General features: G+C 39.3%; 1 protein-coding gene across 5 annotated transcripts; it reads right to left on the reverse strand.

The window, feature by feature from the left end:
- Positions 1-57,771: 57,771 nt before the first annotated feature.
- Positions 57,772-120,504, reverse strand: LOC101827398 (cytohesin 1 interacting protein). Of its 5 annotated transcripts, XM_040745369.1 has the most exons (11): positions 120,378-120,504; positions 119,388-119,492; positions 118,807-118,907; positions 84,006-84,165; positions 76,259-76,308; positions 75,814-75,868; positions 72,677-72,779; positions 72,386-72,479; positions 69,724-69,793; positions 62,896-62,962; positions 57,772-58,925 (listed from the first exon to the last, which is right to left on the reverse strand). In XM_040745369.1, the coding sequence occupies exons 3-11, from the start codon at positions 118,824-118,826 to the stop codon at positions 58,459-58,461; spliced, it is 1,086 nt and encodes a 361-aa protein (XP_040601303.1). In that variant the 5' UTR covers positions 118,827-118,907; positions 119,388-119,492; positions 120,378-120,504; the 3' UTR covers positions 57,772-58,458. The 5 variants fall into 5 exon arrangements, with proteins under 5 accessions (XP_040601303.1, XP_012968038.1, XP_040601305.1 ...); XM_013112584.3 differs by lacking the exon at positions 118,807-118,907; XM_040745371.1 differs by lacking the exon at positions 84,006-84,165.
- Positions 120,505-144,179: the final 23,675 nt, after the last annotated feature.

Here is a 144,179-nt window from a genome sequence, read left to right on the forward strand (position 1 = left end):
ACTGAGTAGTTGAGAAACTAGAGTAAAGTTTTTGCTATGAAACTGGCAAAGGAATGGACTATTTGTGTATCTTCATATTTATATCATTATATTCACTTGAAACAAATCTTACTGCTATAGCTACCACATAGAAACTCTTGATATTAGGAGATTACATTCATCTTTTCTCTTAATGCACAATACTCTTAAGCTACTTTATTCAAAAAGCACATACCCATCATCTACATAGTAACTAAACAGTAAGGAAAATTAGTAGCTCATTCCAAAAAGAATAAGTATCATAAAGAAATAAACTGGATAAGATAAAAAAGCAACAGAGATGGGAACCAAGAAGAGTCTACAGTGGATGAATTGAGAAGGCTCTAAGAGAAGGAAAGAGTTGAATGGTAAGATTGGCAAACACTTATTCCAAGGTAACAATTACCTTGGTACCCAGGACACACAAAGACACAGTTAAGAAAGAGAACTATAGACCAATATCCCTCATGAATATTTATGCAAGAATACTCAATAAAATTTTGGCAAATCGAATCCAAGAACACATCAGAAAAACCATACACCATAATAAAGGAAGCTTCATCCCAGGGATGCAGATATGGATCAACATATGTAAATACATCAGTATAAGCAAACTGAGAAACAAAAATCACATGATCATCTCATTAGATCCTGAAAAAAGCCTTTGACAAAATCTCGCACCCATTTATGATAAAGGTCTTGGAGACATCAGGGATAAGAAAAATATGCATAAACATAATAAGAACAATAAACCAACAGCCAACATCAAACTAAATTGAGAGAAATGCAACATGATTCCTTTACAATCAGGAACAAGACAAGGCTGCCCACTCTCTCTATACCTCTTCAGTTTTTACTTGAAGGTCTAGTTATAAGACAACAAAAGGAGATCAAGGGGATACAAATTGGAAAGAAAGAGGTCAAACTTTCACTATTTGTAGATCATATGATAATTTACATAAGTGACACAAAAAACTCTACCAGGTAACTCCTACAGCTGATAAGCACTTTCAGCAAAGTGGCAGGATACAAGATCAACTAAAAAAAATCAGTAACCCTACTATACACAGACGATAAATGTACTGAGAAAGACATCGGAGAAACATCACCTTTTACAATAGCCAAAAACAATAGAAAATATCTTGGAGTAACACTAACCAAACAAGTGAAATACCTGTATAGCAAGAATTTTGAGTCTCTAAAGAAAGAAATTAAAGAAAATACCAGAAAATGGAAAGATCTCCCATGCTCTTGGATAGGTAGGATCAGCATAATAAAAGTGGCAATCTTGCCAAAACAATCTGCACATTCAATGCAACCCCATCAAAATATCAACACAATTCTTCACAGACCTTGAAAGAACCATACTTAACTTTATATGGAAAAACAAAAGACCTATGATAGCCAAAAACAATCCTGTACAATAAAGGAACTTCCATCCCTGACTATGAGCTCTATTATAGAGCTATAGTCCTAAAACCAGCTTGATACTGGCACAAAAATAGACAGGTAGACCAATGGAATCAAATTGAAAACCCTGATATTAACCCACACACCTAGGAACACCTGATTTTTGACAAAGAAGCTAAAATTATACAATGGAAAAAGAAACCATCTTCAAAAAATTGTGCTGGCATAACTTGATGCTGGCATGTAAGAAACTATAGATAGATCCAGATCTATCACCATGTACAAAACTTAAGTACAGATGGATCAAAGACCTCAATATGAATCCAGCCACGGTGAACCTCTTAGAGAAGAAAGTGGGAGATACCCTTGAACAAATAGGTACAGGAGACTACTTCCTGAACATAACACCAGTAGCATAGACTCTGAGATCCACAATTAATAAATGGGACCTCTTCTGTAAGGCAGAGGACACAGTTAACTGGACAAAATGGCAGTCACAGAATGGGAAAACATGTTCACTAACCCCACATCTGAGAGAAGACTGATTTACAAAATATACAAAGAACTTTAGAAACTAGTCACCAAAAAAAAAAAACCCAAATAATCCAATTTAAAAATAGGGTACTGAACTAAATAGAGAATTCTCAATAGAGGAATGTAAAATGGCTGAAGACACTTAAGAAAGTGCTTAACATCCTTAGCCATCAGGGAAATGCAAATCAAAGCAACTCTAAGATACCATCTTGCTCCTGTCAGAAGGCTAAAATCAAAAATTCCAAGGACAGTTTATGCTGGAGAGGATGTGGAGAAAGGGGAACACTCCTACACTGCTGGTGGGAGTGCCAACTTGTACAGCCACTTTGGAAATCAGTATGGAGATTCCTCAGGAAAATGGGAATCAGTCTACCACAAGGCCTAGTAATTCCACTCTTAGGCATACACCCAAATGATGCACATTTATACAACAAGGGCATCTGTTCCACTATGTTCATAACAGCAGTATTTGTAATACCCAGAATCTGGACGCAACCTGGATGCTCCTCATCTGAAGAATGGATAAAGAAAATGCAGTTCATTTACACAATGGAGCACTACTTAGCAGAAAAAATCCATGGAATATTGAAATTTGCAGGCAAATGGATGGAACTAGAAGAAAACATCCTGAGTGAGGTAACCCAGTCACAAAAAGACAAACATAGGATGTACTCATTCATTTATGGACTTTAGACATAGAATAAAGGATTACCAGTCTGCAATCCATACTGCCAGAGAGGATGGGAAACAGGAAGGACCCCCCCCCCAGAAAGGGGGAAAAGGACAAGATCTCCTGAGCAAATTGGGAGCATGGGGTGAGCTAGGAGAAAGAGATGGGAGAAGAGGAAGGGAGTGGAGAACATGAGGGACCAGGAAGATTGAGTCAGAGGAAGAATAAAGGAGAGCAAGAAGAGAGATACAATGATAGAGGGAGCTATTATAGGTTTAGAATGAAATCTAACACTAGGGAAATGTCCAAAGACTACAAGGATGACCCCAACTAGCAATCTTAGAAATAGTGTAGAGGCTGCCTTAAATACCTTTCCCTAATAATCAGATTGATGACTACTTTATATGCCATCTTAGAGCCTTCATCCAGTAGCTGATAGAGCAGAAGTGGACACCCACAGCTGGGAACTGAGCTGAACTCCTGGAATCCAGTTGCAGAGAGTGAGGAGTGATGAGCAAAAGGGCCAAGACTAGGCTGGAGAGACCCACAAAGCCAGCTGATCTGAACAAGGGGGAGTTCATGGACCCCAGAATGATAGCTGAGAAACCAGTATAGGACCAACCCAGACATCCTGAAAGTGGGTGTCAGTTGGGAGGCCTGGGAAATCTATGGGGCCTCTATCGGTGGATTATTATTTATCCCTAATGTATGATTGGACTTTTGGAGCCCATTCCACATAGAGGGATGTTCCCTCAGCCTAGACACATGGGGATGGGTCTAGGCCCTGCTCCAAATGATAGGACAGACTTTGAAGATCCCCCATGGAAGACCTCATTCTCCATGGGGAGCAGAAAAAGTATGGGAGGAGGGGTTGGTGGGGGATAGGAAAAGTAAGGGAGAGGGAATAGGGATTGACATGTAAAACAAGCTTTTTTTCTAATTTAAATAAAAAAGCAAAAAAAGGGGTAAAGAAAGATGATAGTAGAAGCAATCATAGTGTGAAAAAAGTTGTGCTCCAGGAAGAGAGGCCAGCATGTATGACACATAGATACCAGAATGCACTCAAACAGACAGCATGTAAGGCATGAGTCAGAATGTGGATGCATACTCATGAGAACAAGTTTTTAATATGACCCAACTTCAATATGCATCAATTGAATAACAGAGCTTTGGTATGATATGGTTTATAGTTTTAAAAGCTCTGTCTGGTTATGTACAAGTGGGATAGAAATGAAAAAGAAGTAAGGTTGCCTCCCCCCATGCTTGCCCAGCTTAACTCTAATTGCGCTTCATTTCCTCATCACTGTATCCTGGTACATACCTCTGGTGGAAACCATCCACCCCATCTAAGACCATGGCAGCTCCATGAAAACCAGGTACTCACCCCTTCCCACTGTCCCACCTATGCCTGCCCAATATAACCCTAACTGTCCCTCCTCTCTTTGTCAGTATATCCAAGCCCATACTCTGGCAGAAGCCTTCTCTTCCACCAGAGGCTATGCCAGCATCCTGAACTCCAGGTAACACTGCCCCCTACCCTGCCCATGCTCAATCAACATAACTTCAACTGTACCTCATCTTCTCATCACCATAGCCTGGATCACACCTTTGGCAGTAACCATCCATCCCATCAGAGGCCAGACCAGGATCCTGAACCCTAGAGACCAGGGTAACTCCCTGAAAACCAGGCAGAAGCCTTCAACTCCACCCAAAGCCAGGCCAGCATCCTGCATCCCAGAGGAGCCCTAGCCATATCAGAGGCCATGCATATATATAGCCAGAACTTAAGACCCAAATTTGTACAGCAACTCCCTGCTGGACCAGAGGCCATACAGGTCATCAGAAGTCTAGCCCCCAATGCAGATGGAGACTCTCTATTCAACCATAGTCCATACTAGCTCAGAAGACCAGAGATGAAATAGAAATTAACACACACACACACACACACACACACACACACACACACACACACACACATACACACCATCCAACAGACACAAACTCAGAAAATGGCACCTAGATCTATAATCACTCCAAATCCAGATGCCTACACACTAGCATAAGAACAAAATCAACAAGAGGCAAGCCATTATGTCACACCAGAGCCAAGCCATTCCATTACAGCAAGCCCTGAATATTCCAGCACTAGATGATGATAATAGAGTTCCTTAAAGAGGAGAAGAAAACAATCCCATAAAGAAATTGAGGAAAAGATAACCAAAAAATGGAGGAAATCAATAAATTCCTTCAAGAATACCAAGAAAGCCAAGAAAATCAAACAGGTGAAGGAAACAGTTCAAGAAATAAAAATCGAAATATAAGCAATAAAGAAAATACAACCGAGGAATTCAGGAAATAAAAAGTCTGGGTAAGTGAATAGGAATTACAGTCTTAACCATCACCAACAAAATCCAAGAGATAGAAGAAAGAAACTCAGGTGTTAAAGATACAATAGAAGAAATGAATGCATCTTTCAAAGAAAACTTTAGATCTAAATATCTCATAACAAAACATCAAGGAAATCTAGGACACCATAAAAAGAATAAACCTAAGAACAATAGGAATAGAAGAAAAAGAATCCCAGCTCAAAGAGTCAGAATATATATTTACCAAAATCATAGAAGAAAATTTCCCTAACCTAAATAATAACATGCCTATAAAGGTACTGGAAGTTTACAGAACACCAAATACATTGGATCAGAAAATAAAATCCCCTCACTACATAATTATCAAAACACTAAATACACAGAATGAAAAAAGAATATTAAAATCTTCAAGGGAATTAAGTCAAATAACATATAAAGGCAGACCTATAAAAATTAACCTGACTTCTCAATGGAGACTCTAAAAGCAAGAATGGCCTAGAAAGATGTTTTGCAGACTGGAAGACACCACACTTGCCAGCCTGGGCTAATATACTCAGCAAAGTTTCACCATAGATGGAAAAACCAAGGTTTTTCATGACAAAGTAAAATTAAAACAATATTTATCCACAAATCCAGCCCTACAGAAGGTACTAGAAGGAAAATTCCAATTCAAGATAGCTAACTACACCCATATAAAGATAGGCAATAGATAATCACAAAAATCCAAAAAAGAAACATGCACATAAAGACACACACACATACCACCACACCCCAACAACAACATAATAATAACAAGGATAAGCAATCAATGTCCATTAATATCTCTCGATATCAATGGCATCAATTCACCAATAAAAAGACACAGGAAAACAGAATGGATGCAAAAACAGGATACTTCTACTGCATACAAGAAACACATCTCAGCATCAAAGACAGACATTATCTCAGAGTGAAGAATTGGAAAATATTTTCCAATCAAAAGGACCTAACAAGCAAGCAGGTATAGTTACTCTAATATCTAACAGGTCACCCAGACAGAAACTAAAGAGAGAAAAAAATGGAACTAATAGATATTATTACTCAAAAGGATCTAACAGATACCTACTGAACATTCCATCCAAACACAAAAGAACATACTTTCTTCTGAGCACCTCAGGGAACTTTTTCCAAAATAGACCACATTCTAGGTCACCAAGCAAGTCTCACCAGACACATGAAAATTGAAACAACCTCCTGTGTCCTATCAGATCACCATGGATTATAGTTGGATTTCAACAACAGAAACAACAGAAACAAAAAGAAGCAGATGTACCCAAGAGGAGTACATGTCAGAAAAAAATCAAATGAAGGACTGGAATCAGTAAAACAGAAACAAAAAGAACAATACAAACAATTAATTAAACAAGAGTTGGTTCTTTGAGAAAATCAACAAGATAGACAAAGCTTTATCCAAACTAAAAGGCACACAGAGAATATCCAAATTAATAAAATCAGAAACAAAAGGGACACATAACAACAGACACAGAGGAATTTCAAAGAACCATTAGGTCATACTTCAAAAACCTATACTCTACAAAGGTAGAAAACCTAAAAGAAATGGACAATTGTCTTTTTCTTTTTTCAATTTTTTTATTTTAAATAGCTTGTTTTACATGCCAATCCCAGTTTCCTCTCCCTCCCCTCCTCCTGCACTCCCCTTTCCCCCCAACCCTCCCACCCTATTGCCAAATCCTTCCACATAGGGGATATCAGAGTATGTCATTTTACTCTGGGTAGGGTCCAGGCACTCCCCTAAGAGTCCAGGCTGAGAGAGCATCCCTCTTTGTGCTATAGGCACACGAAGACTGTTTGTATATCAGGGATAGACACTGATCCACAGCTCAGGGCCCCATAGGTTGCCCAGGCCTTCTCACTGACACATTTGGGGGGGACAGATCAGTCCCATGCTGGCCTCCCCACTGTCAGTCTGGGATCCAAGAGCTCTCCCCTGTTCAGATCAGCTGTCTCTGCTGGTTTTGCCAGCCCATTCTTTGCCAATTTGCTCATCACTCCCTCTCTCTCTGTCACTGGGTTCCTTGGGTTCAGTTCAGTGATTAATTGTGTGCTTGCCTCTGCTTCCATCAGTCACAGGATGAAGGCTCCTGGATGGTTATAGACATCAAGTTCATTATCAGGAATGGGCATTCGAGGTGGTCCCTCCACTATTGCTTAGCTTGCCAATTGGTGTTATCCCTTTAGATCACTGGAGGTCGCTCTGGTGCCTGATCTGTATTCGATCCTATGATTCCCTCTTCCCCCTATTCTACCCCCACCAATGCAGCTTGCCAAAGTTAAATCAAGATAAGAAAAACAGCTTCAATAGACCTGAAACCTCCAAGGAAGTAGAAGCAGAGTAGTCAACCAAAAGAAAAGTAAGAAAAAAAGGAAAAAAAAAGCCCAGGGCTTTTGGTGGTTTCCACATAGAATACTACCAAACCTTCAAAGAATAGTTAATAACAATACTGCTCCAAATAGTTCACAAAATGGATAAAGAAAGAACGTTGCCAATTTCATTTGATGAGGTCACAGTCACCCTGATTGCCAAACCACACACAGACTTAAAAAAGAGAATTAGCAGCCAATTAATTTCCCTCATGAACATAGATGCAAAGATGGTCAATAAAGTACCTGCAAACAAAATCCAAAAACACATTAAAAAGACCATCTACCGCAATCAAGTGTGCTTCATTCCAGAGATACTGGGATGTTTCAACATTGAAAAATCTATCACTGCAACCCACCATATAAGCAAACTGAAAGAAGACAGATCCAACATCATCATCCCATTAGAAGCTGAATATAGCTCTATAGTAGAGTTTGAAGTCAGGGATGATGACTTCTGGAAGCTTCTTTATTATACAGGATTATTTTGGTTATCCTGGGTTTTTTGCTTTTTTCATATGAAGTTGAATATTGTTCTTTCCAGGTCTGTGAAGAATTGTTTTAGAATTTTGATGGGGATTGCATTGAATCTGTAGATTGCTTTTGGTAAGATTGTCATTTTTACTATGTTGACCCTACATATCCAAGAGAAGGGGATATCTTTCCATTTTCTGATATATTTTTCAATTTTTCTCCTTGAAGACTTAGCAAGCACTGGGCTGAGCTTCTAGAGTTCAGTTGAAGAGAGGGAGGAGGGTTCATATGAGCAAGGGAAGTCAAGAGCATGATGGGGAAAAACCACAGAGTCAGCTGACCTGAGCTAGTGGAAACTTATGAACTCTGGACTTACAGCTGGGGACCCTGCATGGGACTGAACTAGACCCTATGAATGTGGGTGACAGTTACGTGGCTTGATCTGTTGGGGGCTCCCTGGAAGTGGGACCAGTACTTACCTCAGAAACATTAACTGTAGTCTGGATGTAAAATAAATAATAAACTTCTAAAATCCAGAAAGCATTTAGCTATTTAAACACTCAGTAATATAAACCAAAGTGCATTGGTGTTGATTTACCCTGCTGTTGCAGAGTGGAGGCAGAAACAGTCACTTTGAGATCTGGTCAGATTTATAATATATTTTGGTAACAAAAGCCTAAAACATTTGTGTATATGACGTTTAAAATAGAGGAATCAAGGCATAAGTTCCTTCATTTTCAGCTGCTCTCTGCACTGAATACGTGAAGTTCAATGTTAAAGTTAAAGACAAAGCATAACCATAAAACAGAGAAAATGAGGAGAGCTGACCAGATGTTAGAAAAGTGCAAAACAATATATTGTGATATCCTTGCAGACACAGAAGCAAATATTTTTTCTAGCTTTTGTGACCATTGTAAGATGAACAAGGGATTTCCAATGCCATAAACTGTTATTTTGTTTCTATATACATTTTACACAAGATTATGCTTTTTTTCACTTTCACTAAACTCTATTACCACATAACCCAATCTCAGCAAAAATCAGGTCCACAATATTTGTGAACAATGAAAAAAAAAAGAACAAAAACTTGGAAAACCACAAAGTCACAAAAAGATGACATAAAGTATAAAAGGAGAATGCTTTAATCATGCCTGGAAAATGCAAAGAGAGATCCTTTCTAATCCTCAGCTCTTTGTACTTTTGAACCGAGGAAGTTTGAGCTGATTGGGTTCAAAAGGTGGCCAAGACAGATGAAGTGCCTTCGTTAACAGTTAAATTTAAACTAAGTCTCTCAAGAAAGGCATATTTATAAGCCATCTGATGAGCTTCTCAATGGGAAAAATTGAACTTAATCTTTTGGTTCACTCAGAAGATTCTCTTAGTGAAAAAAGAAAATAGCAAACCAACTTTTACAAAATGCTGAAAAACTCAGCTGTGTGTTGGAGCTCTAAACCATGGGAGTTTCGCCTTGCCTCTCTGCTTTCTCCATTCGCTTTGTCAGCTAATTGCAGACTGTTTATCAGGCTGCCAGGTAATGCAAAGGTATGTGTCTTTTGTAGAAAGATTTTTAAATAATCAAATTATGTGTATCAAAGCTTTGTCTTTGTGGAGGAGGACAGTAGCACACAAAATTGTTCGGTCTGTATTTGTATCACAGATAAGATGCACAAGAATCTTTGTTTTTAATGGAAGAATAGAATACAATCCCAGACTAAGTTCCTTGCAATACAAATAGAATAGTTTCCTATAATAAACTCCTGCCTTGAATTCATAGCCCTTAATATATCCTGATAAGCAATACATAGGGAATTCAAAAAATGTTAGAAAATTGTAATATCTTTATTTCTATGAGTGGGTATAACTGTAAACATTGTTGCCAACTTAATGCAGATAGCAAATAGCTCGTTGCAGCCATGGTATATAGAATGCTTAAAGTGATTTAAAGACTCCAGTCTCCATTTTTAATCAACTATTTAAGATATTTTGCTATAAGTATTTTGGATAAAAGAAAATGTCAGTTGAGTTAAATTTTAGATATCATGTTACTAAACAAGTATTAATATAGAATCACAGTTAAATGGCCAAGGTTAATTGGGTAATTAAGTGGAGGAAGAGCAGAGACACGTTCATTCTATAAATGCAGATAAGTTTTCCTTTCCATTAGCCATCAGCAAGAAGTAGTGTTCCTTTCTAGAACCTAGACCAATTTTACCTTTAGTGGAAGAAATGGATCTGGTATCTACAGATAAATAAGGGCAACTGGATTGGGAAAATGACGAAGTATTAGGAAATAACATGGCACAGAGTAAAAAGAACATGTTTACATACATAATCTGTCACCAACCATATGATCTGAGATCATCACTTATGTACCTCAGTATTCTTCACTGCAAAATGAATATTCAAATATCCATCTCATGTGGTTTGCACTATTATTTTTGTTACTGTAGAGCAAAATACTTGACAAGATCCACTTGAGGACTAAAGGGTTTATTTGTAGCTTACATTGAAGGCACAGTCCAGCATGGCAAGGAAGCCATGACAACTGGAGCTTGAGGCACTCAGTCAGGAGGCAGAGAGAGATGGATCCTGGTACTCAGCTCTCTCTCTATTTATACAATTCCAGACTCCAACCTATGGGATGACACCACCCATGTTTACATGTAAGAGACCCCCGGCCTTAGAATAACTGACACCATGTTGGAGGAAGCATTCTTACTTTAAAACCCAGCATGTAGCCCCCAAAACCTGCCAAAGTGGAAATCCATCAAAAACCTACTCCATAGTTCCAGAACCCCGGAAAGTCCCTAAATGTACAAACTGTGCTTTTTGGCTTCTGTAGTTTTGCTTCTTGTTACCTGTTCTTGCTAACTGAAGTGTATTAACCAAGCTGTGGAATTTTGGGGGGATTTTTGTCCATAGAAATGGCAAAGAACAGTGAGGCTGTGGGCTACATGATTTTGGCCAGTTCCCTGCACAATTGCTGGGTTCAATAAAGACTTCCTTTTCTGATTTAATGGTGTCTTTGTGTGGTTTTTTAGTGGGTGTGTCAATACTCAGATCTCACCTCAACTCTGTAGAAACTCCCTTGCAAACATACCCACAGTTTGTATCCTACATGATTCTATATCCCATCAAGTTGACAATATTAGCAGGAACAGAGCTATTGGAAGAAACAAACGACACATCACCTTAAAAGTGCCTGACCATTTGTAATGGCTAATCATGTTAACTTACTCTTCTGGGAATCAACTAAAGCCCACATAGCTGGGCACACCTGTGTAGGGGGTCCTTTATTGGATCCTTTGACATAGGGAAGATACACTAAATCTGTATTGTTTGAGGTCAGAAGGCTCACCTAAACTCTGGCCACACCTTCTGGTGACAGCCTGCATAAAAAGACAAGGAAGAAGGAAGCATTTGCTTTTTGCTTGCTTGCTCTTACTCTCGATGGCAAGTCCATCTATCATGCTGCTGAGGCTTTCCTTCACTGGTATTAGAACTTACTTCTTCTAATGTAGATAAAAGACACAGCTGAGACATCCACCCTCATGGGCCCAACAACTACCAGATTCTTGAACAACTGCTTTTCTGTATGGCAATAGCCATTGTGCTAGCCACACCACATATGCAAATCTTCCCAGTACTAATACTGTAAAGGAGCCTAACTAATATATTTCTGGAGAATACCTGGAGCTGACTCATACCCATTCTACAGAGTCTTTAACATAGGTTTCAAAACCGCATCTACTTTTATTTAAAAATCCATTTGTTTTTTAAGAAATCACAAAACGTTGACAGTTCCTGGTTTTCAGTGTCCTTTGCCACACTGTGTCCCCTTAGGTAGTTATACCTAGAATGTCTACAGTGAAATGGCAAAGTGCTTCAATTTTTAAACATGATCAGCAAGTGTCTATTACAGGACAAACACAGTGCTGAGAGCCATCAGAAATAACCCCACTGGATCATCCAACCCTGGGACCCAAGCAGCAATCTTACCTCCATTTTTGAATTCTTCCTTTCCAAAATAAAGACAAAACTGAAGGGCATCCCCATCTCTAAGCTCTATGGCTCCCCCACCAACTCATCCCTGCAATGGCCTCTTTTTACTTTGCTTGTTTCTGGAGTTAATTCAGGACAGTTATTCACATGTGAAGATTTAGAACTAAGAAATCAGATGATTTGTCTTCCATGGTCTGAGTCGCCTCACTCAATGTGATCTCTTCCATTCATTTACCTTCAAAGTTCATGATTTCATTTTCTTTATAGCTGAATAGAATTCCATAGAGTTATGGACCGTATTTTCCTTATGCGTTCACTATCTGGAGGGCATTAGGCTGCTTCCAGTTCCTGGGAAATGTGAATAGAACAACATTGAATATGACTGAGCAAGTATCTGTGGAGTAGGATGTTGAGTTACTTTGTCCTATGCTTGGGAGTGGTATATCTGGGTCATATAGTAGATTATTTTTATATTTTTGAGGATTCTTCACAATGATTTCCATAGTGGATGCACCAATTTGTCATCGCACCAGCAGTGAATAAGGGTTCCCTTTTCCATGCACCCTTTCAAGCATTAGGTGTCAGTTGTTTTTCTGATCTTTGCCATTCTGGCTGGAGTAAGATAAAATGTCAAAGATGTTTTCATATAGATCTTCCAAATTCCTAAGATAGTGAATACTTTTTGAGATATTTTGTAGCCTTTTTTAATTTAAATTAGAAACAAGCTTGCTTCACATGTCAATCCCAGCTCCCTCTCTCTCCCATCCTAACCAGCCCTCCCAGGCCCCCACCCAATCCCCACTCTGTTCCCCAGGGAGGTTAAGGTCTTCCATGGAGGATCTCCAGAGTCTGTCATTTCATTCAAGGCAGTGCATAGACCCTACCCCAAGAGTCCAGGTTGAGAGAGCATCCCTTATTGTGGGATGGGCTCCCAAAGTCCATTTGTATGCCTGGGATAAATATTGATCTACTAGCCAAGGCCCATGGCTAGGCCTCCTCACTGATACCCACATTCAGGTGGTCTGGATTAGTCCCATGATGGCCTCTCAGTCATCATTCTGGAGTGCTAGAGCTCCTCCTAGTTCAGGTCAGCTGTTTCTGTAGGTTTCACCAGCTGACTCTTGACCCCTTTGCTCATCAGTCCTCCCTTTTATGTCACTGGATTCCAGGACTTCAGCTCAGTGTTTAGCTGTGGGTGTCTGCCTCTGCTTCCATCAGTAAATGGATTGATGTTCTAGGATTAGCCTTTTTTTCTTTCTTTTGAGAACTCTCTGTTTAAGTTCTAGGTTCGGTTTCTTAGTGGATTTTTTTTGTTTTGAATCCTTTATCTTTTGAGTTCTTTATATGTTCTAGATATTGATTTAATCCTCTATTGGATGTAGAGCTCGCAAAGATCCTCTCTCATTCTATGGGCTTCCACCTTACCTGATTGGTTTTTTCGCTTGTTTGGGATTGATTTATTGGTTGGTTGGTTGGTTGGTGTGATTTGGTTTAGCTATGCAGCAATTTTATGAAGTCCCACTTGTCAATTGTTGGCCTTTATACTGGGGCAAATGAAGACATATTCATGAAGTCCTTCCTTACACCTGAATCCTGTAGGCTGCTCTTTACCTTTTCTTTAAGCAGTTTTGGTGCTCCATATGTTGACATTTAGGTGTTTGATGCCTTTGGAGTTAGATTTTCTGCAAGGCGATAGATACAAGTCTTATTTAATTCTTCTGTGTGTGGGCATTCAGTTTCTGAGCAGTGTTTGTTGAAGGTTCTCTCTTTTCTCCTGCATGTTTCTGATGTCTTTGCCAAATGCTGGATGGCTAAAGCTATATGCACTCATATATGGATCTTCAATGTTGTTTCTTTGGTCTACATGTTTGTTTGTTTTGTTCCAGTACCATATTACTCTGGCTCTGTAATGTATCTAATGATCTGAAATGGTAACTCTTCCAGCATTGTTCGTTTTGTTCAGGATTATTTGGGCTAACTGGGGTCTCTTGTGGTGACTTTTCTTTCTGTGAAGAATGAAATGAAGAGTTTCACTGTGATTACATTGAATCTGTAAATAGTTTTTGGCAAAATGGTCATGTTTTTATTTTATAGATCTTTAATAATTTTCTCCCACTATGTTATATTGCTGTTTCTTAAGCCTGTGGTCAAATACAACAGCTTTATCAAAGCTGTGATTCAGTTAGAAAGGGGAATGAATTTTTCTGCCATTAGAGGACTGGTGAGGGATGGGAAAATCCAGTATTCTAGGGAAAGAAAACCCTTCCAAAACTAAAGGACAGAGGGTGGCTCACCAATGGGATTGGAGTGTGTTCTGCCTAGGCAGTGCTTTCCCAAACTCACTGATAAACAGGGATATTTAGCTTCTGGTCCATTCCATATGATGAAGAGAAAGAAGTTCTGGAATTGTTGTGTGGACACTGAGAAAGTTTGCTTATGTTGTCCCAAGTTCCCATGTGGTATTGGCAAATATAATATAATATAATAATTACTACTACTACAACAATAACAATGCTCACATTTTTCAGTCATTTGCAATGGGCCAGGTGTCCTGGCCATTTCTTCCTGTGTTTTCAATACTTCCACATAAGTGTATACTATAAGTTGAACAAATTAAAATGGTCATTTTTATGATACTAATTCTACTAATTTATGAGTATATGATATCTTTCCATTTTGTTTCCGGCTGTTTAATGTTTTTGTTTTAGAGATCCTTCACTTACTTAGTTAGCTTTATTCCTAGATACTTTAGAGTATTGTGAATGGCCATGAAGAGACCATGGTGTATCCATGATCTCTTTCTGTATATTTGTTGGTGGTATATAGAAAAGCTACTGATTTGTGAAATTGAGTCTGTACCTTGATAGATTACTGGACTTGCCATTTCTAGAAGTGTTCTGGTGGAATTTAGAGAATTCCTAATTCATAATGTGTTGTCTGCAAATAGGGATAGTTTGACTTCTTTCACTATTTGTATCCCTTTAATCTCCTTCTCTTACCCTATTGCTCTAGCTAGTACTGTAAGCACAATAATGAAAAGGAGTGGGCATAGTGGAAATTCCCATCTCATTCCTGACTTTAGTAGGATTATTTCAAGTCTTTTTGCATTTAGAATGATACTGGCAGTAGGGTTCTCATGTACAGTTTTTATTATGTTGAAGTATGTACCCTCTAGAACTTTCTTCTCACAGACCTTTTCTGCATCTATTGAAATAATCATGTCCATTTATTTGGTTTGTTACATTTTTTGAGATGATTATGTGGACATCTTGCATTTAAAGGAAAAACTATTGGTCATGATGAATGATCTTTTTGATGTATGTTTGCACTTTATTGTATATTGTATATTGATAATATGTTGTATATTATCAAGCATTTTGTATGTGCATCAAAGGTATTGATCTGTAGCTTTACTGCTATTTGCTGTTGCTGTGTCTTTACCTAGTTTTGAAATTATAATGATTCTGACTCCATAGAAGGAGTTTGAGGGCACCCCTTCTGTTTCATTTCTTTCTTATATTTGGATAGCTTAAGAAGAATTGGGTGTAGCTCTTCATTGAGAGTGTGGTAGAATTCCGCTTTGAATTTTCTGGAAAGCTTTTGTTATTATTGGAACTTTCTCACTCATCATGGGTCTGTTAATGTTTTGGCATTCTTCTAAGTTTATTTTGGCGGTTTGGCTGAATGTGTAACTTGATGCACTTTATTTAGGTTTTCCACCTTAATGGCATACAGTTCTTCAAATATTCCCTTATAATATTCTGAATTTCCTTAGTGTCTGCTGTAGTGCTTCCCTCTCAATTTCTGATTCTGTTAATTTGGACCCTCTCTTTTTTCCCTTTGGGTTTGTTGAATTAAGGGTCTGTCAATCTTGTTTATATTCTAAAAGAAGCAGGTCTTAGATCCCTTGATTCTCTTTATCATTTTCATTATTTTTTCCAATGCAAAGCATTTTATTATGGTTGCACCATACAATCCTCCATTTCTCTCTCCAATTTTCATAGATACTGTAAGGCAAACATGGGATATATACACATACAGAACATTGAAACAATATGGCTCATATAAAAAAGATGAATACCTAATCCAAACTCATACAAGGTTAACAAATTTACCATGCCTATAGTAACTGGGTACTTGAATGCCAAATTAGTGTAGTCATTTTCTTTTCATATATTTTTTTTATGTAACTTTTTACGCATGTCACTTTCAGTTCCCTCTCCCTCCCCTCCTCCCCCAACGCCCAATCCTCCCAACCCCTCACCCGCACTCCATCCCACCTATGCTCCCCAAGGAGGCCAAGGGCCTCCATGATGGATTTTCAGAGTCTGTCACATCATCCCAGGAAGGGCCCAGGTTCTTCCCCATGTGTCCAGGCTGAGAGAGCATCCCTCCACGTGGTATGGGTTCCCAGAGTCCTTCTTATGCCTTGAAATAATCCTACTAAAGTCAGGAATGAGATGGGAATTTCTACAATGCCCACTCCCTTTCATTATTGTGCTCACAGTACTAGCTAGAGCAATAGGGTAAGAGAAGGAGATTAAAGGGATACAAATAGTGAAAAAGTCAAACTATCCCTATAAATACTGCTCCACTCTCCAAGTTCCCACAGATTGCCAAGGCCTCCTCTCTGTCACCCAGGTTCAGTTGGAGAGTGTCTGGATCAGTCCCATGCTGGCCCCTCAGTCATCAGTCTGGTGTCCATGTGTGCTCCCTTGTTTAGGTCAGCTGCCCCTGTGGGTTTCGCCAGCTCAATCTTGATTCTTTTGGTCATGATTCTTATTTGCAACTGGGTTCCAGGAGCTCAATTCGGTTCACAGCTGTGGGTGTCTGCCTCTGCCTCCATCAGTCACTGGATGAGAGTTCTAGGATGGCATACATGGCAGTCATCATTCTCATTATCATGGGAGGGCATTTAAAGTAGACTTAGTGTCAGCTGGTGTCATTCTTGTAGATCTGTGAAGACCTAACTAGTGCCAGATCTCTCCTCTGATTTATAATGGCTGCCTCTTTTATGGTATCTCCCATCCTTTTCTCCTCTATTCTTACCCTGGCTCAACCTTCCTGCTCCCCCATGTCCTCCTCTCCCCTTCCCCTTTCTCACTTTCTTTCTCCCATCATCTTCTACTGTCTCCTTCTCCCCACCCAATCCAATTAGGAGATCACATCCCCTAACACTTCTCTGGGTTACCATGCATATCTCTCTTAGGGTCCTCCCTGCACCCCAGACTTTCTGGTGGTGGAACTGTGGCCTGGCAATGCCCTGCTCCATGTCTAAAATCCATATATGAATGAGTACATACCATGCTTGTCTTTTTGTGACTGGGTTACCTCACTCAGGATGGTTTCTTCCAGTACCATCCATTTGCCTGTAAATTTCAAGATTCCATTTTTTTTCTGCTGGGTAGTACTCCATTGTGTAATTGCACCACATTTTCTCTATTCACTCTTCAGTTGAGGGGCATCTAGGTTGCTTCCAGGTTCAGGCTATTACAAATAATGCTGCTATGAACATAGTTGAGCAGATGTTCTTATTGTACGAAGGTACATCTTTTGGGTATATGCCTAAGAGTGGAATTGCTGGATCTTGTGGTAGACTGATTTCCATTTTTCTGAGGAATCTCCGTACTGATCTCCAAAGTGGCTACACAAGTTGGCATTCTCACCAGCAGTGGAGAAGTGTATCACTTTCTCCACATCCTCTCCAAGATAAACTGTCATTAGTGATTTTTGGGGGGGTTTACAAGACAGGGTTTCTCTGTATTGTTTTGGAGGCTGTCGGTCCAGCCTGGCCTCAAACTCACAGAGATCCACCTGCCTCTGCCTCCCAAGTGCTGGGATTAAAGTCCTGTGCCACCACTGCCTGGCTAGTGAGTTTTATTATATCCATTCTGTTTGGAGTGAGATGGTAGCTCAGAGAGGCTACAATTACATTAGTAGCCAAACCACACAAAGACACAACCAAGATAGGGAACTACAGACCAATCTCTCTCATGAACATTGATGCAAAAATACTCAATAAACTACTGGCAAATTGAATCCAAGAACACACCAGAAAATCACACACCATGATCAAGTAGGCTTCATCCCAGGGGTGCAGGGATGGTTCAACATATGAAAATCCATCAATGTAATCTACATATAAACAATCTGAAAAAGAAAAACCATATGATCATCTCATTAGATGATGAAAAAGCCTTTGACAAAATCCAACACCCCTTCATGATAAAAGTCTTGGAGAGATCAGAGATAACAGGAACATACATAAACATAATAAAAGCTATATACAACAAACCAACAGCCAGCATCAAACTAAATGGAGAGAAACTAAAGGCGATTCCTTTAAAATCAGGAACAAGACAAGGATGTCCACTCTCTCCATAGCTCTTCAATATTGTACTTGAAGTTCTAGCTAGAGCAATAAGATAACAAGAGGAGATCAAGGGGATACGAATTGGAAAGGAGGAAGTCAGACTTACACTATTTGCAGACGATATGATTGTCTACATAAGCGACGAAAAGAATTCTACCAGGAAACTCTGACAGCTGATAAGCATCTTCATCAAAGTGGCAGGATACAAAATTAACTAAAAAAATCAGTAGCCCTACAATAAAGGGGATGAGATAGAAATCAGAGAAACATCACCCTTTACAATAGCCACAAACCCCATGAAATATCTTGGAGTAACTCTAAGCAAACAGGTGAAAGACCTGTATAACAAGAACTTTGAGTCTTTCAAGAAAGAAATTAAAGAAGATACCAGAAAATGGAAAGATCTCCCATGCTCTTGGATAGGTAGGATCAAAGTAATAAAAACGGCAATCTTACCAAAAGCAATCTACAGATTCAATGCAATCCGTATCAAAATACCAGCACAGTTTTTCACCAACCTCGAAAGGAGAATCCTCAACCTTAAATGGAAAAACAAAAGACTCAGAATAGCCAAGGCAACTCTGTACAATAAAGGAACTTCCGGAGGCATCACCATCCCAGACTTCAAGCTCTATTATAGAACTATAGTCCTGAAAATAGCTTGGTATTAGTACAGAAGCAGACAGGTAGACCAATTGAATCAAATCAAAGTCCCTGATAGCAACCCAAACACCTATGAACACCTGATTTTTGACCAAGAAGCTAAAATTATACAATGGAAAAAAGAATGCATCTTGAACAAATGGTGCTGGAGTAACTGGATGCTGGCATGTAAAAGACAACAGATAGATCCGTATCTATTACCATGCACAAAACTTAAGTCCAAATGGATCAAAGATCTCAACATCAATCCAGCCACACTGAATCTCTTAGAGGAGAAAGTGGGAAGTACCCTTGAATGAATTTGTACAGGAGACAGCTTCTTGAACAAAATACCAGTAGCACAGACACTGAGATCGACAATTTATAAATGGGACCTCCTGAAACTGAGAAGCTTCTGTAAGGCAAAGGACACAGTCAACAAGACAAAGAACAGTCCACAGAATGGGAAAAGATATTCACAAACCCCACATCTGACAGAGGGCTGATCTCCAAAATTTACAAAGAACTCAAGAAGCATGTCTCCAGAACACCAAAGGATCCAACTAAAAAATGGGTACAGAACTAAATAGAGAATTCTCCACAGAGGAGTTCAAAATGGCCAAGAGACACTTGAGTAAGTGCTCAACATCTTTAGTCATTTTCATTATTTTTGTATCATTAATTTCTGGGCTCATTTTTATTATTTTTTGACTTCAACTGTGTTTGGATTTGATATTTTTCTTATTTTTTGAAATGCTTGAGTTTCATCATTAAATCATTTATTTGTTCTATTTCTACATTTTTAAAACAATTTATTCTTACTCATATAATATAGTACAGCAGCCTCCCCTCCCTCCACTCCTCCACCTCCCTGAGGTCCACTGCTCCTCCATTTTCCTTCAGAAAACATCAGACATTTGGAATCAAATAACTCTTAAGGATAAACCCCATGCCCAGAAGTAGATAGCCAATACAAATAGAATCCAACAGCATTTTTAGAGGTTCTTTGTCTCATAATGGTGTTTCAGGCCCTTTATTTTATAAACTTAAAAGTCCTTTGTGTATATATTATAGCTCCTGGTTTTGTGTTTTTATGAGATTTCTAGGTGTCTCTGCATCTATATATGATTCTTGTGCTTTTTCTTTGACTCTTTCTTTCTGTTAGTTTGTTTAGTCCTATAATGATTTGTTTGTCTTTTTTAAATTTGTTATTCTTTAGAAGCCTGATTATTTTCTAAGGAGAGAAAAAAGGGGTATAAATTCATAGGAAATTGGAGGTGGTAGTGACTGGGAGAGTTGAGGGAGGGAAACTGTATTGTATGAAAAAATCTATTGTCAATAAAATAAATGAATAAATTTCACTCATGGAACTGCTTTCAATGTGTCAAAGAGATTCTGTAGTGCTATGTTTTTTTTTATTTAGTTCCAGGAAAACCATATTAATTTTTTATTTCTTCTTTGACCACTTATCATTTAGTAATGAGTTGTTTAATCTACACATATTTGTGTATTTATTAGAGATTTTTTGTTGTCAATTTTATGTTCTATTGCTTTTTGGTGAGATACACAGTTGTTTTAATCTCTTGTGATTTGTAAAGACTTTTTTATCCCTAGAATGTGAGCTATATTAGAGAAGCTTCTGTGTGATACTGAGTAGAAATGTGTATTCCTTGGTGTTTAGACAAAACATTCTGTAGATGTCTGTTAAATACTTTGGAGAAAGTAAAGCACTTGAATAATTTACTGCTTATGGGTATGTTTACCTGTAGCTCCAAATGTAGCAATAGTAGAATTTTACTGAAATTAGGTGCATCATAGATTGTTATATATATGTTTAAAATAATATCTTCTTGGTTAACCATTCCCTTGATTAGAATGAAGTGTTCCTATATATGTCTTCTAATTAGTTTAGTTTAAAGTCTATTTTGTGTTACTGTTAATTTTGTTGAAAGTGTCTTCTGAAACTTTGACCTGTTTTTTTTTCATTTAAATTAGAACAAGCTTGTTTTACATGTCAGTCCCAGTTCCCTCTCCTTCCCCTCCTCCCCAGCCCTCCACTGACCCCCTATCCCATCCCCTTTCTACTTCAAAGGGAGGGTGAGACCTTCCATGAGAGACCTTCAAAGTCTGTCATATGATTTGGATCAGGGCTTAGACCCTCACCTATGTGTCTAGGCTGAGAGACTATCTCTCTATGTAGAGTGGGCCCTGAAAGTCCATTCCTGTACTATGGATAAATACTGATCCACTACCAGAGGTCCCATAGATTAACCAGACGTCCAAACTGACGTCCCCATTCAGGGGGTCTAGAACAGTCCCATGCTGGTCCTAATGGTCCCTATTATTCTGGGTTCCATGAGTTCCCCCTTGTTCAGGTCAGCTGTCTCCGTGGGTTTCTCCAGCCTGATATTGACCCCTTTGCTCATCATTCCTCCCACTCTGCAACTGGTTTCCAGAAGTTCAGCACAGTGTTTAGCTGTGGGTGCTTGCTTCTGTTTCCATCAACTACTAGATGAAGGCTCTAGAATGATATATAAGGTGGTCATCAATCTCATTGTCAGAGAAGGGCATTTAAGGTCACTTCTCTACTACTGCTTAAATTGTTAGCTGGGATTATCCTTGTAGATCTATGGACATTTCCGTAGTGCCAGATTTCTCTTTAAACCTTTAATGGCTCCCTCTATTATGGTATCTTTTCTTGCTCTCCTCCATTCTTCCCCTGACTAAATCTTCGTGCTCCTTCATGTCCTCCTCTCCCCTCCTTTTCTTCCCTTCTCTTTTTTTTTTAACTCCCTCTCCCCTCCTGTCATGCTCCCAATTTGCTCTAGGCCCTTTCCTCTTTTCTGGGAGATAATGTGTGACTCTTAGAGTCATCCTTGTGTCCTAGCTTCTCTGGAAGTGTGGAATGTAGGCTGGTAATCCTTTGCTCTATGTCTAAAATCCATATATAAATGAGTACATTTTATGTTGTCTTTTTGTGACTGGGTTACCTCCCTCAGGACAGTTTGTGCTAGTTCCATCCATTTGCCTAAGAATTTCAAGATTCCATTGTTTTTTTTTTCTGCTGAGTAGTACTCCATTGTGTAAATGTACCACATTTTCGCCAACCATTTTTCAGTTGAGGGGCATTTAGATTGCTTCAAGGTTCTAGTTATTACTAATAATGATGTTATGAACATAGTTGAACAGATGTCCTTGTTGTATGAATGTGCATCATTGGGGTATATGCCTAAGAGTGGAATTGCACATTGTATAGTTGTCAAAAATCAGGTGTTGGTAGGTTTATGGGTCCATATCAGGGTTTTCAAGTTGATTGCATTGGTCTACCTGTCTATTTTCGTGTCAGTAACAAGCTGTTTTCAGGATTATAGCTCTATAATAGAGCGTGAAGCCAGGGATAGTGATGTCTCCGGAAGTTCCTTTGTTGTACAGGGTTGTTTGGGCTATCCTGGATCTTTTTTTTCCATACAAAGTTGAGTATTATTATATCTAGGTTTGTGAAGAATTGTGCTGGAATTTTAATGGGAATTGTCTTAAATCTGTAGATTGCTTTTGGCAAGATTGCCATTTTTACTATGTTGATCCAACCTGTCCAAGAGCATGGGGGATCTTTCCATTTTTTGGTATCTTCTTTCATTTCTTTCTTTAAAGATTCAAAATTCTTGTTATAGAGGTCTTTCACTTGTTTGGTTAGTGTTACCCCAAGATATTTTATGTTTTTTTTAGTGATGGTCAAGGGTAATGTTTCTCTGATTTCTTTCTGTATATAGTAGGACAACTTGTTTTTTTAGTTAACCTTGTATCCTGCCACTACGCTGCAGGTACTTATCAGCTGTACGAGTTCCCTGGTTGAATTTTTCAGGTCACTTACGTAAACTATCATATCATTTGCAAATAGTGTAAGTTTGACTTCTTTCACAATTTGTATTTTCTTGACCTCCTTTTGTTGCCTTTTTGCTCTAGTTAGAACTTCAAGTACAAAATATAACTTGGAATATCTCCCTATATCTTTTTTTTTGAGACAGGGTTTCTCCGTATTGTTTTGGAGCCTGTCCTGGAACTCGCTCAGTAGACCAGACTTGGTCTCGAACTCACAGAGATCCACCTGCCTCTGCCTCCCAAGTGCTGGGATTAAAGGCGTGCACCACCACCACCCGGTTAGCCCCCTATATCTTATCAGACCACCATACTTTGATGTTAGAATTCAACAACCACACAAATTGCAGAAAACCTACAAACTCATGGAAATTGAACAATGCTCAATTGCACCATTCCTGGGATCGAGGAAGAAATAAAAAGAGACATTAAAGACTTCCTAGAATTCAATGAGAATGAAGACACAATGTACCCAAATTTATGGGACACTTTGAAAGCAGCACTAAGAGTATAGTTCATAGCAATAAGTGCCCACATGAAGAAACTGGAGAACAGTTGCATTAGAGAACTAATAACAAAACTGAGAGCTCTAGAACAAAAAGAAGCAAACTCACCCCAGAGAAGTAGACACAAGGAAACAATCAAATTGTGGGTTGAAATCAATGAAGTAGAAACTAGGAAAACAATACAAAGAAGAAATGTAACAAAGAGTTGGTTCTTTGACAAATTCAGCAAAGTACCTTTATCCAAACTTAACAAAAGGCAGACTGAACATGCAACTTACCAAAATCAGAAATGAAAAGGGGGATGTAACAATGGACACAGATGAAATCCAGAGAATTATCAGGTTATACTTTGAAAATTTGTACTCCACAAAATTCAAAAATCTAAAGGAAATGAACAATTTTCTAGATAGATATCACTTACCAAATTTAAATCAATAACAGATAAGCAATGTAAATAGACCTATAACCTCTAAAGAAGTAGAAGCAGTCATCAAAATTCTCCCAACCAAAAAAAGCCCAGGGCAAGATAATTTAGTGCAGAATTCTACCAGAAATTCAAATAACAGCTAATAGCAATTCTCCTCAAAGTATTCCACACAATAGAAACAGAAGGGTCATTGCCAAATTCTTTTTATGAGTCTTCAATAACCTTGGTACCCAAGCTACACAGTGACACAACTAAGAAAGAGAACTACAGACCAGTATCCCTCATGAACATTGATGCAAAAATACTCAATAAATATTGGCAAATTGAATCCAAGAACACATCAGAAAAATCACCCACCATGATCAAGTAGCCTTCATACCAGAGATGCAGGGATGTTTCAGTATTCAAAGATTAATCAATGTAACCCACCCTAAAAACAAACTGAAAAAGAAAAACCACACAATCATCTCACTAGATGCTGAAAAAGCCTTTGACAAAATCCAGCACCCCTTTATGATAAAGGTCTTGGAGAGATCAGGGATAACAGGAACATGCTTCAATGTCATAAAAGTAATACACATCAAACCAACAGCCAACATCAAATTAAATGGACAGAAACTCAACTTGATTCTTCTAAAATCAAGAACAAGACAAGGCTGTCTACTCTCTCCATACCTCTTCAATATGGACCTGGGTTGTTATCCTTCCTTTATTATTATTACTCATATATTTGTCCTTTTAATATTGTCCCATATTTCCTGGATGATTTGTGTCTGTTTTTTTTAGATTTAACCTTTTCTTTGATTGTGGTATCCATTTTGTTTACATTGTCTTCAATTTCTGAGATTTTCTTTTCCATGTCTTGTACTCTATTGGCAAAGCTTATCTCTAAGCGTTTTGTTTGGCTTCCAAAATTTTCACTTCCAGTTTTATCTCAGGGTGTGTGTGGGGGGGGTGTGAGTGTGGGTGTGGGTGTGATTTTATTTCTACTTTCATGTCTTGAACTGGTTTTATCATTTCCTCCAGCTGTGTTTTCAGAGACTTCATTAAAGCATTTATTCATATCCTCTTTAAAGTCATTGAACATATTTGTGATAACTATTTTGAAGTCCTTGCCTTGTTCTTAGTTGTATTGTATTTCTCAATGTCTACTTTCATAGGGTTGGTAGGTTCTGATGGAGACATATTGTCCTGAATGTTTATATTTTACACTGGTTTTGGGCATCTGGGGTTGTAATTCTAGATATTGATATCTGATTTGTCTTTATTGGGTGAGGGATTCTGTTGCCTTTGATGGATCTTTTGGAAATATGGCAGCAGAGAGAATGTTCCTGCAGGCCAATGGATAGCAGAGAGGAATTGAAGAGAGCTAAGAGAAAATGCTGAGAAGAGCGTCAGAAAAGAGCTAACAGGATTCTGTTCACACCTTGATGTAGGGTTTACTGGGAGTTGGAAGTTTGGAGAGAAGCAGGAGTACTGAAAGTAGGTTGTAGTAAGGCAAAGAATTATCTGGAGAGGCAGGCATGAAAGGACTAGTGGGACCCTGGATTTAAACCAAGAGTTGGGATCTCCAGGCAATGAAGTGAATACACATTTCAGGGAGGGCTATAAGCAGGCTGTGGTGAGTATGGAGAGATCCTACTGAATAACAGAAAGGATAGTGTGATCCCTTTCAGGTGTGGCCAATGGACATCCAGAGTAGAAAGTATTTTTAGTTATTGAGAGCCAACATGTAGGAAAGACCTTACATATTCTGTGGATTGGTAGGATTAAAATAGCCACCATACCAAAATCAATCTACAAAATTCCAAAACAATTCACCACAGTAACTGAAGGGGCAATTTTCAGCTTTATATGGAAATACAAAAAAGTTCATGATAGCTAAACTACTACTAAACAATAAAAGAACTAATAGAGGCATCAACATCCCTGATGTAAAATTGTATTACAAAGCTATAGTAATGAAAAACAGCATTATATCTGCATGAAAATATACACATTGATCAACTGGACTGAATTCATTACCTAGACATAAGTCCACACACCAATGGAAACCTTATTATTGATAAAGAAGCCAAAAGTACACTTGGGGAAAAAGACAACATCTTCGGCAAATGGCATTGAACAAACTGGATGGCTACCTGTAGAAAAATCCAAATAGATTCATATTTATCACCCTGCACAACACTCAGCTCCAGATATGACCTAAACATAAGGCCAGACAGACTGAATCTGATAGAAGAGAAAGTGGGAGCAGCTTCTAACTCACTAGCACAGGAAAAGACTTTCTGAACAGGATACTGACAGCACAGGCATAAAGATTAACACTAAATGGGACTTCATGAAACTAAAAAGCTTTTGTATGGCAAAAGACACCATCATTCAGACAAAGCATTGAGCTACAGAATGAGAAATGATCCTCAACTGAACATAAAGTATAAGGATAATATCTAAAATATATAAAGAACTTAAAAATAGCTATCAAGAAAACAATAGTTTAACTAAAATGCAGTTCAGATCTAAATAGAGAGTTCTCAAAAGATGAAACATAAATGGCTAAGAAACACTTAGAAATGTTCAACATCCTTAGTCATCAGGAAAGCGCATATCAACTGTGAGATTTCATCTTAAGCAAGTCACAGTGGTCAAGATGAATAAAACAGATGGCAAATCACACTGGTGAGGACGTCGGTATAGAGAAGAACCACAGGGTAAAAAGGTTCACTGAAAGAACAACCTGTCCCAGAGACCAGAGTCAAGAAAATACATCCTGCTCCTAACCTACTCAGGAACTGAAATCTAATCAGTCCCTGAGCATGACATCAAACCAATTTCTGAGCTCATCCCAAGCTCAGGAATTGAGATCCTCCCAATCCTGCCCTGAACATCTCCACCTTGGAAAGTTTGGCTCCTAAAAAAACCTATATAAGCCCTGTACCTGTTTAGTTCGGGTCTGCTTTTTTTCCACCCTGGCAGAAGCAGCCACTCTACTGGAATCTTCCCTCTCAATAACTCTCTTGAATGACTTTTGTTGTAATGGCTTTCTTTCACAGGAGAGTGGAGGAGAGATGAGCAGAACAGGAGCAGAACAGAACTGTAACACTTTGACTAGGGAAACTTCCTTTGCTGGAGCATAATTGTTATACTCTGGGGAAGCTCACCAGAGCTCTAACAACTTGGCTGGGGAGTTGTTGCACAGTTGCATTAGGGAAACTTTTTCTGGAGCAAGGACTGTAACAATTTGCTGGGAAAATGGTCCCCAACTGTAACAGAGCTGTAACACTTCTTTTGAGACACCTTTCCCTTCAAAGTTAGGTATTACTTGGCATCCAAATACTAGCTTTCCACGCTGTACGTTCTCCTTGGCTTCTGACTGCCTTTCCCTTCTGAGCTATAGGTATTCCTTAGCTTCCAGTATACCTTTCACTTCAGTGCCATAACATTTTAAGAACATCAATGTGATGGTTTCTCAGAAAGATGAGAATCGGTCTCCGTCAAAGCCCAGCCATATTACTCTTACGCATATACCCAAAGGACACATCAACATACCACAACCATGTTCAACCAAGTGTATATCTGTTCTATTAATAACTGCATACAATAAACTGTAACATTATAACTGTAAACAATCTAGATGTCTACCAGCAATAGAATGAATGATGAAAGTGTGGTACATTTATACAATGAATTATTATTCAGTTGTTAAAAATGAAAATTGCAAGTAAATGTATGGAGTTAGGAAAAACTGAGTAAAGTAACCGAGATCCTAAAAACAAATATAGTATGCATTTGCTTATATGTGGGTGTTATCTTTAAAGCCTTCAATAAGCATGCTACAATCCCTATGATCACAGAGGTTGTCTATAGAGTAAGGGACTTGGGGGCATGGGAGTTCCCAAATAAGAGACATAGACTATATAGTCATGGAGAGATGGGGGAGGGCAGATGAGAACAGAAGGATTAAGGGAGACAGGGAGGGAATATGGGGGAAGGTCTGCTAAATTAAGTGCCATTTAAAGGATCATATAGAAACCTAGTACAGTAGAAGCTTCTTTGTTTGTTTGATTGATTGATTTTCTTTTAGAGACAGGAATTTTCTGTAGCTCTGGCTGTCCTGGAACTTCTCTATAGACAAGGCTGGCATTGAATGCAGGGATCTGCCTGTCTCTTCCTCTCATCTGCTAAGGATTAAAGGCATGTGACACCACACCTGGCTTTAAGCTTCTTAATATTTATACCTACATGAAAGAAATCTAGATGGAACCACCAAACCACAGGGACAAAAAGCTTGAACTAGACATTCGTCATCATCAAATAAAACCTCCAGCAACAAGAATGGGTTACATCTCATTGAGGTGTCAGTCAAAGGAGTCTGATGGAAAAATCCCCATACAGCTCAAGCTGTTGCCAAGACTGTTTATTGCCCTCCATAAACTTATGGTAAGCCTTATTGCTGAATAAAAAAACAGCACTTATGTGTATTATTGAACAAGGAGTAGTTAAGCTACTGCCTAAATAGAGCCTTCACCACGATGGGTTAATATTTATAGTACTGGAAGGTACCCCACACATTACCAAAGGAGAAAAGTAAATATCAACAAATCTATAAGCCTTACAATCTACAATTGAGAACTGCCTACATGATACACTGGTGCAGTAGTGGCCCGAAAGTCTGGGAGTAACCAGTCACTCTGTGATTGGATTTGATGCCAACTCCATGAGATGGAACGATGCCTGACCCTGCTTGGGTAACCAAGAACCTAGAATCAGATGGGGTATGGATATAGGGGAAAACTGAATACTGTTGTTTTTCTCAAGAAATGTACTGATAGAATGACAGTCAGCTATACCCATAGATCAGTGTCTCACACAACCACCGTCAGACAAGCTCCCACCTGCAGCAGATTGAAACAAACACAGAGACCCACAACTGGACAGTGTCCAGAGACCTTGGTACACCCAGTCCCAAATGGGAGGTATCCATCAAATCTCTCTCCTTTTGGCTCTGTGAACTTTGAGGAAGAGGAAACAGAAAGAGTTTAAGATCCAGAGAAAATGGAGGATATCAAAGAAGCAATGCCTTCCAGACCCAACATGACTGATGCCCATATGAACTCAAGAGTCTTGTAGCAGAATGCACAGGCTCTGCGCAGGTCTAAGCTAGATTCGGTCCCAGCCCTAAGAGGGAGAAGTGGACACAGTCTCCCATATATAACCCAGAAGCTACCTCCAATCAACAATCTCACAGAAGAAAAATTAATTTTGTACAGTGGGATCCAACTTAAATGAACTCAATTATATTCTGGGAGAATTTTTGTCTCAATGCTTTGCCTGTTTTTGTTGTTATTGTTACTGCTTATATATTATGTTTTCTGAAAAAGAAAGAAGCAATGGAACAAAGAAAAGAAAGGGAAGGGAAAGGAAAGGAAAGGAAAGGAAAGGAAAGGAAAGGAAAGGAAAGGAACAGGACAAGAAGGAAAGGCATAAGGAAGGGCTAGGTAAATGGCTCAGTGGTTAATAATACAGGGTGCCCTTCCAGAAGTCCTGGGATTGATTCCCACAACCCAAAACTATCTGTGTTTCCTGTCCTAGAGAATACAATACTCTATTCTGACCTTATGGATTTCTGCATTCATGTGGTACATATACTTATATGCAGACAATGCATCCATGCACACAAAATAAATAAATAATTACTTTTGGTGAGGTGCAAAAGAAACTATATTTGTAGATGTCATAATCTTATACTTAAAAGACTAAAGAATTTTACCAGAAAGCAAAGGTTTTCTACTTAAGTGAATCTGGGACTGTTACACTGAGGTGGGAAATGACTTCACAAAACCACCATGGCAAATCTTCATATATGATCAGGAGTCTGTTTTCTTTCAAGGAGATGTTTAGTATTCTTGGTATTTTTCTTCTGTTCCCTCATTAATCATAGCTCTCACCCTTAATCCATATCAGAGCACATAAATTAACATTTTCTGAGCAGTATGTCACAAAATACAGTTCCTCGACCCTTCCTCTTAAAACTTCTGGAAAACTTACTTGAGGGGGAAAAGATTCCTCTGCCTCCCAAGCCTGCACCACGCTCTTGGTGCATGGGAGTCTGTATTTGGCACACTGCAGACAGACCTGTGGTTGCCTATGGACTGAAGATCAGATAGATGAGCTCATGTCTGGGCCAGCCAGTTTCATGGGCGACTCTTTACCCACATCCTGTTTTAACCGGTGAACCCGTCTAGTTTGTAAGCAGATTAAGAATGCAGTATGCTCTGGCAAGGAAGTAACAATCGGCTCTTCAAATACAGCTCACGGAAACAAGAATCCCAGCCATTGTCATAACCCATGCTCTTCATACTTTTTACTTTAAAAGAATTTCAACATTTCCATTAACCTCAATTTTTTAAATGACAAAAATGACAGTTACTGTGGTAAAGCAGTTCTTACAATAAGGAAATGCATGTTCTGATCAATTCATTTCTTTATTTTCTCTCTCTCAAAAAGGAATAATGTTGAGAGACATATCCACCCAATTAATTACTTCCTGAACATTTTAAGAGGATGTAATTACAAAATGTCCTCTTTCAGCTGAAGAAAGACCACGCATCTCTCCTTTTATCTCTGTGCACTAGTGTCCTGAGAGTTGGTTAGCCATGTTGATTTCATGTCACAGTACAAGGAGCATTCTTTTCCCTCCTCACCTGAAAAGTTTATATAAAGCTGTGATCACATTTCTGACTTCAGACTAAAGTAGGGCATTTTAGAGTCGAATCATATTCTGTTAGGTATCAGTACCAGATTTTGAGGAATCAATTCATTTCCTGATGAACACTAAAACTGCCTCCTCCATATTATTCATATTGTAATGCAGTAGTGAACTTGGTCATGCTGACATCTCATTGGTAAGATGATATCAATTGTCTAGATAGTGACTTGAATAACGCCATTTTTAGTTTGTTGAAAGACCTCAATGCTATTTCCAGAATGACTGGACTAACTTTCCACACCACCAGCAGTGGCGAAGAAGGATGATTTCCTTTTCTCTACATCCTGCTAACATTTGCTGTCTTTCATCAGTTTTCAGAATGGCTGAACTAATGAGTATAAGATATTCTTCCTGGTGGTTTTAATTTGCACTTATCTCATGATTAGAAAAGTAGAACATCTTTTCCATGTATCTGTGGCTATTTGTGTGACTTCTCTTGTGTCATATCTATTTGGGTCCTATCCCCATTTTAGAAACAGGATTCATTACTTATTATTGAGTAGTCTTACCTGATGTATAATTCATAGAAAGTTTCCCCAAACATGTTTTCATTTTATTCCCTTGTTGCGTAGAAGCTTTATAGTTTGACATAACCTATTTGGGCCTACTTTTTATTATATCTGTGTTTTTGTTATCAACTTCATAAAATATGAGTTAAATCCTTGGGGACTGAGTAAAGTTGTGCTCCACCCTTGAGATTTGTTAATATTTTACTTATCATCTACAATATTGAGTTTTGTTTTGATATATGCATATACCACCCCCCTCTACACACACCACTGTGTCTCCCTTTTAATTGCCCTCCTCACTTCCCTTCCCTGCCTTACTCTCCTTTCTCCTATGTGTCATTTCTTTACTTTTGTATCTCCTAGTTTTCCTTTCCTAAGAAGTAGCCATTTACTTTCTGGTTATATGTAAATATGTACCTGTAATATACATATTTAAATCTAGATTCGGCATCTGAGAGAAAAGTGGCATATTAAGTTTTTGCCCCATTGCTTTGTGTTATCCTGCCTTGGTCCTGCATTTAGACCTTTTCCCCCCCAGGCTCGTATTTCATCTTCTGCATTCATGCCTTATGACTCTGCCATACATGAGAGAAAACATGTGATATCTATCCTACTGGCTTATTTCACTTGACATTCACTGAATGTCCAACATTTTCTATCCATTCATCTGTTGGTGGATACGTAGGCTGCTCCCACACCTGGAGTGATGTGAATGTGCAGTAATAAATGTGGGTGTGCAAGCAACTCTGTGGTTTGCTGACTCATGTTCTTGCTGGTGGTGTATATCCAGGTGTGAAACAGCTGGATCGAATGATAGTTGTATTTTTAGTTTTCTAAGGGACTTGCATTCTAATTTATATAGCAGCACTGCAAGATTGTGTTCCGAGCAATAGAGTCTCTCATTCCCACCTTGCCAGCCTTTATAGTTATTGCTTTGTTTTTGTGTTGAGCATTATGAGTTACCCTGCCCTCATGGATAAACACTGAGCAATTTCATTAGACTTTAATATTTCTTCTTTTCAAAACTACCCACTTGCCCTTCTATTGATTTGGGTCTTTTGGGAGGATAATTTTTGGAGTCTGTAGATTCTAGATAGTAATTCCTATTAGATGCAGAGGTAGAAAGACTTTCTTCCATCCTGTAGGGTCTCTCTTTATTCTGCTGAGTGTTTCCTTTCTTGTGGCACTTTTCAATTTCATGCAATCTTACAAACCTTGTAAATTCTCAGGAAAAAGCTAAGTTACTGGAACAATTTTCATATAGTACTTGTCTACACCCATACCTCAGAGTGCTTTCCCTTAACAGTGCCAGAGAACCAGGCACTATATTAAGGTCTTTGTTCCCTGTGAAGTTTTTCTATGCAAGGTAAGAGATATGCATCTTGTTTCAAGAGGCTTGTCTTTCCACTATATATCTTTGATATCTTCATTAATACATGATGGCTGTACATATGTGACTTTACACCCAGATCCCCTATTCTTTTTCATTGGACTATATGTCTATTTTTATGCATATACATGTTGTTTACTGTGGCTTTGAGATCAAGAATTGTGATACCTCCAGCATTGACCATCTGTTTAGGATTGATTGGCTATACAACACTTCTTGCCTCAACATGAATTTTAGAACTAGTTTTCCTAGTTCAGTGAAGAATTTTGTTGGGCAATTGCTAGAAATTTTGCTGAACCTGCAGGTTATTGTTGGTGGTATATACATTTTTACAATATTTATTCTGTCAAACCATGATCTTTAAAGGTCTTTCTAGTCTTTATTGTAGAAGGTTTTGTTTTGTTTTTGTTTTTGTTTATTTGTTTAGGTTAATTACTTGATTGGGAGAAGGATTGTTTCCACAGCTTTTATGAATGGGACTGGAAGAGGATTTCTTTCTTGTCCAGTTCATTATTAGTATTTAGGAAAACCACTGATTTTTGTATGTTGATTTTGTATCTCTTATTCTGATGAGGTATGTATCAGCTCTAAGAGCTTTCTGTTAGGACCCTTAGAGTCTTTAAAGTATAGGCTCTTTTATACATAGAATACTTACATTTTTATTTCCAATTTGTATTCCTTATGAGTATTATTTTATGTTTATTTCTTGATTTTTCATGAGGGAAGGGTCTTGTGTGCCACAGTGCACACATAGAAGTCAAAATACAACAACACAACTTTCAGGAGTTTGTTCTCTTTTTTAACCAATAGGGCTCCAGGGATCAAACTTGGGTCATCAGGCTTAGCAGCAAGTTCCTTTACTTGCTGAACAATCTCTCAGGCCTTTGTATTTCTTTCTCTTGACTTATCTCTGTAGCTAAGATGCCAAGCATTATATTAAATAGTGGTTTGGAGGGCAGGCACTCATCTAACTTCTGGTTCTAGAGATAATCCTTTTAGATTCTCCCTAATTAGAGTAGTGTTGGCTATAGGTTTGTTATATGTAGTTTAATTTGTTTGTAGCATGTGTCCACTCTTCTTAGTTTCTTCAGAGCTTTTGGCATGATAGGATGTTGAACTTTAAGGATTTTTAATATATATTTCTGTGACAATCATGTGATATCTGCCCTTGTTGATATACATATGTTTATCTATCCTTAAAATGTGGAATTAAACAAGCTTTGTTGTGAAGTGTGACTTTATTAACAAGTTCTTGAATTCAGTTAAAAAGTATTTCCTTTAGAATCTTCATGTCTATGTTTATCTGAGCAATTGTTTTACTTTTCTTTGCTGTTGTTATTGTCTCTTTATATACCTTTAATATCTCGATAATACTGGTTTCATATCTTTTGAATCAATTTAGATATATTGATGTAGTCTCTTACTGAAAAGTCTTGCAGCACCTGAATCTGATTCTACCCAGTCATAGGCTTTTGCTTCTTGAATGAGTCTTGATTATTGCTTTAATTTCATTACCTGCAAAGACCCCATATTTTGTACTAATTTTCTGTAATAGTTTCCTTACTTTGCTGTAGTATAACACTTGACAAAAAGTAACTCAAGGGAAGAAGAGCTTTATTTTAGCTTACACTTCAAAGTGATATAGTTCAGCATGGCGGGAAAACCATGATGGAAGGACAGGAAGCTGTTGAAAGGAGAGACTGAGCAAGGGTTGGAGGCCCACTCAAACCTTAGGACCCACCTACTTTCTTTGGCAGGACTCCACCTCCTACATTTCCACAGCACTACTATCTAGAGACCAAGTTCAAAAAATGAATAAACAATGTGAACCTTTCTAAGTTGATCCTTCCTAAAAGATTTCTTTGCAACATGTCCTACAAATTAAGGTCTAGTGCCATGAATTCACTCAACTGTTGTTTGGCTGATAATCTCTTCATTTTTTTCATTTTGAAAGATAATTTCATAGAGTATAGTTTATCACTCACTTTCCTTAAAATATTTGATTTCTCTCCTATTGTTTCTGAAATTTTGCATCTAATTAATTGCTTTGATCTAAGGTAAATGTTAAAGTTTGAGCCTGAAAAATCTCTCATGCTCATGTTCTGAATGCTCACTCTCTTCACAGCTTATGGCATGTTTTTAGAGTCATGAAGCTTTTTTGGAGTGGGGCACGGCTGATAGTAAGTCAGCAGCAGTAGTCCTTTGAATTTGTAACCAACCCTGCTTCTGGCTTGCTATATCTGACAATTGGTTGTCCACGAAGTGAACTGAGTTGCCATATATTTTCACCACTGTGATTAGAATCACACTTCTTTGCATTGTTCATTCACCGCAATTAACTGCAACCACGTGGAAAAATAAAATAATAAAGCTTCCCTGCCTCGGGCTGTTTTTTTTTTTTTAGGTGTTTTAGTCACAAATACAAAAGTAACTATTACAGAGAATTGGTAACAGAAAGTCAGGCCTTTGCTATGACTAAACCTGACCATGTGGTTATTTGTATCATAGCCCAAGGAGGCCTGTCTTCTACAGCTGGTAGCAGTACCTGAGAGAAGCAGAGCAATATAGAGTGCTGTAATCTCCATTTAATTGGTGATTCTGTGGGAGTTGGGGACACCGTAATGTTGACACTAAGAGCTGCGCTCACAAAGTTTCACATACACACAAAGACTCTGCAAGGAGCAAAGGTCATTCTTGTTGCATTCTGTCAAAAACCCCTGCTAAAGTCTACCCACAGTCTAGAAATAACGATGATAATAAGAAAAAAAGTAATGAGTTCATTCTGCTTGTTGGAGAAAATTTAAAAATGGCTAATCATTCGATCTGTGTCATGGTTATTGCTTGCTGCTTTTAGCCTAACTTCTAGCAAGAATTGAGAGTGAAAAATAGAGCAGAAATATTTAACTAATATGTAATTTGGTAAGGAATCAAGCATGAACATTGTTAAAGTTCCAGACAAAGAAACTATGGATACCACATCAATAAATGTTAAAAGGATTTGGGGACTGTAGAGATTGATCAGAATTTGCTGACCTTCCAGAGGAACCTACTTCAGTATTCACCAAACACACAGGCAGACTCACAACCACATTTAATTCAAGTTCGAAGAATCTTTGGGCCTTTGTGGACAAATACACATACAAATAAATATTTGAAAACTAGAGAATCGTACTACTAAATAAATGTTACATCACTTTGCATTCAGACAATTAGAAATGTATCTTGACCACTAGATTCCTACTCATCAAAGACTTCTGAATAGAGGATTGAGACTTCCATCTGAAGACAGAATGTTACTGGGGTGACTTGCAGGGAAATGGCATCTTGGGGAAGTGTTTTTCCAGTTTTAGTTGTGTAGACACTCAACCTTGTTCATGTGATGTGAGGCTTTTAGGAATAGAGAGTTTAATATTTGCAAGATCTTGGAGGCTGGCACCAAAGTTACAAACAAAGGCCTGTGAGCCCAGGACATAAAGGTCAGGGTTGTACTACTTACAGAGAGTCCTTGTGCTATTAAAACACAAATGAAGCTATGCAGGTGAAGCCTGTGTTTTACTAGAGACCCAGGATGCCGGTGATGTTAAGAGCATGAAACATCTGTACGGATGAGCTGCAATCACTAAGTGGAACTAGTCTAAGAGAGATCATGCATTGAATGCTTAGTCCTGTGGCATTATTTTGGAAGCCATGCAGCCTTTAGGATCTAGGTAAAAGAAGTATTCCAGGAGAGGTGGGCCCTTAAAGATTGTACCCACCTACACTGGTCTACCCTAACTTGTTCTTGGTCTGGAACCAAGTGAACAACTATACCTCATACTCTTACCACAAAGTACAGGGTGGCTGTGCTATGCTTTCCATGTCATGATGACTGGTCTCCCTAAAACTGTGAGCTAAAATTGATCTCATCTCCCTTGAAAAGTTTCTGTTGTACATTTTCATCACAGGTACACAAAGCTACCATAATAGGTTCAATGTGCTATTTTCTTCTTGATTTTAATAATTTTTCTCAAGCTTTGATTTTCTAAAAATTGAGGATAACATGCTAAGTATATTTCTGAATTTTCATTCTACTTAACAGAACTGTGGATTAATTCCTAAAATTAGTTTGGGGAAAGTATCAGCCATAATTGGTTCAAATATTGGTCCTCTTCGTTTTCCTCTTTTCCCTTTTATTTCCCTTTTTTATTTGTTACAAATTCTGTAACTGTCCCATGGTTCTATTATTTTTATTCTTTCTTTCATTCTTCCATTTTTCTCTATCTGTCTTACTCTTTTTCACCAGTTTCTATGATTCTGTATGTCACCTCAGAGATTCCTTCCTAGTTAGTTTCCTAATCAATCTCTTAAGGAAATTCTTCATTTTGTTGCTGACATTGGAGTCCTTCACTATAGTAAAAACACTTTGCATGAAATCTACATTGTTATCATTTTTAGTGGATAACTCATTACTGTAGGGTGTAGGTAAAATATTGGGCATCAGATTTCCACAACTTGTTTATGTTGTTTGATGGAAACTTTCTGCACACTGACTAAAACCCCTCAATTTCCATTTCTCTTGACCATGGTGATCACAGATTTAATTACTTTAGTCATGTTGTATAAGTGGAATTAGAATTGTGCAGGATTTACCTTTCTGGTCTACTTCAATTAGCATAATATACTTAGTATTCATATGTGTTGTCTATTATATTGGAAGATATGTTTAAAGGTGCATACATAATACACAAGTCTATACATTATCAAATTTTATTTATCTATGCCTCTATCAATGGGCTCTTGGTTTTTTATTTCTGATTCCTAGCTACTGTGAATACTACAATAATGAGAATAAAAGGGCTTAATGTCAAGATCATGAGTTCAATTATTTGGCTAAATACCTTAATTTGGAATTACTAACTGGCATGGACATTCTGTTTTTAATACTCTGAAAAGCCTCTATGCTGTTTTCTATAGTGGTATGCAACAGTTCTCCCCTCTCTATATCCTTGACAAAGTTTTTGTTTGTTTTCTGCACAATAGTAATTATGGCATAATAGGGGTGAAACTCATTTCTGACAATTTCATGAAAGAGGTTGTGCATGTTACACAAATTATACAAATTTTTACATATATTATACACATAATGTATAAATGAAATTATACATTATTCATCTAACCATTCTCAGGTATTTTTTAGAGTTTTGTTTTTGGTTTTGTTTTAGCTTATTCTAGATTTTACCGCATTTCTATTTAAATCAGGTTACTAATTTGCAAATTATTTTTATTTTTGTTTTTGTTTTTTAATCTCCTGAGTTGTGTGAATCCCTTATATATTTCTGTAAACCTACCCCTTGTCCCACATAGCACGCCAATGCTTTTTCTTCTGTAGATTGCCATGCACTATGATTACTCTTTGCTCAGTAAAAGTTTTTTGTTAGTAGCCCATCTTGCTCATTCTTGCTTTTTCTTTACAATTTTTTGCATTATCATATCCAAAAATACATAGTCAAAGTAAGCATTATGGCCAGGTTGTGGTGGTACACAACTTCAATCCCAGCACTTAAGAGGCAGAGGGAGGCAGATCTGTGTGAGTTCAAGGCCAGCCTGGTCTACAAAGCTGCACAGAGAAACTGTCTTGAAAAAAAATAAGTAAGTAAATAGAAGTATTATGATGCTTTTTTCCCTATTTCCTTCTAGGACTTTTGCAGTTTCAGGTATGACTTTTAAATATCTATCAATTTGAGTTGATATTTTTTTGTGATATGTGTTCTTGACACTTGGTTGAGGGGAGGGAGGAGTGAAAAGCCTTCAGTTAGCTTCCCCATTCCCCTGACCTGCTTAGCTGCTGCATCTTCAACAAATTGGGCTGCTCTAACTGGATATTTGCATGTAGAAGAATGCAAAATGATTCATTAATATATATTAATGTAATATATTATATATATATATATATAGAGAGAGAGAGAGAGAGAAAGTGAGAGACAGAGATTTTACTGATATGGTGGCATGGAACTTGTGGGAGTAGCCACCAATGTTTGATTTGACTTAACGTCCACTACAGAAGATGGAACCAATACCCAGCACTGCTTGAGTGACCAAAAACTAGAGAAGACTAGATAGCCCAGAGACCAAACATTACAGGCTAAAAAAATAACTTTTAAAAAAGTATAAGTAAAATGACTCCTAGACTCATAGATCAATGCCATATCCAGTCAACTTTAGAGAAGCTCACTCTGGAAGAAGATAGGAACAGATGCAGAGACCCACAACAAGACATGATGCAGAGAAAAGTCCTTGTAACACACAGCTGTACATTGGATATCTCCATCAATTCCCTACCCTTAGAGCTCTGGAAACCCAACAGAAGAGGGGGTGGGAAAAGCGTAAGAGCCTGAGGGGATGGAGGACACCAGGAGAAAAATGCCCCTGCATCAACTGAGCAAGGGTCATATGAACTCAAAGAGACTGAAGAAGCATGCACAGGTCTACATTGGTCTTCCTCAGGTCCTCTGCATATATAACTTTCAGTGTAAAATTTTTATGGGATTCCTGATTATGTAAACAAGTGGTTCTCTGATTCTTGTGCCTGTTCGTGGGGCTCTTTTCCTTCTGTTGAGTTGCCTTGTCTAGCCTTGATGTGATGGTTTTTGTTTTATCTTATTATGTTTTATTATTTTGTCATGTTTGGTTGCTATCTCTTAGAAGCCTGGCTACTATTGGTTTCAGCCTTGTGCTTACATTTTTAAATGACCATATGACTATAGTTCTGTATTCAATAAATATGGGATATTGTGGTAATCAATCATCATACTTAAAATCATCCTTGAATACTAGTAGTCAGTCTTAATTGCTTTGTTGAATGATCCTTTCTTCACTAAATCCCTTAGAGATACACAAGAATAGATGGGCAGTGTGGTATCTTGAATGTAATTGGTGCCCATAATCTCATTGGGAGTGTGTCACTGTGGGGGTTGGCTTTGAATTTTCCTATGCTCAGGATACTTTCCAGTGTCTCAAGATTTCCTGTTGCCCATGAGAGGTAGGACTCTCAGCTACTCCTCCAGCTCCACATTTACCTGCACACTGTGCTGCCACCATGATGATAACGATGATGACAATGAAATGAACCCATGAAATTTTAAGTAAGCAAGCCACCCCAATTAAATGTTTTCTTTATGAGTTGCCATGGTCATGGGGTCTCTTCACAGCAATAAAAACCTTAACCAAGACAGTCAGTCTAACCAGAAATATGGAAATTTAAAGAAAAGATTGTTAAATCTCCAATCTGGTAATTACAGCATCTCTGTCTTATCTGGTTATCCTTCTAAGGCTTCCTTTTTCTCTTCAAACTGTGTCTTTTCTTATTTAGTGTGTCTTGCAATGTCTTCATTGCCCAACATGAAGTACTAGGTAAAAGGAATTACTCTAAATGGATCTTTCTTATAGTGGACATAGGGTTCAAGGGTAGGGAGCATGCTATAGTTTTGCTCAGCCTCATTGTTTCAGCGAGCATTGTCTCTGTATTTTGGGCTTCATAAGTGCTTCTCAGCCCTTCTCTTCCTGGGGGGGGGCAGGATGACTACCTGGGCTACTGCTGGGTGTTCCCTTCCCTTGGATCACTTATGTCCCAAATGAAAACTAGTCATTTAGAATTAGGCAAAACTGCCTCTGCAAAACTCCTTAAGAACAGTACACCCAGGCATTCTCTGCTATATATACTGTGAGAACCATCAATCACAAAAGTATGAGGTTGGTCTTCCAACAATAACCATGACCCCAGGAGTTTTTAGCTCTCAGATATGTCCACATGAACCTCAGGAATTTGTCAGTTGCCATTCAGGCTCTCCTATGAGCATCACTTCTCTGTAGGCACCTGCTATAGTGAGCTGTGATTCTCTAAATTGAATTTTTATTTTGAGACAGGGTTTCTTTGCAGGTTTGGAGACTGTCCTGGAACTCTCTTTGAAGGTCAGGAGATCTGCCTGCCTCTGTCTCCTGAGTGCTGTGATTAAAGGCATGCACCACCACTGCCCAGCTATTTTTTTTTAACATGAGTGGTGTCTTCCAAGTTCTCTAAAATTTGGCCTAAAAGTCATCAGTCTTTAAATATTTATATTTTCCTTCTCCACCATAGTTTCTCTTGTGGCATGTTATTTTAAGTAGGCAAAGATGTGTTACTTTTGTTTACACTGCTGAATATTACTTTAACTATTTGTGAAGGTGTATTACATATTTTTCGGCTGCTTTTGTTGATGATGTAAATGTGTGTCACATTTGTTTGTGTTGCATTTATATAACTATGTAAAGATGTGTTGCATTTGTTTCATCTTGCCTGCCTAAGGTACCTGATTGTTCTAATAAAAAGTTGAAAGGCCACTAGCTAGGCAAGAGAGGGATAATGGGGCTGGCAGGCAGAGAGATTGAGTAGGAGGAAAAATCTAGGCTCAAGAGAGAAGAAGAACAAAGAGAACAAGGGAGAAAAAGAACACACTGGGGCCAGAAGCCAGGCTGCCACTAGCCAGCCAGACATGGAATAGATATATAGTAAGTAAGAAAGAAAGGTAAAAAGCCCTGAGGCAAAACATACATAAAGACAAACTGATTAAAATAAGAGCTAAGACAAAATCGAGCAATCAAAATTAATAATAAGTCTCTGTGTCATGATTTGGGAGCTAGTTGGTGGTCCAAAAGAAAAAGCCTGTTACATTCTCTTTTTTTAATTATCATTCATCAATTTAAATGTACTTATTTTTACTGCACTCTGTTTTTGAAGTTTTATATTTATAAAAAATAATTGTGACAGTATCCTACTATCCTCACACATTTTGTTCACAGTGTCCCCCACGGTTTGCCTCTTATATTGTTGTAGCTGCAGTGTATGACTTTTCCTGGGGAGATGTGAAGAAATGTCTATTTACACAGAACTCTAAAAACTGACTACAGAAATTATTCCACCCAAGTCTACCTTAGTGAATTGGTGAATTTCTTGGAGCTACTTGTTGGAGCATGTGGTAAGAGTTATGTGAAGTAACGTGGGTACTCATAAGGAGGGGCATGAACAACAACACAAAAACAAAGCTCTCCAGCATGAGTGACAGCTCATAAAAGCTCCACCCCTGGAGCTCCTTGTACAATCCACTAGACCTCAAATGGTCACTGGATGTCAGCCCACAGTGATTGCTATCACTCCTATAACCTTAGGGAGAGACTTTGTGACTCTTGTTTCAGGAGTTTGCTGGGAGTGTGAGTTTTGGGCACAATTGAGATTCATTATATTTACTTTTTTGGTCATTTGTTTGTAAGTGTGTGTGTGTGCGTGTGTGTGTGTGTGTGTGTGTGTGTGATGAGTACACACACCCAGTGAGGATTCCCTGGGGCTGGAGTTACAGGTGGTTGAGCACCACCACATGTGGAAGCTGGGAACTGAATTTTAATCATCTGGATGAGCAGCCAGCACTGTTAGCCACTGAACCTTTCTCCATCTCCTACTTACTGACCATCTATAAGTCTGCTCCTCTAGAAAGGACTGTGTAAGTTTGGAGGAAGTAGCTACACACGTGTGCTTGATACTGTTTGTCAAAATTAGTATCCATGCCTATAAACGAAAGTTTACAATTCATCCAGCATTTCTTCTTACCTGGTATCTTCTGCTCTTCCAGAGTGCTACATTATATGTGGTCATCATGTCTCAGACTCCTCTTGAGAATGATAGAGTCTTAGACATCAATTGTTTCTTATGATATGTTTTAGAAGGGCTGGCTTTTCTACTTTATAGTGTCTAATTTGGGGATTGTCAAAGTATTTCTTAAGAGTGTCCTGGTGGTATGGGCTTGGAGGAGGAGTGTCGTGGAAGTCAAGTGTGTTTCTCACTACAAGGTAACAAAGGTGCATGTTACCAACATGACCATTACTTATCTTGAACACCCAGCTGAAATAAAGTTCACTGGATAACTATAGTTGAGATTTATTCTTTTCTCCTCTTTCTATGCCACAGTCTTTGCAAAGAGGTATATGGGCTACACCTACACTATATGGAGACTTGTAGGAATTGGGAAGATGTATGTAAATAATGTGTTCTCTTGAACACTAGAGGTTTATAATAACCAAAAATAGGACATTTTAATTTCTCTAATTGGGTTTTTTCTGCAATATTTTGTTGGATATTTTAAGTGGTTTAACTGGACATGGAGGCAGAATAAAACAGCCAGCTTTATCAGCTGCCATTCCAGTCTTGCACCTCCATGCTCTGCCAGAGAGAGAGATGGAGAGAGAGAGAGAGAGAGAGAGAGGAGAAGATAGAGCCTTGAACCCATACCCACCAGGAAGGGAGAGACCCCACTCATCCCACTGGAAGAAAAGATGGGAAGACAACAATGTAAGAACACATCCAACAACAGAAAGACTTCTACAATACCACCAGAGTTAGATAATACACCAACAAAACCTGAACATCCCAACACAGATAAAACATAAGAGAATGACCATAAAAACAACCTCATGAAAATTATAGAGGCCTAACAAAAGGATATGAGAAAATCCCTTAAAGAAATGGAAGAAAAAACAAACTGAAAAACACAAGAAATCTCTTAAAGAAACCAAGGAAATCCAAGAAAAAAAACAGTCAAACAGATGAAAGAAACAATTCAAACAGTTCAATACCTGAAAACTGAAATAGAGACAATAAACAAAACACAAACTGAGGGAATGCTGGAAATAGAAAAGCTGGGTAAAATGACCAGGAACTACAGATGTAAGCATAATCAACAGACTACAAGAGATGGAAGACAGACTCTCAGGCGCTGAAGATAAATTGAAGGAAATAGATTCATCAACCAAAGAAAATCTTAAATCCAACAAATCCTTACCACAAAATATCCAGGAAATATTGGACCCCGTGAAAGACCAAATCTAAAATTAACAGGTGTAAAAGAAGGCAAAGGAGTCAAGTTCAAAGGTGCAGAAAACATATTCAACAAAATCATAGAAGAAAACTTTCCCAACCTGAAGAAGGACATACCTATGAAAGTACAAGAAGCTTATTGAACACCAAATAGACTGGACCAAAAAAATCCCCTCCTCACATAATAATCAAAACACCAAACATACAGAATAAAGAAACAATATTCAGAGCAGCAAAGGAAAAAGACCAAGTAATATATAAAGGCAGGCATATCAGAGTTATATCTAACTACTCCGTGGAAATTCTAAAAGCCTTCAAACACTAAGAGACCTTAGATTCCAGCACAGACTACTATACCCAGCAAAACTCTCAGTCACTATAGATGGAGAAAACAAGATATTCCACGACAAATCCAGATTAACACAATACATATCCATAAATCCAGCCCCACAGAAAGTACTGGATGGAAAACTCCAATCTAAGGAACTTAACTATACTCACCAAAACATAGGCAATAGATAATCACACTTGACCAAAAGCCAGAAATAGGGGGAAAACTCACACACAATACCACCACCAAAATTAATCCAAAATAAACAAGAATAAAAAATCTGTGGTCATTAATATCCCTCAATCTCAATGGTCTCAACTCAATTTAAAAAAAAACATAGGCTAACAGAATGGATATGAAGACAGAAGACAGAATGAATCCTTCTGCTGCATACAAGAAACACACCTCACCTTCAAAGACAGATGTTACCTCAGAGTTAAGGGTTGGGGAAAGATTTTCCAATCAAATGGACTGAAGAAGCAAGTAGATGTAGCTATGCTAATATCTAACGAATTAGTCTTCAAATTAAAATTAGTCAAAAGAGATGAAAAAGGTCATTTCATATTCATCACAGGAAAAATCCATCAGGATGAAGTCACAATTCTGACCATCTATGCCCCAAATACAAAGGCGCCCACATTCCTAAAAGAAATATTACTAAAATGCAAATCACACTTTGAACCCCACACACTTATAGTAGGAGACTTCATCACCCCACTCTCACCACTGGACAGGACTACCAGACATAAACTTAATAAAGAAATAAAGGAACTAACAGATGTTATGACCCAATTGGGTTTAACAGACATCTATAGAACATTCCATCCAAGCACAAAAGAATATACCCTCTTCTCAGCACCACATGGAAACTTCTCTAAAATCAACCTGGTCCCCTCTTAATACTCCAGGTTTTCTTCCTGCTATCCTGACCTGTCACATGTACCATACTCCCACTACTCTGAACCATTACACATTGATTTTTCATACTGGAATTAACAATTTCTTTGACTATTTAGATTGTTGTTATTCAGTCTTTATTACTCACCTGTAAGGTCATTTCCCTTGATCTCTTCAATATAAACAGATGTCCTTCTCTGGACACCTGTTACCTGTGGCATAAAGCTCTTCCTAGCATTTATCACTCATTGGTTCATAATGCTGAGTTACTAGTCTAAGAAATTTGAATTTCAATCTAATTTTTCTTAAATTCTTCAAAAGGACCCATTTGAAACAATTGGACACTGGTATGGACTTGTAGCCATAGGACCTATTATCATATGCTTCATTTAGCATCTCAGTGCTAGACAAGCCCGGGCTTGAGTTGTCACTCAAGGACCTCAGAGAATCCCTCAGCTTGACTACAGTTGAGCCTACAGAAATATTAGGCAGCCAATGTCAGATGAGATTAAGGGGATGCCAGCCAACCTAAGACAGGAGGGTCATGCTGGCTGTAGTTACAGACTGTGAGATGGCAGTTCCAGATACAATGGCTGCTGTAGCAGCAACAGCAACAGCTACCATCACCACAGCAGTGATGCCAAAGTCTTTTTTTGCTGTATTAGGGCAAGTTGTGTTTCTTCAGAGAAATACACAAACCACCAAGGCTGATATTTCAAGTGGCCATGCCCTGCTCTAATACTGAAAAGGAGCTTTTGCCACTCACCATAGTCCATACCAGTGTCCAGCTGTTTTAAATGGATCCTTTTTCCCCAAGGGGAAAAACTGACAAAATGAATTATCTGTTTCAAGGTGTTTCCTTGACAGCTCTAGGATGAAAACTCACAGGTCTGGGAAATTGATGCAGCAGGCCTGTTGAGAAACTGGAAATCTTGAACCAACTGTTTCCTTTCTTTCTTGGGCTGTAGATTCGATGACATCAAGGGTCAGGAACACTGGTTAGGGGATCTCACTGGAATTGGCTTGGGCAGGCTCCCACTGTCTTAGGTCCAGTTTTTCTCTGTTCCATGCATCTCACCAAATGTTTTGGCAGGGACTGAGCTTTATTCCTTTCATGCAAGAAAACACAAACACACCCTCTACCCCAAATTAGGGCAGAATCAGGTCTTCTCCACTGTCTAGTGCATGGATGTCTCCATTTGACATGAGCAAAAGTCACTCAAGTTCTATCATGCCAGAATCTGTCTGTAGCAGATTGCTCACTGGCATCCACATTTAAAAATTTTTGCATCATGTGGAGGCTGGGGACATTACTCCCTCCCCCCTTTTTGTTATCTTTTGAAGTTACGTTTTGATCAATTTTCCATTAAATATCTAGACCCATTGTCTGCTTTTATCATTTTTGGAACTTCCATGTAAGTAAAACATTTTTTAGACAATGACTTATCACATGTTTGGTGGTTTTTTCAGCATTTTCAGTGGCTGTCAAGAAACCTGAATACCTATCAACTGTCATGTGTACACATTTTAACTTGCCAAATTCTATTTGCCATCATTTTTAAATTAGTTTATGAGCACACCTCATTGTTTGACAATTTTGACTATCAATCTCTCTAGTTAAACCAAATTGCTTTCTTAGACTCCTGTTATTCTGATGATGAAAGTTATGAGACTGCAGAGCTCTCTCTAGCTGAGATAAAGCAAAAAATTTTGTTAATCTATCTGTTGACTCATTCCCTTTAGCCAGTGGTTTGGGAAGTTTTAAATGAGCTCTCATGTCATCCACAAGACAAGGCAATTTTTTAAAGAATAATTGTATTTTGAATTTGCTCAAAGAATATTTTAACCTGATCATTGCCAGTTCTTATTCATTGAACTGTCTCTATTACTTGAAGAGCTTTAAAAACATAATGATTATCAGTACACAAATTAAATGAATCATTTACTAGAGGTTGAAAAACCATTGTGATAGCTCATAACTTGACTATCTGAGCTGAAGCCGGAGTTGTTTGCTCAATGTATTTTAACATAAGCTGCTCTTCCATTAGAGGAACCATCAGTAAAAACTAACATATGCATTTTTTACAGGAGTGTTTTCTACAATTTTGGGAATACAGACGGATGTGTTAGTGTGAATTATAACAGTCTATAAGATGGAAACTGATTATCAATTCTCCCTGAAAATTGAGTAAAAGCATTTTCCCACGAATCATTGTTCTGAAACAACCAATCAACTTGTTGCTTGGTATAAGGAATGCGTATCATACTTAGTTCTCTGCCAAAATATCTCCTAGATTCCATACACATTTCCATACGGTACTGCTTCAAAATAAGAATTTAACACTTTGGCTGGGGAGACAGCATAAGTTTCCTATGGTTTTATAATATCTGTTGATGCTGGACTATACTCTAAAAGTAGAAGGACTTGTCTACCCTCCTTAATTTACTTTCTAGGTGAATTGGGGTCATTGTCTAAATCACTAAAAAAGGACATAACCATTGAATATTTCCCAACAACTTCTGACAATCACTCAAAGATTGCAAACTATACTGTCCCAAATAACTTTTGAATATTACTTGAAGTTTGTGAGCATTCTTTTTCTAATCCAACCTGTAATTCCATTTGTAAAGCTCTCGCTAGCTGACATGTCCTAATTTGTATCTACACTGACTCCTTTGTAGATGGGATATAAAAGGGCAGCAGTTTCTCTGAGGCTTCTTGTCAAAAACCTTTCTTTTCTCTAGATCTCTTTTTTCAACCATAAAATTCTGTATAATCTCCTCTGCTAAACTCTTTAGAATCATCCATACAGTTTTCTTTGGTTCTCAGGCCATGTTGTAGGCTTCTGTTATTTTTCCACTGGCTGGCTCCGAGGACTCAAATTAGCAATCTTTCCTGTTAAGACATTGACTGGCTGGATCCTCTTTTTGACTATATCCAAGCAACCTAGGTAGCTTCTTAACTCTTTCCAAAGAAACTTAAGTATCCTTTTAATCATATCTGAGGCAATTTAAGCAGTTATTTTTGTCAACATTCACACATTCACAATCACATTTCATACATGCCAGAGTGGTCACACCATACATGCAGAACATACATACATCTTTTAGTCATTCTTTTTCCCTAGGTCGTGATTAGTTTGTTGAAATGAAACTTCCTTAATTGAAATCTCTTGTTACAGAAGGCTCCAGCCAATCCTTGAATTAAAACAAAAGGTTGAAAAAGGCCCTCATGGCCTTCACCATCTTTCCATGTCCAATTGTCAATATTCTATTGTAGTCAGGAAATTTGAGAGGAGTTGCAAGGGGGTAACAATAACATCAGGTCCTTTGCCAAATATTTGCAAGCTTATCTTATACGCCCTAATAGTAAGCTGTAAGATGTGATCTATCTAAGGCTTGCCATATCGTTTTAATACCATTTCTGCCTTCTTTAGTAAGGGTGTGGGAAGAAGCAGGATCAGGATCCCCCTGCAGGATATCAAAGGACAAAGCTGCCTGGTGGAAAGTATCCAATTGATATCTCCAAGCACTTTCTGAAAATCATCCAAGGTTTTTAATTTGTCTATCCCTAAAGTAATTTTTTGAGACCTTAAAACTAATGGAGGGCACACTAAAGGCAAATCGTATAATCATTAGTGTAGGCATTTTGTACGGATCGGGTAGGACAGGTATTCTGGCACTCAGGAGTCACAGAATACTGAGAGTCACACAGCTCAGATGGAAAGGTATCCTGGAGCTCAGGAGTCACAGAATACTGAGTGTTTACAAAGCTCAGATGGAAAGGCATCCTGGAGCTCAGGAGTCACAGAATACTGAGAGTCACACAGCTCAGATGAAAAGGTATTCTGGAGCTCTGGAGCCAAGGACCACCACAGGCCACAGTAAGCATAGCAGCTTACAGCCCTGCCTCAGGGAAAGGCTTTCCAGTGAGTCTATGTACTCTGCTCCAGCAGGAGAGGGTCTTCCAGCTGTGGACGTTTGCCAAGTGTAGCAGTTTTGCTCAGGCAGGAGAAGTTTCTGGTGTGAAGTTGCTACAGTTCAGCTCTGCTCCCAAGAATGGAGAGCGGAGGGTAATAACTTGCTCTGACAGGGGAAGGTTTCCCCAGCAAAAGTATTACTGCCCTCTGCCCAGGGTAGTCTCTGCTCCAGCACAAAAGAAAGTCTTCACCCAAAGCTCATCCAAGGGATTTATTGTGAGGGAAGAATCCAGGAGAATGGCTGACCTCTGTCTCAGTGGCAGAGGACAGCCAGGTAGCAGGAACAGCCACAAGCTGAACAGACACAGGGTTTATATAGGGCTTCCAGGGTGGGGATTGGTCAGATTTTAATATCCTGCTCAGGGATTGACTAGTTTTCTGCACAGTGTTTGGGCCAAAGTGTGTTTCTTTCACTGGTCTTTTTTAGCCTTTTGACTCTAATTTTAGGGCCAGGGTGTATTTCTTTCACTGGCTCTAATTCCAGGGACAAAGTGTGTTCTTTTGGCACTAGTTTCAGGGTCAGGGTACATTTCTTTGGTTCTGGTTGCAGGGCCAAAGTGTGTTTCTTTGGCTCTGCTCAGGGTGTGTTTCTTTGGCTGGTCCCTTTTTCCTACAATTAGGATGTACACCAATGACCAATAAAAACCAGTCTTTCAGAATTCCTAGCGAGTGAGCAAACTGGTTGTGCAGCACCCATGACCATCACAGTTTTACTGACCTCTCTCAAATCCTGTAACAGGTGCCATTTTCCTAATTTTTTCTTTACAACAAAAATAGGTGTATTCCAAGGGGAAGTGGAAGGTTCAGTATGTCCAGCCACGAATTGCTCTTGCACCAGCTGATGAACAGCCTCCAATTTTATTTTCGATAAGAGACATTGGTCTATCCACACGGTTGCTCCAGCTTAACAATGTCCCAGCTAAAAACGTCCCAGTCCTGTCCAATCTTCCAACTTACGAGTAACAGAATTTTTTGAAGCAACTGGTTGAGTGCTAAAAGGTCCTGTGTGCCCCTCATCATCTCTCCATTTTAGAAGTTTGGAGCTACACTCAGGAGTTACAGCTGTACCCACTTCCTGTAACATGGTTCAGCACAATTTAGCCAATCACTAGGAGTACAGTTTAAGACTAAACATGGGCAGTAATTTACTAGCTGTTCCTCCTGGACATTTTAAAATGTTTTTTTCAAGGTTAACCATTTGTTCCTTCATCTTAGCACTATCACTCAATAGGGCATCTTTCACTAATCTCCAAAGGGTAAAGGCAGCAATAGGAAACCTTCCAGTCCCTCTTACTAAACAGCCTTTTGGAGGTCATTTTTAAGTTGTTCCCAGTCAGAGATATTAAACCCTCCTGGGTGTAAAAACCATGAACTTGTCTTTTCCAAAGTTAAAATAAAATCTTTATCTGTCTTTTGCTCAATGCTGGTACCTTGTCTCTTTAACAATTACACTAATTGTTCTAACAATACAGCTTTAGAAGCTGAGGCACCCATTTTCCAATACACCCTCACAATTCCTTAAGTGCTTGCTGGCCAGCCTCCAAGGGTGATCTCTCAGGTTCCCCTTTCTTTCCTAACCTCGGTGTAAGGCAAAAGCCTGGAGATTTAAATGAACCTGTTTTCAATTCACCTTCATAAATCGTTTGAAGGCGATCTCTCAGGGTCTTCTTGCTTTCCCGATCTCAATGGAACCTTCAATTGTGGCGCCTATGCCACCAGCAAGTTTAATATATCAGGCAAAGACTGGAGAATGAATTGAAAGACAAGACGTCTGGTCATTGTGCTAAGAGGTTTCTCATTTATTGTAGAGAGCCAGCAGCCTTATATGTAGGCTTACAGCACAGTGGAAAAACCCAAGGTGGAAGAGATCATGCTTTCCTCTTGCTAGATGTTGATATCAGTGGGGCAAAGCTGGGGCAGTAAGCCAGGACTAGAAAACAGGAAGACTTGGACTGGAAAACAGGATGGACTTGTTGGCTGACCAGCGACTCACAGAGACCCTGTGGGGGCTGGGACCCAACAACTACCTTACATGCCCTCCTAGAGCCTTCATCAGTAGCTGATGGAAGCAGAAGCAGCTAAACACTGAACTGAACTCTGGAATCCAGTTACAGAGAGGGAGGAGTGATAAGCAAAAGGGTCAAGACCAGGCTGGTGAAACCCACAGAAACAACTGACCTGAACAAGGGGGAACTCATGGACACCAGACTGATAGTTGGCAAACCAGCATAGGACTAATTCAGACCCCCTGAACATGGATTTCAGTGAGGAGGCCTTGGCAATCTATGGGGCCTCTGATAGTAGATCACTATCCCTAGCATACAAATGGACTTTGGGAACCCACTGCACTCAGAGGGATATTCTCACAGCCTAGACACATAGGGGAGGGCCTAGCCCCGGCTCCAAATGATATGACAGATTTTGAAGGCCTCACCCTTCCTTGGGAGCAGAAAGCAGATGTAATAGGGGATTAGTGGGGGGCAGGGGAGGAGGAGAAAGAGAGGGAACTGGGATTGACATATAAAATAAGCTTGTTTCTAATTTAAATTAAAAAACTGAAAAAATTGGGTGATTTCTTAAAACTACTGAGTCTTAAAACCTACAGAACTTGTATTTGCATGGAATTTTCTTGATCCTTTTCATTCTGTGGCTTCTCACACAGCAATCTCAAATATATTTTGCTATCATTTTTGGCACAATATTATAGTCTGGAAATTTTCAGGTTATAACTGTTGATGGCTGATACATAAGAGAGTATTGGCTGTGTACTGACCTTGCCTCCTGAGATCTTGCTGCACTTAAGCTTGGTTCTAACATTTTCTATTGAGTTAGTGATGCTTTAGGATGCTTTATATAACCAATCTCATCAACAAACAAAACTTTTCTTCTTAACAACTTGGATGTCCTTTATTTCCTTCTCTTATCTAATTGCACTTGGCAAGACAGGCAGAACTGCACTCAATAGGAAATAAGAGCAGTAAGAAAGGATATCCTTGCTTTGTGCCTGACCATGGAAAGGATACACCTAGTTTCACATCATTATGATACTTGAAAACTGTTGTGTTAAATGTAGGTTTTTAAAAATGCTTTTCATCAAATTGTGAAAACATCTATTCCTAAAATGTTAGTATTTCATATGTTTTTTTCAAACTACTTATTTCCCCATTTTCCACTAATTTTGATTGTGGTTTCTCCTGATCCAGTCCAACTCCCATACCCCCTTTTAAACAGGGTCTAAATTATGGAGAGCTGGCTGGTCTGGTATTCACAATACAGCTCAGGCTGACCTCAAACTAGAGGCAATGCTTCTACCTCAGTCTCCCAAGTGCTGGGCTAACTGGCATGTGCCACTCTGCCCATTTTGTCTCCTGACTATTGTTCATAGTTTATAATGTCTTTTTTCTGTTTTATCATTTTGATGACATTGCTTTGTATACATTCTGTGGAACCCTTATGTCCTCTGATCTTATTTGTTTGTTTGTTTGTTTATTTAATGGTTTTTTGAGACAGGGTTTCTCTGTGTAACAGTCCTGGCTGTTACAGTCACTCTGTAGACCAGACTGGTGAACTCACCAGTACCTCTACCTCTACCTCTACCTCTGCCTCCCAAGTGGTTGGATTAAAGGCATGCATCACCACCTCCTGGCTTTTTTTTCTGTTGTCCTCTTATCTTAAGGAGACAGCTGTCACTGAACTTAGATAAATTCTCCAAGTAGGATTTGAAGGGAAGCACTTACTTCTCTCTACAGCATCTCTTTAAAAATTGCCCATCATCCCATACTCATTGAAGACAAAATTAAGAGGTCAATAACAGACTTGGATCCCGAGTCCTACTCAGTTTTGTGACTATTCTAAAATTCTAAAATTCTTTTTTTTTTTTGGTTTTTTTACGAGACAGGGTTTCTCTGCATTGTTTTGGAGGCTGTCGGTCCAGCCTGGCCTCGAACTCACAGAGATCTGCCTGCCTCTGCCTCCCGAGTGCTGGGATTAAAGGTGTGTGCCACCAACGCCCGGCTCAAATTCTAAAATTCTTAAAGTGACAATTTCTTGACATCAAAAATAATATTGCAGCACTTACAGTTTATTTATTACTTAAAATTATTTATGGAAATCCTGACACATTTGCACCATTCAGCTTATGAAGTCTTTGAATGGTGCTGCAAATAGATGCTCTGAGGGTTAATTTTCTCCACCTCCTATGTCTATGCCTCCTTCAAATTCCTGCTTCTAGTGCCTGGAGAGGTGGCTCAGTGATAAGGAGCCCTTCCTGCTGTTCTAGAAGTTCAATTCCCAGTGCCTACTTGCTTACAACATCAGCTTCAGGGTATACAACACCTGACTTCTCTTTGTGTCCATACAGGTGCTATTCACTCATATACACATAATCAAAATTAATCTTTAAAATACATAAATAAAAAACTACCCTGCCTCTAGATGGTGGAGGCCATGTATTGCATCCAACAGAATGCACATTGATAGGATGGAACTCCATGATTATATTCTGACACACAGTACAAGTGTCAGGATGCCACTCCCATGTTACATAATTTGGTACAGCCCATGGGAATACATTTCAGTGGTCATGTTACACAACAAAGATTATGGTCTATCACCCATGACTAAACTGAATTGCTTAAGATTATGCCTTGCTTATGGCCTCTCCCTTCCTTTATACTGATGGATTTGAAAAAATGAGATGACTGAAATCATATGACCACAAGGACAACACTCAGGCAGTAACCAGGAGTTTATAAGAGAATTCTCAGTCTAGACTTTGGATGAGAAGTCATACCTAGGCAGTCTCTTTACTGTAGGTCTCTGAGATACTAAGCAGAGCCAAACTTGTACCTGGACACCTGACCCAGCTCAGCCTCTACAAGTATAATAATTTTTTAAGTCATTATAGAAAATTTATTATTACAAACTCTGAAAAAAGTGGGTAGCATTTGGTATGATTTGGCTATTTGTGGTGGATTGAGCACACAGCCTTGTACATACTAGTCGACAGCTCTCCCGCTAGTCTCTACCCCTAACACTGTGGTGCCTTTTAATGTTGTCTTGGTTATTTTTCTATTGGTGTGATAAAACACCATGGCCAAGGTAATTTATAAGAGAAAGCATTTAATTTGAGCCTTATGGTTTCAGAGGGTTAGAGTCTGTGGCCAACATGGCATGAGCATGGCAGCAGACAGTCAGGCTTGCCTCTGAAGCTGTAGCTAAGATCTCACATCTTGAGATAAAACCACTAGGCCGAGAGACACCAGGATAGGACTGAGTCTTTGAAATCTCAATCTGACTCCCAGGGACAGGCCTCCTCAACAAGGCCACATTTCCTAACCCTTCCTGAACAGTTGCATCAAGTGGGGACCAAGTGGGTAGCAATCTCATTCCGAGCACCACAAATAGCATCATAAAGTCTCAAGTGGCTACTCAGATGTTTTGAAATCTGCCTTTGAGACAAACTTCTCACTTAGAAAAGGAAGAGGAAAAAGCAGAGGCAAAATGCTTATATCCAAGAAGAGCATTCTTTATTTCTAAAACTAAAAATTTCATTTTGTAGTCCATAATTCTGTATGCAAGTAGACAAGTGACAGTGTTTGTGACCTGAAGGGTTCAGTCTAGTTATGTATCATTTACTCTCCTTTGCCTACAAGCATAAATACACTTCATGATGAGTGCATAGAAACTATGCCCAAGTTTAGTTTCTTTGGCTGAAACTGCTATTTCTGTTACAAATTATGTCATGCACCCAAGATATAAAAGTAGAATATTTTGAGTTAAAGTTCATTATTTTAAAGAATGCATTTCCTGAGGCTGGAGAGATTTCTCAGTGGTTAAGAACAGTGGCTGCTCTTGCAGAGGTCCAGGTTCAGTTCCCAGCACCTATACTGAGGCTAACAACCATCTATAACTCTAGTTCCAAGGGAATCTGATACCTTCTAATCTCCACCAGCACCAGGCAAATACATGGATATAGGTACAATACTCATGCAGGTAAAATAACAAAATATAAAAAATGCTTTTCCTACTTGTTTAATATAATAATTGTGTAGCTACATGATCATGCAGTTCAGAATACGCATGACTCAGAATTGGCTTAACATTCTAGAAAACATTATTTTCATGACAAATTGTCAATGCGATGCAGTAAAATTACAGACGTGACAACTTTGGGATTTAAAACGGCTTTTAAGTTATTTTCCCCATAAATTACATTCAGGTGAATCACAGTGCCACTGAAGCTTCTTCTAGTGTCCCAATTGAGCCAGATGCAGATTAATCGTGTTGTGAAATTTGGCCCCATTTCAATTAGACTGCTTTTCAACACCAGCAACCTCCCTTCCTGTGCCTTGGTTAACCAGTGTTGCTTCCTCCCCACAAAACCCAATAATGCAGATCTACCTCTTGATGCTAATTCTTCTCAAGACAGATGAACCTGATACTTGCTCTGGCCCTTCCCTGTCCCCACTTTGCATTTGACATTTGCTAACAGAAGTTGCATTTCTGCATTAATGTCAAAAGAGAAGCTGATGACCTATGATCCACTTTTCTGAGAAGATCTGAAGTAGCCCTGAAACAATTTTTCACATAAGAGAAGTTTTAAAGTCATCTTGTCCCATATAAATCTCTTCTCTATACTTCATGAAGTAAAATTCAGATGCTGTGTTCCTGTAAACTGATCTCTATGATATCAGCTTAATGATAATCCTGGAAGATGAGAAAAAATGCTTTACTATCCAAATAGTAACTGATTTATGGGCTCTTAAGGACATATTAATGTATTGCTAATGATGTAGGGACTAATGTGTCTATAGTTGAAAATTTGCTAATGAAAGCTAAGGAAAAGGACTCTAGCCAAGAGTATTATAGTGAGAACTGAATAGAACTGAGGCACGAGTTATCTCACTGCAGGTAGTAAGGGAAAGGGGCTCCTGGTGAAGATTTCTTGTTGATCACAAAGATAAGGGTCAAAGCAGACATTGGGGTTAAAATGGAGGTTGAAGTTAAAACAATTAAGTTAAAACTGTGGAGGAATGTGAAAACGACAGCTTGCAGCTGAGTATGAGACAAGTATTATTGTTAGGAACACAGTGCAATGGGTTGGGACCATGAGTGGCAGGTCCCCAGGTGATGGATGGTGGGTGGATGGGAAACAGAGTCCTGTAGATGTGACTCATATTGAAAGTTTTATTGGGGGTGGAGAAAATAAGGGAAGGAAAGAGAAAAGAGGTAAAGAGATACAGAGAGGACACAAGGGAAGAAGGAGACAGGAAAAGTCCTGTCTTCGCTTTCAGAGGGACAGTGGGAAAGAGACCTGAGGTGAGGCCAGGTTTGCCTGGATTACAACAATGATGGCTAGATAAGAAAAAAGATAGGCTCTAGGTAGCGAGGTCACCACTGGCAGGCCAGATGGCCAGTGTCCTGGGGAGTGGATAAGTCTAGAATGAATGTATGTTTTTGATATGTGTGCAGTCATGTCAGAAGACCCAAGTGTCTCAAACCCACAGGAATGACAAGGCCTCCTCCTTGTCTAAGTACAGATGTTGACAGTGTGTGCACATTTCAACCACAGCTCTCTCCTCTGGGATGACTAAAGTCCTAGACAGTTCCCATGTAGAGATAACCCATATCCTTGTTTGTCTATATATTCTAAGCTTTTCTGTTTGTGTCAGTCATTTCTTCATCCCCTGTTCCCAAACCAATCAATCCCATGCAGGTTGCATCAGTGGCAGAACACACACAAGGCACAGTTGCCCTTTCATACAGTCTTTCTTCTAATTCAGCTGTTACAGATTAAATTGTGGATAAGGATATCTTCTAATAAGAAGCTCTCATGGAGTTCAGAAAGGAGACTACCCTACACACAAAACAAAACTGAAGTAATAAGGGACAGCTGCGGTTCCATCTTGGTAGCTGTGATCAAGTTAGCCCTCTGCCATGATAAAAGTACAAGCTGGTCGTATAAATGTGGGAACAAAGAGACCGTAATTTAATTAGCATCCAGAAATATATCTGCTAACAGACAGAGATCGAGTTCAATAGCTAACGACAGAAGTCAGAGATGAACAGAGCTGGGCTTCTGTTACCCTGATGGAGAGTGGGCAACAAGCAAACAGGGTGTCATCATTTCAGGGTTGAGGCAGAAGGACATGCAGAGTGAGTTGTCCCTCCATTAGCTTGGCCCATGATACCCTAGAAAACTGACCAATCTCTATAGAAATTATTTCAGCCTTTGTCAAGTTTCTGCAGTAAATCCTATAAACAAAAATAAAAATTTCTAGACATTTCCTTGGCTTTTCCACTCTTGGAAAGGGCGTTTTCACCCCACCCACTTTTAGGATTTTCTCCCTTAATTTCTCACTTTCTCTTTGTTTTCTGTATTCACCCCTACATGTGTCTCTGTCTTTAACCTTCATCTGAGACAACTTAAGAACCACTGTTGATTTTTGGTGAGAGTTGAGTTTCTGACATCCCAAATCCCTGTATCATGTACATCCAGACCAAGAAAGGCCCATTTGTTCTAACATAACTACAACAGAACCAGCAAGAGTAAGGAATCCAAAGACGCCTAGAGTACAGGCTAGATTCAAGAAGAAATGGCTTCCAGTTTCAGCCAGACTACTGACAAGCTATGTGACCACCTAGTCTACATCCCTGAATTATTTTTTGTATCCTGCCCCCAATTGTTCCAGGATCACACGCAAGGTGCTTTTAGAATACCTAACACTCCATATTTGGGAGGAAGAACTGCTGGTGTGCCTGAGAAATATGTCGCATAGAACCTCTTGTAGGCATGTCTTAGTTTAGACACCTAGTTATCTTTTTCATCTTTTACTAGTTTTTTGGTTATTACCCTACAAACTTCCTTATCTCACTTTTTCTCAAAAGTACTTTCTATGGATCACACTAGAAATTCATTTAATTGTAGCAGTTCTTTTGAAAACACAAACACACACATTGGAGCTTAGAATCAACATGCCTTCCTCACATGGTTCATACTGTTTACTTCAGCATATCAATAATAAACACCTGCTAGAACAAAGATTTTAATGGTTGTTGGAAGAGAAAATGATTGAAAGGTACAAAAAGCATAGCTACCAGGGAAGCAAGGGCTGAGGCAACACCTATGTGGAATGCATAATGAGGAGAAGCAGGAAAAACAAGTTCTTTTCCCACCCACCCTTTTAGAATTTTACACATTTGCAGCAATATATAATCACAGCTCCATAGGATGCTGAGATTTCGGGACTTGGCATCCATGTTTAGGCAGAAAAAAATTGAAATGGGCAAAAAGTATAATGAGAGTTTCATTCATTTTATTTGGACATCCAAAAAGAAAAGCATGGGGTAATGGTCCCAGGTGCCCACCTCAACACCACATTCCATGATTCTCAGGAAGCTTAGCCCTTCCCACCAATGCTAACCTCCTGCCTCACTGTCACTGTCAATGTGAGAAGATGCCCATGGTCATCTTTGTTTATGATCCTTTAATAGTCTGAAAATTTTTCAATTTCTCTCTTACGAAGGCTCCCGCAGAGGCTACTGAGTAAGTTAAGCAAACAAAGGGTGTTGTAGTCTACCAAATAACCTAAGAAGGCAATCCAATAACTATATCCTATCAGTCCATATTCACACTTGGCTCCAAAGAGTTCTCCACTTCCTACATGCATAGCCAGTAAAATAAATACTTTTTTTGTACTTTCGTGTCTAGAGTTGGAAAGGAGAGGAGCAGTATGACATTATCTAACCTATAACTTTCTTCCCCCGATGTCTTCTGAGAACTTGAACTGTATCAGAAGAAAAAAAGAAATGATATTAGACCCAAAAATAGCAATGTAAGAACTTAAAGGTCAACGCTGCTGTGAAATGGGATGTGAGCTTCTCAGCCAGGCTGTCCTTCCCCCACTAAGTCAGGTAGAGCTCATCTAGACAAGTGGAGAGAGAATTGTGAAACCAGCCCATTCAAATAGTCTTTGCCCCCCATCAGAAGCGACTCTCTTCCTCTTCCACTGCACGATGAAGGCCAGGGATGAATTTCAAAATCTGCTTCCGGACACTTCCCCGTCTGCTTTTCCTGGGTAGAGTCCCAAACATACTTGAGTAATTGCCTTCCCACAAGGGGGATAAGGATCCATTGCTAGTGACACTGATGCTCCGGTTTCTCCTGGAAGAAGCATTCCTCAGAATGTCATCTCCGTCCTTAGAGAGAAAGCACTCGTCATCCGTGCTGGTCTGTCGGCTGAAGGCACCCCGGCTGGAGTCTTCAGACACACTTGTCCTGTAGCCATCTTCACTGTCCATGGTCACAGAGCTCAACCGGCTCTTACAGCTGCTCTCACTGGACAATCGGTTCCTGTCCAGGAGGGCTGGGCCTGGCCCCAGAAGATTTCCAAACAAGGACAACTCATCCAGGTCCATGTTTTCCAAGTTTGGCGAGTTAGCTGCATCTCCTACAATACAGAGAAGAGTCTATTGTGGGATGGATGTGACCACCAGTCCCGACAGGAAAGCACATCCAACTTTAAAGAATGCAAGAGGAGAAGGACAAATACTTTGGCCTGAGTTTTCACTTGCACAAATAAGGTTAGAAGGGTTTCCCAAACTGGCATCCAAGTTTAAACAAGATATTTCATGCCTATACCTTGAATGTGGACTGTGTTCCAAGAGACTTACTATGTGGTTGTGCTATTGGGAGATGGTGAAAACTGAAAGATTCTGCCTCCTGGGAGGATTTAGGTCACTGGGGACATGGTCTTGGATTACAACTTCTGTGTCCTGGTCCTTTTTTTCCCCTCACTCTCGCATCACCAACAGAGATCTTTTATTCTCTTAAGAGCTTCAGCCATGGTGTACCATGATATGCTACCAAAGGCCGAAGCCGGATGGAATGAAACTTTCAAACTCTGAGCCAAGTAAAACTTTATTTCTGTAAGATGACTTATCTTAGAGGCAGATAGCAGGCATACTCGGTATGAAATCAATTCAACCCAACTGACACCATGACAGTGTGACTCTATGAACCTCCAAGTGCCAATTTCTTAAAATGTGTAACCCTGGAAACTTTTATGAAAATGCTCACAGTAGTGAGGTCAAAATAAATGCTCAGGGAAATGCTTCTCTGACTCTTATTAGCTGTCTTTAAAGAATCATAAGTTTATTATCAAGTCATTTAAAGTATATGTGAAAACCAGTTACAAATCAGACCATGTGCTTATGTCAACTATGCCTTCCAGCCGCAATATTACAAATTGCCTTCTGGAGTGGCTGGAAGTTCTAGGATGGTGCTGAGCCTAGGAATCATCTCTATCCTCAAGCACGTACCTCAGAAAACCGAGTTCTAGCTTCTTGGCCAAGTTTTCCCATCAGGGCTTCATAACCCACAAATGGGTTCCCCAAACCGAGTGATGAGTCATGTTCTCTCCTGCCTCACCAGCTTCTCATCACTCAGTCAGCTAGTGTGCTCAGAAAAGCATAACTGAGAATGTGAGGTGGCAAAAACTCCACAGACTGTCCCGTGTTCATCATCTTTGCTCTCCTGTGTCTTTGCTTGGCAACGTGAAAAGAGACACTGCTCTTACTCCATTTGATCTATGAGGCCATGTGCAGCCAGCATGCACAGTGATTTCCGTTCTGCTACTATACACTGCTTGGTCTCATCTTACAACGAGCTGATAAATCTGAATGGAAGAGCAACTGCTTTATGGACACTCCTTTTCTGGGTGCTGCCTCTAGTATTAGAGAACGCAGATGAATGGACACCCTCAAAAAATGTGCAACCATGTGCTCCTGATATTAGATCTATTTGCTACCGTTCCTTGTCTCTGGAAACTGTACACATTGGGGTTGTTGGGAACCATCAGTACTTCGGGCAAAGGCTTCTGCAATACCCATGTCTATGTAAACCAGGAAATTGAACAACAAGGCTTCAAGGGAGTCTTTCTTATTCTCTCTATAAAATAAAATACTAACCTTCTGATTCCTCAAAATGTAATATGGTAGACCTGGGCTAGCATCAGAAAGGAAAGAGGCTGTTGCCATAGCAAAACCCGTTCTCAAAATAACAACAACAAAAGTTAACTGAAATTCATAAAAAGGAAAAGTAGGCCAACCTGATTATCTGAGGTCAATTCCTGGGACCCATATGGTTAGTAGAAGAGTAGGAGAAAATTGACTCCTGCAAGTTGTCCCCTGGCCTTCACATATACACTCTGTGGCACAAAACGTGTGTGTGTGAGCACAAACACACAGAGACAGTATAAACAAATAATTTTATAAAGAGAAGTAACTCTTCAAAGTTTCAAACTTGTCTAGTAAAAAATGCAAATCAAATCTCTACAGTGTTATCAATGTCTAAATGATACCTAAGGGTTTATAAGGAACTCCAGAAAACAGAAAAATAAAAGACTCTAAGATACATAGAATATACTTGGATAGATAACTGATAAAAAAAAAGACATCAAGGCCTGGAGACATAGTTTAGAGGTTAAGAGCACTGACTTCTCTTTCAGAGGTCCTGAGTTCAATTCCCAGAAACCATATGTTGGCTCATAACCATCTATAATGAGATCTGGTGCCCTTTTCTGGCATCCAAGGCTGACTGCTGTATATATAATAAATAAATTTTTTAAAAAAAGATGACATCAAATTGGCCAACAAATATATGAAAAATTCCTGGTGTCATTAATTAACTGGTAAGCACAAAAAAAGCCAAAATGACTCACTTCACCCCTGTAAGAATGCTTATACCAAAAGGACACAAGATCAAAATTAATGGTGAAGATGTGGAAGAAAAACAACCCTCCCACATTTCATCTACCACAGAGAATAATGTGAAGACTACACACATAAACACACACACACACCTGCCATATCACCCAGTAATGTCTCTAGCATGTATGTATTGCCATAAAAAACAGAACGAGTGTATCAACAAAATCTGCACATTCATGCTCAGATTATCACTCTTCACAGAAGCCAAAGCATGAGCTCTATAAAAACACCTGTCAGGTGACAAGTGGAGGGTGAAAATATAGTACATACAGAGTGGAATACCTTTTATTCATGAAAAAAGGAAGAAATTTCTTTATGTGTGATAGTATGGGCTTGGAGATTGTTGTGTTAAAGGAAGGACCCCAAGTATAAAAACACACACATGAAATAATCTTATTTCATGCACTATCAGAAAACGTTTGCTGGTTTAACAGTTGTTGAGAGTGGAATGGTGGTTACCAGAGGCTGGGCAGGGACAGAGAGTAGAGAGGTTAGTGGAAACCCTGATCCATGGGCACTAGTTACAATTAGATAAGAGTGGGACATTCAGAGTACTTCACACGGTAGGGTAACTATACCTAACAAGAATCTACTATAAACTTCCAAAAGCTACAAGGAAGATATTTTAAGAGCTTTTACTACCAACAACAAAAATAAATGTCTGAAGAACTAGCTAATCTTGACTTAAACATTGTATAATGTCCACATCACATCAGAATGTATCACATGATATTCATGACCAGATACAGTTTGTACGGTTATATGAGTTAGTTTTAGGTGATTTTTAAATAGTAGCTTTTTCTGCAAGGTAGTTACTATTTGAACAAATATTCCAGGTGCTAAATAGAGCAGACTGTTACCTAAAGAAGAAATGACCTACATTCCAGACCACACAGCTAGTGATGTCAGTACATTATTTGTGCACGGACTTCTTTCCTGCTAGATATGAAGGTGCATGCCTGGAATTTCAGTGCTTAGAAGACAGAAGTTTGAGGTTGTTAGCTTGCGCTGCACAGTGATCACCAAGTTATACAGGGCTATATAGCAGGACACTGCCTCAACTGACCTCCCAAAAGAGAGGTTCAATTCCTCAAGTAACACAGCAAAGAGCAAGCCGGCTGACTAGAATCAACCCCTTGCATCAAAATGTGTAGACAGCCAGTACCTCTTAGCATCATGATACTATTATATGTCTGTCTTGGTCCTGAGATTCTCTGCATAAATGTAACCAATACAATTTGAAAAATGGCTTGCATTCTACCAATAAAGGATGCAGCCATGCCTGTTTGAATAGCCTCAGTCAGAATCATTTACAGGAATCTAATTCATTGGCTGATGTGGCAGAGAGTAATTGCAGACAATATTACCTACTCCTCTGTAATTGTTGATCACCTATGGCAAGTGTGTGAATTCCTATGTCCATACATGTTTTCATATGCGTATGCACTGTGTGTGTAGAAGGGAGCTTGACTCACCCTCCTCCAAACACACAGGCCACTCATTGTTCATCCCAGCAAAACACAGACTAGTGTCCTTCACTGGTGCTAACTAGACTTGTACTATAATAGTGATCATCTTAAAACATTTGGAAGCAGAAATACTGAGAGGGTGCGATGAGAATGTGGTTTCCTGACAGGAAATTGAGCTTACCATGCAGCAGGCGCTGTTCCTGTAAGTGCAGAGACCTGAACTCCACCCATTTTTTCTTCAAGGTTTGCTGTGAGAAAGATAGGGGGTGGAAAGTTCTGAGTCTTAGGAAATCCCAAGCAGGCAATGCAGTGGAGACCAGCATCATGGCCTGCCACTCCCAGTCTTCAGACTTCTGCCGAATTACAGAGGATACTAGGAATGCTGATTTCTCAAGGGCCAACAAATCTTTTCTTCACAAACAAGAAAAAAAGATGAAGTTTTATTTCAAAAATATGGAACCAGATTGCTTATGTTGGAAAGAGCTTATTAGCTGTTTCCACATGAATGATACAGATAACGTGAAATAGAAACCATGTAGTTAACAGATGAAAAGTTTGGACCAGAAACTAAATGTTAGTAAATGCTTAGTACATACCATCATCAATCAATGCATCTGGGCTCTGAAACAAACCTTTTATTGGACATCTACCCAGAACACATTTAAGCACCCTAACTTTGCTGTTTGTTTTGAGATATCACTTCATGTAGCCCAGGTTAACCTTGCATCTTGATCTTACTATGTAATTGAAGGTGACATTGAACTTTGGACTCTCCTTCTTTCAATTTCCAAGTACACGACCCACCATGTCACTTATGAGGCTCTAGGGAGAAATTTCAAGGCATGGTACCTGCTAAGCAACTGAGCTGTATCCCCAGCCCATACGCTGACTTCACAATTCTTCTCTTGGCTGCTCTGGCAAATGAAATGTGGCCATCAGGAGACAAGCACAGAATGCCTGGCCTGGTCCAGCCACACAGTAGCCAAGTCAATGGAGGTCAAAGCTAACTGGGAAGAAGCCATCTGGAAAGGCAGGTGTAACATGCACACTCTCCTTCCTGTTTCCTTCCCTCTCCTCCACCCCTGCCTTTGCTATTTTAGGTCCCCATAGCAAGACCAGCATGTAGCCACAGCTCAGACTTGCCAAGGAGATTTATCCCTAAGAACGCAGTCTAGTTGGAAAAAAGAAGTACTTTGTACACTACCACCTGGAGGGAGTAAATGATGATTAACATAGAAAGATTTTTTAAATGTACATTTGAAAGGAAATGGGAGAAAGAGAAGAAAATAAAATCTCAAGGACATCATTAAATGAGTACGCGGAGCAGGGGTCATTCCTCTGTCTGTAGAACACTTAGTTTGGCTCACAGCAGCATCCAAAGCAATTCTTTGGCTGTCAAATAACGACAAAATGCTTAGCTCGGTTCATTTGCTTTTCTTTCTGAACCGTGATATTCACCAGCAGTCATAGGAAGGCTTCCTGCCTCAGTCACTGTGATTGTCATCTTGTAAGTCTGTAGTTATGTGAAGATCAGAATCAGAGGCTTGAAGAGAGCAGGACTGGCCAGAGCTACCGTATGTACCTACACACGTCACACTTGCTAAAGATATTTATCTCCTACAAAGAGAATAAAGGAGCAGAGAGGAACAGGGTGGGTTGTTGGTCAAAACTAAAAACACAAAGACAAAGATGTTGTCTTCCTGAATTTAGTTTTCATAAGTACATGGACAGAGCTTTACAAAATGTTCATATTTGTGATAGAAGGTTTTAAGATCGCCAGTTTGCTGGTCTCACCTAGTCATCTTAATGTGCCGTGACGTACACCAAGAAAACAGCAGTATAAAGAAAAGAGAGAGCAGAGTGAATGTTTTCAATCTGCAACTGTTTTCTATTATCCTTAGGGTTGTTTCTGTCTGTGCTACTGCTGTCACATTCACGTGTTCAGTCAGATCTAAATTTTCTTTATCAGGTGAGTGTTAAAGGATATGAGGATCTGACCCTATGCTACAAGTTTATGTCACTGGACCCATACATAGAATCTGAAGGAATGAGTGAATATGATTGAATGAATATACAAGAGTACAGCTTCCTGAAAACAATCTTCAGATATCACATGCTGAGTTGGTCCCGGATATGTCCCCAGTATTTTCATTCTATGTAAATACAAATAACATTTCTCCTGGCACCTAATCTTTTCATTATGCTCTTACAAATAATGTGTCACTAAATTTCATAATTTTGTTGTAGGTCAGAAAATAAAAGTTCACTGAGGCAAAATATTTCTCTAGATATATAATAGAACTAGTAGGTAGCAGAGATATATTTAAAACTAGGTCTTTTAACTAGTTCACTATTTGTGCTAAGCATCTGAAGCACAGGTTAAGATAAAGGAAATCCCTGAAAATGTGACTCAGAAGGGACAACTTCTTCCAGAGAAAAGACTGGGACTCCACCCAGTCTTTGCAAATCAGATGCAAAATAAATGTCATTGTGCAGAGAGGAAGCCAGCCTGACTTTAGTTATAGGTCAGACCCAGTCATCTCTGCCTTGAGGGATTAACTACAAGTATCATCATTGCAAGACTGGATGAGACATAAATGCAAGATGCTAAACAGAAATGAACAGAAGATATGTCAAACAGAAGCATCAAGAGCTAGCTAGGAAATTTAGATCCTGTGGTAATATGTGGTTTCAATGTGTTTATTTAACACAAGGAACTCAGACAAATTTCCTTCATGAGAGAGTACCTCTGGCTGAGTATTAGGTATGATGAAACGGACTGCTAACATCTTGGGACACAGGAACACAACAAGACCTCATGATCTGAACTGCACTGTGCCTTTACTCTCTGAGAGAGGCCGTCAAGCTGCCAGACCTGGCCCTGCAAAGGGAGCTTAGAAGCTCTGTGTGGATGGAACTGTACAGCTATCTCACAGAGACAAAGAAGAAACTGACACTCAACCCCACAGCATCCACAGAAGCTCAATGACAGGAAAGGCATGCTACTCAGGGCATGGATTCTTTACAAGCAACAGAAACAGGCAAACTCCAAAACAGATACCAAATAAGAATTTATAAATGCCAATAGAAAAATGAAAAAATAGAATCAGTGTTCATCAGCACAAAGGAGTTGAGAGACATGAGAACAGATAGATATAAAAAGGAACGTTTTGTCAATATAGTATAAGTCACCTTTAAAAGCTAATTAAAAAAACACATTCTATATGAAAGTCAGATAAAAAGGATGCTACTGGTGTCATTATTAAGGAAGACCAATCAAAATACCATAACTCATTTCTAATAGAATTTCACAAATGAATAGGGGAAGTAATAAAGACAATGCATCCAATGAAATGGTTTCTCCAGAGCTAGAGTCACTTATCTGTAGACATAAAGATCAGTGCCAATTTTTAAACAGAAGAATTGACCTATGAGTCTGGACCTAATTAAGTTATAGTCAAAGATGACCGGCAGAGGGAGGGAGGGAAAGACACACAGACACACAGACACACACACACACACACAGACACACACACACACACACACACGCACACACACACACACACACACACACACACACACACACAAAAACACACACACGGAGGGGGGCACATATTCCCATACAGGTGGGAGTATAATATAGTAGAAAGTACTCTAGAGAAAATTGTCAAGAGGGAAAAAGAATGAAAATGAGGACAAAAATTATATATATAGCAGAGGGTTAAAGGCTAAATCTTAGCCTGAGACGGTAGAGCAGAGAAAAAAAGGAACCAGTTCCATTTTGTTCAATTATTATCCTTATAGAGCACACAAAAAATATAAAAAAACAATTTCAAGAGACATTATAGGGTCTAACAAAGTGCTTGGTTGTTAGCAACAGCATAAAAATGATTGATTAATACCTATACACTAGCCATAAAAATTTACCTTTATAAAAAAACATAATAACACTCGGGAGGCAGAGGCAGGCGGATCTCTGTGAGCTCGAGGCCAGGCTGGACCGACAGCCTCCAAAACAATATAGAGAAACTCTGCCTTGTAAAAACCAAAAAAGAAATAATAAAAGCATAAATTACAAAGTATAATGCAATAAATGACTATATGACCTACATGTGTGAGATTATCAGATTCTATGAAAGAAGCAAGGAAAAATAGTAAAACTGTTAAGACAACTTGATGGGGGCTTTGGGTGAGAATAGGAGGAGAAGAGGGAGGGGAACTGGCTTGGGAATAAAATAAGTAAACAATTTTTTAAAAGATAACTTAAAAGATAGTTTAAATGTAATTGAGGTCTTCTATGCTCAAGCTACGTCTAGTGTGGATACAGTTCATTTCCTATTACCTGTGGATCAAGATGTAAATCTCTCAGCTCCTTCTCCAGCACCATGTCCCACCATGATGATAATGAACTAAAATAAACCCCTGAAACTGTAAGCCACCCCAATTAAATGTTTTCCTTTATAAGAGTTGCTGTGATCATGATATCATTTCACAGCAATAGAAATCCTAAGACAATAACCTAGCAACAATAAAATAAAATGCCATTAATGTTTAATGTTGTTGGCACTGGCTTATCTATATAAAATGAAATTTCAATCAAACCTATATCATTTATTCATGGAACTTGATAATTTGACAGATGATCAACAGACTAACAACACTGTCCAATTAGGTATCACAAATTATGACAAACTGAGTTAGATATAAAAGATAAATTAACCAGTGAACCACAGTGGAGAACCTGTGAATAAATATGGACTTACATGAAAATTATTTTAAAATGTAAGTTCTACAGCAACTCATTTGAGGAAAAAAGCAAAATATAAAATAAATTATATTGGGAGATCTTCCTCTGCATATGGAAAAAAATCAAATTATTCCATATTTTGTAGTATATACAAATAATATTTCTGAATGAATTAACACTTTAATATGAAAAAGAAAAAAATTTAATGTAGATGACTGACAACTGATCAATATTTAGGAGCTCATTAATAAACAAATATTTTAAAGATTTTCAAAGAATTGAGGAGACTCAAAATTTAGACCTCATTAAACTAGAATACTTTCAATTACCCAGAATCCAGTTCTTCAAGAGTAGCAGAGAAATATAAGAACATTATTAGAAAGATCAACTGGTCATCATTTAATGAAATAATATGCAAGATAAGAGTAAAATGAAGGAGCAATGAAAGCTCACCAATGTATATGTTTTCACTTCAAGCTATTCATAATAAAATCTCACATTATGATAATTGATAAAATGCTCTAAAGAAAAGAATAGGAAGATGTGTTCTTAAGTATGCATTTAAAGTATATTAAGGACCTACTTATATTCTAGAAGAGAACAGAGATACTGAAAGGCATGCACACTGGTAGTTAAAACCAGTTAATTATGTATATTAAAATTATAGAAATTTTGTTAAAATTATGTTCAAAGAATATAAATTGATAAAGTATTTAGCAGTGCTTTGCTTGAGTAAGCACTGCATTCCAAGAAATACAAATGTATTATTTAACATAATAAAACATAAAATCACCAGTCTGTTTTTCATATACATTTTTAAAAACAAAAGACTGAGAACTTAACATATGAAAGATGTTCAGCAAAAGTATTTGCTATTTACAAAAACAAATTAAATTTTGAAAGTTTAATAAGCCTAAACATAGTATAAAGCACTTACTACCTCTCATAAAAATGCAATAAAAATGATAGAAGCAGTTCTTTAAAGTGAAGAATAATACAATACTTTATAATATATTGACGATCCTAGCCAATGCTATATGAGAAGAAAAGTAAATCAATTGAATAATTGAACTAAAGATAAGAAACATCAAAGGATTATCTTTTATTAGCTAAAGAATACATTTTAAAATGCATGACGGAAATTATTCTGGAGTATATTAAGTATGAAATAAAAATGGGAAAACTTATATACAAGGTAAGAAAAATAAAAGCCATAAAGATTTCAATTGTTTTCATGTACTCTATTCTAAAATTTAATTCATACCAAAATCTGAGCAGAGAGGATTCTTCAATGATTTTTTTAATTGATCTTAAGATTCATGGGGATGAACACTACTGCAAGAATGTCGAAACCAATATTAATGAAGTTCGCTAGTGAATTATCATGGTGTAGAGGAAAAGATTCTAGATAAACTATAAATACAGTGAACTGTTCCCTTGAAATCCACAGCTAATAAATGTACTACCTCATGAGAAAAGCTAATGGATGCAGATTTTTACAAAGTAAAAGTAAGTAGCTTGGTTGTAGCCAAGTCATTTCTGTGTAGGCTGGCCGCTCCATTGTCCTACTGGGGTAATACTAGGATGAGGTGGCCAGCTGGGACCTGGGAGGAGTCAGGAGCATTTTTGACTCATTCTGAGTGTCTGGAATTCATAACTTGGACGACTCACCAACATAGAGAACTGAGATTTTGAAAACTTTCAAAGAGCCATGCTAAGAAATGTACACTGAGCATCCTCCATTAGGCACTGTCACATTGTGACCTTTTTCTTTCCTTCCATTATGTTTGCCAGTGGAAGCAGATTCAAGGACAGCCACAGGGTTGGTGGTAGATATTCCAATTTTCAGAATGGTGCAGAAGGAAAGGATGCAAAGGACACCGAGAAAGCAAAACCGATGGGCCTGCCAGCACTTTGCAGCATTCAGTGCTCACTCCTACTCTTTTTTCCTCCTTTAACAAAATGTAAATCAAGAGTGATCACAGGTGCATCAATGAATCCTTCTTCAGGTAAGATGCCTTCCCTCCCGCTGGCTTTCTGAGCCTCATAGACTCTGAATGAGGAAGGAAGAGGGTGATTTACACATATTCACAGTCTTAGATATTCTTGCAGAAGTAATTGTGTGGCCCTTGACAAGTCAGCAGTTTAGATGCATCCTGACATTTCCCCTTCAAGGGCTACCTCAGTTCCTCAGATAGATCATTATTCTACTCCTCACGCATTCAAGGATGAGAAATAATGTGCTGTGTTAAATCAAATTACCTTTAAAGCCTGCAGCTTTGCTTCAAGCTCTGCTCTCCTGTGAATCATTGCTCCATTAAGAGTCTCTATCCTGTTTGAAGAGAAGGGAAAGGTGGGGGTAAATACCAGAGCTACGCCTTCCAAGGGGTCCCATCCTTATGAAGCACTGAATGCTAAAGGCAGACTGTACTGGAAATGCAACACAAGTGTCACCTCTCCTAAGGCTCTCCACAATGGAGTGTGGATACTTGAGTGTATGGACTTAAGCCAAATTCCCAACAACACTGGGAGAGAGAAGGGGGGATGGTAAACTATCTGACAAAGAGTAGAAGGGAAGGAAAGATCCTGGCTAATTTACAAACCATAGCTCATTTTCTAGAAGACCCTATGTGCTAATGATGGTTACTTTCCACCAGACTCTGTTCTTGCTTGAGCCAGCTGAATAATCTCAGTCATTTGGTGAATATTCATTGGGAATCTACTATGAGCCAGATAGTATATCAGCAAAAGTGGTATTCAGGACTTTTCCTACAAGGGACTCAAAGTGTTGAAACAGGGAATTTTTCCTGCAACCTCATATGAGTATTTCATCTCAAAACCTTTAGTTTACAAATGACTATCCTAGAGTTATCAGTTTAAAAATATTTTCCTCTTCCTACACCAAAGATTTCCAAAAATAGGAAACTTGTTCTCCCTGGAGCTGGTTTGTTTTCACCATTCTTTTGGCTACAAATCCTGTGTCTAACTAAGTACAGTAGCTAATTTCACCTTTGAATCACACTCTTAAGCATTTTAAGGCATTTGTTCTAATTCCTTTGTGACTACTAAATTGTAATTATATTCATGAAGGTGTGAGAAAAATTTAAAGATGTGGTATGTGAACTCTCTTTCCTCTATTCTTCCAGCATCAGACCCAACATAATAAGATGGTAGTACAAATACTGTCTGATTTCTAGTTGAGCCAGTCTCTGTTCTGTGGACAATAGAATCATTATAAAGCTGCATAAGACTCCTGGTGTTGTTCTAGCCTATCTAAGCAAGGGATGTGCACAAGTGTAGAGATGGGCCCTTCCTCCAGGATTTGTTCACAGGATCTCACATTTTACTTTATCTGTGGTCTTCTTGCTTTATCTATGTGGGACATATCTTTCTGACTCCAGCCAATAGCATTTTATCTATCTGGTTCTAGGCTTCTTTGAGTAAAGAGCTTTCCTAACTTTTACCCTTAAGAAGGGTGGGGATCACCTCTACCGTCATCAGTCATCTTTTAAAATTGCCTCTACACACCCATCCCAAACGTCCTTTGAAGTATCAGTGAAGAATCTAGTGGAGAATACTGGTAGCTCCCAGTGAGCAGCTGTAACTGGCAAGAGCAAATCTGGCACCAATGCAGGTTAGATCCTGTTGTCACCCACTATGCAGCTGAACTCAACTAACCCCTCCTTACCTCAGGTACTTCCTGTACATAAAGGAATAAACTCAGGCTGAAAAGGGGTCTATGAAAAAATGAATTTGGTAATGTTGAAACCACCTAACTCAGAATAAAATCTAAGTCCCTGGCACAGCAATGCATCTCAAGATCTGATGCTTGGCCTGCTGTGACTTCATCACTCATACTTTCTCTCTAATCCACCAGTCACCAATTTCACTTGTCCCCAGGGTATGCCAAATCCACTTCCAGGGCTCAAAGACATCGTTCTTTACCAACGTGTTCCTACCAGGAGTTCCTACGGCCATTCCTTCCCTTTGTTTAGTCTCAGTTCTAATTGTACATCCCCAGACTGGAGCACCTTGAACACTGAATCTTCCTGGCCCCCTTCTTAATAAGTGTCCCCCCCATTGCACTATTCTCCATTTTTCCAGTGGTTACCAATAACTTCAATGTTAGAATTTCAGGCTTTTCTTAGAAATCTACAACTTTTAGAGTTCTTCATTCTTTATTTTTGCCTCTAGAACATACACACAGATAAAAGCTTAATATTTGTTCAGTATATGTGATTTTAATGTAATAATATATTTTATTATAGCTGCTTATTAATATCTTATTGGGTTATTGGAACAGGTAAAAACAAACTCAATGCTGTCTGTTTTCTAAGACAGTTATGATGTTATGGATAACAATGGGTGTCCTGGTAGATTTAACACATTCAGATTTTTAAGATCAATTTCAAAGATTAATCTAAATTAATCACCTTGAGCAGCAAGAAAGACTAGTGCAATCCTGTTAAATTGAGCATTAATACATGTTACTATGTACATTCAAAGGTGGGGAAAGTTGAGGAAACATTTTTTCATTATTCTTTATGGAACAGTAACAGGAAAAACAAGCAGCTTGAGAAATATGAGAGAGGAAAAAAGTGTAGCTGAAAGATTTATGAACCTTGGAAACAGGTCTAATTTCTCTTGGATCAGATATTAAAAATACATTAGTAAATGATGTCCCTTCTACAAAGCACCTTTGTCTAGTGACATCCCCTGACTTCACATGTTGACAATATATTCATGATGCATGATACCTAGAGAAACAAAAGGAACCCATAATACTGTCTGTGCCCATCCCAAAGCTGTGTATGCTGTCTCCCTTCTGGTGAGTCACAGACAAAGAGTCTATTCACTCATCCCTCAGGCATTCTCAGACACCAAAACATCTTTGAAACCCCACAGCAACTAAGTGGATATTTACGTTAGCAGACTTCCTGACGAACGGATCAGGTCAACCACTTGTTTGTGGGTAAAGCCTTCTGTGCTCACACCATTGATATTTGCAAGGATGTCACCTGGGAGACGGCAAGAAAAACAAGTATCTTATTAGTTACTTAAACAAAGCCCCCTGGCATGGAAATGAAGACAAACAGGCAAGCTCCAACCACAGTATCACTCAAGAAAATTCCAAGCAGCAACTGCTTCCTAACCTTCACTGTCAAAGAGTTTCTTGCTATTTAAATGGCTTCTAGCATGAGTAGAGCTACATTACCAGCTTGCAGGCCAGCGCAGTGGGCCGGGCTGTCTTCCTGTACTTTGCAGATCATGGTACACACTTCTGAGGAGCAGATGTTCTGGTTCTGGAGTCTGTAGGTCTATAAAATTTAAGTGAATAACATAGTAACTACTCAAAAAAGTCAACAAATATTTGTCAAATCATAAACTCATGCCAGCAGCATTAAGTGGCATAATAAGTAAGTGCAAAGGACAACTGTGGGAAAGCTTTCCTCACTTTACGCTGAACTGAAGGTACCAATTTTGTGATTCCAGTAGATAATCGGCAGCCAATTCCAGTCACACACACACACACACACACACACACACACACACACACACACAAACATCTGGCATGAAAAAGAGAGTGGGATCCAAGTGTCTCAAAATGGTCTGTTTTCAAGCCCGAGAGACCACCTGATGCTATCACTGTGTACTTATTAATAACAAAATTAAGCTTCCTGTTTCTCAGCATGATGAAACGATTATAGTCACGTGCAAAGAAAAAAATCCTTGTGGGTCTTGCAAGCTAAAGCAGGCATTAGAGTGGAGTATGAGATGCAAACTATCCAGCAGGGAGACATGCCAACACTAGTTGTATTCAATCAATTCTGCAAATAATGACAGTCTGCCCTGTGTTCCTTCTAAGTTCTCTAATTGGCTCGATCAATCTCATTTCTGAGTGCACAAGACCCCTCCTGCACTGAGTTCTCACCAGTTCCTTAGTTATCCAAGTAAATGATATGAGATGTGTTTCTCCAGATGTCTCAGTTTGACATAAATCGTTCAGTGGTACTGGGTTTTATTGTTGATGTTTTTAGTTTACACTTAAAAATATGTAAAAACACTAAGGAAACATTTGCTACATATAACACTACTATAACTCCTTGCAAGCATGCTTTCCTATTTAGTACATTTGAATTGTGGGGTGGAATTCCATGTAGAACCAAAATCAGTGTTTTGAAATGTCTTTTAAAAATCTCATTACTACAAATTAAGCTACCTGAGAGGATTGCTTCCTTCTAGAGAATTCCATGTCTGAGACACCATAATCAGTTACATGCAGATCATTTTCAGAGCTAACCACTTGGCTCTGTTAAATGCTAAGTGATTTTCGCTCAACTATAATACATTTAGAATCCTTTATTTGAAAAGTAGAGCAGCTTTCAGTAGCTTGTAACACAGGTCCCACCTGTATCAGAAGCCTTTTTGAGAGTTTCCTGCCCACGACCACACCACAGCTCAGCTCCTTCAAGAAATTGAAGCCAATCTTTTTCGTGTGCTGCAGGAGCCAAAGACTAACCTGATACACCTTGAGAGAAATCCTCATAAATAGGGAGACCTGCCCTTCATTTCCAGGTGTCAATGTGCACAAAGTGCAGGAGAATCACTTTGATTTATGTAGCTGTAAATTTGGGAATTAGAAATGGAAAGGCAAACCCAAAATCCATGAAGGCTCTGAAAAGATGACTTGGTCAAATACTCACACCCACATCTCCTATCCATGTGTTTCTGCTGGCTTGGAAGGAAATTGCCAAGAGCACCCCTGCAAACTGTTGACATTCTGAAATGCCATGTGTGTGCTGTAGCTCAGAGGTTTAACCATTAGGTTTAATTGAGCTCCTGAGTTCTCATCTCTCTGTGGCCTGTTGTCCAGTAATGACGATGTTGACTTTGGTTCTATACATACACTTGTGGTGAGAGAAACGGAAGGAAGCAGTGATGTGTTTCCCACCAGAGTGGGAAAAGAAGATGGGCGAGCAATCAGGACCCTGTGTCCAGTTGCTACCACTGGGCATCCTTGAAGAGGCAGTAATAGGCATGCAGTATCTCATGCGGGATTTCTTAAGACAAAGGCAAACGGTTCATGTGAGGGGCCTGGACTACTAAACTTATAGATTTAGCCCATTTTTGTAGAAAATTATGCCTCAGGTAAATTTAAAGTTGGGAGCTCAGAAATCTAAAACGTCTTCTCCCACAACTTCCTTGTTCACTCCATGTTGTTTCTTTACTCATAAAACATGTTTAACGTAGCAGCTTCCTGCTCCTGCTCCTAAAATATACACTAAGCTTCCTTTTATGGGGTTGATATAACACCAAAGTTTTCTGAAAGCTGCACTCACTGGAGCGAAGATCTAAAATCTGACATATAGCATAAAAACACAATTATGCAAAGCACATGAAAAAGAAATGCAGAAATGATGTGGAGAAATGGAGACTTAGGGTGCTGTCACTGAGCCATTCAATTAGACCGCAGTCCACTTGACTCCATCTGCCATATTCACAAATGTAATCATGAAAAGACAAGGAACAAATAAATGAAATTCTTGGACAGCCTCACTGGAACCTACGAAGTTGGGCAAAAACTCCCACCAGTGGTTTTCAAGTAATAAAGTGCTATTATCTTATTATCAGTGTGTGTGGGGAAGTACCGGTTTCTTATTATACCTAATAAGAAATGTTTTGTCTCTGTTATGACATATATGGATTTTATATACACAAATATGCGATCTCTCAAGTATTTACTTTTACTTTCCTTTTTATTTTTTGAAACAGTGTCTCACAGTGTAATACTGGGTAGGCTAGGACTCCCTTCCTGCCTCTGCCTCCCACGTGCTAGGTTTAAAGCCATGAGCCACCAGGCCCAGCTTAAGTATTTAAAATCTGTACAATATGATTCTATGAAAATAAGCTTCTGTAAAATGTCTTTTGCTGGCTGGGCAGTGGTGGTGCATGCCTTTAATCCCAGCACTCGGGAAGCAGAGGCAGGTGGATCTCTGTGAGTTCGAGACCAAGCCTGGTCTACTGAGCGAATTCCAGAACAGGCTCCAAAACAATACAGAGAAACACTGTCTGGAAAAAACAAAAAAAAATAATGTCTTTTGCTTCCTCCTTTAAGGTGCAGACTGAAGTGACTCGGCACAAGGAGCAAAGCCCATCTCTATAGAAACAGAAGTCTCAACATTTTCTCTCCCGGTAGTCCCTAATATACTGAAAAACAGCCACACACTAAATAAAGTCCAGTGTCCATCTTCATTCTCACCCTGTCCTAACCTCATTATTCTTTGCAAATATTATGATGTAATTAGTGTCTGCTTTTTCCTTGGAAATCTAGAATGGTTACAAAGTGCCCACCTGAATTTCAAATCCAAATGCTCCATTGTCCTGCTTTTCCACAGTAACAAGCTTTCTGTAAGAAAAAAATTAAACTGCATAAATAACCAAGTATTATATTGGACATGTATTTAGCATTAACAATTACTATTACAATGAAAACTAGCTTTCATTTCTGTAATTGTAGTCAGGGGTATGTACCTACATTCTGGTGTGTTTCCGTGTGTTTGTGTGCACGTGTGTGGTTGTGCATGTTTGTGGATATGCACACATACTGGAGCACTTACAGTCCTAAAACTCTTAGTCAGAGAAAAGGGAAGGAAGGGAAGGAAGGACAGAGGGATGGAAGGAAGGAGGGTGGGAGGGAAGGAGGGAGGGTGGGAGGGAGGGAGAGAAGGAGTAAGAGAAAGAAGGAAGGAAGGAAGGAAGGAAGGGAGGAAGGAAGGAAAGAAATCAATTTCCTTACCTTTGAGACCAGGAAAAGTCACCTAAAGAACTCGATCTGGCCAAAGCAAGCTGAAAAATACAGAAAGCATAGAGTTATCTCAAGGTCTTTAAGAAGCATTTTCAACTGCTCTGGGTCACGAAGGACTTTGTTCTTCATCATTATCCTGGAAACCTTATTAGATAAGATTAGTAATTGTCTAATTAATAATTGTACATTGTCTCCTAACAGCAAAAGAGAGTCTGGGAGAAAAGGGATTCCCAGAGATCCTGTTGAGGTGAGGAGAAGCCCAGATAGTAAGATACTATGCAAGGTGAATGTTCTCTCTCTGTAGCAGAACTCCAGGCTTCCGATAAGTGCTTTCTGTCTAACTCATGTTTATGTTAACCTCTCAAAATGAGCTCTAGCAATTTGCAAATTTGCAGCCATACTGAAACACCCATCCATAAAATGACATGAAAACCACATAGTCCATATTGTCTTTAGCTGTTGGTGAAATGCTTATATTTACCTTATATTTACTATACCAGTTTAACATGTTATACTTTTTTACCAGGCCAAGATAATCTACAAAGAATGAGCAAAAATATGGCTCAAGGAACTGGCAAAATGAGTTAGTGTGTAGAGATGCTCACAGGCCTCACCACATAGGTTTCATGGGTGAGAACCAACTCCTGCAATTTCTCTTCTGACTTCATCATGCATAGCATTACACACACACACACACACACACACACACACAGCCCTCACACACAAATAGTTAAGATACAAAATTAAGAAGTAGATTCAGATAAAATAAGAGGGAGGGACTCAAAACCCCACTTCTGATTATGATTTATTTTCATAATAGTTTTGGAAGAATGTAGTGATATTTCCTGCCAAAAATCAAAGAAACCTCATAATGCTATAAACAACACCACATTCACTCCCCTGCACATTTTGAAAAAGTGATATAAGCATAAGCTTCTGGGACAGACCCAAATTCTTATAAAGAGAGAAAGTCAGCAAAAGGGAAGACCTTCATTTTAAGGGACTATGACCAGTTTTAGTTTTGGTTTCATTTGTTGAAGAAATATTTAGTAGATGTGAATTAATAATTAGTCTGTTCTTAAGTATTGTTCTAGGGACTCAAAACATAATATTATGCACCTAATTAAGCCATAATATTTTAAAAGGAGGAGCCACCAGATTCTTGGAAGTGGAATTAAGTGCTGCCAGTCATGAGCTTCCACGAGAGTACCAAAAATTGAGTCCAGGTCGTCTAACAGGGCAGCACATGCTCTTAATGCTGAGCCATCTCTCCAGCCTATAGGCCATGGCATTTAACTGCCAACACAATGTAATTGTCATTCATAAGCAAATAAATAAGACAGTAAATCGAGGCCATTGATATAGATAAATAAAAATAATGTGAGGATAAAAACCACACGCAGAAAACACATAGGAGAAATTAATGTACACAGGACAAGTTCCACAGAAGTCTGCATTACCATAAATTCAAATTGTCAGGTACCAAATGCCAACAATTTCTCAAATTTTCTGGAATGCCTTAGTGTTAAGAATTCAGCCACCAGTCTCTATATATAATAGAGAGATGATGCCATCCAACAAACTTTATGTGGAACAATTGCATTGTCTTCTTTTTCAATTATACCTTGAGTCACAAGCAGGAAGGCTCAGACCCTAAATTATCCTGTAGGCTTACAATTAAGTTTCTAATCATGATTTATAAGGACCAGCAATTGTTATGGTTTTTCATAACCTGATCTTGCGTCTAAAGTATTTAATGTACATGCATATACACATGCACGTGCAATCTTGTGCTCATGCTCACACACACACGCGCGTGTGCACACACACACACAGAAAGAGATACAGAGACAGTGATAGACAGAGAGATATTAAAAAGAATTGGAACTTTTCAGTTACATCAGAAGGCTGCATCCCAGTGAATGGGAGTAAAAACCATGATATCTGCAAGCATCTCACCCTTATAGTGTGTTCATGTTTTCTTGATCTATCTTCATTATCGCTGTCTCCTTGGATTTCACCCTTCATTCAGACTGTCAAATACTTAGTTCAGCTATATTTAATTCTGTTAACTATAATCACAATTAAGGGTTTGTGTTTGTAAAACATCGCTATGGTTTGAGGATCAGATTTGATCAAATGCTTCATTTCTTCAGTTAGCCATCTGTACGCTTTGGGACTCTGGGGAAAGACACTGGTTTTACTTTCCACACCAGTGCTTCCTACGAGGCCTAGAGTCGACTGTGACTTTAAAAATAGTAAAATAGACAGACAGAACTAAGCTTCACGTGCCACCTGAGACTGAATGATGGTAAGACCCCAAGTAAAATATTCAAGTTCAGTAGTATTTGCTAAGATCTTCTTTAAGTTTGTCCTTCATTAAACTAAAGTTTCATGGGAAAAAATCAAAGATAGTGTTAAAAACATAAGAATGAAAGTCTCAAACATATGGAAGTTTTTTTTTAAAGAACCGTCAAGTAGTAGAAAGAGAGCTAAGAAAAACAAAGTAAAATAATGGCATCTTAATATATAACGCTAAATAAACAAATGTTAACAACAATTAATGAGTCCTCAAAAATTAACCAGTTGGCAAGAATTCATAAATGTCTGACTACCACAATGTTAAATGCCACAATCTTAGTCCCGTATCCATATAATTGATAGAGACCTTAGGATTTCCTCAACCTGCCTTTTAAGTGACAAGTTATTTTGGATAGATTCAAATCTAAAATCTTTTAGGCCCACAAACTAGGTCAGACTTCTCCATGCAGAAGAGAGTGTTCCTTGCCTCCCTCCTGGTATCAGTTCTATGTAGCTCACTGGCTAAGAAGTAATGATGAACATTCCCTTGGCTGATATGTTTGGGTTATCAGTGACACAAAAAGTTCAGACAAAATCAAATTAGAAATTAGTTTCCTTCTGGACTGGTAAAGGGAATGTAAACAGTAAACATATAAATACAAAGCAATTTAAATACTTTAGCTGCCATCAAACTCTCTGGTGGCATCCAGCCACATCTTGACACAGAGTCTCCCTGGTTTTGATCTGAGCTGTCCTAGTGGTAATATAAAAAGAAACTCTCAAGGCTCTGCCTTGCTCAACCTAAGGCCTCATCATGGTTCTTCTGAGTCAAGTTTTCTCTGTGTGCCTCTCCCTGGCATGCATCAGTCCTATTTGAAGATGTGGCCTTGGAGTAGGTGCTGCTCAAATAGACTGCCCTCCCAGCCAGAGTCTTCCTGAGTTGTAGGGATTGCACACACACAAACATACACACACACACACACACACACACACACACACAGAAATCATGAATGGAGACCTGGTGTGCAATTCACAGCATATGCTGGCAACAGCTGTCTTTTATTACACATTATCTAATATGAGAAGTCTAGCTTTAGCGATTTGGCAGGCTTGAAAGCAGCACATTTGGCTCTAACTACAGCAAACCTAGGCTCCTTAGCTTCTTACTAGCCAGGAGTCTAGTGATGTCTGGAGCTGATCTTAGGGAGGTCCCTCTGCTTTCAGGGAGATGTCTTAAAAGACAAGGCATTAATATTCTACACACAATGCCTCCTGCTACGCAGTGATTCACAGGTCTGTCTTTAGTGGAAAATCAAGACCGAACACAGCAGCTGTCAGTGTGCAAAGCAGAGAGGAAATCGGAAACATGGCTTGATGGTGACCCCTCCTCAGAGCAGCTCAAAGACCAACACAGAAGGTACTTTTGCTGGGAAGGCAGACTTGTGTTCTTGTCCTGACTCCGTGCACACATTTCCTGCAAAAGTTGTGGGTGTGGTTAGGGGATGGTGCAAATTCAGAGGTGGGCTTTTTTCTTTTAATACTTTGTTTCGAGTTATGTCCTTGGCTCTTTCCAATTCCTTGCCTGTCTTGTTTTTATTCCCAACTGTTTATCGAGGACAGCTCTCCCCATCTTTTGGAAGTCAGACAAGTATGATAGAAAGAACCATCAAGCTATCCAAAGGCACAACAGAAGAATGAAACTCAAGTCAAAGCCTTAACTTATAGTACCCATATGGGAGGTGAATAAGATGTCCCAGACTCCAGGAAGGTTTAATTACGTCCACACCTCTCTTTAAAGAAGAAAGGTTAGAGATTCGCACCAGCATAACATTGCAGTATTGATGTTGCCTAATGAGATTCTGGCAGAAGTACAAAGAATGTCCCTGTGGGCAGAACCCAACCCATAATTATACTCACTACAAACATTTAGCATCATCCCTAACTGAAATTGTATGTGAAACCAGCTTTCTACAAGCTTCCTATTTAACTATAATTTCACCACTCAAAGAAAATTAGACAATGAGAGTTTGTATCTAATTCATAATCAAACTTCATAGCTGTGTGCCAGACTACTGGTTCTCACTGCCATCCTAGGTGAGAGCCACCTTCATCTAACCTGGTGAGAGTGACAGCCAGGCAGAATTTCTACCCCTGGGATATGGCAAGCTTGCAAAACTTCCCTTCTCTTCTACCAACCTCCTTCAGGGTTTTATATTGCAGGGACTTTGCCCCCAAAACTATGTCCAAACTTAGAAGCATCACTGATGTGTCTGACACTTCCTACCAGTGCAGGTACTGAAATAATACGCACACACAGAAATCTATTTTTAAGTAATTCTGAGTGCAAACACCCTGTGGATTCCGAAGCTGAAGCTGAAGCTGAAGCTAGAAGCTAGCCAGATATAGCTTTGCAGAAACCAAAGCCACAATAACAAGAAGTATGAATGTTGACGTCAGCCCTCAAAGTGTTGAAAATAACAGCAGAGACAGAGGAACACCTGCTGCTGCTGCTACTATTGCTTCACAGGAATCCTGAAGCAGACAGTTCAGACAGTGCCAGAGGGGTGGGGTTTTGTTACTATTGTTGTTTGTTTTCTAAGAAAATAATAACCATGATTGCTAATTAGTTGTTAATTGATTGTTTGTTAATTGCTCATTAATATTAACCAATAAACAATTGTCCGTGTGGAAAATCATAAAATCTTGGCATACATACCTGTATGAAGTTTCACTGACGGTGATTATGTGGAACCACCAGTGCCATGCTCCAAAAGTTTGGTTTAGAAAAAGGGGTTGTTAGTTTTTACAATTCTGAGACAGGGTTTCTCTATGTGGTCCAGGATGTCCTGGAACTCACTCTGTACACCAGGCTGGCCATGACTCAGAGATCCAACAGTTTCTGCCTTTCAGGTGCTGGGATTAGAGGTGCGCACCACCACCACCAGGCCAGAAAAGGCTTTGAGAATAGGGGAAGTACGTGGCACAGTAAGTTAAAAAAGACAAGAAGGAAAAGAGAAGAGATACAGAAGTGCATGTGGAAAGTTACTTGACTAGGAAGTCTGCGTTCTCATACATTTTTATAGGTGTAAATCACCGTATAATTCCCTGGAATAATCACCCAGTCTACTGGTTGTCCTTTTGCAATTCATATTATCTTTACTCAGGCTTGAAAGCCAGATAGGCCTCATTGGTTTTCGGTGCCATTGATTACCAAGTCTTTACCTTTCCTCTCCATTGCTTCATTTCCTCTTCCTCTAAATACCGTTAAAGCCCTTCCACCAACCTTCCACTTTCTAGAATGATGTTCCTAAAATCCACAACGTCTCAAGCCTACTCAGTGGCTCTGGATGCTAGGCCAATCATAGTCAGTTCTTTGCATTCATTCATACAACCAACTGAAGATGAAAATACTCCACAGAAACAAAACACTGCATCTGTACTGAGCATGTATATGTTTCTTTTCTGCCATCATTCTCCACACAATATAATGTGACAGCTATTCATACATCCAATGATATCGTCTTAGTAGCCCTAATCCTAATAGTTTATATGCAAATTGGCTGCCACTTTATATCAGGGACTCCTGCATCTGTGGTCTTTGATTTTCATGGGGGTGATGTTTTAGAACACCAACGATACCAACAGTCAACTGCACTGCATTCTCAATTTACCCACAAGCCTGTCTCTCTCTCTGTCCTCTCACAGGAACACTAGATCTTCCTGACACACCAAGCACTGTGTGACTATACAAACCTGCCCCCAAGGCACAAGAGTCTGTGCCTCCAACTTAGAGAGTCTCTTGCTTAGACAGACTGCAGTATGGTTTGCAGACACATGTTGCATATCTGCTGTTCATTCTCTCCCTAAACTGTAATCCTTCTCCAGGAAGAAAACACATCCTTGTGACTGATCTAGCTAGTTTGATATTTTTTACCTTGCAGGGGTCAAGGATGATTAATGCCTAAACTGAAAAGGAGATGTGGAAAGATCTCACCCTTGAAGCAAAATTAACAAGTTGCTTTCTTGGTAATTAATGTACCCAGAGAGCGAATCATAGGCTAAACAAATGAACAGAATTTAGTTTAACAGATTCATGGCAAATAGATGCAGAAATGGACTGTTCTCTACCTGGAATCTGAGTAAAGATGTTGGTGTTTCCTATGTTGCCCATTTATAAATTGATGCAGATGTTCATCAAACTTTGTATCGTGAGAGAACTTTAGATTGAGAGTGATATTCAAATCTTGGCAAATGATGCCATCATCTCCATCACTGAGGAAGATGCCAAGGAACCAGTTCACTATATCACTGAAAGAAAAACCTGCCTCTCCTCCTAGTTGGGATGCTGTAATGCTGAAATTAAAAGCAATCAAAGGAGAACATGATGCGAACAAGAATGCAGGCTGCAGAGCTATACTCTCATGCTCTCAGTCAACTGTAAATGTCTCGTACAAAATTGCTGTAAGTTCAAGTATACACAGTGGACCTTATAGCAATTTATATGATCAAAACATACAGGGTCATATGGTCAATTTAAGGCCAGAAATTCAGAACAAATTCGTGTAGACATAGTTTTTTCTAAGTGAGTGTTCATCTCTAAAAAAATTTTATGCAATAAAATTTTCTAAACAGCCTTTACTGAGTGCCTACTGCCCTGTACATTTCCTTACTTAAGGAGCACAGAGTTCAAGAATGGTACCTCATCAAATAAATGGAATTTTGTGCAATACCTTCTTTTTTTAAAGGACATAATGTGAGGGTAGCTGGCAACTTACTCAAGATGCCGCAACTACTGAGCAGCCAACCTGGGTTTCTAGCCAACATTTACCTCCCTCCATAACCCTTACTTCCCAGCAGCCGCAGGTTGAGTCCATGCTCTGGAGCTGGAGAATTTACTTAGATGATAACCTTTGTGTTTCAGGAGACATCTTCTCTTGATTGGGAACTAATAGGACTACCAAGGCGTGGAGGTAAGACTAGAAGGGAGAGAGTCAACAGAGACACAGAGGGCTTAAGCCTGATGGTGCTGGATGCATTCCTATTAACAATCTTCAAGTTTGTTGTGCTCAAAAAGTTTCATTAAGTTGAGCACATCCTTAAACTAAAAAGAAATACTTAAGTTTTACTTTTTTTTTTTTTAAAGTGACTGTTGTTTTCATCTCCGGACTGCTACTCTATCTCTTTGGGACCTGTCACCTCCTTCCTCACACATACTCGCTCAGTCATTAATTAACTCCTAAGTGAATTGACTTAGTAGGCAGAGGCTGTCATCAAAGGGGAAAAGAAATTCTCTTTTGAATAAGAACCAAAATGCCTATTAAGGTTGGGGAGTGAGACCAGGAGTCAAGGAATTCATGGAGCCACACAGGCAAGAGCAAGCACCACTTTCGGCAGTAGTCAGACAAACATGAATATTCTAGCAGAAGGGCTATCATACCTGCTTTCGTCCCCGAGGCAAAGTAGCCACAGTGTCTGCCAGCATTTGAACCCTTCTGCTGTCTTCCATCGTGAGTGGTCCCATGAGTGTGGAGTAGGAGCTGTACACAGAGTCAACATAGTACTCCAAGTTGCCATTGCCGTTCTGCTGCTGTAGAAGCCTTTGCAAAGACATTGTGCACAAAGATTAATCCCGCCAGCACATGCTGCAGCGGCCTTGCAGGATGGGGGAAGCAAAATGCACAACCCTCTCACGCAGACAAAAAAGTAGCAAAGCAGAGAGGACCCACGTGACTACTGTGGTTTGAGGTACAGTTACACAAACCCTATCTAGGAGTTCACTCCCACTCCCAAGGGCTCCTGAGAGAGGCTCATGCTCCTTTTTCACAATTAAAAAAGGCAGGGATGGGGGAGATCAGTTTGCTTTGTTCTCCCTCCAACAACCAGAACACTTAGAATTTGATACTCTATACTTAGGTGTATCCAAAACAGAATTTTTCACTTTTAAAAAGAAAGGAAAAAGAACCTTGCTCAAGTTTTGTCGTTTGTTTCCTCTCCACAAGTGCACAAGGTAGACTGCACACAATACATGTGTAAGCATCACACATGCTGGTCATACTGTTCTCCTTAAAGTCCTTGTAGTATTCCTTCCCTGAAGTGCACCCTAATCCATTAAAGTTCATCAGGAAGACAATCTATCGCTTGGGCTGTAGCCCCTTGATGTCCACCTGGTTGCCTTTATTCTGCTCTGCCCTTACTTAAATTATCCATCATCTTTAGGGGCATAATGAGGTAGCGAAAGGCAGCATATACAGTGCAGAATGTTTGTCATATCAGGGACTGAACATAGCTTCAGCATTGTGGGAAATAATGGGTGGGCAAGAAGGGACTAGGCAAGCTAAGATAGCACAGGATGCCCCATTGTTGCAGTGTGCTATCACAGAGTACTTGAAAACAGTTGCTGTTTTAATTTTTTTTTTAATTTGAGTCATTTGTAGAGAACTTGTTTCGCAGAGAAGCAGAGTAGGAAAGTCGAAGGTAGAATCAAAACAAAAGTAAAAAAGGAGAAGTTTTAAACAGCACAGAAGTCAAACATGCATCTAACAGTCATTTGGAAGGTCACTAGCACAGTTTACAAGAATTAGAAAAGCTTCCAGCTAGAATGGAATGTGTGTTCTAGAAGTCAAGGTGATTTCAGCTCAAGCAGAACTTGCCCAATGTGAATTATAAAGTCTTCAGAGTTAATCTAAAGAGGGAGTCAAGTAAGGAAATGGTGAAGCCATACCATCGCATGACTCCTTACTGTTGGGACTGTGTTAAGATAGAAACAAAGTGGTGTCCACCAAAACATACAAAACACAAGTCAGAATTTACAAACACACCCCTTTAAGGGACAGGGAAGTATAATTCAAGAGGGAGTGGCAGTGACTTCAGTAGCTAAACAATGGATCATAAAAGTATTCATGTAGTGCAAGTGCACCTATGTAAGTGCATACTACAAATGTGTGTGTGTGTGTGTGTGTGTGTGTGTGTGTGTTAGAAAGGGATATTAGAGAAGTTATGGAGCATGTAACACAATTAATGGATAACATGAATCCTTTGTCCTCTAGAAATTTTACAGTTGGGTAAGTGTGTTAGTATCTCAAAACAATTTCAAATCAAGCCTAGATTTATAGATGGAAACTAAAATTATATGAGTTCAGTGTTACAAGATATTAGCCTGTGGACTACAGACCTTAATGATTAACTGGAGAAACGAGGAAGCATTTTTCACTATATGAGTTATGAAATGCATTTAACAAGCTGAGTCATTTAATAAGTATACTTACTTGCATACTCCATGAATATAAATATCAGGCAAAGGTAGGTCTGCTCCCTGCCCATAACACATCAGTCAGCTTACACCCGCTGATTATGTGTTTGTGAACTGGCCAGTTCTTATGGCTCTGCTCTCTGTTCTAACTCTTAAGGCCTGTGTCAAGCCTTACATATTGTAACAATTGTAATACAGCATGGCATTACATATTGTAAGTTACATCCTGATCAGAAGTGCCAATTGTAATACAATGCAGTAAAGCACCAATCTCTCAATGACAATGTAGCTTTTCCTCACATTGTTGTCTCACACAGGTGTTTTACTATTTAGATTCCAGAAGTTCTTTGTTGTTGTTTTTTGTCCTCTAGGATTTACTTTCGGAGTATAGTGAGTGCCTGCTTCCTATCCCCCTTCAGCCTCTACATTACTGTGAGGAGGGGATGCTGAAGATGATTTAGTCAAGCTGTCCACCATGCAGGGCTCGGGTGTGCCTCACATGGGACAAAATGGACACATCACGAGTTCTTTTTTTTTATTTATTTTTGTTTAAACTAGAAACAAGCCTGCTTTCCGTGTCAATCCCAGCTCCCTCTCCCTCCTCTCCTTCCCCGCTCGCCACCAGTCCCCCCAACCCCCATTCCTCTCTGCTCCCCAGGGAGGGTGAGGCCCTCCATGGGGGATCCCCAAAATCTGTCATATCATCTAGGGTAGGGCCTAGGCCTTCCCCCATGTGTCTAGGCTGAGAGAGCATCCCTCCACGTGGAATGGGCTCCCAAAGTCCATTGTACTCCAGGGATAAATGCAGACTTACTACTGGAGGCCCCATAGATTGCTGAGGCCTCCTCACTGACACCCATGTTCAGGGGCTCTGGATCAGTCCCATGCTGGCCTCTCAGCTATCAGTTTGGGGTCCATGAGACATCCGAGTTCTTTTCTCACTTATCTCTGAAGGGGCCCATCTTATTTTTTAAGATCATTCCTTTAAGACCGAAATACTATATGTGAGTCATATCTAGACACATAAAGACTGCTTCTATGTCAATCCATCATGTTCTCTCACTTTCTTATGATCAAAAAACATCTTTTAACTCTATATTTATGTTTTATATGCAAAAATTGTGAAAGAAATGTCTGTCAATAAAAATAAGAAAGGAATTATATTTTTAAAATTAATTAAGCAGTAATTTCCTAAACCAACCTAAGAAACAGAGAGAAAGAAAAAAGAAAGAAAGAAAGAAAAGAAGGAAGTCATTCCAAAGCAACTATTGTGCTCCTTAAGGATGCCCCGAGTGTGAGAACAGATCTCTTTAAAAGATTGCCTGCCATGTACTCCAAAACCTAACTTTCCATTGTCTAGAGGCAACCAATCCTCTTACATGGAGTATTTTGTTTATATGTAGAAATCCATCCTTAGTATAAATGAAGTGAACCCTGATGGACATGGGAAGATTTAGTAGAGGCAGGTAAGATGTGCTGACTCCAGAACACAGACAGAAAGGTAGGAAGTTCTTCAAGAAACTGTGGTCAGCCTGCTAACCCTCTATGAAAACAACAAGAATATTGACTCCACTGCTCTGATGCCAGATGCCCTAGATTCAAATTCTGACTTTCATGGTTTAAGAATAGATACTAAAGAGTGTTTCCACCATGTGCAGCTGTTGAAGCCCTAACCTCCAGTGTAGACTGTCACTGGGTAAAGAGGTAATCAAGGTCATCTGAGGTCAACAGGGTGGAACCCTGGTCTAACAGACATCAGAGAAGTCTCTTTCCATGTGGGCACAGTAAGAAAGCAAGCATCTAAAGGCAGGAAGAGATCCACAGTATCAAGTGGATCAAGCACCTTGATCTTGGACTTTGAAGCCCCCAGAACCCTGAAAACAAAAACATCTGTTGTGTACAGCCACCAGTGTATGGTGCATCTTATACTATGGGATTTGCTATGTTGGTCATTTTCTAGCAGCCTGAGCTGATTCATATACACACTAAACCTCAGTTTCCACATATTTAAACCGAGCACTTAGGAGAAACAGATTAAAGAGCCCATGTGTAACACACAGTACAAAATAAACTATTACTAGTGAAAAGAACTCAAAAGGGAACGCTGAGAACAAACAACCTTAACTCCACATGAGTTTGCCTGTCAACTGCCCAGTGTCCACATATGAAGCAGAGGGCCCTCATCACCCTTACAGAACACTAAGTTGAACTGCATGTGAGCCCCTGTAGGAACTCAGCAAGACGTGTTCACAGAGCAACATCAGAGCCAGTTCCTAAATTTCTGTATCCCTGTTAGTTCAGTATATCTATTTACTCACATGAACATGAAAGAGAAGTGAGTGGGTACTGAGTGAGGAGACTTCCACAGCCTTCTAGTTAGGCTTTCATTCTGGCTTTGTGACATCTGTTCAAGACTTTATTTGGCTTCCTCGAATACCATAGTGTTTTGTCTTATTTTATGCTTTTATTATACAGGAAGCTTTTGTTTGGCTTCCTGAACAATAAGTAAGACCTGAGTCAATGCCACATAGATGAAAGTGGACTATTGTGTATTTGAATTTGCAGAAAGTAAATTTAATTTTGTACAATTTCTTATTTTGCTTTTTGAACATACAAATCATCTTAATGCTTTAAAAAAATTTTTTGAGGTGTGTGTGTGTGTGTGTGTGTGTATGTGTGCGTGTGTGTAAGCATGCACTTTCATGCAGGTTCCAGAAGAGGGTGTCAGATCTCCTGGAAGTGGAGTTACAGGAGGTTGTGAATAGCCCAGTGTGGTTGTTGAGATCTGAATTCTAGGCCTCTTGAAAAGTAGCAAGTGCTCCTCATCACTGTGTCACGTCTCTAGCACACTTATTTCCCTAGCTTAATGACTGGCTTGGGCAGATTGATATTTCCCTTTCCCCTGAATCAATGGGAATTACATACCATTCTCAAAACAAAAATAAGTATTCATCTTCATAAAAGGGCAACCTAAGATTGTACTGCAAAGACTGTCCCTAGAGAGTAGCCAGTTCAAGGAAGAAAAGTAACAGAGTCAGCTCATTAAAGCTCTCTGACTATAGTGTGGAGAAGCATACCATTAGAGTTACCAACACATATTTAAACAAAGAAGAGAAAATGTTAACCCTAACATCAATAATAATTAACAGAATGTTCTTAATATGCAAACAAGGAAACAATTTTCTAACCTACTCATGCTCAATTCACTTACTCATGAAGCTATGCGTGGACCGTATTATCACCCTAGAGAGGCCCCTAAATTCATCTGAGGCATTTGTCTTATCAAGATGAGCTTTTCTTGCAGTAATCAGGTGAGCTAACTCTGTCTTCAAGTGTAAAAATAGATGTCTTTCCACACCCATTCACTCACTTATCACAGAGCAACATCACTGATGATTTTATTAAAGTTCCGTTCCTCCCTGCTTCAGCTTAGAGGGCATGTGCACAGCAGTGGGTGTGTGTGGCAGAAACAGGTCTGTAAGAAGTCATGCTGTCAGTGCAAAGAGGTATGTGTGGCTCACTTGGAGCAGAGATGTGCACAAGTCTTAAAAGCTACCTTCTTTGCCTGTGTATGGCTACAGGTGTGAACCAAAATTATCCGGTAGTGCACAAGCCTTGTCTGGGGTTGTAGAGGCAGTCAGTGAGTAATCTTGAAGCTGTTCCTTTCCAGATGAAAGGAAATTCCTTAAATTTCCTGCCAATGAGGGAAACAAGGCGATAGGAGCACACATCCAATTCTGACTTCCAGACTGGCCGTGACCCGAAGTAGTTCTACTGTGAATCCCTTTGTGCTCTATTCCTTCATACTGCATAATTTACTTAGGTGATAAAAATAAAAGCCATGGGAAAACAGCAGGCCTGTAGAAGACAGAAAGGAGCCTGCTCCCAGTGTGTGAAGAACAATAGTCTATTCACTCCTCTGTAACAGAGTGTCAAGCCATGAGCAGCTCCCCCAATTTCCATAGGCATGGCTCTCTTTTGGAGGGCGTGGAGGGAAACGAAATCTCTTTCAATAAAGAGACAAAGCAAACAGTGTCACCGTCAGTTAAAACAAACCTGATTGAGTTTCTCTAAAACTTTTCTAGAATCATCTTTTCTATGCATCTGCCAAGTTTGACCCGAGCTGAATGGAACCATGTTTGCTTAGCAAAGACAGACTTGTGGCATCCAACCGCCTTTCAGGCAGACATTGAGGCACTATAAATATTAATTGTACTTTTAGGTTTCAACAGAAACAATTAATCTAATCTAGCTTAAAATACCTACAGATGTATGCTAAATACTGAAAGTTCAGTGTTTTTGACAGTTGTTTGTCTTGTACTCCATGCACACAAATAAAGTAGTGATTCTAGGCTCTTGTGACTATCTTCCCAAAGACAGACAGCTATTATAGAGCAGTTAGCTGGGCATGGTGGTACAGTCTAGTAATTCTAGTCTCTCAGGACACTGAGGCAGGAGGATTGCATGATCCCAGGAGGAAAAGCCAGCCTAGTCAGCATAGTATGAATCATTTCAATGAAGGGAAGAACAAACTTTCCAAAATATTAGATGCAAAAATAAAATATGATGGCAAGTTGTCTATATAACAGCAATTGTTACATATGATACTTTATAATGCTTGCTATACTTGTTAAAATTATTTCATTGTTACATTGCATTATAAAGAGACTTAAAATAGTGTGTAAAAGAACTATTATCTTGAACAGCTACAACATCGTAAACAAGCATTTTTAAATTTTATTGGTGACTATAAAGTCTACACTGAGGGAAACATAGACTGCACTCCCACGAGCAGAGGCTGTCATATAAGCACACTTATTTGTTAATCCTACCAGGCAAGAATAAGGCCACTATCACAATTTCGACCAGAATTTCAAATAATCTTTAGTTAAATACTGGCCAAGTCAGATTTTTATAGATGCTTATAAAGGTAAGTCCATGAGGCTATGTATTTCCCGCCAGCAACAAGCATATATCCTGACATGCTTCCTCTCTGCACACCTCCTTCCTCCATCCAATCAGGGGCACACACACATCCTGACATATTTCCTGCCTATGTACCTCCCACCTACATGTGATCAAGCACATCCGGTACAGTTGGGTCAAACAATATTTTTAAAATGGCTTTTCGAGACAGAGTTTTTCTGTAGCTTTGGAACCTGTCCTGGAACTTGCTCTGTGGACCAGGTTGACCTCAAACTCACAGAGATCTGCCTGCCTCTGCTTCCCAAGTGCTGGGATTAAAGGTATGTGCCACCACCACCTGGCAAGTAATCTTGTTTGCATGAGAGAAAACATGTGGCTTGTTATCTTTTTTTTTTAATGGTACTCTTAGGTACAGTAATTAAAACACAATTTCAGCTGCCACAATAATCCTCAAATGTTCTAAAAAATTCAGGGTGCTAATCCATAGATTTTGCTTATAATATTTAACAAAAATTCTACAGTTATATGAAAGAGAAGAGGCCTAAGACTAGTCAAGATAAACTGCAAAATAATAATGTTGGTGTATAGAGGTAAGGAGAGGCATTAGGAAACTGGTCTCATGAGTATTGAGTAATACCATGTAACTCAGAGCTGCATTGTTAGATAGATGAGATCAAGAAAAAGAATATTATCAAGTGCTGTCAAATGAATAGAGAATCCCCTAACATACCCAAGAATATATACAAACTTATATAATCAAGTGACTTTGCCCTATTAGGAAAATAATAGACCCTTTAATAAATAAACTTAGGACCTATTTGGGTATAAATAAGTAACTGAGTAAATTCCTAATAATTTAGCAGTCACATGTAAATATTTAGAATATATGACACAGAAAATATAGAGTATTTCAATAAGATAAGGTCGAGAATGGTTTTCCTACATAAGTCTTAAAACTCAGAGATATCAACAGCACATAGATGAGAAAATTCTATCCAGGGAAAACTATGATAGACAAGGCTGAAAACTAGGAGCCAGACAGGTATTACTCGTGAGAAACAATTACTTAGCGGTTATAATTAATGGAGTGTGTGGGTTGGGGCTTCTGCTGACTCGCTGAAAAGTGCAAGGCCACGAGTTCAGTCCACATAATTGGAAAAAGAATAATAGTGATAAAAGGAAACAGTAAATAGAGTGCCTCAGATGCTATTTCTTAGAAAAGTATTTTTCAAAATGCAGTGAACATATAATTTAGTGAAGAAATATAAATCACCAATAGATTTGTCAGTGTTTAATCTTATTAGTGAAACAGGAAGTAGAACATTTAAATGGGAAATATTAATATTACCTACCAGATATAAAAAAGTTTGATGATATACAGTACGAGAAAATTTGCAAATAAATGGGCAGTTAGATACTTTGGGTAGGAAAATATGTCATTTGATGTCATTGTATGAAATTAAGTATGTAACCTGTAAATCTAATTTTAAGAGTCCTGACAAACCCCTCTATCTGCAAAGACAATCCAAGGATGACTTTTGTGGGGTTCTTTGTAACTTCAAAGCATTTAAAGTTTTAATTGTGTATCATATGGGGTGTGCTTAAATGATTTTTGGTGGTTTAACTCTGTGGAATTCATGTGCTGATCCAGACCCTTAAAGCAAATGCAGCAGAATGACAGGTGTGGTGTGAAGCTGCCTTTTTTTTTTTTCTAAGAAAAAAATACGAACACTAACATAGACAGACATGAAGAAAGATAAAAAAATGCAAGGTGACCTGATAATCCCAGTTGTCACTGGTGACAGAGGAGAAGGAAAAGAGAAAGTTGCTTGCCGGAGTTTCTGCTGAAGAAGGTTTAAACCTCTCATACATGCTGTCATCTACACACCTAAATCAGCTTTCAAATTCAGTCATTCACGGATACATTTTTTGATATCTCTTGGTTTTATAAAAGTCTTCATCCTTTGGGTTATGTTTACTAATGTTAATTATTGTCTTATCCAGTGACTGCCTGGTGTGTTGGTTGGCAAACATTTTTTTTTCGTCCTTTTATTACCTTTTTCCAATCAAGAAAAATTCTTCCTCTAAAAAGGTCTAACCAGGTCTCTGCAAAATAACAGCAAAGGAGGGAATGAAATCACAGGCAAAGGACACTGACCTAGGCTATGAAAACCAATTGATTGTTTTATAATGGCCTCTCTCTCTCTCTCTCTCTCTCTCTCTCTCTGTCTGTCTGTCTGTCTCTCTGTCTCTCTGTGTGTGTGTGTGTCTCTCTCGCTCTCTCTGTGTTTGTGTGTATGTGTGTGTGTGTGTGTTTGAGAGAGAGAGAGAGTGAAAGAGGGAGAGAGAGCGATATACACAGAGTGTGTATCTGTCTGTCTGTATGTATGCTTGTTTGCCTGTCTCTTAAGTCATTTATTACTTGTTTTCTTCCTCTCCACACTCACACGGTTACATTTCAAAACCAAATCTTTCATAGAAACTCAAGATTAACAAGTGAGGGTAGTTTCTATCTCTTCCCCTAACTCTTCCCCTCAGACTCACTTTTCACATAACCTCACCCTTGTACTTGGGTATGGGCAGTTGACCCTGAAGAATTGGGAAAGTCTTTAGAAAGCAACTTCTTAGAAAGCAACTTAAGGCTTGAGAATGGGAATTTCATGAGATACTTGGTATAACAAAACTCTTACATGAAGTCTGGGTGGTTTCCCCTTAGTCCATCCATCCTGCTCCTGCTTGTTTTGGTAGATACCTGACTTAATACCACACCACAGCTCATCAGTCTGACCTTCTATCTGTCCCTTCCACAGAAGGCAGCTCCTTTAGGGGGCTTTCGTACTCCTTCTTTGTCCCACAAGACTGCTCCCCCAATCCTAGTTCACTTGTCTTTTCTCTCCATTCAAAATGAACTAGAGGCACCAGTTCAACTCAATTAGATGGAGGAAGATGTTCAACCAAATACAAAAGGGAACAGCTCCCAGGAAGCTTTCCCTTAGACTTCTCCAAATAGGCCTCCCTCCAATCTGTTCTCCATCTGTTGCTGGAGTCACTCTGCCACTTGTAGAGGATGTCTTTGAACATAGTAAGTGAGTCAGCAAAGAGGGTCAGCATGTAGAAACTGATGGAACGTGCCTTGTCTTCTCCATCTTTGTTTCCATAATCTAGAAGTGTGTGTGTGTGTGTGTGTGTGTGTGTGTATGTGTGTGTGTGTGTGTGTGTGTGTGTGTGTGTAGCAGAAGGAGCTACAGATGGGCAATAAGGTAACTTCTTAGAAAACCGGAATCCTTTATTTTATTTCTTCCCCAACCTATTTACAATTTTAAATAGATATAAAATCTTTATTGCCTTAAGATTTAAATACAATATAATGAAAAGCAGTATGTTCATCATCTCTAGTTATTTTTGATCTAACACAAAGCCTGACTTAAGAAAACAGGAAACAATTCTTAAACTTTATTTAACTAAAAATAGTAAGTGTGAGAGCCGAAGTTACATTTTAAGTTTTAATTACTGTACCTAAGAGATCCAAGAAAAAAAATACCTCTGATCTGCAAGCCTCTTGCCCAAGGACAGATAGATAGTTCCTGAAATTGTGGAGACTTGTTTATGGGAGACAATAGCCATATGTTTTCACTCATATAAACAAGTTTGTTTGACTCATCCATACTAGATGTGCTTGGTCACATTTGGGCAGGAAGTTTGGAGGTAGGTAAGATGTCAGGATGTATACTTGCCCCTGATTTGATCTTGTGGTAAATGCAGTGAATTATGAGCTTGACTCTCTTAAGCCACTGCAAAACTTGCCTCTGAGCCATTTCCTGGATACCTGGGTATGGACCTGGCCAGAGCCTATCTACCTATTAAATGAAAGCTTGCTTCAAATTTGGCTTAAACGGTGGTAGTGATCTTATTCTCAACCTGTGGGATTAACATAAATTAAATAGATGTAGTACAAAGTATTAACCATGAGACACAAACTAATAAAAATGTATCCTTCCATAAATCTGTAATATTTATTAATATCTCCAATAAAATATACAATCAGTAATCCCTCACTTGTTCATTCTCGCTCTCTAGCTCTCTCTCACTTAAAGTTACAAGAAGATACCAGGATATTAGCTAGATTTGCAAAATGGACAATAGAAGAAACTTATTAATCACACTGCATAGCATCTTTCATTTTCAGGTGAAAAACCAAAGCCCAGAGAGTCAGTGGTTTAACGGTAGAATTCTCAATGGTCAGTCGTCTTCAACAGAATTCTGTAAGCATCTCCTAAGTGAATAACCATAACTATTGCTAGGCAAACTGCAGAACATGCTTAGTCCCATACTAACAGTAAGGATAGTACTATATTCTCCTTTTCCAGTGGAGGAGGGACACAACCAGGATCTAGTACACCCAAGATTACCATCCAATGATGACACTGCCCTGTTCCTTTTCCTGGACACGCAGTGTTCTTCCTAACTTTTCACTTTTGTTCACAACACAAGGTTCACCTGAATCTATACACTTTATCAATGTTGGCACCCATCCTCTCAGGCTCAATAAATTTCTCATCTTTCTCCTAACACCCTACTGGGATTCTCTTCTATGATTCATCATATTCTGCCTTATTCAAATGAAGTGCCCCTGCCTTTTCTTCTTCTGAATGCCGCCCATGTATGCCTAGCCTGAGAAATTGGTTTTGTCTCATTGATCTGTGTCCTTCTGACACTAAAGAGAAGCATGTTCATCGGTGTTCTCAGTAAGTAGTGATGTGTGCAATCATAATGTGCTGAAACTCTGGAGGTGAGTATATTTTTTGTGATTATTTCCTTTGGGCAAAGTATGTGTTCACCGAATGATATTCATAGTGTTTTCAGTATTTAAATGTAATTTATATTCTGTTTGACTTAATTGCAACAAGTATGGCTATTTTAAGGCAAAATTGAAATAGACTAATAATGTAGATTTTATGTTCCATCTTGATAATAAGGCACCATCAATGAAAATGTGTACCATTGATTTACTATTTGATTTTTGAGGGAAAAAAGTCACAATGAATGTGCTCAAAGGTGATGAGAAATATCCTGATGTCACAAACATAAAGATGGCAAGGTGTGCATCAGAATCCAGGGAATAGAGCTCACAGCCTCCTCCCTGCCACAAGATGTTGCTACACGAGACTATAGATATAGAACTTGTCTGTCTGGGGCACCATTGTACAACAGATACAATCTTCCAGCCTATTTTTCTCAGATTTCTCTTTTTATATGATAGGACCTCATATTTTATCAATACTTCCTCTGAAATACTTAAGGCTTGATCTTCAGCATAAAACAACAAACCACAAAGTTGTATTCCTCTATTCGGTGTCCCCAGTTTTCCATCTCCTAATGTTATCATCTGAACATACTGTGACTCCGTACCTATCAAATCAAGTTATAAGTTCCCATCTTTACATTCAAACTCATCCAGAATGAAGTTTTTAACCTAATTTTTCAGTTATCAGTTTGATTCTAAACAAACGGGCTCATTCCTCCAAAACGTGACAGCCTTCCTTCTGTCAGTTCACCTGGGATAATCACACCCGAGTATCTGTAAGCTCTCCTCCCTGCCATAACCTGCTTTTCCCATTCATTATTAAAGTCCAGATACTGTGAGTAGCTCACCTTAAATGCCCCTCCTCTGCAGTGTCTTCAGCAGTACCAGCAACACACAGTGTGTCTTCGCTTCTCCCAGACTCCAGTCTGTGAGTCACTCACACTGCCTGTGACACATCCCCACTTACTGGCTAACATCGCCACTCAGGGATAGCAACCTCATTTTATGCATTTATGTGACGCCTCCCCACAGGCTTAAGTGATGCTGTTGTAAAATTTGGATGACAAATGAAGAAATAAAATTATTTGAAGTGGATAGTTGATTTAATTAAACCTCATAAGGAGGCTTCTGGGTAGATGCGGAAGGAGATGGAGCAGATAAAGGAGACTAAATGAGGAATTTTTATTTCAAACTGTATCGCATGTACCTCTAACAGGACACTCAACAGTTTGGTAGAGGAATGCTAGGCATGTTTAGGGAAAAACGAGGAGACAACGTCTCCATTGTCCCCGAGATATGCGTGTTGTGTAAACAGAGCAGAAGAAGTGGAAAGCAGATGTGGTTATTAAATAGTTGGGGCATCAGTAAATAAGAGCCTAAGTCAGGTACAATCATCCAAACACCACATCTTACATTAGCAAAACGTCCTTGACCGTTTTACATTTCACCCCTTTCTTTTTTTGGCGTTTTCAGAAAAGATGTTCTGTAGCCCTGGGTTGAACTCCTGATCCTCCTGGGATGGCAACCTAAAGCTGGGGTTACTGCCATGCATCACCACACCGGGCTGGGAGGGTGCGCTGCTGGAGTACCACTCCAAGGTTTATGACTGCATTTTGGAACATTTCAGCCTCACCCTACTTACTCCACAGCACTAGAGCATTAGCATGCAGAACAACGTGTCAGAGTTGTGTCTGGAAAGAGACAGTAATTACTGGCCAGGACTGATGTAAATTCTTGCTAGGACCTCACAGAAGTACCCTGATCATAGCTGAGCACTGAGAGGAAGACATAGCAGCTGCTTGCGGGAGCACGTGTACGGTGCGGAACAAAGACAGCAAAATATATCCCTGGCTCTTAGCCACGAGCTAAGAAACTGAATGAAGAAGCAGCCAGATTGTATCGATCTGTCACTCCTCTCTGGGATATGGCATTCAACTCCATAGTCGGTGTGTAAGACAACACACAGCTACAGGGAAGGGGCTGGCTAATATTCCCTAGTCTTTCTTATGCTATTGCACCTCCCCCCTAAATGGTAGCTGTCTGTGTATTCTTAGAACCGTATGCTGGTGCCCCATAGTTTGTCTCACTCATAGCATACAACAAAAAGCTTTATATAGAGAGAAAGCACGCAAACGCTCGATCACGAAGGAGTGTTTCCTTCCCTCCTCACTATGGATGCCAGGCCCAAGTTTTCCCCTGCAAAATCAGGGGTGGTAAGGTGGGTGGGGTCCTCGCTACTCTATTGACTTCCTTCCCATAGGTAGTCTGCTTACTAGCGTCATGAATAGCTGTGGTAGGAACCTTCTCTCAAATGTAGGGAAAACCCTGATAGTTCACATATACTACAATTAAATTTATTTTGTAGCTACTGATACTATCACAGGTTCAGATGTGAGTGCAGAATGTAGATCCACATCCCTGTACCTCTTTGGATTCTGTAGACACGAAGACAGGACACTAGAGAGTTTACTTAGGAAAAGAGACAGAGGGGCCTGGGGGTGTGCTATGACTCTCCTGTGGCCTAGAAATGCATGGAAGACTGAGGTGAGATCTCCAGTGATATTTTTTCTGGGTCATTAATATAGTCCTTACTGATCCCAAATTTGCATAAAGTGCTGGGCTTCTCTGAGAATACGTCCCTGACTCATTGAGGCACAGGTGGACTTAGGGCTACCAGTCTTCTCCCTAGACGTCACCTTGCCTGTGTTAATACCCAGAATTTCCACTTTCGCTGGTTTACTGCCTCTGTATCTGATTTGACTTTTTTAAAAGGTCAGAATCTCCTTTAAATTATAAACAGCTCACGAGTTGCATTCTGGACTTTTCCCAACCTGCGGTGTGTCCCTTGCTGGCCACTTGCCAGGCGTTGCTTGTTAGTTTCACTGTTAGAAGGTAGCTGACTGTTCCAAGAAACTGGATAACCAAACCACCTACACTGATGAACACTTCAAAAATAAAATGCCGTTTGTCTGAAATGAATGTTCCAAGTGTTAGGGACCCCCAGACAGGGTGGGAGTGGGGCAGCTTCTGTTGTTTTCCAGTGAAACACCTGACCTCTGCTTGATCTAGGCTTCTCCTTCCTCCAGTTTTGAAATGTGATTTCCCTGAGGGCAGAAATGATACTTTGGAACTTGTGGAATACAGGGAACATTGAAGATCATCTAGTGCTGGCTCAACACACACACCCTAAGGCACTCTGCGCCATTTTCCAAGCCATCAGTAGATAGTTAATTATTTACTCGTTCCATGGGCTCCTGAAAGACTTGGGTGCAGAGAGAAATACACTTCAGTGCTGTTTGCTCTAAGCACAACAGTCTGAAAGTTTTATACAGGTTTATAACTATAATTCTTTTCCCTTAAAAAACAACATGTTACTTCTTGCAGAAACTCTAACAAGATTTGCAAAGAAACACCCCAAATTGGTATGCAAGCCAGGTTTGAGAGAAAGTAGGGCAGGCTGAGAACAAACCAGTAGATGCCACACAAGAGACTGAACTTGCATTAATTTTTCTATTTCCACTCTTTCCTTTTCAGAGATGATGTTTGCACATGCTTGTGAAAACAAAAGATTACGGTGAGAAGGAAAAAGAGATGAGCATTGTGCAGATGCCCATGGTACAGATTGGAAACACTCCCCAGTGTCTATGAGCATTTCATCCCCAGCTTTACAAATGGTGTATTTCCCCAGCAAGATGGATTCCAGACATTCTGCACTTCTTCTTGTTTTGTGTCCCAACTAGATGAGAATGCGAGAGGACATTAAATTCTCCTCATGCAATGCCACATTTGACTGAAATGGACAGTGTGACAAAGGAGCAGCCACATGTGTGAAGATACAGTGGGCCATTGGAAGGAGCCATAAGCTGTCTCCCACCAAAGAATACTATCGTCTACTAGAAGATTGTCAATTCATCTTGACCTATTTTTCATTTTTCCTAATAAAAATCAGCCTTCCAAACCTTCACTCATTCTTATTCTCTTTCAATTAATGTCTACAAGTTCAACAGGCACAAGATAATGTAACTTTTCAATAAAACATAAAATAATCGGTTCATGTATTCATCAAAAGTCCCAGCCTTCTAGCTTTACTATTTTTCTGTATCTCCCAGTAAAAATAATTCTTAGCTGCTATTTCCTGACTTAAGACCAAATTCTCATCCATATTTCTGGCTTTGCTCTTTTCCTATGCCTTTTCATGTGCTACAGATCAGATTGCTAAGATTGTTGAAGCCTGACACAAGGATCGTTTAGCGCTCAATCTTCCTGCCTACTGCCTGTCACCCATCCATCAATCCAAAAATGAATATGTACAAATGTATTTCACAGTCTTGGCAGGACAAAATTTTTAAAGACTCTGATTGATTTTACAACATCTACCAAATTACTTGACATCTATTCTGACAAAAAAAAAAAACCTTCAGTGGTAAATTCTAATTATAGAAGAGCAAGGGGAAAAAAATATTTCCTTCTTCAGGTACATGGAGGGAGTCCAGAGAAAATAGCCCTAAAATGGAACACAAGTTACCCCTTTTCACGTCTTTTGCAATTAAGTGAATCTAGAAGTTTTTTTTATCTAACTCAATTATTTGTAATGATTAAGAGAAAATGGAAAATATATTTGATCATGATACCCAGATTTCCATCTGAAAATAAAATAATACAATAAACACACCAAAGCAACAAAATTGATCATAATCAATGTGTACTCAAAAATTATCATATCCTTTTATTACATAAAAGAAGCGCATGACCATGAAAGAGATCTTATGCACTAAAGACTATTCTTCACCATGAACTCTTGATTTCTAAGGTGGGAAGCCGAAAAGATGTAACATTATTCTAATATAGTGGCAGTAAGTTTTAAAAGCACATATAGGCATTGACACAGTCTTTGTTCTCTACATTGGCCTATTGGAAAGGAAGAATTTGAGGGCAATCTTTGAAATATTTCCTTTTTGTGTTGCCTAGAAAGGCTGTTTTTGTAAGAAAATAATTGTAAATCAATTAAAAATCATAAATACATTCCACACAAAACTTCCTGGTTATCAATCCTTTAGATTCATTGCATACTTATTGCAACACATGTTGCTACAGCAGCATAATTTAGAAGCCACTTACTGTGTATGCCCCAGTGGCCAGTCCTTTGCTGATTATGGAAGCAGACTGAAATTTTCAGAGTTCATTTGTTTGTTTTGTTGGCTTGTTTTTTTTTTTTTTTTTGAAGCAGAGCCACTCTGGTCCAGGCTGGCCTGGGACTGGTGGATCTCCTTCCTATGCTCTGAGTACTGGTGTTCTGGTGTGTGCCACCATGCCTAATAGAGGCCTAAAAGTACTTTCTACATGACAGTGAAAGCTGTCCCAGGATTGTCCCTTTCAGATCATTGAGTTTCTTAAACAGAAAACGGGAGCTGATCTGGGTGGGAAAAATCCAGCTTCACACACTAAGTTTAGAGCTTGTAGGAGAACTTCAGTATGGAAACTTCAGTCTTTTTAGCCTGACTGAGTTTAGTCATGGAGATCTGAACTCTGACAAGAAAACTGTGAAGAAACTAATACCTCAGTGACAGGCTCAGGAGTAGTCAGGTTGCCACGAGGGCTTCTGCTAATCATACTTCTATTGCCTTGAAGCAAGAGGATGTGAGCCCTCAGAATCTAGAAAAGCACAAGATGGTTAGCAAACATAAGCAACCAGGCAAGGTGGTGCTTTGCTGAAAGCGAAGTCCATTCCATATCGGCAAGGACTGCCAAGGGATTTTAAAGAATTCAAAAATTCTACAAAGTAAGACATCTGGGGAAAAGACTGGAAGCGATTCAGTGACAAAATGTAAGAACTGAGCAATATGGCTCAGCCCCTGCCTCCATCTATGAAGTCTTAACAAGCAAGGCGCCAAGTGAAGAAAGCAAAATACAGTCTATTCACCTGTAAAGGGGGTGGGGCAAGGATTGCCTTCTTCTGTCTCCTCGTGCTGTCTGTCAAGAACATACTAGAAGAAAGTATCAAAATCCATCAGTTGGTAGGTCACAGTTTCTGCCACACTATCCTGACCGTCTTTGACTCACTTATCTGCATGGATGTGGTAAGAAAGGCTGTTGTTGATCTACAACATTCAGTCTCACTGTTAAATATAGGAAACGAACAAAGAATGATTCTTATCTACAGAGAATGAAACACTTTTTTCCACAGTGATGAAAGAGTCCACTAGCAGGCAAGATAGAAGCGTCCCCCTCCCTGCTTCATGTTTCATCTGTGCACAGAGCTCCCACAAACTTCAAAGGAAGAGCTATGCCCAAAATATTAACTACGTGTGTAGCAGAGGCCAAGTAAGCAGGACTACTATGAATAGCATTACCCAAAACATTATGAAATACCCAAAGGTACGGATGGGAAAATGAGACACCATTCAAAACTAGAGTAGTTAACTAAAAGACTGTGACAAGATGCAAGGAGAGACCTCTCTGAGATCTGTGCCCTTTGGTATAAGAAAGATTTGGAAGCAGACACAACAAAAGGCTTTTCTTTTGAAAACAACATGATGATTTTTAATTAGCGTTTTTCATAATGCTAAATCGCATGTTACCTTGTTCACCTACCATCTCTTCTTAGTGCAGCAGAAGAGTTAAACAAACTTATAGGACCCTCTTCTCATAAATACGACACAGCAGAGCTCAGTCAAAACAAGATGATGAAAATAAAGTTAAGGTTGTGTATTCCAAAAGTGGTGAAGACTTCCTATGGCCATGAAGTGAATGAGCAACCATTGATACTACTAAAATACTTTGGGTTTAGATCTTTACGCTATTAGTTATGGGCCAGCAAGATGGCTCAGAAGGTGAAGGTGTTTGCTGTGTAAACCCAATGACCTAAGCTCTAAGTCTACTGTATTTTAAACATCCTTTATGAAATCACATTTTTGAGTTTTTTTATTTAAAATGTATTGTGAGTAATTAGATACCAAAGCAACCAGACATTTATGTTGCATTTGTTTTACATGCTCTATATACAGAAAAAATAAGTTGATGGTCTATATTAAACTTAAGCTCTTCTCATAAAGAATCTGTGAAAATTTAAACTCTGAAGAGCTCCATCGAGCTAAAGTTGGCCACTTGCCTCTAACTCTAGGAAAATGATGCTGAGTATAGGAAAACTCCAACTCTACCCTGCATGAGCCAGTCTGGGAAAACATATTTACTGTCCACCACAGCAGAGCAAGGGAAGAAAAGAACTTTCAAGTGTTCAGAGAGATGACTGTCCCGTCTAGTTGGCGATAAGAGTTGGGCTTCGAAAGAGAAAGACAATGTAATAGTGGGAAACAGTGGCCAGGGTAAATGAAGTAAGGGGAGTTGTCAAGAGGAGAAAACAGAGTGCAAGGACCAGTAACTAGTGCAGCGTGGTGTTTGTAGACAAGTAAATTGTATATGTGATAACATTCAAGGGTCTCATTGGGCATTGTGGATGAGGGCCCACATCTACCATGCTAGATACTTTGGACTTGATTCCACCAAAAGAGTAAAAATTACTACTTTTATTTTTTTTAATTTTAGCAGAAGTTAATTCACTTTAGGGTAACTGACTTGGTATTGGGTTTATAATGGGAATGTGTGATAAAGACATTTCAACTTCTGCTATACAACATTGATAAAGGGTGATAAGTGCTTGAATTAAAGCAATGGAGGGCTTGCAGTTTGGAGTATAAGTGAGAAGCAACTCCAAAAAACAATTTATAGGACTCTAAGACACTGTGACTTTGGGGATTAAGAAGCAATAAGAGAGGGACTCGAGGCTGCTGACTCATCTCCAGGGACCAATAGAAAGATGTTGTTGTGAACAATAATGGCAGTGAGTCTGAATATTTTACTGTGGTTTCTGACTTTAATTTCATTATCAGCATTACAGTTAAACTCCAAAACAGTATTCAACCTCGAAAACCAGGATATTAAACCCCAAAACTTTGCCACATTGGGAAATTTAATTTCCTTTTTTCTCTAACCTACCAAAGCCATTGGCAATGAAACTTCAATAAACACCAAGATCTTGTAGCTTTCCCAGAAGAATCATTCTTAAAGCCACAACCTGAACTCAGCTAGAGAATTAAGAACACAACTATCCCTTTGGATCAATTTCCCATCAGGGAATCTGGCCCAAATATTCAAACATTCCCATGATATTATGAAACTTGCTTTTGAGCAGCTTGTTCTTCCTGGGCGGAGAAAATTCTAGTGATTATCATGGAGTCATACTCTACTAATGAATATTATCAGTCAGGGAATATATGCAAACAGTGATGCGTGGGTAGGTAAAATTAGCTCTTAAGATATGTTCAAAGGTAACCTTCAAAAAATTAAAATAGCCATAAGCTCTAAGAGGAAAATGTACTCATACTCTGAATACACATCTGTGTGAAGAACCAATATATGCTGCATGACAGACAGCTCCTATGAGTAACCAGGACTCCTGGTTGGAGTGGTGTGCACACATAGCCAGAGAATGTGAGGAAATGATATCGTCTTTGTTGATCTGATAGATGTTTCCCAAATATAGTTAAACATGAGCACATTAAGTTCATCTGAATCCAGGTCCTTTTTACAGATATTTACTGATTGCTAGCCTTAACTCTACTAAAGCCTGACTAGAAACATGAGGACAGTCCATGCATCTTGCATGCTCATATTAAAAATCCTAAAAGGAGCCAGGCATTGGTGGCACACGCCTTTAATCCCAGCACTCAGGAGGCAGAGGTAAGTGGATGTCTGTGAGTTCGAAGCCAGCCTGGTCTACAGAGAGAGTGCCAGGATAGGCTCCAAAGCTACACAGAGAAATCCTGTTTCGAAAAAAAAAATAAGAAAAAAAATCCTAAAAGGGAAAACAGAGAGTATTTTACACACACACACACACACACACACACACACACACACACACACACACACGTTACAGGGGCCAAGCTAGTTAGTGTACAGGTTATCATTTCAAGTGAAGTTATGCCAGGAATGAGCTCCTGTTACCAATTTCCTGAAAGCAGAGAAAATTGACATGGCCTGGGAGATCCGATTTCCTCACTGACTGGAATCCAAAGGTGCATGTTCTTTAGAAGCTCAACCTAGTACCACAGTTTAATTCCCCCAAACAAGCATCATATCACTGCTAAGAATCCTGGAGATGAAGACATAACTATGAGTGCCTTTTCTAGCAAGCCCCGCCAATTGTCCTCAATGGGACCTTATACCCTGGACAGGGCTTTTTGTAAATGACACACACCTCCCACCTGTTAGGTCAGTGAAGAAAGCTGCCTCCTGATTCAACGGTTATATTTCCTGGACATTAATTTTAAAACGTACTGTTGATAAAACTGAGAAATAAAAGTCTAGAGCACTGAGAGATGAGTCTGAAATGAAAGCATACTTGGCCATACTACATATTTCAAAGATGGCAGCATCCTTACATCATAGGTTTTGAGACATTCTCTCTACTGAAATCTGGCTAAGCCCACAGAAAGGAAGAATCGTGAAGTTCCCAGGCAAATTATTATACAAGGCTTTCCGCCCAGTTCTCCTAGAACCTTTGGAAGCCAATCATTGTGCTCTGAGGAAGTCAGGTAACTCCATAGAAAGACTGCATTTAGATTCTAGCCATAGCCCTTCCTGACTTCCCAGGTGAGAACCAGATCAAAAATGGCATACGTGAGCAACGGAGCTGTATCCAATCCAGTCTTAGCCTCTGAGCCACCTTAGCTAACCATGAGTGGGTGGAACACAACTGAGCCCTGCCCAAACTGCAAGTCAGTGGACAGAATGAATGCTGGTAGTCATTTAAGCCAGTAAGCCTTGAGCTCATTTGTTACTTAGTACATGACCAGAATAGTATAAAGAAATCTCTTAGACATCAATCAAACAGCTGATGGTCAATTCAAGGAGATAAGCATGCATGCAAATGACCACAGGATGGCAAGAAGTCACTTATGTGTCTTGAGAGAACCACAAGCAGAAACTCTGTGTGTGTGTGTGTGTGTGTGTGTTAAGTGTATGATGAGATAAAGGGAAAACATAAATGATGCTACATGTCCCCTATAAGGGCAGCATGCAACAGATACTGTCAGCAGCTTCATCTTGTCACCGTATGCCTCCATGACCATGGTTACATAGAAGTAACAACCTTTCCAGATATTGTTAACTAAGTTATTAGAGAAATGCTTAACATAATAGTAAACACTCATTAAATGTTAGTTAAAAATACCCCAGAAATTCAGAGGTGTTGACTATTGGCATAACGTGGACAGAAGAGGCTTGTTTTAGGAAGAAAAGCACCCTTTTCTTCAAAGATCTAAAAGTCAATAGGATTCATGTTTGTTCTTGCAGAGTAAAATTAAGGATTTGAAAACAATATGACAGGAGGGGATACTAACCACTATACTAACAAGGAGCAGGACCTGTCCAGGCCCTCTGAACGTGGGTGTCAGTTGGGGGGCCTGGACAGTCTATGACACCTCTGGTAGTGGAACCAGTATTTATCCATAGTGTGCAAATGGGCTTTAGGAGTCCATTCCCTATGGAGGGATACTCTCTCAGCCTAGATACACAGGGGAGGGCCTAGGTCCTACCCCAAATGATGTGACAGACTTTGATGAACCCCCACAGGAGGCTTCACCCTCCCTGCAGAGTGGATGGGGTGTGGGAAGTGGGATTGGTGGGGGAAATAGGAGGATGGGAGGGAGAGGGAACTATAATTGGTATGTAAAATAAGAAAGTTTTTAATTTAAATAAAAATGATTATAAAAAGAAAACAATATGATAACTTCTGCATTTTCCAAATGCCCAAAGACCGCTAAGACCTGTACGGTTCTACACCCTTTTCCACTTCCCCTGCTTGCTTCCCTTTCTTCACTGTTTTCATTGGGTGTGACAAGTTGTCTGCGTATTACAGATGACTGATCAACCACAGGCCAGTGTTCCTGATTTGCACCTAACGCATATCCTACCCCAAGTTTTAAGAAACTCGGTGTCATATCAAGTATGTCAAAAGAGCACAAATTTTCTCATTTACTTTCCCAATCAAATTCTAAAGGGTAAGGAAGGTCACTCATAAGACTGGGGAAGTAGAATCATTTATCTTCTAACCCAAAGTGTCTTCCGTTTCTTAAAAGTTTGTAAAAACATATTCTTTCTAGAAGTATGAAGTGTTGGAGTTTAAGGGAGAGAAAAACAGTGGAGTTGTCCAGGACGTTCCCTGTTATGAGTGAAACCATAGCAACTACATCCTTTTAGGCCTGGTGCATTTCATTATTTCAGGAAGTAGCATCATACCACTGCTTGTAAACTCAAATGAGTATCAAATAGTTCTTCTATGACTCGGGCTTCTGCTCTTTCCTGTTGGTTTAACCTACCTACATAACTTAGAAACATTTGAAATATTTTGGTCCTATCAGAGTGGCTCGGCAGCTTGACTTTGTGCGTTGTGAACCAAGTGTTTCACCTCATGTAATTTTGAGCATTTCAGGAAAAACTATATCTGTGTTTCTTTCTTTAACTGATACAATTTCCCAGCCATAAAAAAGCTCTATCATCACCTTGAATGTTTTTGTGTAAAAGCTTTCTGAAGAATAGAGGAATTGTGCCAAGTGCAGTCAAGGAATCGCGCTCTGCATTTCATGAACTTAGCCAGTGAAATTCCCTTTGGTATAAAATGGAGGTGATATTAAATAAATGAAGAGACTGACTAATAACAAAATCTCCCTGGCCCATCTCTGTGTAGTGACTATAAATGAATGTGTATGGGAATTATAACAACCATGAGAGGGCCATAAAATTACACACTCAACATTCTCAATGACACAGGGGAATGATTGCATAGGGGGATGAAGAGTCCTTAATTAGTCCTATATGAAGTTACTGAAGGGGGAAAAATCACCTACAAAGATTCTATGATACTTGGAAAGCAGTTAATTTCTCCAGTACATAAATTGCTGGTAGAATTTGTATGATACACTGTCAGCCCTGGTCTTCCCAATCATTTTCTTCTCATTTTAGAAAAGGAAACCATGCCAGACAACAGAGAGTCAACTACTTTGATATCTTTCAAGTACCCTTTAATCATAAGTCATCAGTACAAGGGCTGCTTCAACAGGAAGGCCACTGAGGGTGGCACTACTTCAGAAAGCCAAGAAATAAAGCCCCAGTGGCCTACACTGTGGTTAAACACCCCTTATGTTCTTAGCCTCCCAAATCACCAGGGCTTCCCCGTTGATTCTCCATGTTTGTGATGAGAGACAATGGGATTCCTGCTTAACCTCATCTTCTCCTGGAAGCCCTCTGAGGCAGGGCTATTAAAATGCTGTTCGTTGTCAGAAAGATAAAGGAAACTGAAGGTACTAATTTCTCCATTGTTTGTCAATGTCTGGCCCAGTTGTTTTGAAGGACATCAGTTCTGTAGCCCTAGTATTTCTGGAATCCCAGGATATCCCATGGAGAAGAGCCTAGAAGCAGAATGCCCCTCAGCATGAACTTCTCCTCCTTCAGGTTCTAGATCTCTGCTCCAAGGATTGTCCCCCACCTAACCTTTCCAAAGTCCACCCTGAAGTGTCCTTTTTATATGGTATGTTTTGTCACAGCACTAAGTGTTCCTGTTATGCCAGGCTGGCCTTCTGGTTGTCTATATCCACGAGCCTTACATTCTTTGAGGGTCAAAATAATTTCTTCATGGTTTTTACTCTTGAGCCTGTAATTCCTAAACATTGTGCGCAGCAATGGCTGCTTGTTCTCCCCAGGCTCCTGGCCCTCAGGCTCTCAGCTAAATGCATGTATTAATGCTGGAGCCAGAAGCCATGGTGGAAGTTAATGGCAGCATGAATTCCCAAAAGGAGAAGATAGGGCTTCTGTGACATGGTAAAGGAACACATGAGATTGATACAGGCCCTGGCTTGTAAACACACTTAGTGACTCCAGAAACATCTCAGTCTAACCTGATCATATTCCAATTTTAATTCACATTTTGTAATTCTGATTGTACCTTTGATATTGACAAAACTGCAACCAAAATCCCAGTCATGATACCAGTAGAAATTTGCCCCAGTGACCACCCTGGGAGATGTGATGTTCCCAGAAATGAGAACAACACCATTTGCATTTGAAAAATTGGCATTTGGGGTAGTTTTTTGGTAGCAGCCAAACTGCCTTCAGAGAGAAGGTGGAGACGGAAGAAGGAGATGAGAGTGGAGGAGTGTGAACCCACATGCATCATCTCTTTGGCTCAGCAGAGCAAAGCAGAGCAATTTTGTGTGTGCCATGATGATTAATGCCCTGGGACTCAACGACAGCTTCTTTGCATGATCCAAGAACCAACTTCTCATCCTGGGTGGGGTACTCAATCCAGTCTCCTGAGACTGAGCAGCAAGAAAATGTTCTTTAAATAAAAATAATTCAATGACGACTCAATGGAAAATAGAATTCAAATATTTTGGTACTGTACAGGATTATTAGGTGTGCATAATTCTTTATGTTTTTATTTTTTATTGTTTACTTTTTAAATGTATTGATACTTTCTAAAAAATGAAAGAAAACAACATCCTTTGCCATGCGACTTACATAAGTATTCACTCACTGTTAGACTTTGTGCTTTTATTGGTTTCAATCAGGTTCATATAAAGGAGCCAGATTGAACCCCAGAGTAATTTGAAAAGATAGGTTAAATCCAAAGGTGGAAACTTGAAGGTGTTAACAATGGATGTTTTTTATATGACTATGTACATATGGGTGCAGCTCTGGGAGGTGTGCTAAGAATCAAAGAAACAGGTAAGAACTGAAAATCAGGGCCATAAATTCTTCTTGGCATGGAGCAATGCCTGCAGACAGGAAGAGGTAACTGCATACATGTCGCTGGGGAAGGGAATGTCTGGAGGAAATAGCTAGGCTCTTATAGTCCTGTAAGATGTTTCAAGAAAGTCCAAGTGAAAATAAAGCTGAAAACTTCCAAACATCTAGACTATAGAGAGCAAAGCAACAGCAAATGAACAAATTAAATTTGTTTTTGCTCTTTACCTCTGCCCCTAATTTATAATTTAGCATAAACGAGAAAATTTGTCAGTGGTGAAAACAGAGAGAAAATTCTAGGCTGTATCTCAAGACTCTTTCCTAGACTATTTCAGAGACAAAATTGAAATTTTATATGATCTGTTTAAAAAAACAAAAGAGTCTGTCTGAGAACTGACTTATTTGAGAAGCACTCCGTCTATTCTCAACACGTTCCAACACGGAAGCACCGGTCTTTCCTGCAGCCATGCCCTTTGATGCCCTGCTTTGAATCACCAAGTGTTCTGAGGTGCGGATTTACTAGAAGCAAAGTCCAACTCGGCCTTGGGTTCAGATGTGTGACTACCTGCTGCACCTCTCACCACGCCCAGCCATCTGACCTTCCTTCTTCATCTGGATCGCTACTGCATTTCCCCTCCACCTTCTTATCTTAGTAAGTCCTGCCTCCCATTGTTATCTGTGTTTGCTAGACATCTGTGAAGTACACAAGACTCCACCCCAACTCTGTCCAACTTGCTAGTTTCAGTTTTGGGTCTCTTCTGGTTCTTCTAACCTACCTTAAAAAGCCAACTCAAGTTATGAACATAGACGTTTTCTAAAAACATAGAATTCCAGGGACTGCCGTTTTTCTGAGTATCAGTCATTGTAGAATTGCATCACTCAGATCAGTTAAGTGTGATGTACAGTTCTCTGAAACATTGAAAGTACAGCCTGATCACTGTCCAGGATCAGCTTTCCAGGAAGGGATGGGCTTTTTGCACCTACAGTCCTGCTCCTTAGTCACCTCAGGGTGAAATCAGGCAGAGTCTAATTACATGGTAGCCATCCTTAATCCCAGCACTCAGCGGGCTGAGGCAGATGGATATCTGTAAGTACAAAGTCAGTGCGGTGTACACACTGAGACCCTGTCTCCAACAAACAAAAAATATAGGAGGAAGGTAGAGGATCAAACTATGCCTATGATTTGTTGTTGTTTTTTTTTGTTTGTTTGTTTGTTTGTTTTTCAAGACAGGGTTTCTCTGTATTGTTTTGGAGGCTGTCCTGGAACTCGCTCTGTAGACCAGGCTGGCCTCGAACTCACAGAGATCCGCCTGCCTCTGTCTCCCAAGTGCTGGGATTAAAGGCGTCCACCACCAAGGCCCGGCTCTATGCCTATGATTTTACAGACAGCCTCTGTCAAGGAAGTGGAGTCATGCAACATCATTCTGTCCCACACATATGATGAAGTCTGCTATGTCTGGCTAAATGTGGCTATAAAAGTATTATTAATATAAAATAAATTTCAATATATTTTATTTTTTAACTCAGACTTAGACTCACAAAAAATTGAATGAAAAGTTCAGCGAGTTCTCATGTGTCCAGTCACCACAGGCTCACGGTCCCGACCATTACCAACATCCTGCATCACAGTAGTACAGAGGTTGCATCATCACCAAAATTCACAGTTCACATTACCATTCACTCCTGCTGTTCTATATTCTATGCATTTGACAAATATACAATTATGAGCAATCAACATTGTAGTATTGTACAAAGTGGTTTAACTCCCCTAAATTCCTCTATAATACATCCCATTGATTTCTGTTTCCTGCTAACCCCTGACCTTTACTGTGTCCTCCTGTTGTCTGTACCACAATGTCATATTGCTGTGATTGCTTGTGTGTAACCTTTGCAAATTGGCTTGTTTCATCTGGCAATATGCCTTTAAGTCTCCTATGTATTTTTTCACACCCCAATGCACAAGAGATGTTTCTTTTAGCTCCGACTAATATTTCACAGCATGTGTCTATCACCATTTGTTTATCCATTCTCTTGTTGAAGGGTGATGTGGTTTCTTCTGTCTTTTGGAATTCTGAACAAAACCACTAAAAATGTGTGTGTGTGTGTGTGTGTGTGTGTGTGTGTGTGGCAGAGAGAAGCATAGTTTTCAACTTACTTGTAAAACATCACATAACACAACTGCTAGATTCTAATTCTAAGACTGTATCTAGCTTTGCAAGAAGCTGCCAGTCTATGTTCCAAGATGACTGTGTCATTCTGCCTTGCCACCAGCACTAAGTGAATGTTTCTGTTGTTCTCACTGTCTGAGGATAATTTGTATCAGTGTCTGGGGATTTTATCACTGCAGCAGGGTGTAGTATTATCTCCATGTTTTAACTGGAGTTGTGTTGTATTGACTGCTGTCCATTAATCTCCCATTGGGGAATGTGTTTTCAGTACTCTTGGACACCAAACTGTAATCTTACTGTTGAGTCCTATCAGTTCTTGGGATAGATTTCAACTTGTAACTTACCTTTTCCTTTTTTTTATTTTGTTTTTATTTGAGATGGGGGCATGTTCTCATTATGTAACCCAAGTGTGGTTCAGCATTTCAATCTTTCTGGTTCTGTTTCCATGTGCTGGAAGTACGGATGAGCAGGCTCACATTTACCTGTATTGTCATTCCCTCGACAGGGCTTCATACAGATCAGAAATTTTCAGTTTTACACCAATTAATAACTCCCCAAAAAGTTCATAAGTGTAATAGGTGGTTGAATACACATTTTCCTATTGCCAGAGTTGTCAGTGATAGACTCCCAATAGCAGGATTAAAATGGTAGTCAACTGAGAGCATCTGGAGCAAAGCACTGTCTACAAAGCCTACCAAATAATGGAAAAATGACTCTTGTGCTCTCAACTTCCATGCCAAGTTGTGGTCCCCATACTAGTCAAATCTGAGAGAAGACTGTGGAGGGGAAAGAACAAGGAAGCCTGGATAGGGAGAAACAGAATGTGGTGCTCTAGTTTTTCCATCTGCTCTGGAGGGCATGCATCTCACCACTGAGCCAAGGGCATGGATGAAGAGAAGCATTTTTAAGCCTGTAGAAGAGTCAGCACTAACTTTCGAATCTGTACCTAAAAAAGCCTGGACCATCCTCTTCCCCATCTCGGAAGAAGGAAAATGAGCAATATCAGCCCTGGGCTACACACATGTGTGTGTCCTTGAGCCAAGCAACTCAGGAAAGTAGCTAACTTGTGATATCTTGAAAAATTCATCAAGGAGAGCTGGTTGCTAGTAAGAGGACCCCATCAAGAAGATGGCTAGGAATAATGACAAGAACGAGATCTTACTGGAGCTACATCTGAGATCTGTAAATGAGAGAGACTTGTAAGGCCTTCTGGCAACTCTCAAGTAGATATGTTCTATGCAGAGGGCCCAGAAAGCCAGGCCATACTTTCCAGAGGACAAACTATGGCTCCCTCCTCATCCTCACATGGTAGAAACCCAAAAAAGAAAATGGAGATTGTATCCTAGAAGGAGTATATCCCAGAAGCCTCTGTTTGACTGGCCATATTGAAGGAAATAGTTTCAAATAGAATTGAGATTGAAGCCTTCATAATACTGAATTGTGTTTTTGTGTTTTACAGAAAAACAAAACCCAAGTATCTTGCAAAGGAAAAGAGAAACCTGGCAAAGTTTAAGTAACTGGAAAAAAAACATTATTTCCAATACTTAAACTCCTGGCAAGTTGACTATTCAGTAAACTCACTAATAAAAGTAGAAACAACATGAGATAGCCATCTCTTCCATTGAAGAGATCACAAGTGTACACTGAATCAATCCCCTATCTATTAACTTTGCATTTAAACAGTAAGATGAAGCAGAGACTCTCAAAGAGAAGGCTATGCACGATTAACAATGAAGTGGCCCAGAAGAGCAGATGTGCAATGGACTGTAGGATAGGAAGCAGATTATAGAACAGGAAAGACATGGGTTCAAATTTTGACTCTAATTTGAGGTATAGAAGAATAATTTATAGATATATATTTTATATATACTCAAATTAGTATAATAATGTGATTCCCATAACAGAAAGGCTCTAGCAAACCCTAATGATTTCTAAAACTGTGACAGGCTTCTATTTTGGTAGGCAGTATGTGGCATGAGGAAATTTGCTAACTAGGAACTTTGCAATTTTGTATTTACTAGGTAAAGGGTCCGGGATAGAAATATGCAGGGAGTAGACACACAGCATGGCTTGAAGATACTGGAAGACATTACCCCGATTTTCAAAAGCTTTCATAAATATTATAAGTGAAGAACATAGCATGACATAACTGGCATAACATTGTTCTTACTATCGAATTTAACTGAGGCAAGAAGAAATGGCATTGTCTTACTTTACACAGTCAAATCTAGATAGAATTTCTATTTTACTGTCTCTTCATTACTTTGAAGGATCTCTAGAAATATTTTGGAGCAATTTACTGCTGCATTAAATTTTTTCATGTAAAAATACTGAAATATTTTCCAGCTGTGTGATATATCATTTCATAATTCATGTAGAAACAGCAACAGTGACACCTTATAATGGGGCTACTAATGCAATGTAATCCAGCAGATGACAGAAGTTCAAAAATGGTGGCTTTTTTGTCAGCTCTTTTGTCTTAATTACTATCAGTGATTGTGAAAATGTGAATAAACTGTTAATTCCCAGAGAAAGAAAAGCACTGGTAATGTGCTATTTACAAACTATAGTTAAATTAAAATTGCTGTTTGTGACAAAAACTACAAGACAAAACAGCACCCCACACAATGGGAAAAGATATTCACCAACCCCACATCAGAGGGCTGATTTTCAAAATATACAAAGAAATCAAGAAGTTAGTCACCAAAACACCAAAGGATCCAATTAAAAAGTGGGGGTACACCCATGGAGGGCCTCACCCTCCCTGGGGGAATGAGGGGATAACGGGGGGGGGATGGGGGGAGGGCACAGGAGGAGGGGAGGGAAAGGGAGAGGGACCTCGTACTGACTTGTGAAGCAACCTTGTTTCTTATCTAAATTTAAAATGGAAAAAAAATATTAATAAAAAGAAAAAGAAAAGAAAAAAAAGAAGTATTTCCCCAGTAGAAAAAAAAATATATAATAAATAATAATAAAAATTAAAAAAAAAGTGGGGGTACAGAACTACATAGAGAATTCCCAATAGAGGAATCTAAAATGACTGAAAGACATATAAAAAAGTATTTAACATTCTTAGTCATTAGGGAAATGCCAATCAAGACAACTCTGACATATCATCTTATTCCTGTCAGAATAACTAAAATCAAAAACACCATTGACAGTTTATGCTCGAGAGGATGCGGAGAAAAGGGAACACTACTCCACTGTGGTAGGAGTGCAAACTCATACAGCCACTTTGAAAATCAGTACAGAGGTTCCTCAGGAAAATGAAAAACAGTCTTACCACAAGATCCAGCAATTCCACTTTTAGGCACACACCCAAAAGTTGCACATTCATACAATAAGGGCATCCATTCATCCATGTTCATAGCAACAATATTTGTAATAGCCAGAATATGAAAGCAACCTAGATGGCCCTCAACAGAAGAATGGATGAAGAAAATGTAGTACATTTGCACAATGGAGTACTACTCAGCTGAAAAGAACAATGGATTCATGAAATTCACAGGCAAATGGATGGAAGTAGAAGAAATCATACTGAGTGAGGTGACCCAGTCACAAACAGATAAACATGGTATTTTAAACATAGAGCAAAGGAATACTAGCCTACAATCCTCAACTCCAGAGAAGCTAGGAAAACAAGGAGGACCCTAAGAGAGACATACAGGGTACTCCAGAGAAGGGGAAAAGGACAAGATCTCCTGAGCAAATTGGGAACATGGGGAAGGGAACAGAGAGTTAGGAGAAAGAGAAGGGGAGAAGAGGAGGGGAGAGGAGGACATGAGGGAGCAGGAAGATCCAGTCAGGGGAAGAATAAAGGAGAACAAGAAAAGAGATACCATAATAGAGGGAACCATTACAGGTTTAAAGAGAAATCTGGCACTAGGGAAATGTCCAGAGAACTACAAGGATGACCCCAACTAACAATCTAAGCATTAGTGGAGAGGCTACCTTAAATGCCCCTCTCTGAAAATGAGATTGATGACTACTTTATATGCCATCATAGAGCCTTCATCTAGTAACTGATAGAAGCAGACACCCATAGCTAAACACTGAGCTGAGCTCCCGGAATCCAGTTGCAAAGAGGGAGGAGTGATGAGCAAAGGGGTCAAGATCAGGCTGGAGAAACCCACAGAAAGAGCTGACCTGAACAAGCGGGAACTCATGGAACCCAGACTGATAGCTGAGAAACCAGCATAGGACTGTTCCAGAACCCTGAGCGTGGATGTCAATTTCGAGGTCTGGTTAATCTATGGGGCCTCTGGTAGTGGATCACTATTTATCCCTAGTACATGAATGGAATTTGGGAGCCCACTCCACATAGAGGGATTCTCTCTCAGTCTAGACACATGGGGGAGGGTCTAGGCCCTGCTCCAAATGATATGACAGACTTTGAAAATTCCCCATAGAAGGTCTCAGCCTCCCTAGGGAGTAGAAAGGGGATAGGATAGGGAGTCTGTGGGGGGCATGGAAGGAGGTGAGGGAAAAGGAACTGGGATTGTCATGTACAACAACCTTGTTTCTAATTTAAATTTAAAAAGGAAAAAAAACCTTAATGTTTTGAACAAAATTTCTCAAAATAGCTAGCTAGTAGTTCAAGAACTATTCTACCAGTGGAAAAACTTGAAATAAGATGTTGAATGTTGCCAAACATACCATGTTACAGTAGATGGAAACAAGAGGAGAAAACTGAAGATTAGTCTGAATGATGAGAAGCTATGACAATGTGACACCATCCTTCCTGTTCTGCATGTGTAAATTTGTTGGTGATCTGATCAGATTGTATGAATTTCCCCAGTTCCATCTTTGTCTTAAAAAAAAAAGCACCTGAGACATCAGTGTTGTTTGTTTTCCTCCAGGATCAGCCATTTGGAGAGAGTATGTGGGATCAACCACATGGAAGTCAGCCAACTGGTAGACCTTACCTAGCACAGCATTGCTAGCTTATACAACTTGACCCCAGTACCCTTCCTTTATCTTAGCACATTTTTCTTTATGCATCACCTCCATAATGCTGACTATTCAGCATGAAAAAAAATCACAGAATTGGATAAACTTCACTTTGTTCTCTTTCAGTGGATCTCACATTGATCTTTCCAAGGAAAATCAGTTGAACTATTGATGAAAATACCATTGCAGGAGCAAGTATAATTGCAGCTACCAGTGCCATCTTGGTTGCTTACTACTAGTTTTAGGGCAAAAAAAACCTCATGTGGCAGTGAGGAAATATGTGTCCTGTTTATATCATGGCTTACAGGGGTATAATCTAACCCAGGACCTCAAGTATCCTAAGCAAGCATGCTAGCACTGAACCACATTCCCAGGGTTATCCTTGGTGAATGCTCAGTATAGTATCTACCTGTAAACATTGGCCTTTGACCATCATGACCTAAGACCTCATCCCCTAGTTGTTGATACCCATCAGTGCCATTTTCCTGCCACACAGGGCACATCTGACATTCCTCTTCTAACATTTGATACTCGTTTTATTATATGATGGATAGAGAACCTGAAGAATTTTTTGTCAAAGAGCAAGCCTCTCTAACTGAGTGTGTGGTGGTTCATTCCCAGTATTCTGGGAGCAGAAGCATAAGGATCAGGAGTGGCAGCCCAGTCTAGAATAAAGAATAAGAACCTATCTTTTTAAAAACTAAAAGAAAACAGGAGCCTAGGGAGACAACTCAGTGTGTAAAATACTCATTGACACATTGTGCAACTAATAGGACCTGAGTTCTGATCCCAGTACCAACATAAAGCTGGGCATGGCAATGCAGGCTTGCAGCCTTCATTCTGGGGGACAGAGACAGATAGATCCCTAGGGCCCATTCATTGGCCAAGTAGTCTAATTCAAAATGGAAAGTTCCAGAGTCAGTGAGAGACCCTGTTTCAAAAATAATAAAATGATTGATAAAGACATTCTCAAAAAAAAAAAGTGGGGCATTGGTAGCACACATCTTTAATCCCAGCACTCGGGAGGTAGAGGCAAATGGATCTCTGTGAGTTTGAGGCCAGGCCAGCCTGGTATACAGAGCAAGTTAAAGGACAGCCTCTGAAACAATACAGAGAAACCCTGGTTTGAAAAACAAAACAAAACAAAACAAAAAGAACATTCTCAAATCACATCAACCTCTGGCCTCTACATGTTTCTACATATGTAAGCACATTCAGACACATACATGCATGCAAACGCATGCACACACATTGCAAAGAAAAAGAAGCAATGACTATATCTATTAAAAAATAAAGATTCTCAGAGGCATATATCCTCCCCCTCAGATCTGCAGACTCAGAATTATTAGGGCTGAGATACACGCTCTCCCGGGGCCTACAGGCATCAATTTGGGATCCACTGGGCTATGTCTTTCTTCTTAGATACAAAGAGTCCTTAACAAAGGCTCTCTGGACACAATATCCTGACCCCTGGTGGTCTAACCCCAAAGTGTAACTCACACACATGGATTAAAGTAAACAAATTTTGCTGGACATTTGACTGTTAGATGTCCCTGGCTGCTCTCTGAGCATCTCAGTCAGGCCTGTCTCACAGAGAGCATCTAAAAGCAGAGAATTCACTGACTTGTTTTTGAGCATCCACAAAATGTGATAACCTGTCATTTAAAATGTTTGACTATCCTCTGCAGATGATACAGAAGTAAAAAGGCCAGAAGAGCTGGTCCAATTTCCCCAAATACACACACACACACACACACACACACACACACACACACACACACACACAGGAATGCATACAAGTGCACGCACACATACACATGAATGCACATGCTTACACACACACCTATATATCCATGTGCACATAAGCACACAGAGTAAATTCCCACTAGCTGCCTTGTCATTGTGTTTGAGTTCTAGTGTTCAGTCAGTTTTAACTTGACTCCTCACCAGCTATCTAGACCAGCCTCTTATCTTTACCCTTCTTGCTGTGATGACACACTCTCATATTCATTAAACGCTTCTCACCGTGATAAAAAACTAACTACATGTCAGAAGCTCGGCATTTCCCCTAACACAAGACATACCCACCAGAAAATCTACTGACCATATGCTATTTTATGTATGCATATGTGTATATATGTTCATAAATATAAACAAATCTTCAAGCAAAGCAGAGAAGTCCAAAATATTTAGAAAAGAAGCCCCAAAAGAGCGAGTCACCTTACACACTAAGAACAGCAATAGTTTATTTATTTTAATATACAACACTTCATTAAAGTGTGTTCAATTTCTCCTCTGCATCAAGTCAAGTAGAGTAATGCCCACTTTTCCCACTCCGACTTACCATAGGACTGTAGTGGGCATATGTCAGTAAGAACACCCCCTGCTCTCCAAGCCAGAGCAAATGAAGCCTCATCTACTCCATTCGCAGGAGTTCACCGCCCCCTGAAATGCCAGGAGACATTTAAAAGAGAGAATAGGATACAGAGTCTGGCCCTAGATTATTCTACCCACTTCCATTTTCCTAAAGGATATATCATTTATTTCTTTCAAGACAGGGACTAGCATCATAAATAGACAGAAAAAAATAAATGTAAAATTCAATGTTGCTTTTGTGTCCCCAACCCTGTCGAAATGAGAAATTCATTCCCTAAAGGATCAAGGGGAGAGAGAAAGCGTTTCTTATCTGGAGGCCCTCCCAAACAGATGTTTTTCTTGTGGCTTTCTTTCATGTGGACTGTGAGCCTTTAGAACTCCAAAAGTGCCTATTATCCTCTAACTACAAATTTCACTCCACTTGTTTTTGTTTTCAGGTATATAATGAATGCATTTCAACTAGAAGGAAGTTTGTCTATAATTTTTATTTTAAAATCTAAAGAACTACTTATAGTTAACTTTGCAGCATTTAGTAAAAAACAGACTTACCTGAGTTTTTCTTTGAAGCAGAGCAGGCATCATTTTTTTTGGTGATCTGTTGCTTTAACAGAATACCATGTTCATTTTTGCCCACATGACATTCATTTCCAGTCCCTAGAAACAGTTTTGAGAGAGCAAATGCGCCACATGGACAGCAGCTACGGTATAAATATGTATTATGGAAAATTTCCACCCACACAGAGAACCTCGCGGGCTGCGTTAGAAAACAAGTTGCCTCAATGCAGAAAATAGGCGTTGTTGTTGCCTTTAAAGCAAGCTCTTCCGTGGGGAGCCGTTCTATTTATCTGCAGCCTGCAACTGTATTGCTTTGAAAGCTTTATTGTGTTATTAGCTGAAAGTTAATATGTCACAACTTCCAAACTAAAAACCTCTGTTGTTTGAATTTACTCTGATGGCCATCTGTTCTCCATAGAAACCATAGCCTTGTTCTTCAAGCCACATTTCACCTTTTTGATTGTCACATTCTTAAACCTAAAAACAGTGTGTTTGGAGACAGTGACAAACAGGTTAGAAACCATGTTTGCTTTAGTCGACCAAGTTTAGTAGACTTGAACACTGCTGTTTGCAACCATGAAACTTGAAGAAGAAAAACTACAAGGAAAGAAATTATAACAGATGTAAGTCTTGTTCATATAAAAGAAATCTATTTTATGAGAATCTTATAACAGAAGTGAAAGACAGACATTAGTCAAGGAATATATATAATTCACTTCAAATCCACAGAGGTGACATTAGTGTGTTCTGTCTCTGTACCTCTGTTACCTTCTGCCCATCTGGACTGGGCTTGATGCTGCCTCATTGAAGAGTGTGCTTACAGTAGCTTCCCCCTAACTGAACGTGCTTCTGTACCCCCTTAACACCAGTGCCTCTAAGAATCATTCATAAATACCCTATTTTCCCTTCTCTAGACTTTCCCCAGAGTCCTTAAAGTAATCTGTCGAAGGTTTGTTCCATTCCCACATGTCCCTGTGTACCTACCTGTGCTGGAGCAGGCTAGTGGAGACAGGAAAGACTGGGTTAATGTGAGAGCCCAGCCTTGCATAGAGGGACGGCACAGCCCTGGCAGCTGGAGGATGGAAACGGGAGGAATTCGTGTACCTTGGCAAGTATGATACAGTGCCAACGAAAACATTTTTTTCCAAGAAGTTCAAAGCACTTTGTAACCATTAACCCATGAGGCTAAGTAGTCATGAAGTACCTGTTACTTGAATACACCCTTAAGATAACAACTGCCAGCGAAATCGTTAAAAGGGCCACTGTGTTGTTTCCTTATTTCTAAATATTTACTGAGCATTTAATGTGTTCAGGGCACTGGGGGAAAATGGACTCCTCGAGGCTTTCACATAGCTCCTGGTTCTTTTGCTTGTCTTCATGAGGCCCAAGATACAACTACTCACTACACTTGCTTCCATTTCGGTCAAGTTGTTTAAGGCAATGAGCTCCACTCTTTTGAATGTGCTTAGCGTGCTAAGTGCTGAGTGCTGAGAAAGTGTGAGAGAAAAGTATTTAAATTGTCTGTACATGTCGTTACACCTGGAGAAATTGTAGAAATGTAGTCAGAGCGCTTCCTTTCAAGAAGCCATAAACAAAGGTTTAGTATAGATAATCTTAGTCTCTGTCGTGCTTGTAGGATTGCTATAGAAGACAAGAAGAAGTAAAGTTGCCGTTACTACGCTGAGCTGTTTATATAACTAATCTATATTTCTGTTGAACTCGATGAGACAACATGACTGGTAAAGCACAGCCTTGTCCTCGGGACTTTCCCAGCTCTTTTATGCCATAAAACGGCAAGCCACATATAGAAAATGATTGAGATAATTTCTAAATCTTCCTCGGACAATGAACTGCACATAGAGTATATGGATATGTGAGATGAACAGATAAAGGGGACTGGTGGTTCCTTTTTAGAATACATGACTTTCTAACGAATGAAAAGGGATTCACCCTGCTGTCTTCTACTGACTGACACAAGACTGGGATTCTCCTGCATTTAGGGAGTCAACAGCACAGCTCAGTTATCAGCACTCAAAGAGGCTAGTTGAAACGTAGAAGTACTTTAAAAGTCAAAAGATAGTGAAATACCATTTACAAGTGTTTTTCTCCCTTATAAGTACTTTCATGACTAGATAACATACCATGCAAATAAAAATATCCATCTGTCATTTAAGATCACACACACACACACACACACACACACACACACACACTCACTTTGTTGACATAGAAACCAGCATTCTTGAAGTTCAATTGACATACCAAAAGGAATTTGAAAACAAATGCTGGTCAGGAAGAGGAGAGAGGGGAACTCTTCGGCACAGTTAGTGGGAATGTAAATTTGTACAACTATTGTGGAAAATGTTATAGAACTTCCTCAGAAAAGGCAGAAATAGAACTCTTGCATGACCCAGCAATCGTACTACTGGTTATATATCCAAAGAAAATAAGGAAATGAAATCAGCCTACCAAGGAGCCAAGAAATGGAATCAGCCACGGTTGCCACCAACAGATGAATGAATAAAGAAAGTGTGGTGTGTACACACAATGAAGTGCTATTCAACAGCAACCAAAAGAACAAAGCTCTGCCATTTGCAAAAGCACTGGTGAAACCAGGGGACATTGTATTAAGGGGAATAAGTCAGAGATAGATGATAAGTATATTCTTACCTATGTGTAAAAGCTCAAATGGATCTGAAAGAAGAAAGAGAAATATCAGTGGGTGCTAGAGCCTGGAAATTGGAATGAACCTGGGAGAGGCAGGAGGTGAATGGGTAGAGAGGTTCAGTTGTACAAGGGGAGTAATTTCTAACATTCGATAGCACAGAAGGGAAACTGGTTGATGACATCTGATTGCATCATTCAGAATACTGAATGGAAAGGATTTGGAATGTTGCCAACCCAGAGAAATAGTAAATGAGTAGATGAACATGTCAGTTATTCCAAACAGATCATTAAACATTAAAAGATATATTAAAATTCTGCACTACATTTCATAAATATATGTTCTGCATAACTACATGTATACATACATACATTAGAATTAGTAAAAGGACAGAATTCAGAAAAAGAGACATGAGGCACCTTATGCTTATTTCCTTCCTAATTCCCTTATCATCAGCCTATTGCATATTTATTTATGTAGTCAGATGCCTACCTGAAGGCTCATTATTTCACGGGTTGAGATCATATCATTTCTCTGTGTCTTCAGCAACTACCCTCAAAACTTTGTTGACCTTGGACTTTCGATATACCACTTGCTGATGCTGGCAAGGTGATCAATTGTACTTATTCTTCAGCTGGACGTTCAGGTAGGATTTTAAGAGATCTTTTATTAATCAGAGATGCTAATGAAGATAACAAACTCAACTAAACAGATTAAGTTACAAACAGATCTGCTGCTATTATCAAAGAATGACTACATTAATATTGTCATCGCAGCCAGTTGCTCACCACCCCTAAGGTGGCCATCAGCTCAAGATCTGGGCCATCTGCTATCATTATAACAACAGCACTGAAGAAAACACACCTGTGGAGCTGGTATGGGAAAGTGAGGAACAGCTACATGGCCCACGGCACTGGGAGTGCCAGCTGAAACCACTTCTTTCTGGATTTAAAGTAAAAAGGAGAACAGAGAGATAGCCCAAGAAGGATCAAGAAGAAAGAGAAAAAGAAAAGCCTTGGAAGAGACTGGCTGCTGTGCAAGACGACTCTTTGAATTAATTTCACCGATTTTTAATAAAAGTGAGAAGTAGAGATGTGTGTATATATTGTACAGGACAACATGGTAGGTGGTGGTTGATCAACACCAAATAGCAAGGCTTTCTGTCGCCTCAACCATCTCCAAAAAGTTATTTTTAGGGCATTCTGCTTTCTTTCTACATGTTTAGAAAGAGTTATTTTGTTCTCTAGACTTACATTAGTATCTGAGTCTCTGTTTTACCCAAACTGAATTTCAGGATACCACTAATTCAACAATGTTGTTAACATGGAGCACGTAGCTCCCTGTGTGAACTGTACGTCATAGGTGTGCTACAATTAAACGCCACACTTGTCTTGAGCATGGAGCAATGTGAAGATGCTTTGTGTGGCCCCAAGCAGCCTTTTAATGCAGCTCCACCTCTTACTCTAAGCCCAAGAGACCTTTAGCACCTGGAATCAACCCAGGCTCTCCTGAGATTGTCCCTATTGTATCACTGTGTGACTACTTGAAAAACTATTAGTGATTCAGTTTGGATTGTTTACATTTCCTTGGAAATGATGGCATAGAGCATTTATTATGCTTGGGGGTGCATTTGATGCACAGATATGTTTGTCTCAGATACCTTGAAATCCCCTGACAATGAAGACATCCCAGAAGGAATGTATCCCCTGCTTAATTAAAACCTCATCAGCATGCAAGCAAATATTTATTTTCAAATAAACCCAAATGCTTCCAGCCTTAATTAATTCTTTATAAGGCAATGCAGACTCATTTTTTTTCTGGCCAGATCCAGCAGAGGGCAGGATGCTCCCACCAAGGGCCAGCTGGCTACAGCCTCATTCGGAACACTGCAACTCTAGCAGAGGAGAGAGCATTGTCCTGGTGTCAGAGCAGTACAGTCCTTGATTTCTTAGGGGAATCTGAGTCGTTTTATCACCAACTGGCAAGCAGAAGTCATGGGTCGTGGCTGGGAGATGTGAGGAGGTTTTCTTCAGAGCATGTTCACATTCTGTTTGGGAATCTGATCTTTAAGAAACTGAAAGGTAGCCAATTCCAGTCTTGTTACAGAAGGTACTTAGAGAACCAGTTTAGGAGATTCTGACTCGATGTTGTCTCCATCACACTTCAGTTACTGTAGTCACATGTCCTGTATGGATCCCAGCACCTACCCTAGGGTCACTATCCCTCTGTCCTTGGAAACCTTTCACAGCTTCTCACTATGTGGCTTCCTGTTTGTTGTCCTTGCATAACCCCCTTGGATAGGACATGTGCTCCATTAACTTAAATTCCCCTCTCTCGCCAAGCACAACTCAGGTGTGAAGACACATGTGGAGGTCCTGTCCCATATTTGTGATGTAAACCACTAAGTGGGAGCTTTGTGGCAGGCCTTGAGTATCACGATGTAATTGCCATTTCTTCTAGGCTAGATACATTCAAAATACAAGACAGCAAAGAGGCAAAATCATGAGCTAGAAAACAGTACTACAAAAGTTTCCTGGGTAGGGTGGTGGCTGGGGAGGACTAGGTAGTTGGAGATGATTTACATCCTTCCAAGCCTTCCACCTCCTTAGCCAAATGAAGCACTTTGTATTGTTTATGGATACTTTCTGGTAGTGAAAAGTTCCTTTAATGAAAAAAGACATGCAAAAAATAAGCACTCTAGCCACTAAAAATCACAATGTCAACAAGAAATGTTAAGTTTAAAACGTTGACCCAAAATGTGTCTGTAAGAAAAATCAGAGAGCAAAAAGGCAGCCCACAGAATGGGAAAAAATATTCAATAACCCCACATCTGACAGAGAGTTGAACCTCAAAATTTACAAAGAACTCAAGAGGCAAGTCTCCAAAACACCAAAGAATCCAATTAAAAAGTGGGCTGCGGAACTAAATAGAGAGTTTTCAATAGAGGAGTCTAAAATGGCTGATGGCACTTGAGAAAGTGCTCAACATCCTTAGCCTTCCGGGAAATGCAAATCAAAACAACTCTGAGATACCATCTCACTCCTGTCAGAATGGCTAAAAACAAAAACTCCAAGGACAGTTTATGCTGGAGAGGATGTGGTAAAAGGGGAACACTCCTCCATTGCTGGTGGGAGTGCCATGGCTCAGCAGGTACTTGTGATTTTCAGAAGACGCTATACCTATGGGAGCTTATGATTGGTCCTGATGTAAGGTTTGTATTGGTGGAAGAGGATGTTTTACTATGATGGTGAAATTGTAATCCACACACCAGTCTGCCTCTTCTGGCTGTGTAAACAGCCTAATGCCCTTTTTCTCATTGGTCTTGGAGGCTACATGTCTACATACTATCTCTGATATTGTATCTTCAGACCATAATAAAGGCTTCTGTCTAATGATCATTTGCCTGTTTGTGGAACTTACAGACAGATCAGGCTGAGCTGGTTACAAAGCAAGACTTCCAGCATTCAGCTCAGACAGTGGTAGCAAGGATAAGATGACGAGTGCCTCTGCTCCTACTGCTGCAGGCCACTGTGACCATGGTTGCAAATGATTGCAGAACCTGAAAAGAAGCTTTACCTATGAGAGAAGCGTCTGTGACAAGCCAGAGATCACAGTCTAGGCTGCAAGGACTGCAAGCTTCAGTCACTGGAAGAGTTCAGAAGAGCTGTGAGGGCTTCAAAAGCCAGGAGTCCTGACATCGGAAGCTCAGAAGCTATATACTGTGCTGCTGGCAAGAACAGCATGTCACTGAAAAAACCAGAAGTCAAACTGAGAGACCTGTCAATGGCCAGACCTGGGAAAGTGGGGACAACAAAATGGTAACAATATTGAATTATAACTCAAGGAAGACAAATGAGTGATTCTCTACTGAAATTAAGCAATAGTTGAATAAATAAGTAAGATGCATTGTGCATCTGGGTCAATAAGCCTTTGGCTTTGAATGCTCAGACCAACAAGCCTTTACTTTTCAAATCTTAGAATCACAGGTTCTAGAACTTAGGAGTATCAGAGGTAAGAACACTGCCACCTTGCCTATCCTTGATATCCACTGAATAAAGTGAAAGATCCTCAGCTAGTCATCATCACCATCTGTGCTATAGAGGAGATCAAACCTCAAGAGGAGGGAGTACAAGTCTAGAATACAGACATGCAAGGGAAGGAAGTGGACTTAGGGCCCTAGTGAGTCTTTAAACTGTAAGAAATGGTCACTAAAACACTGACCTACTATGCAATTTAGAGGGGAGAGACTCAGTCAGTCTCCTGTGAACAGAGCAGCCCAGCAGCATAGCTGTCCAGTGCAAAGATAAGGCACAATGCTGCCCCCCACAGGCTGGGCCAGCATTAGGTTCTGGCCGTATCTCTCAAGTGTGTTTATTGAATACTATTGTGTACAAGGCAATGCACCTTCATGATGTAAACAAGATAGATGTGACACTTACCTGTGTTCATAGAGTTTACATTCTAGGAAAAACAAGCATACATTATATCTTGACAATTGGCATGTCAAATAAATAGAGTACTAGGAGAGGCACTTAAGTTCTGTAATCAATAACCCCCATCCCCAGATTACTCACCAGTGCATGTTCAATTAACAGCTCCATCTGTTGCTCCAAAACCAGAGTAAAGCCTTGCTGTTTTGGCCCTTACCTGTCCTCCACACCGCGTTCGATTATCCACAGTCTGTTGAAATAATGGACAGAGCTCAGGCACACTTGGACTTTAACGACCTTGACAGTTTTAAAGAGCATAGTCAGTTGTGTTGAACACTCTTTGAGTTTGTTCAGTGATCATTCATGTTTAAATGAGAGTTGCACACTTGTGGAAAGAATATCACAGAAATGAGTCCACAGTTTCTTGGTATATCAAACCGGAAGTGTAGAATGTCAGTGTGTTCATTTTTGATGATGCTAATGGGATCATACCAGTGTCTGTCATGTTTCTCTACATGCTACTTGGCCTGAGTTTGGGTCTTAATATATTGAATGTATCCCTTGTGTCCAGCATGGAGGCTTAGTAGTATGGTTTGCTCTTTTATTTATTTTTCTTGCAAAGAACAAACCATTTCAGTAAAAAGTCACTCATCCCGAAATTAGTATGCTGTCTTCCACTGATTTTTATATTTATTCTTTTCTTTTTGACCCATTTGTCATGGTTGGGGCATTTATTTTTAGTGCAGTTAGATCATTGGATATTGTTTGCATTTTATGTGGGTTTCTCCTACTTACCAATTAATTACAATTATCTTGTAAGAAGTGAAACACCTTCTAATTGTAAATATAAGAAAGACACAAGGCATCAGAAAATTGTCCCTATTCACCCCTTCCAACTATTTTCATTCCTCTATTCTTTCTTCCTTTCTTCCATATGCCATTCATCCCTGTCAGTAACCAGTCACTTCAGTTCATAATTTAATGACTCACATAGTTCTTTTTTCATAGATAAGCAAAAATATGTATATTTTCATATATCTCATTTCTTACCTAACAGTATCACTGGTACCATACTATAGATAATTTGTGTGTTTTCGTCCCTTAAAGATATAATCTGTAGAGAAAGAGAGAAGAACATATGATAGATAGACAGATAGATACATACATAGATAGACAGACAGACAGACAGACAGATAGATAGAGGCAGGCAGGCAGGCCTGGGGACCAAGAAGGAACAAAAATCAGAAAAGAGAAGCTCTCACTCATGTACTTGCTTTCCTACTCTTGAGCTGTTTTTTCTTGTTTTTGTTTTTCCTACTACTACCACAGCCTGTAGTCATCAGACTACTACCTCTTCAGCTTGGACCTTGACTTACAGTAGCAACTCCCCAGAAACTTCTTAGTGTTTATCCTCTACTGTTCCATAATCATTGAATCCTCTTTTTCTGAGATGTCTAGCTCCATAAACTAAGCAGAACCTAAGTTTCTTGTCTCTCCAGTCTGTAGACAATCATTACTGGACTAGCCAGCCTCTGCGTGTATAAGCCAATCTAACAAAGCCCTTCATATATATATACATGTATACACATGCACATACTATCTGTGTATGGGTGTGTATATATACGTGTACGTACAATCCTAGTCTGGGAAATGTTATACCTGTCTTCCTTATGCTGATGGTTTTTGAACTGAGCTTTAATATAAGACTGTCAATTCAACTATAGGAAGCAAGGTATTGGAGGACAGGATGTCCCAGGGAAAGCACACTCAAGACAATGACCCTACAGAGTAAGTCAGAAGACTCTAGGTTTGAATGCATTTTTGTGAGGGTCAGAATTGCTGTTGGATGGGACTGAAATGGTAGACCCCTAGCCAGATCAACTGGATCCTTCTAAGGCTGCGGGATTTTGCAAGTGGTGACTTGGAGCACTAGTGGGCCTAAGAGACATGATGAAATTTACTGAGGAAAGTTCAGCAGCAGCAATGAAGATTCTAGAGTGACAAAAATAGATACTGAGAGGCCAATTAGAAAACTAATGTTCTAAAGCAGAGAGAAATGAATTTTTAAAAAACCTGTTGGCAACTGAAGTGGAACTATTGTTGAGAAAAGGAATAGATTGACAGGACTCAGTGACTCTCTGACTCCAGGGGCCAAGAGAGATAAAAGCATTAAGGATGGTTCAACTAACAGCTAGCTATAATATCCACTTCTCTTTGCAGACACTCTACAGCTCTCTCCAGAACTCTAGCCCCCATTGTTTTGTAATTTCAAAATCCAGCTCTGTCTCTCATTTTCTCCACAAAGCCACAATTTCTTTTTTTTTCTTGGTGTGCTGCATACATGTGTAAGGTTGCACGCATGTCTGTGTGTGTGTGTGGATATAAGGCCAGAGGTCAACTTTAGGTATCATCTTCAAGTGGCATTCACCCTGCTCTTTGAAACAGAGTCTTGGTCCCTGGGACCTGGAGCTCTGGTGATCTAGACTGACTGGCCTTGGTGTCCCAGGGATCTGCGTCTCTCTTTCTCCAGTACTGCAATTGCAAGCAAAGTCAACACTCCTGGTCTTTTAAGTGGGGGTGGAGGACCAGACCTCAGTTCATCATACTTTCACAGCACTCACATTTCCTACTAAACTGTCATCGTATTTTTTGGACCATTGTTGGTTTTGTAGCACAGGGGATTAAAGACATGCTAGGCAAACATTCTGCTAGAGAGCTATATCCTCAGCCCCTTCCAGAAACTATTATTATAATGTGTGTATGTATATATTAGTAATATAGATGATATGGTTTATCTAATGTATTACATATATGTATGTATGCATAAGGGTGTATTCTTCAGTCATCCTAGTTATTCAGCTCCGTGAGTTTTTCTTCTTCATTATTTTGGACACTATGTCTTCTTAGCATTTATTCTCCTGGATATTCCTTTGACATTTTGCTGTCATTAACTGAAAGCCTCCGGTGATCTAGAGGCCAAAGGCCTTTCCTAATGGCCAACTCCAGCAATCCTTTGGTTCTTCCAGGTTTTCACCAGTTCTACCAAAATTGCACCATCTTTCAGGTTATCATATCCTCACCTGCAACCAGGCATCAGAAAATATATTCAATAATTATATCCGTTTCCCTCCATATGTCCTCAACTCACTTAGGTCATTCTCAGTGTGTAGACTCTCTTAGCTAAGTCACCATTATTATAATTAGAGTTAAATAGCACTTTGGGAAGTTATATACAAAAAGGAAAATTTTGGGGTATGTGTCAGTGGCAGAGTGCTTGTCTAGCAAGTTCAAGGCTGTGGATCTACTCACAGTTTTAAAAAAAAAGTACATGCTAAGAGAATAATTGAGTTCTGAGTATTTATTTCACTGGTTCTGTCCTCACAATTTCATTAAGGGTTGTCTTCACCACCTGTCAGGCAGTGCTGTGGTGCAGGCCTTTAATCCCAGCGCTTGGGAGGCAGGCCTAGGTTGATCTCAGCGTGTTTGAAGCCAGCCTGGTCTACAGAGTGAGTTCCAGAACAGCTATGGCTATACAGAGAGACCCTGTCTCAAGAAAATAAAAGAGTTGTCTTTGGTAGCTAAGTGTGACAATGTATATCTTTAATCCCGGCACTTGGGGAAGCAGAAGCATGCAGATCTCTATGAATTTGGGGACAACCTCGTCTACATGGGAAATTCTAGGACATCTCGGGCTACCTGTCTCAAGAAACTGACAAACACAAAGTTTCTCTCTGTGGGGCTGAAGAGGTAGTGAGTAGTTAGGAGCTCTTGCTGTTGCAGAGGACCCAGGCACATCCTTGTCGACTACTGCAGCTAGCAGCTCTAGAACTCTAGTTCCAGAGGATCCATTGCTTTCCTCTGGCCTCCAAGGACACTATATGCATGCAGAACGCAGATACCAGGCAGGCGAGCATGCATTTACACAAAATTAAAATAAAGAAATCTTTTGAAAATGCCTTTGTCCCTAACTGATGTCAGCTCACAGGCCTGTAAATAGACTCATTTTTTTCTTCTGAATTTTGGGCCCTTTCATACTACCTAAACAGTTCCTGTCTAGAGATATTAGCTAATATACTAAGATCCTGATACACTAAGGTTCTTGCATATATATCCTTGCAGTTTGAGTGTGTTCCATCCATGCACAACTTTTTGGTTTACACTTATTATTAATGTATAATTGACATGCAGCACAAATAGGAACCAGCCAATATACTGACCTAGAAATCCCATATTCCATTTAAGATACTGTTCTGATTTTTACTACCATGATTTGTTACTTTATAACCATGAATTATTTTTACCCACTTTCAACTTCTATTCCTTTGTGTCTTGTTTCTTCTTTCAGTATCATGCCTGTGAGATGAATGACACAATTCTCCTTGTGGAATGCCTCCATTTACAGCATTGTATTTATGATACAAGCATACCATATTTCATAAGTAACCCATTTCCAAGTCCATGGATTATTACGCCTAGTTATTAGTTTATATCCATGAAGATGGTATCAATCTGTGAAAGTATATTTTCATTTTTTTCTGGAATGATTGAAAAAGAATGGAATTAATGGGCTACAGAGAAAATATAAGAAATTGATGAGGAGTTTGTCCAAGTGGTTGAATTGTTGAAGATTATTTAATTAAAGCAAAATTGTTCTGCATTTTTGCTTCATAATTTTCATTCTTCCTGGAAGGTGTATAGGTTGCTCATTTTGGTTTTCACTTGCATTTCTAACATTGACTATCTTAATTTGTCTTTCTGTAAGTGTGATAAAACCCTATGAACTAGACAACTTACAAAAGGAAGGGTTTATTTGGTTTAGAGTTCCAGAGGGAGAAGACTCTGTCACGGCAGGGAAATATGGAACCAAGTACCCGGCACGGCCAGGGGATCAGCTGAAAGATCACATCTTGAACCACAAGCTAGCAACAGAGAGAGTGAACTCAAAATGACAAGAGTCTTAAACTCTCAAAGGCCATCCCCAGCCCAGTGACTTATTTCCTCTAGCAAGGCTATGTCTCCTCAGTGTTCCCATACAGTGCCATTAACTAGGGACCAAGTATTCCAATGCCAGAGCCTTTGGGGAACATTTTCATTCAGACCACCACATTGAGTGAAGATACAACAAGGAGTCAACTGGCTGGGACCTGGTAGGACACAGGCCTATATACTCAGTCCATGATCTGGCCTCAGATCTCATAGCCTGAAAAATTGGGGCATATGCCTTCCTCCAGCTCTGCATACACAGAGAATTAAGGAGCAGTATCTTGTTCTTTCATGCTTTTTGTCATGTAGGCTATTCTGAACCAAATTATGTGACATAAAAATTTCCAGCCACCACCCCAAAAAGGCTATAAGAAGTCAGATTTTCCATTGTTCTCAGGTCTGGTCCAGAGACTTCTCAGAGGGGTTTTCTGAAGACTGCTCTTTGAAGAAGCTCCTCTGTCTTCTCTGCTAACAGCATCCTGTCATAGCAGCTAGAAAATCTCTGACATCATTGACCTTATCCTTGCCCTTAATGTATCTTCTCTCCAGGTTTTAAAGGGGGAGCCTCTCCTTACCTTTAAGACTGTATCATGTTTAGTTCTTCATAGATTGTATTATAAGACTGTATCATGTTAATTATCCATGGATTGTATTACTTCTCCCTACTGTTCTTCCTTGCACCTCAATATCCAATCATGGTCTCAGTGCCTTTACTTCTGATACACTGTGTTTTCAGAACATGTCCCTTGTCAACCGTCTGTCCATGCCTACCTCTGCTGCTTGTCTTTTGTTACATTTAATATAAAACTTGAAAGAGATTCAAATTAGAAAATGCATCTCCTGGTAACCTTTCTGTGGACTTCTTGGCCTCTGGAACTATGAGAAATAAATGTTTGGCTTAGATCTGTACAGTCCATGATGCTTTACTACAACACCTTAGAATAGCACAGAAAGGTTTGCTAGCCTGTCTTTATTGATGTGAGCTTATATTAAAGAAGAACTAAGATATGTTGGAAAAGTCCTCAATGACCGGTGGTGGCACTGCCAGAGTCTAGACAATGGTGGTAAATTGGTAATTACTTAACACTGGGACAACATATATGATGTAGAAATTTAGAAAGATTAATTTGGCAAAAGCATTCTTGGGAAAGCGATTTGTCACCAATTAGTAAATAATTTCAAAATCCTAAGTAAAGTTTTAGAACCAAACAGTATTACTGAGCATGGAAAGAGGGGATAAATAAGAAAAGAATTCTGTACCCCATCTCAGGACAGGCTGATGAAATCTCTTACTTTCCACAGCTCTCCATAAATATCTGGTACACAGCCAAGCCTGGGAAGTTAGAGACTGACATGGTGCTGACACCACATACAAAATGAAGACCTGACCTCTGGACAGAGATGAAAGAGAAGGAGATGGAAGACATAAAAAATGGGATGATAGTTACCAAAGTATAGGAAACTTGACCAAAAGGAAGGTCCTCCTAATTATCTGCCTTCTATTTGAAGAAGTAGCTTCATTGCAGGTGGTGTCTCACCCAAACACTAGAGCTTCTCTGTGCTGGTCCATGACAGATCATGAGGTGGATACACTGCTCCCAAGAGGATGTCATGAAGCAGGCAACTGTAGGTTGCCTATAAATGGAGCCAGAAAATTCGGGTGAGGGATGTTCAATATTGTTTTGTACAAAACATGTTTATAGTTTTATTAAATTGCGATGTATTTTATATTTCATTTCATATATTTTGGGAACAATATTAATGAATAAAAATGTGTGATACAACACAAGCTGTATCCACTCCTGTTTCCTTTCTTCCTCTCCCTGATAATTCTGAGCTGTGAAAATCGCCCATGCATGTTTCTCAACAAGTGAACCAAACGGCTTTCCCACAGACCTTCCAATTTTATGCCGTATTCTGTGCAGTTTCCACTTCAAGATCCTTCATGGACCAGCACAGAGAAGTGCTTTGTATTTAAAGGAGAAACAACCTGCTGTGACATCACGTCTTCATATAGAAATAAAATAATCACTTACAGTGAATACACATTTAAAAAATATTTTAGTGCATGCATTCACTCATACATGTCGGGGGTGGGTGCTGTGTGTGAAGGAGGTGTGGTGTGTGTGTGGTGTATGTGGTGGGCGTGTGATGTGTGTAGTGTGTGTAGGTGTGTGTACAGGTGCCACTGAATGCTTATGGCGGTCAGAAGAAAGCTCTCATGGGTCTGTTCTCTCCTTCTGCCATGTTAATCCAGAGGGTTGAATTCAGGTCATCAGCCTTACTGGGAAGTGTCTTTACCCACAGGGCCATCTCACAGTCTTGATGGCCATACATTAAAAAAAGGTACAAAATATGTTTGTCTTGTTTTCAAGAGAGCTGTCTACATTGGAAAGATGCAAACTTTGTCCTTATTCTATTGGGCTCAGTTTTCTCAAGCTAGAGCTTAATGGGCTTTCTAGGTCAATTCAGTGTCTTTCTAGTCATCCTATGCTCTAATTTAAGATTATCTTGAACAGTGGAAGAATCTCACGTCTCAATATACATTGTAGTCTAAGCTAAGCTTTGCCTCTAATAAATCACATGACTGATAGCCTACATCCTCATTAGTAAAGTAGATGGGTCATATATTGTTTCAAAAAACCAATCATTTTGCTCATAATCCTGATATCTTAGTAACTTTTCTATCACTCCAAAGAGATACCACAACCAAGACAGCTTATAAAAGAAAGCATTTAGTTGAGGCTCTCAGGGGGTTAGAGACTACGATCATCATGGTGGGGTGCATAGCAAGAGCAGAAGAAAAGGGAAACTATGAGTGCTGTGGGCTTTTAAAATCTGGAAGAGACACACCTCATCTACCTCCCAGTCCTTCCCAAAACACTTTCACCAACTAGGGACCAGGCTTTCAAATATATGAACCTTTGGGGTCATTCTATTTCAAATCACCACGCTTGGAATCTGATGAGTGCCTATATTAGTGACTTCTCTATTGCTGTGACAAAACACATGAGCAACTTAGAGAGGAAAGAGATATTTGGGCTTATAATTCTGGAGTGATAAACTTTACAATGGTGGAGTGAAGGTAGGCAGGAGTTGAGGGATCATATTTTGAACTGAAGGTAAAAAGCAATAAGAGTGAACTCAAACTCTCAAAGTCTGCCTCTGGTCAAATGCCTTTTCCAACAGGCCACACCTCCTAATCCTTCCCAAAACTGTTCTACTAATGAGGGACAAAGTATTCAATGCCTGAGACTGTAGGGGGCATTTATCACTCAAACCTCCAAAAACATCTTAGGGATAGCTCATATCTGCTCTACTAAAAGACTGTTCATGTACCTGGCTATTGATTCTGGATCATGTCTGAATCCCTATCTGGTGGCCTCAACAAAACATCTACACTGGACCTCTTCTACTTCCTCACCCCATAGATCCTGAATTCCAGAGGCAAGCATCCCAAGGAAAAGGAGTAGACAGTCTGTTTCTTTCTAGGATTTAGCCTCAAGAGACACACAGTGGCATTCTGGCAGGATTTTACTCTTGCAGCAATTGTGAAAACTTATCTTGTTTCATGGAATAGGCAAGGTTCTATTAGTACAGAAGACTCAAGGCTCTAGCCCAGCATTTGACACAAAAGTACTATGGAACCTACTGTGGGGAACTAAAATCTGATGCAATCTCACTTTCAGGCCAGGATTCCCATCTTTCCACAGGTAAAATCCTGTCATCTCTCTACACCGAGAACCTCTCAAAGTCAGCAAGCTTAGGCTTAAGTTCAGCACCTTAGTCTCCAATTCAACTAAAGCCCTTATAGTGTGGTCCCCCGAGGTTTCCACTCTGGATGCTAAACCCTATTGATCTGAAGATATGTGAACTGAATTCCACACACTCCAGACATGTAATGATGTGGCAGGTGGAAGAGTATGCAGTGTGCTCATTTGAAAATGAGCCAACACATATAACATAGCAGTCACTGGTCCATAATCATTCTATAACAGATCCAGGTACATGCTCCCAGTTCCTGGATTATGGCTCAGACCTACCACCAAGGAATTCTTCATGGCCTTTTACTCTATATTTGAACTCTATCGGTCACTAATCCATATGGCCTGTACCATAAGATGTAGGTCATCCCCGTAGTCGAAGCATTCTCGTGGTCTGCTTCCCTCTTCCAGAGACACCCTCTCCATTCTTGTCAATACCAGGTGATAGAATTCCTTTAAATATTGGTGGATTCCTCATTATACAAATTATAATCTATTCAATTAGACAAAAGCCATATGCATGAAACTCATTAATCTAAACCTACAAAAACAAACAAACAAACAAACAAAAAATCATGGGCTCCCTTTAAGAACACTACTAAGATTCTCAGAAACCTCATTATTTCACATAATGAATCTGGAAAAAACACCACAAAATTGTCACATGGTGGTCTTTTGTCTGTTTAAAATAACCTATAACACACTAGCTCAGAACTCTATGAAGACTTTAACAAAAGGTATCTCTCTTCCTTCGTGTTTTCTTGACAGCACCCTGGATTTGATCTCTGCTCAGAAGCCATGCCTTAATTTAGCATCATTTGCCATCTGGAGAGGCTGGGAATGAGATACAGTTTTCTTTTCCAACCCAGCAAGTCCTGGAGACTTTATATATAACGTTTCTTTCTTTAGCTCATCTCTCTTCCTTGAATTTTACTACAGGCACTTAGAAACAGACGGTAGGCAAACCACTTTCAAGCCTCTCTCTGCAGTGTTCCTTAGGCTAGGAAAATAGGTACATTTCCTATTTTCACTTCACTGCAGGAGATATTGTTGCTAAACTTTGTGCCAGTGTGTATGAGAGCGCCTTACCTCCTTCCTGTAGCATCTTCCTCACTCATTTCTATCAGCAGCAGCAGGCTTCTCAGGGTCCGTTAGATTTCCTCTAACTCCTTGTGAATTTCTCTGGGTTTTTGTTAGCTAATTTTCTCTGGGCTTTTATAAAGATAACTGCCCATCCCCACCTGCCTCAATCATAGATTCACTACCACATAGGTTAATCTGGTGTGGACTGCACTTCACTCCTGGAACCAAAAATGTGTTTCAGCTATCTACTGTTGCCCATAAAGCCACCCAAAACGGATGCCATAAAAGAATGACATTGATTTGCCTTCAAAGCATGCAGTTTCAGGAATATTCTGTGAGAACTGCTTCTATGTTCAACTCAGCCTTAGCAGAGGAAACTCAAAAACTAAGACTACATTCACGTTTATTATTTGCTTCATGATGTTTGAAATACCAGATGATAGGTCTAAGTTTATAGATAATTCATTGGCTCCTGCTTAGACTCCTCCGAAGCCTTGCTTTCTCACGCTCACATCTAATGCTTGACTCAGGATGTTGTGGGAGAACCTTGTGTGAGACTGTCGTACAGAATACCTACATTATAGTATTTATGTGTGTCCTGGGCTTCCTTACAAGGTGGTAGAGAGGCTCTAAGAGTAAGCCTGTGAGTCAGCAGGACACAATGTCTCTCGTGATTTACCCTCAGAAATCATTTGGTCACTTTTGCTTTGTGATTTTCAATTTAAAAGTTGTACAAATCCCTGAATTCAAACTAAGGGAAATAGATTCCATGGGTCGGCAAGTGGCTCAGTTATAGAGGATCAAGCAATTAAAATTATTGTTGCCACCATTTGGGGAAAATACATTCCATCCACAAAGGTTAATGAAAATGGCTTACACCGCAAAATAGATGCACGTGCACATCTGTTCCTTTCGCAAGAAAAACTTGCATTTCTCCTCCCCAAATATTTCTTTAACAGTGACACTACAGGTGGTCTTTAAAGATCTTTGGATTGGATGTGAAAGCTAATGAGTAGATATGCATATGTAATTTATTTTGTAATATTGAGAGGACTCGTTTGACTTTTTTAAAATATCAGTAACCAGGGGATAATAATTATTGCTAGGATCTGTAACTTTGAGAACAAAATTTTTAAAAAAATTATCTTTGGAAAAAGTACCTAGTTTTGTGATTCTGAAGACTAACTTTAAAGATGCTTGTATCAGAGAATTTAGCAGGAGGGTGAGATGATTGATACCAAAAATGTTAACATGTAATCAATTGTTATTAGTCAAAAACACTAATTGTGCATATACCAGCAAGCACATAGTCCCTGTATCCATTTTGCCTTTAGATATCTCAATGGGCATTAAAATCAGTTTGTAGTATTTCAGAGTACATTAGACTATGCAGCAAAAAGGCACATTGTGATAGAACTCAAATCTGCCGTCACTGCCAAACCATCTCTCAAGTTGTCTCCCTCATCTTTCTACAAGAAGGTTCATGAAGCTAGTCTCCAAGGACTTTCTGCCAGGAGTTGTATGGCTATGGCTAATGATTCAGAGATGGGTAAGCCACAGGAAGAAGGAAGCAATATGTTTGATGTTATACATGCATTTATATATATATATATATGTATGTATGTAATATATATATAATAAAATTCTGTTCCCATTTGAACTGATCCTCACGATGCTAGCCCTCCCTCCACTTTAAGGCTTCTAGAGCAAGAAAGTCCAGGAAGGGAAGACTATACCACACTGGAAAGGAAAAGAAGAAGTAGGAGTCAGAAAAAGCAGCACAAATGTCACACGGAGGGCATGCCAGGCACCTGCCACTCCAGCCCCCAGCCTTCTAGAGAGGAAGGGTGTAGCTGTCAGAAATAAGATGAAAGTGTCAAATGTATATTTAATTACCTACATTCTTTTAGAATAATAATCAATGGTTTTGTTCTGGAGGGCTATAAAACTGGAAATTTCATTAAAATTAATGCTTAAAGAGCCAGATAGTTCAGGCACAGCACAAAATATTGCCTTCTAGAAATGCCTTCAATGAAGGTGAACATGGTAAGGATAATTTTGATGATGCTTCCACTGCTTATATGAGGTCCGTTCTCAAAAATGGCCATTCGCCATTTCCTAATGTCTGTCTATTCCAGCCCTCCCACATGAGGAAATGATTTTGAAGCCCCTGTGATCTTTTTTATTTCATTTTAATCTCACTCCTATTTCTCTTCTTTCTCAGTAATATAAATACATTTTAACGATTTGAATGTGTTCAAATTGTATTTTAGGCACTTATCTGAAGCATTTGATTTGATACAGGCTAAAAACAATCTAGTAGGGTGGAATGGCATTTAGGTGAACAAGACAAATACAATGTACTAAGAACTGTAAAAGACAAAACAGGGACTTCACCTCTACCCTGGTAGACTACCTGGCTACCTATAGTAAACACCTAAAAGACTGGGCAAAAACACATGACTTATCTATGTCACATATGTGTAAAATATAGCAGTGAAATATATGTAAATATATGTGTGAACATGCATGTGAGTGTGTGAGTGCCTTTGTGAGTTTGTGTATGGTGTGTGTGAGTGTGTATGGTGTGTGTGAGTGTGTGTGTGCGCGTGCGTGTGTGTGTGTGTGTGTGCATAGATAGAAACATGGATCTAAAACTTTTTCATGCATCGACAACAGGTGGCAGTACAGTGTTACAGTCCTTAAAAAGGCAACATGAAGCACTGTCAGCCTGTTTTTCTAGAAGTACCTGCTAGAAGACTAAAACAAGAAAGGAAGAAGCATGCTGACCTTGGCTGTCTTGCTGAATTGAAAGGACAGCTACTGAGAAGATGGAGACACCTGCTATTTAAAGAATATAAGATGGTTCACAGAAAACAACTTCCAAAGTCTATATGGCAGTCTCCTTCAGTCTTTTCCTAAGTGCTACATGGTACAAATTTGGGTTACTATTCATACGATGGCAAAGGACAATTACTGTGAAGTAATATACATGAAAACTCTTGGAGTTCACACTGCACTGAGGAGGTGTAGCACTAGTGGGTAGAGCAACTTCTATGTTTATTAGGATCGACCGTTCTGTTGAAATCTCAAGAAGGGCACAGTGATACAGGCCAGCCAAGCTGGTCTGGAGTCACAGTTACACCACACTTTCCCTAACAAGGCATGGAAAACCAGGCTTGAAAGGAAGAAACTGCTCTCGACATCCCTTAAAATTCTTACAAATCGAAGTATAACACTTCAGGAAGAATGCCAATGAAAGATGCACTCACAATGATAATGATGCAGAATTTTCCTTGTCAGCAACAAGCACAGTATTACTGGATACATGAAGAATAAAGTTATCCATGGAAAAAAGAATAAACCATTGTGAAGGACAAATGCAGTGAAAGACCAGGGCTGGATAACAGCCTGTGGATATGCTCAAGCATAAAAATAAATGGGAAAACAAGTGGGCAGCATTAAAAACCAGAACCAAATGATACTTTTATGTATAATTCTATGTATAATTTTCCAGGATGTTCACATCTGGAATATAATTTTATTGAAAGGGTATATTACATTAGCTACACACAAAGAAAGGTCAGTCACATGGCTCAGTGGGTGAAGGTTGCTTGTAGCTGAGTCTGATGGCTCCAGTTCAGTCCCCAGGTCCCATGTGGAGGAGAGAACCAACTCCTGGAGGTTGTCCTCCATGTACACAGAGTAAATCATGGTGGCACATGTGCAAGCACTCATATACAAACAAAACATAAATTTTTTAAAGAAAATTCAAATTAAAGCAATAGTGAAGTTGGCAATATAAATAAAAATACCGAAACAATGTGACACATGTAAGGAAGCCCAGAAACAATGAATAGAGACACAGGAGTCTCTGGGACAATATCAAGTTGAATGATTCACATGTGTTTCAAATACTCAAGAGAGAAGAATGAGTAGGATAATACATATGGGTAAACAATGGAGTCTTGAAAAATTTCCAAAAGTCATTTAAACTTGTGAACACTATTTTCTGGAAAGACGCAATTGTAATCATGAACTTATATCAGCTGAAGCAAATGGCACTAGGTCTGTACAAGAACAGACCCATCAAGATTCAGTAAAACATAGTTGGGAGAAATGCACTACAGGCCTACCTTTCACTGTGAATTCTGGAAGACAAGGAGATGATATCTTCAGTTTTGTATCAACTGGGGAGCCCACCAGACTACAATGTGTGACTCCAAACAAATGGCCACACAGGTGGCCTTGGTTAAATTCGATGTATCACAAAATAATTCTTAAAGCATGAATGTAGGAATGGACTAATAAGGACAATGAAGATGTTAATAGAGATACAGAGGAAGGTGGGATCAAAATGCATTAAATGCATGCATGCAATTGTCAGTGAATAAGGTTAATTAATTTTTAATTAAAAGCTAAAATGGAAAAATTAATCAATAGCAACAAAAAATTACAAGTGACCTCAGAAACAATGAGAATTGGGAATTATCTTGGCAAAATAGCAAGTAAGAAATAAAGAGAGGTACAGCAACATGGATATTGTTCAATAGATAAAGGGCTTGCTATGCACTTGAATGTCTGGAAGACACTTAAAAGCTAGACCAACATAGTCGCCACTTGTAATCGCAGCTCTCAGGAGACAGAGACAAAAGATGTCAAGGGTGACCTGGGTAGCTAACCTAGCAGGAATTGGTGAGCTTTGGATTCATTGAGAGAACCTCTCTCAGTAAATAAAGTAGAAATCAATGTAAAAAGATTCCAAAGTCAACTCAGTCTTCTATTCATAGGCGTGTGCTTGAGCATGCATACACATAAATATGTACCCACGGACACATGTGAATATACACATATATGCACACATAACACAAATAAACACATTCCAAAGGCACCCTAATATCAACTCTATGCCCAGTGAACAAATCCTTTAAAAATGAAGGTATTTGAAAACTAAAGATACATAGAGAATTCAATACTCCAAAATAATGGAAAAGCAAAAATACAATTGAGGAATATCAAAACTCAGAACTATACCACAAAATGACTAACATAATGAGGGGGAAAAGGAAGAAGCAATCTTTTTAATTTTTAAAATGTAATTATATAAAATATAATGTTTAAACACAAATTATCAATATGTTATAAATTTTATTTATTTTTTAAGTTTGTATTTATTTGTTTTTATGTGCATTGATGTTTTGTCTGTATGTGTGTCTGTGTGAGGGTGTTAGATTCCCTGGAAGTGGAGTTACAGACAGCTGTGAGCTGTCATTTTGTGCTGGGAAGTTGAACTCAGATCCTCTGGGAGAGAAACCAGTGCTCTTAACCACTGAGCCATCCCTCCAACCCCTATAAATTTTATAGTAAATACAGGACAAAACAGATTCTCTTCCATGACCATCTTCACCCCATCCCTTTTTCTCACCCACCAACATCTAAGCCATTCTTTCCCTGAAAACACACTAGCCAGGAATCCAAGAGGCAATCTTCATTCTCTTTCCTATCTTCCAATGACAATTTCCCAATGTCATGTCATTCCCATCCCTGTAGCAGGGAGTATGTGTAGAGGCCCATCTTCCCTCTTCCATTCCCTGTGGATTCCACAGATCCTCATGGAAGATGCAACTTTCCTCCTTACTGGGGACCCTTTCAGGCCCCCACCCTTCCAGTCAGTCCCATTCCTGCCTGTCAACTTCCAATAGATAGAAACAAGTTCTGCCCAGGAATCCCAGTAGTCACACCTGGCAGAGACTTGGAGGACTCTCTGCTAAGTAACCCATAACTACCACATGCTCCTAAGACCCATAGAAGGCAATAAAAGCAAGGACAGGAAAACTCACACAATAAAGACAAGGTCTGACCAAGAACAAGAATTACAAAGGTTCCCAATTCAAAAGCCTATATACAAGCATAAAAACACAAAAACAACTAGGACAAAATGTCACCTCTTGCACCCAGAAATTTTATTATAGTAGGCCCTGAAAAATGCCATGTAGCTAAAGCTCAAGAGAAGGACTTGGATATAACTATCATCAATACACTCAAGGACCTTAAAGAGAATATTATTAAATGCATTAATAAAATCTAAGAAAACATAGAGAATAGAGTGAAATAAAGAAAAATGTTCAATACATGAAACTGGGGAAAGAATCAATAATGAAAGATCAAGCTGAGGGAAAATTAGAAATGAAAAGTTTAGGAACTCAAACAGGAGCCACAAAGATAAGCCTCCACAACAGAACACCAAAGATGAGAGAGAAAAATCTCAGCACTGACAACAAGGTAAAAGAATCGGATGCTTCGAACAATTAAAGTGTTAGACCTAAAATAAAAAATCCGGGCATTAAACATCCAGGAAATCTGGAACAATATGAAAAGACCAAATCTCAGAATAACAGGAATACAGGAAGGAAAAATACAGGTCAAAAGTTCAGAAATTATTTTCAGCAGAATCATAGAAGAAAATTTTTTCTAACCTAAAGAAGGAGGTACAGGACTTCCACCACTCAGGTCCTGGATAGATGGCCTGTAGATACTAAGAGAACATGATGCTAGTCCAGACTAATATATCCAGCAAATTTTCAATCACCATAGAAGGAGAAAACAAGATATTTCATGAAGAAGTCAAATTTCAAAAATATCTATTTACAAATCCATCCCTACAGAAGGTACTAGAAGAAAAACTCCAACCCAAAGAAGTTAACTACACACACAAAAACACAAGCAATAGAAAATTTCACACCAAGAAAATCTAAGGAAGGAAACTCCCCACCCCCACACACACTACCACTACTGACATCAACAATATAATAACAGGAGTAAACAATACGTGGCCATTAATATCTCTCAATATCAATGAAATCAATTGGTCAATAAAAAGACATAGGCTAAGAGAATGTATATGAAGACAGAATCCATCCTTTGGCTGCATATAAGAAGCATATCTCAACACCAAAGATAAATATTACCTCAGAGTAAATGGTTGGAAAAAGGGTTTTCCAATCAAATGGACCTAACAAAAAAGCTGAGATAGCTATCCTAATACTTAATGAAATAGACTTCAAACTAAAATCAATCAAAAAAGATGAAAAAGGTAATTTCATATTTATCACAGGGAAAATCCATCAAGATGAAGTCTCAATTCAGAACATCTATATCCCCAGAACAAGGGCACTCTCATTTGTAAAAAGAAACATTGCTAAAGTTTAAATCACAATTCAGAGCCCATACACTAATAGTGGGAGACTTATACAACCCTTGCTCACCACTGGACAGGCTGTTCAGACAGAAACTAAAGAGAAAAGTAATGTAACTAACAGGCACTATGATTCAAATGGACCTAGCAAATATGAACAGAACATTTCACCCAAAAGCAAAAGAATATGCCTTCTTTTCAGTACCTCATGGAACCTTCTGCAAAACTGACCACATACTCGGTTACAAAGCAAGTCTCAACAGATACAAGAAAATCCAGTTTTAATCCTAGGAGACTACCATTGATTAAAGTTGGATTTCAATAACAATAGAACAGAAAGCCTACAGACTCAAGGAAACTGAACAGCTCTCTACTGAATTACAACTGGGTTAAGGAAGAAATTAAAGACTTCCTAGAATTCAATGAAAATTAATGCACAAATGCCCAAACTTATGAGACACAGTGAAAGCAGTTATAAGAGGAAAGTTCATAGCACTAAGTGTCTGAATAAAGAAATTAGAGAATTGTCATATCGCTGACTTAGCAGCACTCTTGAAAGCTCTAGAAGAAAAGGAAGCAGACACACCCAAAAGAAATGGATGGCAAGAACAGAGATGAAATCAATAAAATAGAAACAAAGAGAATAATGCAAAGAACCAATGAAAC

This window comes from Mesocricetus auratus, unplaced genomic scaffold (genome assembly GCF_017639785.1).
Source record: "Mesocricetus auratus isolate SY011 unplaced genomic scaffold, BCM_Maur_2.0 Super-Scaffold_100004, whole genome shotgun sequence".
NCBI classification, from domain to species: Eukaryota; Metazoa; Chordata; class Mammalia; order Rodentia; family Cricetidae; genus Mesocricetus; species Mesocricetus auratus.

Coding starts and splice junctions, on each gene's coding strand:
- LOC101827398 (XM_040745369.1), bottom strand. CDS start 118,826: ATGCCCACTACAGTCCTATG. Junction 75,869..76,258: donor GACTTTTCCTGGTCTCAAAG/GTAAGGAAATTG, acceptor TTTTTCTTACAG/AAAGCTTGTTACTGTGGAAA. Junction 62,963..69,723: donor CAAAGCTGCAGGCTTTAAAG/GTAATTTGATTT, acceptor TCTTTCTCACAG/CAAACCTTGAAGAAAAAATG.